General features: G+C 43.6%; 8 protein-coding genes across 9 annotated transcripts in view; 4 read left to right on the top strand and 4 right to left on the bottom strand.

The window, feature by feature from the left end:
- The first annotated feature begins 13,398 nt into the window (after positions 1-13,398).
- Positions 13,399-15,087, top strand: hsd17b1 (hydroxysteroid (17-beta) dehydrogenase 1). The gene is made up of 6 exons (XM_070981480.1): positions 13,399-13,495; positions 13,716-13,877; positions 13,950-14,129; positions 14,251-14,344; positions 14,438-14,621; positions 14,932-15,087. Exons 1-6 carry the CDS (start codon positions 13,399-13,401, stop codon positions 15,085-15,087), a joined length of 873 nt encoding a protein of 290 aa, XP_070837581.1.
- Positions 15,088-16,962: 1,875 nt separating this feature from the next.
- Positions 16,963-20,224, top strand: LOC139343552 (coenzyme Q-binding protein COQ10 homolog, mitochondrial). The gene is made up of 5 exons (XM_070981274.1): positions 16,963-17,136; positions 17,625-17,777; positions 18,273-18,465; positions 18,626-18,727; positions 19,708-20,224. Exons 1-5 carry the CDS (start codon positions 17,033-17,035, stop codon positions 19,858-19,860), a joined length of 705 nt encoding a protein of 234 aa, XP_070837375.1. The 5' UTR covers positions 16,963-17,032; the 3' UTR covers positions 19,861-20,224.
- Positions 20,225-21,654: 1,430 nt separating this feature from the next.
- On the top strand, positions 21,655-22,737 carry LOC139343884 (complement C1q-like protein 2). Its single transcript, XM_070981722.1, has 3 exons — positions 21,655-21,950; positions 22,046-22,180; positions 22,255-22,737. Exons 1-3 carry the CDS (start codon positions 21,695-21,697, stop codon positions 22,539-22,541), a joined length of 678 nt encoding a protein of 225 aa, XP_070837823.1. The 5' UTR covers positions 21,655-21,694; the 3' UTR covers positions 22,542-22,737.
- Positions 22,738-24,566: 1,829 nt separating this feature from the next.
- mylk5 (myosin, light chain kinase 5) lies at positions 24,567-35,557 on the bottom strand. 2 transcript variants are annotated; one of them, XM_070980126.1, is made up of 18 exons: positions 35,439-35,557; positions 34,140-34,297; positions 32,561-32,710; positions 31,285-31,437; positions 30,569-30,751; positions 30,072-30,107; positions 28,845-28,972; positions 28,596-28,749; positions 28,199-28,510; positions 28,006-28,114; positions 27,391-27,594; positions 27,064-27,281; positions 26,856-26,979; positions 25,830-25,982; positions 25,619-25,748; positions 25,444-25,531; positions 25,183-25,323; positions 24,567-24,994 (listed from the first exon to the last, which is right to left on the bottom strand). In XM_070980126.1, exons 2-18 carry the CDS (start codon positions 34,273-34,275, stop codon positions 24,789-24,791), a joined length of 2,625 nt encoding a protein of 874 aa, XP_070836227.1. In that variant the 5' UTR covers positions 34,276-34,297; positions 35,439-35,557; the 3' UTR covers positions 24,567-24,788. The 2 variants fall into 2 exon arrangements, with proteins under 2 accessions (XP_070836227.1, XP_070836226.1); XM_070980125.1 differs by lacking the exon at positions 35,439-35,557 and having other exon boundaries at positions 34,140-34,515.
- A 10,543-nt stretch (positions 35,558-46,100) lies between these two features.
- Positions 46,101-48,233, bottom strand: fzd2 (frizzled class receptor 2). Its single transcript, XM_070980992.1, has one exon. The coding sequence runs from the start codon at positions 48,082-48,084 to the stop codon at positions 46,447-46,449; it is 1,638 nt and encodes a 545-aa protein (XP_070837093.1). The 5' UTR covers positions 48,085-48,233; the 3' UTR covers positions 46,101-46,446.
- Positions 48,234-49,788: 1,555 nt separating this feature from the next.
- Positions 49,789-54,692, top strand: moto (minamoto). The gene is made up of 7 exons (XM_070980216.1): positions 49,789-49,851; positions 50,555-50,724; positions 50,951-51,055; positions 51,696-53,223; positions 53,487-53,621; positions 54,242-54,419; positions 54,502-54,692. Exons 1-7 carry the CDS (start codon positions 49,789-49,791, stop codon positions 54,690-54,692), a joined length of 2,370 nt encoding a protein of 789 aa, XP_070836317.1.
- Positions 54,693-55,862: 1,170 nt separating this feature from the next.
- On the bottom strand, positions 55,863-59,091 carry ccdc43 (coiled-coil domain containing 43). Its single transcript, XM_070981432.1, has 5 exons — positions 58,913-59,091; positions 58,055-58,148; positions 57,115-57,250; positions 56,845-56,900; positions 55,863-56,680 (listed from the first exon to the last, which is right to left on the bottom strand). Exons 1-5 carry the CDS (start codon positions 59,084-59,086, stop codon positions 56,493-56,495), a joined length of 648 nt encoding a protein of 215 aa, XP_070837533.1. The 5' UTR covers positions 59,087-59,091; the 3' UTR covers positions 55,863-56,492.
- Positions 59,092-132,519: 73,428 nt separating this feature from the next.
- The window catches only part of c1ql1l2 (complement component 1, q subcomponent-like 1-like 2), a 15,035-nt gene continuing 12,777 nt past the window's right edge, over positions 132,520-134,777 (bottom strand). The window contains exon 2 of the mRNA XM_070981867.1: positions 132,520-134,306. Within this exon, the coding sequence (XP_070837968.1) occupies positions 134,127-134,306 (180 nt within the window). The 3' untranslated portion in view covers positions 132,520-134,126. The remainder of the gene's footprint in view (positions 134,307-134,777) is intronic.

The raw sequence follows: 134,777 nt of genomic DNA, 5'->3' as shown, positions 1-134,777 counted from the left end.
GAGGTAGGAGGAGGTGGGATGGTAAGTATTAAGAAACAGGGTAGCATCAGTCTAGAAAACAGGGGGAAAAAAGCCAAGAAACAAAGACAAATTGAAAAGAGGAACAAAGACAACAGAAAACGCACGATGCTTTAAAGAAAATCCTTTTGTAAAGCCCAACACCCCTAAATTAAGAATTGTAAACAAGCACATGAACGTAGAAACACAAGATGAATGACTGCGAGGAAATCAGCAACAGTCATTTGCTGACATTTCTATGCTATTTGTTGTGGCAGACTCTTGCCAAGGGAATTTCCTGGTTATTTTTTATAAGTGGGTTTGTTTTATGGGAGGAAATCGTCTCCCACAAAGCTATTGGAGAGGACAGACACACACACGATACCTCTGGGAAAAAAAAGGTTGGTCGATTGAAAGTACAAGATGTATTCCTGCTACATGAAAATATGTGTTGTACTTAAACCTGTTCCCTCTACCAGTGAGCCTGCAGTCCCCATGAAACAAAAACTGGTGCTGCAGGTCGCTGAATTTACATCACACTGGGTAAAACAGGCGAGTGACTCCAGCAACAGCAGGTAGACCGGACCATATGTCATCTGAGGCATGGCAGGGGTCAGAGGTCGGCTTGCTACTAATGACTACCTGCTCAAGCGTGCTGCTTCAGTACCCTGTGTTTGTTTGTGTAGCCATGGCCACAGTGCAACAAGCTACACTCACACTTTCCATCAGCACATGCCGGCTTTCATTGTCTTCTCGCCCTGAGCTGAGAAATCAGTAAAAACAATTCACGTGAAACAATTCATCGCAAAACTATTATCAGATAAAACATATGAACGGCTCAAGAGTTTCATGGCTTCCAATCTAATGAACGCTTTCCTCCAGAAAAAATGCGTGTGGGAGCGAGAGTTTGCTTTAATCTGTAGCCAAGTAGATCTTTAAAGAGGTTAGCCTCGGCCTTATATCCGTCCCACCGCAAGGCCAACTGGGAGAGCTTTGTGGTTTTTGGTTTATGGGAAGGTCTCAGCTTAAAATGAGGTGAAAAATCATGACGGGCCTCACAAAGAGAAGAACAGTGACGGATTTTGTGAGGTAAAAACTGCAGAAGGTAGGTCTGGTGAGCTAAAAGGTCACAGGTTTGCATAACATACCAGCACTCTACACTGCATCGGATAGAGCCGGTGTGTGTGTGTGTTCGCTTTTGCATATGTGTGATTTGTGTGTGGTGTTGGTGTTTTGTGTTTGATCACATGTAATCAGCAGGCAGCTTGCTGTGTCCCTTTGTGATTTGCATGAGGAACTGGGCGTGGGGAGGGTTGGGTCAAAGGTCAAAGTGGACAACCTTCTCTTTTTTGCCACAACTGTCGCACTTCATGGCCAATCTTTTAGGTGCAGCATATCATGCAGGAAACACGTCTTTTGTTTTTGTGCTTCAAGGAATAATTTGACACTGCCCAGTTGCTGATTAGCTTAGCTTAGCACAATTAATGGAAACCGAGGGAAACAGCTAGCCTGGCTCTTTTTGAAAGTAACAAAATAACTTGAGTAGTTTCCTGGAGTTTCCGCTGGTTTCCTGACAACTGCTTAGAGCCACGAAATAAACAAATGTAATGGTTTAATTTGTGAGCTTTAGAGGTGCCAGTAGGTGGATTTTCTTACCATTTCAACAGAGCCAGGCAAGCCACTCTTCCCCACTCTTTGTCCTAAGCTAAGCTAACTCACTGCTGGTGTTAACTTTAAAATGCCAAACTTTCACTTTAACACTGATGGTATGTAGCTGATTTTTTTTATTTCTCATTGCTATTAATAAACCTTTTCTGTTTCTATTTTTCCTGTTTTTGAAGTTGGTAAGTGTGTAATCCATTCAGTAATCAGCTCCACTAGAGGTGGTTCATCCAAGTTAAATATTGGCTGCAGTGTTACGTTCCACAATATGAAAGAGTTGGACTGAATGGACAACATTCAAACAATTATGCCACATTTCAGGCTAAAAAAGTAGCATTTATTGTCCTGAGCGTGTTGATAGAGGAAATGCCATTGGGTCATTAAATTCAAAAGGATTTATGAGTGTATAAGGTCAGGGTTTTCTCACACCTTGACTTGAAAGTGCTGTTTAGGGGGAAATTGACCCAGAATGTGTTTCCTGTGGACACAAGAGTCAGACAGAGATGACTAACGTTAGCACAGAGGGCAAAAATGGACTCATACAAATAATAATAATACCTGTGTTTCCTTACGTGAGCTCTCATCTAAGACTCCTGATCCACAGCTCAGAAATTTAATTTCTGGACTCCCTGCGAAGCCTCAGAAGGATAAAATAACCAAGAGGAAGGTTTGGACCTTCGTTTTTCCACGAAGATCATTCATCCCGTTCTGCTGTGGCACAGGAAGCTGCTACTGTTTTCCGGTGTTTTGCTCTCTTTCACACAAACAATTAGTTCTTCGGCCTCAGTAAATCCACAGGCAGGCTCGAGACCCCCCCCCCGATCTTAAAGGCGAATGCGGCTCCCATAATTTTAGATTCTGCTCCCACTTTCTTTAGTTCTTTTGCTTTTACCCTTACAGGACCTCCCAAGGAGACACCTAGACTTAAGTGTATGCTCTCATATGTGAGTGTGTGTGTTTCCACGAGCTTAAGACTCCCCCACAGCTATGACTTATAGCCCACGTCGACAGCCAGTTATTCATGCGTCCCTCCAGGCCCCTGCATTAAAACTGCCTTCTTTATCACCCCCCGTCAGCTTTTGAGCTGATCACGCCACAAATCAGGCAAGTGTCCCACAGCCACCAATGAATCAAACATTTCCCCACGCGCTTTACTCCAACAATCTAATTTTCCACAGGAGGAGATTTGTTTGGCTGCCTTTTAATGGAGGTGATCATTTTACGCTCCTGTTTTACAGCCCTGTGAAGGATTTCAAGCGAACATGTACTGTAAGGTTGACCTGGTGGCAACATGGCAACAGAACACGTAAAAGCAAAATGAATTTCCTTTTAAATAATGTGTAAAGAGTTGGAGGGTGTCCAGCTCCCAGCGCTCCGCTGCTCCTTCCTCAGACTGAATGGGAACATAAAACACTCTGGCAGGAATTCAGCCGCTCTCCAGCTGAAGACTGTGGCCGCGCCGAGGGTGTGTCCCCGCTTTGATGGGACTGACGGGCCCTCAAATAATTCGAAACCCTGAAACCCCTCAAATAAAGGCAAGAGTCAGCACCATCTGTTAGGTTTTAACATAATCTTCCTAATCAATTCCTTCCTCCGATTTGTCCGAGGAAGGAGTTAGATTTTCATGTCTGCTCATAAAGCCTACGCATCTTTCATTGATAGCGTAGTATTTATTATAGACAGGGCCTCTTGTGTTAACAGACACTGAATTGCTCCTTTGTTCCTCTTCCTGGTCTATTGAGTGGAGTGTCTGTTGGAGAGGGGACCATCACCAGTGTGGGATGCCGTTATTTGCTTCTGTGCAACCATTCGCCTCTCTGGCCATAACTCCGAGCTCGGTGAGCATGTTTCTCACACCCCTCACTCCAGCTGGGGACAGGAAACGACTGTCTGTCACTGTCGGGCTGTTGTGTCTCGTGAGCGTTGCGATGGCAATGTGTAGGGACGGCAAGAATGCAGCACCCAGATGCTGGATCTCGAGGAATCCCCCTGCTGACGCAAGGCCGGGCAAGAGGAATCTGCTGCCACATCCCCGTCAAACCAGAGGCCAGGCTGGCGCTCAACACAGAGGAATTATTTGGAAACTACAGATCATTTTATTGTTTAACCAAAGAACAACCCCCGGGCCTTCTTTCTTTTTACGGGAGCAAACTGTTAAAGACATATCACATGCTACCACAAATATATCTGTCGAAATAAGGAGGAAAGTTGTTCTAAGTTTCGAATAGAATCGATGTGCTAGATTACTTGATAAGATGCAGCAGTGGCAGGTTGCATAATCAAAGGAGAATATAAATATTAACTCCTCAAATGTAGGATTTTCCAGCGCCTTTGATGTCATTTCACCTTTTGTCTGGAGTGTAACGTTAAACAGCATATGTCCGCTGCAGTATGTGACGCGAAAGCACTGATCAAAGACCCCTGAGACAGATCAGTCACATGAGCCCGCTGTGAGACGCAGACAGCCCGAACCGTCATGAATTAAATTACATTTAAAACTCACAAGGGTGAGGAAGGACGCCGTGTTTCCGTATTGCCTTTAAACTCCCAGAAAAAACAATATGATTATCTTTTGTCATTTTTGGATGGTTTTCTCAGATGGAGAAGAGCTTCAGCTGTAGGTGTCAAGTTTCACCTCATTCTATGTTGAGACCTTCGTCTTCCACCACAGTTTTGTCTTTATTAACATTTGCAGCTGCGGACTTAATACCTTATTTTCACTGTCATGACTCAGCTGCTGATAAGCCATCATGCCTGCACAGTTATAAGGTACTTGTACTTTACTTGAGTATTTCCATTTCCTGCTGCTTCATAGGGAAATATTTTCACTCCCCTACGTTTTATCTGACATGACATTTTATCTTGGTACTTTCTATGTTGAGATTTCACATAAAAAACATAAGATAATCTTATTTTACACAACATGTTGTTAAAGATCATTAAACATCTTGCTTGGTTTCAGATGTGAGCTCTTCAGCCAAGGACACATTTTCTGCATTGTTTCATTTAAGTGACCTCACATTACCTTAAATTGTCCGATATTTCACAATAAGAGCAAAGATTAGAGAAAAGTTCAAAACACAAATCTGGATTTGTCTGTCCCAACTTTGATCTTCCTTCTTCCATAAATCATCACGCAACAGCTCAAATTTGTTTTGTGACCCTTTGGAAGGACCTGACCCCTGATAATTACCTAACTGAATATAAAGTAGTTCAAGCTGGTTCCATCTCAACCAGCGACAGCAGTAAATGCATTAATGCAGCTGTGTGAATATCTAATGATATCATACTGTGTATACTTTTACACGGCTTTTACTTTCAAGCACATTTTGCCACTAATACTTGTGCTAGTTTACTTAAGTAAGTTTTGCAGGACTTTTACTTGGAATGGAGTATTTTTAAATTCTTTTATTTTGTACTTAAACTTAAGAAAAGGATCTGAACACTCTGAGCAGCTCTTTATCAGACACTAAGTTGCCAGACGTAGTGCAAGAACTAAGAGCTGCAAGTTATTGTTAGAAACACGCCCAATTAATAACTAATTTAAAGGATTTAAAGCCATTAGTTACAACATGTAAACCCTTATTATGTGTACCTGCGTTTACACAATAGGACACTTAAGAACCTTTCAAGCCACGATCATGCAACAGTATTAATTGACATAACTGTTGCAGTGCATTGCAAGTGAAAGGGCGTGAAAGGTGAGGAATCCACCCATGCTAACCCTGTCACCATCCTGAAATGAGCCATAGACAAGGACGGAATGTGAAAGTGAGCTCATAACAGCTTGATGAGCAGAAACCAAGAGGAGCTGGAATTTCACTGAGAGTCCAACTGGCCTATCAGCTCAGTGCAATGCCCATATTAGGCTGTTATGCCGTGGCATGCACCTTATGCTTGTCATGAAGATCGCCATGCGTGTCGCTCAGAGAATTCAACTTGATTGCTTGGGTTGGAGAAGTCCTGGAAAAACCGACTTATATAACCAACGGTTAATAATCATACGTTTGGGCCTCTCTCCTCCTAATGCTACGTTATCTGCTGCCTGCACAGAAGTCTCCTTTCTAAACCCAAATTATAGGCCAAAAAATTCTTATGTAATAATTACCGAGTATGATAAATCGTCAGCAAATGTTTGCCCCAGATACAGCTACGTCTACAGGATCATGCAGAGCAGCACGTTTCCCAGAGCCTTCGACTGACCTTTGATCTATGGAGAGATTTAATTGCCGCCTGCCACAAATATGTCTGAGAAATTTACCAACATGTCACTCTGACCTCTTCTATCTCTGTCGAAATGTACCTTGGCCTTTAACTCTCCCTCTAATCGCTTAAAAGACAAGAGCATTACAGCATAGATAGAGTATTAGCACAACAGGAGGAAGAAAGAGGAGAATTTCTCATTAGCAATAAAACGAAGGGTCACTAACACGACAAATTAGGGAGTGATGTGTGATAAGCACGTAGCACCACTTAGAGCAAGCAGAAGCACACTTCAGGGACTTGGCTTCTGGTCATTTTATGCGAAGGAAACGATGCTGAGAGGTGATAAGACCCAGATGGTCCTTGGGAATGTTTTGCATCTGCATCCTCAGCTCAGACTGGGAAGTCGTGTGGAAGAAGTAAATTTACATTACCCACTGTTTATTTGGAATAAAACAGAACTGCTGGTGATAATAAATAACTCTCTCTGGTGCTGACAGAGCCAAAAAGCATTTTAGATTTTAGGAGGCGTATTATTCTTCTTTAATTTGCTGTGCAGTTATGGTATCTGACTTTCACTCGTACTCGCTCCTTTGATCTGACTCACAAAGAAAGAGTAATATCTGGTCTGCAAACATTAACGGGACCACATTAGCTAGCATTAGCCAGCTTCTGGTCAGACCAGACTGAGTGTACTGAACCGAGCAAAGTTTTATGTCTTCTGAAAAGTGAATTAGTATTGCTTTAATGCAACAAAGAGCAAATGGTCTATTAACTTTCTTTTTTATCTTACTAGGATCTGAATAAGAATCAGAGCTGGATTTATTGGCCAAGTATGTTTGCACAGTCAAGTAATCTTAAACCGTAGTATTTCTCCGACACTGAAATTGTACGCTTTCTGTTGGTCTAATCTGGTGTATCATCAGCGTGTTGACGAAATCCTCAGAATAAACTGCAGTTTTCTATACGCTGAACTGCCCCACCTTAACACTAACTATGTAGGTTACTCATGTGTTGTCGCGTGAGATATTGCTTTTGACAGCTAGGCATTTGAAAAACTTCAGAGATGCTTTGGCCGTGAGTAAGAGTTTACCTTCACCACCTTTCTTAACGTATAAACTAACTGGAATTGACAGGAATGACGGCAGGAAGTGGAACAAAAAAACAAGCAATGCTCGTTACTCAGATACTCAAAGCTGCTGGACTTATGTAAGAAATATGAGGTGGAGTTTTTATTCCAGGGCAAGGCCATCTTTGTCTCACTCCAGTTTTTTATGAACAGAAACTGTCCAGTAATCAGCCAATGAGAAGAGCGCAGTGTTGATGAAAACAATGCCAAACCAAAACAGGTATGACAGAAATGAAGACAGGTGACATTTCTGCCTACTCAGGCGTGTGAGAAAGGTATTTGTTGAGGTAATAATAAGGCTCAACGCTCGACTGTGGGAGCGTGGGACACACCGGGCCTGTGCTGAGAGCAGATCACAAAAGGAGCTGAGGAAATATGATCTAAAGGCGTCAGTGAGAGAAGGGGGGGAGAAAAAAGGCTCATGGTGATAGGCATTTACCAGGTTTGCATGCCACAGGTGTAACACTTTATGTCATTGTGTTCTTGGCTCCTGGGAACTGAAAATCAAGGCAGTGATTATACAACTGTGGTATGAGCTGGCAGAGTGGGTCGCGCTCTCATAATAGCAATTGAAAGTCTGTCTGCCAAAGTATCACTGCAGCCTCCCTTCAACTGCAAGATTATGCAAGTTAATAAAATAGGTGGGGTATCCTCCAACGCCAGAGAACAAAAGAAAACAGCAACAATACAGACAAATATCAGGACACGGCTTCATGAGTCAGGCCTCACTGCTGCATATCGCAAGTGCAGAGCAGTAGATTAACTTTTGTGTGAATTGCATGAGGAAGTGGGTTTGGTAAGCATTTGCACATGAGAAAAACACAGGAAAGAGCTTCATAAAAAAGAGACAGGCGCACGTTTGACTGCAAGATGCAAACGAGTTTCTTAAATAAATGGTGTGAAATGCACTGTGTTCATGTTTGTGGGAAAGGCCGTAAAGGAAGTCTGGCCAGGTACTGTCTTGCATGCTAACACGATGCATCATGTTATTTCCACACGCTTAGTTACAGCGTAGCCAGACCCAGCTGTAAACAGAGGGTATCCAGGTAACCAGGTGGTGGGTGGAGTGCCCCGCTGATTTCATCAGTTTCTCTGGGAAGGCAAGAAGGCACATGGGGATGCATTATTTAAAAGTGATTCAGACAAAGAGAGAGAGAGAGGGGGGGAAGAAGAAGCAATTTGGCGTGGAGGACTGGGCCGAGCGAGAGCGGTAGTGCTAAAACATGCCTGCATTTACTGCCAGCAACTCTTTTTGCATGATATCGGGTAAATACCAGCATGGTTGAGTCACTTGCCATGCCCCGACACACCACCCATCACTTTCACCACATCACAGCTGAGGTACTGATGCATGGAGCGTCTGGCATTCTCCGCCTGCTGCACCTGGAGGAAGGAGACAGGGAAGAAAGACAGATAAAAGAGTGGAATGTGTCCTGCTGGACACAGTTATGAAGTAAAAATACAGCTACCCATTATGTAAAGAATATTGTTTAAGATTTTTGAGCTGATGTTAAGAGTTAACGCACTTCTTCTGTGCATTCACATCTTCCTGGTGCAACCATACACGTCTGCTTGCTCCGACTGTATTTTCCCAGCCAGACCAGGGACCTGACCCAGCAAAACTCCCCTGATGAGATCTGCAGTCTAAATTTCTCCTGTATGTTATCTAACTAGCCGGATCTCACAACGGAACAAGTCTCCGATACATAGTTCAGATACGTTTGTGTACAATGGCGGTGCAGCTGCAGGAGGTATGCATGCACACTGAAACTGTCCCGCTTTGACCTTCAGCTTAAGCCTTGACTAAAGCATCGGCGCTCTGAGCTAAATAAAGGTCAGGGCTAGTCCCGGGACAAACTCGAGTGACTGAAGGCCAAGAAAAGAGCAGGAACAGGATGTCCCCAATCAATGCATAAGAGAGAAAGAATGCCTTGAGCAGCCGATTCAGGACAGCGGGGACGTTTCCCATGACACAATCCCTGCCGTTTCCTGGAGCGCTGAGGTTTTTATACACTAACTGGTCATGTGGAATGCAGAGCCGGCAGGTCAGGCGGTGGCCCTGAGGCTCACAGCTGACGTAGAGCCTCGTGTCCAGCAGGCTACCATAACCCCTGCATCATCCCATATATCAAAAACTCTGGGAAAATATACATATATAAATGATGATGTACTTCTCATAGCAGGACCTGAGGGACCTTTAACCTTGCTTTGGGATGGAAGTTTGGCTAGACCCCTCCCTTGGGCCCACAGCAAGACTGCAATGTTCCTGCATTTGAAATATGGCTGTATTTGTTTCTGTCTCTCTGGTCTCGCACCAAGCACAGTGACTTGCGGATTTGCAGCTTCCTCATTAAAAATACTTTCAGACAGATTGAATTCCTCTCTTTCTTAAGAGTATAACAGGCATGCGAGTACAATTCTTAAGCTATTCGCTAGGAATAAATCATTATAATAAAGTTTGAGCTTGTTATACTAACAAGTCTTGAGGAAACTGTACTCTGTAGATTAGAAATGTCAAATGTGCTGATTCTGCCTCTGCGTGTTCAAAACCATTCATACTTTCCACACGTCCTCTCGTCTTTCAGCCGTGATGATTTTCCCAGAAAGGAGCGAGCCGCACTCCCTCCGTATTATCTCGTGAAAAACACACTGCGGATTTCTCAGGCTCTCTCTTTACCCATTATTGAAGTAAACCTGCCATACGTCGTCAGAACAGAAGTATTAGCCGGAGCCACAGCTCTCGTCAGTCAGCAGTTTATAAGCGGGCGTATAAAGTTATAGCTCCTTGGTTTGGGTTTTTATCATCCTGGATTACATTCTCAGAGGAGGGAATTCTTTCAATCTCTCACTCAAGTCCCAGTTGTCCTGTAGGCTCGATGGTTTTCACAGAACAGGGGATACTCTCTATTTTTACCACATTTATCTCACATAAGAGCACCGTGTCTAACTGCAACACACAAGCCCAAAACCTCTCTCAAACACTGACAGTTTACTTTGGACATTTAATATACCTGTGAGCAAAGAGCTGCAGTAGACACATGCATACATACGATCGTGAAATAGAAGAAACTCTGGAGGGACACCAGAAATAACATGTCTCCGAGCAAAAATGTTTTCTAAGCGAAGGAGTTGAGAGGCTGCGGACTTTGATGAATTACTGGAGCTGAGGCTGAAGAGAAAGGATGTAGATTAAATGTATCTGTGAGCTGAGAAGAGAGGCAGGAAAAGGTCGCAGACACAGAATCTCATCAGAAGCATAATAATAAAATCCATCAAGTCTAGACCAAAGCAGTCAAACTGCGGTTTTACGAATGAAACAAAACCTCCCAGACAGGTAGGGAGGCATTCATTTGATATCAGACAGAAACGCTGCAGCACTTACAGACATGGAGGCAACGGCAGACAAAAACACCAATCAGGGCATGAAATGTCTTTCACATTTGTCCTCGAAGGGATCACTTATTGTCAGCTGTGTCACTACTTTCCTTTGCTGCAGTTTCAGGTGACTCAATACGTATTCTTTTAATCAAAAACAATGCTTTTAATTCACCAAATTTCTGAGCTGCTCCACAATCCATGTAACTCAGCCCCTGGCGACTGCAGAAGCAATTCCCGACCTGTACCCCTGCTGAGGTAGGAGTATCTCGGAAAGTGTGTCTCGGGTTTCAATAACACATTTGAAGCACAGTTAATATGTTTTGTTGCTTTAAAGCTTGTGCTCGGCGATGCTGTCTGTCAGCATCCCCGCTGCTCAGGCTGAGGTTTTGCTCCAGATGCGATCACCCGATCAAGTGTTTTATTCTGAAGCCAAATGAGCCTTTATTTTGATGTAATGTACCCATCAAAGAGAGCCCTTTCTTCTTTCTCTTTCTAGGCTGATGGATATTGTACCTTGGCAAAGCCTTTGATCTGATCGGCTTTAAAAGGTCATTAAAATGTTTTATCTTGTACCTGCATAGTGAGGTTGTATAGTGAGAAAAGTGAGGTCTGCGTTATTCAATTCTGTTGAAACACTCTTTACCCAGCCATAGCGTGACATTTAAGCTTTGCCACATCCACCACAACACGTCATCAGATGTTTCACTTCTGCTCATCATTCTCACATGGGACATCCTGCCATGCACACCTGCTTCTGAAGCCACTCAGTGCTGTCACAAACCTCATGTTGTGTCTGCACCATGCATTCGTTACACTTGTTTGCCCGGTGTGACTCCCTTAGCCTGGACCTCCACAGGCTGAGCGCATGACACCAGGAAGCTTTTCTCCTGAAGCTGTAGCACACACTTCTTTTGCGGTTGGCACTGCAGCCAGGGTGCAGAATCCATGACTGCCCCTGTTTCATGCATTTCCCCCTCCAGCACGAGGCCAGCCTGCTGCCTTTACTTTTCTCCCAAAAATGCCACAAAGACACACGGCTGTGCACGTGGGATGCCTCCGCTCTTTCCCCGAGCAACTGCAAAATCTTCAGAAATCTGTTTATTTTCGGTGCTGTCGGCCAATCTTGTCAAAGAGGTGTTTTAAAGGCTTTTCCAGACCACTGTGCACCTCCACTCGACCTTCTCTTGGCAATTACTGGGCCACAGGGAGACTGTAGGCCACGTGTAGCAGGAAGCTGCCCAACTGCACTAGACCATGGACTAGACTGTACCATGCTGTCAGGACGGATTCTGATAAAACTAGAGGATGAAGTGCAGCCTGTACTTCTGAATACATGTTAAATGGAGGATAAGAGACAGAGAGCTTAATGCAGAACATCATGAAACTAAAGCATTTTATTTTTCACTCAAGTTAAAGCAATTTGCACACGATCACCACAGAAACTTGGATGCACTTCATCCCCTCCTCTGGATCAGTAAAAATGCAACATGCATACGTGCACACGGCAAGGTACTCTTTTTGTATTCAGGTTTTACGACCCTAAAGAAGATAAGCATTTAATGGCAATAACGAATGGATGCATAAAGTATGCCATAAAATGAGCTAAAACTCAGTTATGTCTGAGGTCAAGCAGTTCATGGCTCTTAACAATGCTTGGGAGTCGCAGATATTTGAAAGAGGTTCAAGGCCTGCTGTTATCTGTCCTGCAGACTCTGGGACAGCAGCCAAGCTGATGCCATCTCAAGGCGAGGAACGCAACAAAATGGCAGGAAATTCCTACTTGGTTTGCTCCCGTCAGCAGAAGAAATTCTTTTAAATCAGGCAGCTGAAATGTTGTATAAGGATACAAGTTCTTCTTCTTGACTGACATGGGATAGTGACCAGAAAAAATGCAGAAACTATGACGATTCAAATGCCTTAAAATAATATCTGTGAACAGCTTATAACAGGTAGATGTTTATAAGTATTGGACTTTACACAAACTCTGAGAGCCTGGCACTAGTTTGTACCAGAGAATTGTCGCCACCTACTGAAAACTCACTCACATGCACATAATGATGCACTCACACAACATATTTTCCAGTCACCACTCAAATTTTGCATTATGGAGTACTTACACGGAGTAATAGACACTTCTGGACCTGGGCTTTGGTTGACGTTTCTTGCTTTAAAAAGGGCCAAGAATCCCGTTAGTTTTGTCTCAGTGCAGCTGTTTTATTCACAGATTTGCCTTTGTTGGACATGCCTAAATCCAAATCAAGTGATGTGGATGACAAGACTTATAGCTATTATTAGTTTCGCACTCGAGTCTCCTGAAACAATTGATTTTTTAACACATATATAAACCTGAATCCTGAAATCTAATATAAGAGTTTCCCTCAACACAAACAGGAAAAGGATGCAAGTCTTAAAGACCTTTAATGAAAGACTTTCCCTCCTTGATCACTTAAACTCAAACCCATTGTGCCCCTTTCTGGACATTCTCGGCCTTCTTGTCTTGATGTGGTGGTGGAGCAGCCAGAGGTTAATGTGACTTTACTCATAGTGTGGTTGAGGAGCGCTGTGATGATATTTTGCTGCCACCTGCTGCTCATATTAGTGGTGCAAATCAAAGGATAAAGTGGTTTAGTGGCATAGAGCAGTTTTTCTGAGCGCTGCTACTCTCAAAAGTTAAATTTAATTTCAATTAATAAGGTCATACAACCTCACAGCAGCTGCAGAAAGTCTTGCGTACAAGTCAAATAATGTGTTTAATTTACTTTGACACTGATCATTTATGTCAGTGGAAGCATAGACAAGTCCATGGTGGCAGCAATGTTTCCCATGTTTCAACAGAAAAACTTCAACTACAAGGACATGAGAAAAAAACGGGTGGACTGCAGGTGGCTGATAACGGCAAGATGTTTAGAATTAACTGGCCTTGTAATTACGAATGACGTAAAAACACTAAAAACAAGCTTTTCCTAATGCCTTGTCCTCTTTTCTCCGCATGCTCTCTGTTGAAGCAGCACTTTGGTGAGACAAACTCAATGGACAAGAAGGTGGTTCTGATCACAGGCTGCTCCTCGGGAATCGGCCTCAGCTTGGCTGTCCGGCTAGCCTCTGACCCCGACAAGACATTCAAAGGTGAGCAGAGCTGATGTGGACCACTCATGGTCTTTTGCTGTATTCTTTGTATGTGAAACCGTCCGCTTAGAGAGCTTGCACCGAGGGAGGAACTGTTGGTGCGAAAGCAAAACCCATGGAGACACTCTATGCTTGTTGAGTCCAGCGTGTGAATTCCTTTTTACATCCATATCAAAACGTGCCATTAAGCGCTGCTTTCTGTTTGTTTTCTGGTTTTTAGTCTATGCCACGATGAGAAACCTGGCCAAGAAGGAGCGTCTTTTAGAGTGTGTGAAAGGCCTGCACAGGGATACCTTGGACATACTCCAAATGGACGTGACCGGCCAGCAGTCCATCCTGGATGTGAGGGACAGGATTGTGGAGAAACGTGTGGACATTCTGGGTATGCTCATGTGCCTGTGCGTCCTGATCCAGACTGTAATTTGCCTGTGCTGATGGGTTAATCCTTTTGCAGTGTGCAACGCCGGTGTGGGTTTGATGGGACCGCTGGAGGTGCAGTCCTTGGACTCGATGAGGCAGATTCTGGAGGTCAACCTCCTTGGTACCATCCAGACAATCCAGGCTTTCCTACCGGACATGAAGGCTCAGGGCCAGGGTCGCATTCTGGTCACCGGCAGCACTGGAGGGCTTCACGGTGAGTGAAATGTTCCACATGTGAGGCTTTCGTCATGATTTGGTAGAAACCGCCAAAACAAATCATGCTGATGCTTGCCGCCATGCTTGAAATTGCCAAAATAACTCATGCTGTCTTGCAGGTCTGCCTTTTAATGAGGTGTACTGTGCCAGTAAATTTGCAATCGAGGGGGCATGTGAGAGTTTGGCTGTCCTCCTGCGACACTTCAACATCCAGTGAGTTTTAAAAGTCGATTCCTTAATTTAGAGGCTCTATTAAAGCCAACTGTTGATTAAAGCAGACTTTCGACTTGGTGCTTCATCCCACAGTGTGAGTCTCATTGAGTGTGGTCCAGTCAACACTGACTTTCTGGTCAACCTGCAGAAGGCAGAGCTCGGTGATACGTCTCTCCAGCAGGTCGACACCCAAACACTCAGCCTCTATGAAAAATACCTGCAGCACTGTGGTTCTGTTTTCCAAAATGCCGCACAGGACACTGAGGACATTGTAAAGGTATGTCTGCATGAGACAGAGGTGGAATTATACGATGCAGCTCCACATTCTACATACAAAATCAATGATGAGCTTATAAAAAAGATATAAGGATGTTATATACTACTTATATATTTCTATTGTGCAGTAGTACAAAGACACCATGTTTTATTATTCATGTTTTGCACATATGCACACAAATTGCACACACATGCATGGAACAATAATAATTCTCCAGTAATATAATTACTGGTCCAATTTGCATATTAGTACCTCAGCCTTGGACACCTCTACATCTCTCTGCTGTCGGGTGTTTGTTTTTGTCTACAAGGTATTTCTGGATGCCATCCAGTCACCCAGCCCTGCATTCAGATACTTCACCAGCGGTGTCATGCCACCTCTCACCACAATGAAGATCACAGAACCAGATGGCCTGCGGTACATCAGCGCTATGAGCAAAATCATCTTCTCATCGGAGGAACAATAATTTTCCACATGCCTTGTTTTCAACCAGGCTGCTGCTTCATGTGCAGACTTGCCTTGTCTTTGTGTGCAGAGGTTAATGTTTGTCTCTCCCACTTCTGATGTCTGATATAAAGTTAATGCACTGACTCACTGCGGCTGCTTAACTGGAAAGGGCAGTGAGTTCAGAGTCTTTCACAGCAGGGAGTGACTGCATGGTTATGTCACTTATCATAAGCTGTATTCCTTAACACAATAGAAAGGTGGAAATGTAAAAATAGACCATTTTCTGGTTGGTGGAGAAATATGTGATAAGGATTATGTTTTGAGTGATACAGCAGCTTTTGTCATTGTCATCTGAAGGTGTCCTAACCACACTGTTTTCACTGGAATAGCTGTGCTTCCAGACAGGTTTTTACCACATTGTTAAAGGGAAAACAGTCCAAGAATTTTCTTATGTAATTTGTGATTGGCTATTTTAAGCACAAGGCATAAATAAATAAAATAAAATGAATGAGGTTTCTCCACTTTATATTGTAGGTTGTATTTCTTTCCTAGTGCTGAAATGCTTCTCTTAAAATGCCCCCTGAGGAATAAAACGCAAAGTATTTGAACTGAAATGAACAACATGACTTTGGATAAAATCCATCATACCCTCACTGCAGGCTGTATTGAACAGGCGTACCTTAATTACTCTCTCTTGCTCCAGGAAACACTATGACTATGTCATAATCTGGGTTAAGGGTCACAAGGAATATGTTGTGAGAAACACAAAGAAAGCTGTGAATATGCATTTATGATAATGTCAGGCATAGATGAATTAATAAACAGGAGATACTGTATTTTGTTGAAGTGGAACAAGCACATAGAGATCTAAAAGAGGTCATCTAAGAGCAGTGAAAAGTTAAGAAATGAAGCTTTACTGTCTAAGCTCGACCTTTGAATCACTGAACTGTATAAAGTTCAGGCATCAAAGACTGTGAGAGCCGGCTGGAACTGCATCCACCCCCTGCGTCATTTTAGGCTCGGGGTGGGGCGGTTAAGCCCATGAGTGTGTTCTCTTATAACCCGAGACGGGTTACCTTGTCTGTACCTTACGTTTCTACCTATCTTTGATAGGATTGACTGAGGATCTCTAATCCCTCCCTGATCAAGTGGCCTAATTCCAGCCTGAGGATCCAGTTCCGGCTGGGTTACCGCTCAGCCACTTAATAGAGCAGCACTAAGAGGTGTCAGCATAATGAGGCTCAGATAGGGGCTGCTGTAAAATGCGCTAAAATTAAATTTAATTTTAGTTTTCTTACAATCATAATTCAATCATAATCGTTTTAATTAAGGCCTATCACAATGCTGCTGTGTGGTGATATTTGCATCACTGCTCTACTTTAATCATCACAGTCGTAGATGATGGACTTTATTGCTCTATAGAACCAAAGTCCAGGTGAGTCACATGCACACCATCATTTAGACTTTGGCTTCTTTAAACCTCCCTGTCAACTCAGCAGTGGTTCCAGATCAGTGATCATATGTGCCAATAAAGCAACAACTCTGTATAAAGGTGAAAACGTCTCAACTCTGTGCTGCGTCATGGCTTCAAAACTTATACTACTATTACCTCCAGTGACAAACATAAAGCCATTTTCAATTAGAATATTGCATTTGTAAAAATATATATGTATAATTAAATAAAAATTTAAAAAATCTAACTAAAACCTTTGAGTGCTTTTGGTTCACAGCAATATTACCTGTCCTCCCACCTTCACCAATCACAAATGATTAAGGCCTCACCTATCAGTGGCACCAACGCCAACTCTTAAACTGTATCAGCGCTTGCCTTTGATTGGCCAGAGCCAGCGGCGCCTCCTGCTCCGTCAGCGCTGTGATGAGGGACTGAAACAAAGCCGCTGCTGCCGCTCGAGGTCAAACTACCGGCGCGTCTCCTGAAGCAGTTTTTAACCTTAAGCTTCACCATGAACAACAAAACAGCCCCCCTCCTCCTGAAGGCGCTGCTGGAGCTGTCTGAAGCCCACTCCTCAAAGGTTGTGCGAGGAAACACTAAAAGAGCGAACATCAGGTGAGATGATGGGATTTTAGCGCAGAGACGCGTAATTCGGATGTTTCTTTAAATTTCCAGCCATATTTTGTTATTATGAACTGACATGATGTCCGGTGTTGGAGAAGTGTGCGTAAGGTAGACACAGCCGCAGTCACGTGACTCTTCTCTACCTTTTGGTGTAGCTTAAAATTAAATTAAATTCAGCGTTGCTGCCCGGTTTGTTTCCTGAGTGAGAAAATGTGATGGAAATAGTGTTAATGAGTGCTTGTCTTCCCTTAAATCGGCTCCATATCTCTAAATTGGGGCTCATACATTCAAACTCTGAATTTATATCATAAATACTGAGAGTAAACTCTGTTATTCTGAAGCTCACCTGGACAAAATGCACAGGAAAATACAAATTCTGCCTTCAGATGGCACTGTACTGCTCACTGAGTAAACCTAGCATGTTCCCTGTATGTTTCTTCCCATTTACATGTATATTTGTATATTTTCCTTCCCTTCAGACACCTGGGCTCCGTTGGGTCCCTGGTAGCAAGAAGGGCCAGCCTGCCTCTCTGCCCCGCCACCCCCGTCAGCACGCAGAGCCGCAGCTTCATCAACCTGGCTGCTCCCATCAGCACCCGCAGGATGGAGTACACCGAGTGCCGGACATTACAGTGAGTGTCCCCATGTGAAAAAACAGCTGAAATTAGGCGACAAGAGCCCCTGAAACATAGATATACAGGCTTTGTTCATGCTCATTTTTTTCTGGAGTAGATGTGAAATAATAAGCCAATGAATCAATGATCAGAAAATTAATATGCAACTGTTTTGATAGTTAAAAAAAAACTTTTTAAGCAAAAAGACGTTAAACATTTTCAGTTTCAAGCTTCTCAAACGTGAGGATTTCTTGCTTTTCTTTGTCTTGGGTGACGACGCACTTAATTTCTTTGGGTTTTGCAGATAAATCCATAATTAATATAATTGTTACAATTTTCTGTTTTAATTTCAACTTTAGTGAATGTTTAGCAAAAAAAAGTGTTTTTATATTTGTATTTTTTTTTATTATTTATATGACTATACTTCTGTTTTATTGTACTTTTAAGCACACTTTTAATGCCCTTATTGTTAGTTTTATCTTATCTCATTTCATTGGATGCACTTGTCCTCAGGTACACTCCGGAGCAGATCTACAGTGTGGTGGCCGGTGTGGACCAGTACCAGCACTTTGTTCCCTGGTGCAAAAAGTCTCGGGCATTTAAGGGGAGAAATGGTGACATCCGGGCAGAGCTCGAAATAGGTTTCCCCCCCATAGTGGAGCGCTACACCTCTGAGGTCACCGTCGTCCCAAACCACAAAGTCAGGGTGAGTTCTCATTTTGGTCGCTCCAGAAAATACAGAGGACAAATACCTCATCAGCACATGGCTGGATTCTTGATTCTGTGCATTGTAACAGCAATGGGGCTTTGACCTCATTGCCTTTTGGTACTCAGTGATGAGTAAAGGGTAGTTTCTTTTGAAACAGGCTGTGTGCACTGATGGATCCCTCTTCAGCCATCTTGAGACAATATGGAGGTTTTCCCCTGGACCCAAAGACCTACCAGAATCCTGCAAAGTGGAGTTCTATGTAAGTACTTGAGATGAGATAAGTATCTGACCCTGAGTGCCAGGAGCAAATCACGTTTTTCTGCAGCCACGAGTGACTCGCAGGTTTGCTCTGACGTCACCTGAATGTGCATGTCCGCCTAAATCATCCACCCAAATGAATCATTTGCATATATTTAGACACCTGCACCTGCCTGGACTTTTCACTCCACTGGTCCCTGTAGGCTATGTTGCCTTTCTAAATTATGTCCAGCACCCCAAGCTTTCCAGGTGATATCTGTAATGCATGTTGTATGTAATGTAGGTTGCTTTCAGTAATTTTAAACATTTCCACACATGCAGTAATGTCACTGCAGCAAATATCGTGAGGTATTTAAGCAGCAAAACTAAGATCTGGAGTTACAATCTTAACAGGACAGAGGAAACAGGATACACAGAATGAAAGTTTTAGCTTCTAGAGAGCTCTGATGGAGCTCAGGACGAATGGAGAGATTGGGAAAAGTAGAGTTTTGCAATGAAAATAGAATAACTAAAACGAGAAAGCATAACTCCTGTGGGACCAGTTCGCATGCTGGAGGTGAGACTAAGTCCAAATCTTTGTTCCTGTATCATTGTGAATGGATTACTGACTGAAGGAAGTGGAGAGTAAAATCTCATTATGCTCTAAATTTAGTCTTTGCGTTGCATGCTGGCATCCCTGAAGGCCTGAAATAGCTGTGAGGGAACAGCATTAAGGAGCTGATGACAGAAGTTTGACCTCCATGTTTTTCTCAGATTACCTCAGGGTCAGCCAGGAAGTGGTTCGATGTCAGTCTTAAATAAGGGAGATTATCAATGAACGTTTGAAGGAAGTGAAGCCAGAGATTTTCATGATCTGCAATTTTCACCCCAACATAGATCTGACAGAGACGTGGGTCAGATACTTGCAATAAATCTGCTGAACTCACAGAGTCTCACAGACGTTCGGCTAACATGTTCGTGTCCCTGTTGTGTCCTCTGAAGGTGTCATTCGAGTTCAAGTCCCTGCTGCACTCTCAGCTGGCCAGCGTGTTCTTTGACGAAGTGGTTAAGCAGATGGTCGGCGCCTTTGAGTCACGGGCAGCAACGCTTTACAGGAACCAGCAGGAGGCGCCACTGAGGAGGCGCTCAACATAAGGCGACCCCCTTGACCGCCCCTCCATCCACATCTGCGAACCAAGCCCTGCTCAACCTTCCATCAACACTTGTCTTACACAAGAGACTGGATCTTCTTTTCGCACACACTCATCTGGTTGAAATGCACATGAAATCCACATAAAGCTATTTATCGATAACCCACGAGCTAATTTATTTGCTTTCTTGTACATATATTTATTTTAGGGATAGGAATAAACGCATGGTTGCAAATTATGTTGAACACAAATGCTCCTTTGTAAAACTGTGTGAAAATGTGCAGACTCCCACTCAGGGCTGAAACATCTGAAAGTCATGTCCGGCATTTTCTCTGTCAGTGGAATTATAAAGCTCTTATTTTGGTAAACTTGTGTCCAAGCGTGGTTTATCTTGCATTTTTCACACCCCAGTGTCGTGGATCATATCCGTAACTGCCAACTCCTTGTTGTGTTTGGGCAAAAGAAAATGTGTGTCCAGAACAGTTGCGTAAGCACAGCACCAGTGACCTGAAGCCGCGGTCATAACGTCCCTCCCGTCAAACTGTTCAGCTTCTGAGAACAAGCAGCGTTACTCGGTTAGGTCATGGTCTGATTTTATGTTGAGAAACTTGTAAAAGGTCGTAGTGCAGATTACACAACATTTTCACAGCACAGAGGTCAACTGCTTCTGCTACACTCATTGCCACAAATTTGTCCCTTTTTTTTTCTCCATTACTAGCAGAAGGAAATTGAGTACAAAAGCACTGACATCATGTCAGGAATTCTGATCATACTGGCTGAAAATGTGAATGAAACAGAATGTACAGGAGTCTGTCCTGGTGGTGCTGGTGTAGACGCACTGACACATGCTGCATTCACAGACATCAGGAGCTCATAAAGCTCAGATATACGACATGAGATATATGTATTTAATGACAAGCTATGCAATGAACACTTATTTAAGCAGCGTGGCATGCAGTGTGTTTGAGGCAGTGTTGAGTGAGTGCTGTGCAAAGCTGAGTTTTTAATGATTTTCATTTCGGAACAATCATTGACTTCATTACAAACGTGCAATTTCAAAAAGCACAAATGTGCGATGTATGGAAGACATTTCAAGCATTGCACACTGAAGTAAAGAAGCTGAAACTTTTCAGAAAAGAATAAATAATGAAAAGTCTCTTTTTTATCCTGCATTTAATTTTTAATTTTTTTTATTTTTTTATGTCTTGCTATGAGACAGGAATACAAGCACAAAAGAAAAGTGACCTTTCCTCAGTGTGATGCAGATACTGCTTAATCTTGGTGAATGATTTCTTAAATGAATTAACATACACAAATCATGACTCAGCAAAATCAATGATTCAAATTCATCGTGAGAATCAGCCACATTGCTCAAATGAGGCCAAAAGTCTCAAAAACAAAGTGCTTCAGCTTCAAAATAATGCATGGATTTTTATTCAGTGAATGATTATCATACTTTACTCCAACAATATTATCAGTTTGCACCAACATAATGTAACAGTGTAAATGATGGTGTGACCCAGTTAACCTGCTTTGTAAAAGACAAGGCGTGTATTCAATACATATCTGTAGATCTCTTAGTTCCGTGTTTGGGGACACGTTGCAGAATGCCCTCTTTGAGCAAGGCTCCTAAATCAATATTGTCTGAATGATTATCATTAATCACTTTTTGCATTTCCGTGTGCTTTCCCAACTCTCTCACTAAAAACACCAGTTCTGTTTAATGGGTGTTACCTAAAACTGGTGTTTCTTGTTTTGCACAATGTCAGCTGAAGTATAAAGGGGAAAGACTTGCCAGAGAAAGACTGCATTGAAGCAGAGATTTCAAAAGCACGAGGATGAAGAGGATTGCAGTCCTGATTCTGGCGTTCAGCTGCTGTCTATGTGAACCGCAAGCTGACGGAAACACTGGCAGACTCCATCAGTGCTCAGGTTCAGCCAGCTGCTGTGACATCTGCTCCCTCAGTTCCATAACTCAAAACCTGGGAGCCATGGGAGAGAAAGCAGCAAACATGGCGGAAAAAATAACGCTCCTGGAGGCTAAGCTGCAAAATACTGAAAAAGACGTCCTGGAGCTGCGGAGCCTGACTGGAGGTAGAGCTCGTGTTTGGATGGGTTATAATCACAGGATATGATTCTTCACATTATTCCTTACTTCTGATGCGTTTGTGCTAATTTGATGCCCTCAGGCAAACCTCAGGTGGCCTTTTCTGCAGCTCTCAAGGAGTCTGGCTCTGGAAACACTGGACCGTTCACCACTGCTACCCCACTGCAGTATAAGAGGGTCTTCTCCAACACTGGCAATAGTTACAATCCTTCAACAGGTACTGTATGATTCAGAGAGAAAGAGACAGAGGGAGAAAAGAGAACTCATGAAATTCAAACCTTGTTTTGGCAGGCATTTTCACAGCAACGGTCAAAGGAATGTACTTCTTTCGATTCTCCATGTTCAACAATCTCAATCCTGTAGCCAACTCTGTTGTGAGCCTCATGAAGAACGGCGAACGGCTCACATCTGTCTGGGACACCTCAGGGTCTGATGCCAACGACATGGGCAGCAACGCTGTGGTCATCCCCCTCGAGGTGGGTGACAATGTGTACGTGGAGCTCCAGGCAAACAGGGTAGTCTATGACGATGCTATGAACTACAACACCTTCAGTGGTTTTCTGATCTTCACCACATAATTCAAACAAGATTTCAAGTCTGCACGGACCCTCATGCTTTTACAGTCAAAGCAATATGTTCACTTTTTATACTGCAAACTGGTACTTTGGGAAATGGAACACGTGATAATATGATGAAAAGATGATGTGCTGGTAGGATTTAAGAGCAAGCTAGGAAATGTAAATGCAATTTGTTTGAGACATTGTATTAATGATGCCCAGGTATAAAATAAATACAGTATCAAGCTTTCTTTGCACAATGCCTGTATCTCTGTTTTCATCTCATAATGTTTTGATTTTATAGTTTGAAGCTACAATGCATGTGTATTAACAGTGTGGCTATTTGCACTGAAGGTAAAAATGCACATAAGAATGGTGTCTGTGAGGTTGCATGCATTTTTGTTTTGAACCCATACGTAGAATCTAGCCGTTATCAATAACTGGGCAGAGTAGATAGTCAGTGGGCTTAAAACCCAAATTCAGAAAGATCGTTTCTGTTTTAAAACTACTGACAGTCATTCGTAAACATCAAACCACTAATTCCGCCACAGGCACTTGCTGTGTACACGAAACAAGTACGTTTCGAAATAAGAGCGCAGACAATATATAGACCATGCCACAAGACCACGGTTAACTGCAGCTCATGCCAGTATGAAAAACATGTTAATCACATTGTCCAAAATATTCACACTGCTATTATCATTTTGTTTCAAATGTCAACTATCCACAGATTTGATGAGATACATGATAAACATTTTAACGCTTGTGTGATAAGATGTATGAAAGCTGATTTCAAACAGGCAATCTGCTGGACTACCCCATAAAGGGGCCTTATACGATTTCGCGCCTGCGCAGTTGGCTACAACTGGAAATGGGCGAATTTAGCGCTTAGCGTGCAGCAACTTTTTAGAACTTAATTTTTTAATGATATTCAAACGAGTGAATGCCTGAAAACATCACGGTCAAAGTAAATAATTATAAACTCCATTGGTGTTTAATCAGAGCTGGAACTTTACAATGTTACACGCGGTATTTCCTTGTGTTTCTTTGCTTTCTTGTGGTTAGCTGCTGTTGTGCTGTGGTGAAGTGAAATAGATTGTCATAGTTGTAGAACTACGTGTCATTAGCATTGCCCTTGCTGTGAAACAATAATACAGGAGGAAAGTATGGAAACTCACGTGTTTGCGTGTCAAAATAAAGCTTCCCACAGGTGACACTGACACCATCCTTTTAACATCAACATCATAGGTGCACATTCCTGCTTCCCATGAGACTTCAAGACACGTATGTCCTCCCACAATACCAGCAGTGCCCCCTTCTCCATCTCTGACACCACCACCTACCTAAATACGAGCCTCTCCTAATCTTCCTAGAACTTCTGGAGGAATCTATGGAATCTTGTGCATCTGTAGATTAAGACCACTGTTACACACCTCCACTTCCAGTTTCTCTCCTCTCATCTGTACCTTCAGCAGTATCCAGCGATGTTCTCTCACCCTCACAGCCAGAAGCCTCTAGCACAGACACCGTTCATCTGAGGCTTCAGTCGAGGCTGCTGCAGCATCTCATGACAGATGAAGATGTCATCTTATGGTATCAGAAGTTAAAGCAGATGCATTGTCCTCACTGCTCACCTGGGTGCCCACATGCAAAGGAAGCATGCAGGGCTTAAGGACATTACTGCAGCTTCACATCTAAAAAATGCTCAGGTGTCCTCTGCGTTGATATATGCACAGCTTAAAACATAAGTAAATCCTCATCAGATAAAGTGTGAGTTGGAGGAATGTCAAGTATCAGAATATTCTTCAAGAATTGGAACATTGGATTGGAACAATCTATGATGGAAACTTCCATGTTGAGGCAAAACACTGTGTGCCTTTGTGTAGGTGGATGTGGGAGGTTCCACACATCAACCACCTCTTATGTAGTATGTTGTTTACTTATTTACCACACCCTGCTTTTTTTGGGTGAAAAGCTTTTTTTTTTTTTTTTTTTTTTAACTGAAAGACCATGTTATTGAAGACGGTGAATAACCATATCTTAGTCCCATGAAGGAATATCAGCCTTTATTGATGCTTGTAGCTGTGTAACAATGTGCATCTGATCAGAAATTTTGTACAATAATAAATGCATATATTTCCAGCCACAGTACAGGATGTACAGCTCGGTCCCTATTTGTATTAAAGTGACTGTACAATCCAACTGCTCAAGGCACTCAAGAACAAAATGTTTACACATTTTATCTCTGCGTACATACATATAATGAATTCATGCTTGAACAGTGAGTTTGGCTGAGCAGAATGTCTCCCCGTGGTCATTGGTGGCTCTACAGGTGTAAACATTGGTGTCCTCTGGCCCAACTTTGGCGAGGACCAGAGTACAGCAGCCATCTTCCTCATACTCTATCTGCACTGTGGGAGACTCCAACACAGGCTCTTCACCACACAACCACACCACCTCTGGGTCAGGATATCCTGCCAAGATAAATGGAAAGGGTGAAAACAGGGCCAAAGGCAGGAATATCTGAAATGAAGCAAAACTGCAATGGTAGTTTTCTGAAGGAAGTCACTGCTCTGCAACAAAGCACCCAAAAATGTCACAGAGAGGAATGGAGGTACTGCTTGAGCTCTTGCATGAAGACCTCGAGATAAGTCAAGTGTACCTGTGAGGTGACATGAGAGACGGGCACTGGAGCCCTGAGCTACTGTCTGGTCCTCCAGGCTCTGGATGAACTGGGGTGGCCCCTGCATCTTGCGCTCCAGAGACTGCAGGGCATGCTCTGCCTCAGGGCTCAGGGGTGAGTCTGCAGGAATGAATGAGGAAGTAGATGAAAGAGAGGTAAAACCCACAGGACGATTATACAGCAAGGTTAAACCAGGAAAATGAAACAGTGCAGATACAATAATAAAAGCATGTGTCTTACTCTCTCCAGGGCTGGTAGGAGATCCACAACTGTCACTTTTGGACAGCAGAGCCATTCTCTTCAGGGCCAGCATGGCCTTACCTGCTTTCTATGTAACAAAAAACATTAAAAGTCTGGAGCAGAAAACAAAAACAACACCTCAAACCCAAAGAAAGGTTCTGTGCTGAGGCGTCACCTTCCACTTCTGCCTGGCCAGAAACCTCTTCATCTTCTCCTTGGACAGATTCTTGGTAGTTGCGAGATCTCCAGAATCAAATGCTGCCATCCAGGGGTGAGCAAGAGCCTCTTCACAGGACATCCTCCGCCTGGGAAACACACACAGTGTTAGGTGGGTAAGTAAAGATGGTAGCTGGAGGCTGTGTTATGGCCCATGTTTATTGAATCACCTGGTGTCCTTGTTGAGCAAGGAGCTGATGAAATTTTTGGCCTCGTCTGTAATCTCATCAAAGCTCTCCTCATCAAACTCCCACTGGGCAGCTGTGACCAAGGCCAGGGTCTCTGCATCACTGTTACCTTGGAATGGAGACTCACCACTCAATCTGCAGAGAATGACAGACAGCGGTGTTATAATATGGACTGTTTCAACCTACATCCACTAGGTGGCATTAAAAGTCAGTCAAATGGTCAAAAACTTAGAGTTGAGCAATCATCTCTATCACCACCAGCACAGTCATAATAGTCTGCATTATATTTCTCAGAGTGGTTATCAGGAGCTGCAGTAATTAAAGAGCTTTTTGACCGAGAGGTGAGGTGGATTATGTCAGCGTGATAAACATGAGCCAATCTAACTCAATCCTAGTTCCTGGTCACTGTGTCCAAACATCAGCTCTTGGAACAAATACACAGGATGTGCCTGACACGAGAAATTGTTTCAAGCAATGGTTCTACATTTTGGGAAATACGGTTTTCACTCTCTTTCCAAGAGTTAGAAATTTGATATTACTCTGATGTGTATGAAGCTACCACCAGCAGCCAGTTAGCTTAGCACAAACCGGACAGTGTTAGAAACCGTTGGGATGGCTCTGTTTAAAGGTCACCAGCTCCACCAACCAGCACCTCTAAAGCTCACTAACTAACATCTTTAGTTTGTGTGGTGTGTTGCAAGAACAGTAGTATAAAACCACATGCTAAGGTTTTATGTGGCATTTTGTGTGACTATTTCTTGACTCAGTGCAGTAACTTCCTGAAGTGCCAGGCAACCAGCAGTGATTCCAGGAATAGCCGACAAGTGGATGTTGTTACCTTTTGACAGAGACAGTCCAGCTGTTTTCTCCCTTTGTCTTTGTACTAAGCTGAGCTAACTTGCTGCTGGATGTAGCTTCATATTTATTGCCCAGACAAGAGAGCTTTTCATCCAAAGAGTTTCCCAAAATGCCAAAATATTCCTTTAATGTTGAAAAGCTTCCACTCACAATATGTAACAGATGACCCCAATGCTCCACATGTCAGTGGCCAATCCCACAGGCTCATAGCTAATCACTTCAGGTGCCACAAACTCTGGAGTCCCGTGCATCACCTTCAGAGGTGTGTTAGCATCTGTTGAACAGAAATTCCACAATTTGGTATTGAAACAATCACTAGAAAGGCAAGTAAATATTAAGAGAGGCACATTTCACATACCAAGCCTGCTGGCTAATCCAAAATCAATGATCTTTATGGAGGTGCCAGTGGTGTCGGCACACACAATGTTTTCAGGTTTGAGGTCCAGATGGACGATGTTCTGCTGATGCATGTAGGCAATCCCCTCCAGGATCTGCTGCATGTAACGCACGCTGGCAGGCTCTGTGTGCTCAAAGCTGTCGTCCACAATGCGTTCAAACAGTTCCCCGCCTGCGATGCTACAGACAGACAAACCACGGCAGCAGTTACTCTATTTCCTTTTGCACAACCAGCATTTGCAGGTACGATAAGAATTCAGCCTCTACGGGCTTTCATGATGATACTCACAACTCCATCACCATGACCATCTCAGGCTTGTGATCATATGCCGCGAGGCATTGAACCAGTTTGGGGTGGTGGAGGTAGTTCATCAATTCTATCTCTTTACGGGCAGCCTCCCTCTCCTTGGCCCGTCGGCCTTTGTAGAACTTCCCAGCGCACACACGTCCTGTCTCTTTGTTGGTTAGCTTGAACACCAGGCCGAACTTTCCCCTAATAAAGAGAAGAGTTTAGCCATTTTTATCTCTGGACATTAATAGAGAAATGTGAATGTGAGCTGAAATGAGCCTATCACAAAATTTAGACTGGTAATAAAGTCCAGAACACAATCTTTCATCTGAGATTTGTCTTTCTACTCTACCCTCAACTGTCAGTCAAAAAGGAAACACTTGCCTTTAACCACTGGTGTTCTCAAACCTGTATTGGTGTACATGTGTTGCTTACTGGAGTAGGACCGTGTCTCTACATGCATGTGTTTTAATCCTCCATCTGTTGCACTTGGCAGGACTCCCCCTCTACATGACAACCCACGCTAATAGAGGGAAGTTTATTTTTTTCCCTGGAAATGTCATATCATCTCAACCGCTTTCTGTTAAATGAGGTTTGCTCCTAACAGATACTCACATTCCCAGTTTCTCCTGCAAAATGTAGTCATCTGTCACTTTGTGGGAAGAGTTGATAGTGATACAGGTAAAGGCCTGAGGGGTCTCCTCTTCTTGCGGCTTGTCTGAATCTACACACAAAGACACAATAGCTGTGATATAAGCCTCATTATATTTGCTTCTATTTTCAAAATGTGGTGCTCATGTCACCTCACCTTTCTGTTCCATTCTAACTGCTGGTGACACTGGTCCTGGCTCACTCACTCCCGCCTCGTTGTAGGCCCTCACTCTGAAACAGTATTCCTGTTGAGGCTGCAGCCCAGACGACACTCTGTACGAGGTACTCTTACACTGGGCAGTGAGTTGCCTCCAATCTGCAGGCTCAGCTCGTCCTTGGTTCTTTACCTCGACCACATAACCCAGGATGGCGCTGCCTCCGTCGTAGCAGGGGCCCGACCAGGACAGCACAAGGCTGGTGGTGGAGACGAGGGAGATCACAGGGCAGGAGGCAGGAGGCTGCGGCCTCTCTGGTGGGGTGATGATGCATAAAGTGCTCAAGCAACCGCATTTGCTTCACACGGTCCTGACAATGCAGAGTGTGTGTTGTCTTACCTATGACAGAAAGGGTGAGTGTGTGTTGTGCTGAGCTCTTGCGGTCCCGCACTACAACAGCGTAGCGACCTGTGTGCTGTGGTTTAGCCTCTGCTATTAGCAGTGTGCTGCTCAGATCTGTATTTTCTGTCCACAGCTCTGCACTGTCCACTATCTGCAGATATAAAGTGTGCAAAAAAAAAAAAAAAAATGTTGATAGACAGTGGAGGCAGATAATGTTAGGATGGCAGAAAGTACCATATACCACACCTGCTCTTTGTTTCTGATCCAACACGACACTACAGGAGGACTGCTGGTGAAAAAACACGTCAGCCGGGCAGTTTGGCCCACCTCCACCTTGACGTGCTGTGGAGGGTTTTCAAAACGTAATGCTGGACCTGCAAAGACATAACAAAGAGAGTGTTTTGACTCCGAGCCTGCCTGCTCACTGTGGCACCACAGTCGAGCTACAGGCCTAAAACATCACTCTGGAAGGAAACTCTACAGTGTGGCGCGTGAGATAAAGACAGAGGGGCAGAGAAAACGTCTGGTCGTGGGACAGGATTAAGAGATCTGTGGTTTGGCCTGTGCAGGCTGGAAGTGTGTTACTTCCCCTGAGACCCTTATTATTGTAGCACTCTGCAGACCAAGTGTCTCAAGTGGAAACAAAGGCAAAACACAGATGACCTACCCCACACACGCACAACCAGTCCTTGTGTAATCAAGTGCATTAAACAGTGTTAAACTAGCTCACCTGTTCTTTGAAGACACCAGCGCATCCTGCTTCCATGATATGTTTCACATTATTTACTTAGGCAAATATCCTTAATGGAAGCAAACACAGAGCTCATATTTGTCTATATTGTATCCATAGTTACTGTAATGGGACCATGCATTCACATTGCTTTAGAAAATTCCATATATGAGCTGGAGTTAATATCACCTCTCACAGTGTCAGTATTCAAATACTGCAGCATCACGATGGTGAATTTGACTAGAGACAGTCTGATAAAATGATGCTTAAATGGCTTCAGTATCTAAGTTATTGCCTCTGCTTGTTTTGCCATCACTTATATCTAATTCATGAGACCATTAACAACATAGCCACCATAAAAAAACAGTTCGCATATCAGTGTGTGCACTCATAACAGACATCCAGACCTTATTATGTGCGATTTTCATGCTTTTATTGTTGCAGCCTACTCCCTAGGGTAAAGTTCCCCAGTGAATGGTAGCACAATAGCGTCGAGCCCGACAACATTATAACGAGAACAAAAGCTGAAAAGGAAGGTGTAGCTGCAGGAGCAAACCACAACAGCATCAGAAGCAGCTCATACACAAAAAACACACACTGACAGATTGGTTACATTAACAGGAGCAATTCAAATCAGATAACATAGCAGAGAAGAGAAGGGTGAGTGAATGATGGAAAGGCAGGTGCATTGCTTGGTCCTAGTGAGTGAGGAGGTTAAAAAATGATGCATGTGCTCTTCTCACCTTTACTCGAGCTGGCTCTCTTCTTTGGGATGACCTCTGCAGAGACAGACAGAGCGCAGGTAGGTTTTAGTAGGCAAGGATGGAGGTGTGGCTCCGCTCCTCTCTTCTATGGCTATCACTTTACAGACTCTGCAAGTTTCCCTGAACTGTGCACTGTCCACTCCCCTACATGGTGTTCACTTGGGACTGAGAGCCTCAAGTGGGTGTATCAAAAAGCTACGCTGCTGTGGAAGTCCTGCATAATTCCTGGCTGCTATGCTGCCTGACGGCCAATCACACAAGAAGTGGAAATGATGTGTTTCCTGTTCACTTAAAAATATAACATGGACATCCGGAAGAGGTTACGACAATGGTAAAGAGGCCGAGATATTTTATCAACATGGAAGGAAGGAAGCTGCACCGTATATGTTATTATGAGCAATAAATTGACCCCAAAAATGGGCCAAACAGATCAAATCCTTTGTATTTATGTGTGAAATGAATTATTATCTGATTACCTCTTGGAGTTGTGACTGGACTAAGCGTATCAGAGCCAGTAGGGGAAGTACAAACAGACCCTCTGAACGTCTGTAGCTGGTCTTTGGGAGACTGCGGTGACCTTCCATTCTCCACAGTGCTCTTGGATGCAGAAGTGGGGACGCCAGAGGCACGATTCTGCACACTATGGATAGTTTCAAAGTCTGGATTGGTTTTCAGAAAGAGGAAAAGGAGAAGAGACTGCAGAACATCAGAAATGAAACTCTGACTAAAAAATATTATACTTGAGTTATACTTTTTGAAGAATGCACTAAGTCTTTAAGTATACTTAAGTGTACTCAAATAGTCATTGAGTAACAACTGAGTGTACTTGAAGTGGAAATTTTATGATAAATTGGCACAACTTTAAGTATACTGAAGTCCACCAGTGAAAATCAGGATTCATAAGCATTCAAAGCACACATGCAGTACAATTGTATTATATCAACTTGTGGGAAATATACTTAAATATACTTAAAATGACGTGAAATTAAAGTACTGTGCTTGAATTGTATTTCTAATGGACTAAGTATAGTACTTTTTGACCTTGCTTTTTGAGATCAGAGCAAAAAACAGAATAAATATCCCATTAAATGAGGCAGAGTTTATAATTAGCAGCAAATTGTGTTGCAGACTGTCTGCATGACATGATGTGCATTACAGAACCATCTCCAGTGTGTCCCAGCGTCTCCCTCACCTCTGATGAACACAGCAGCGCAGCAGGATGTCTTCCCTGCGCTGTTTTCCACCAAGCAGGTGTAAGCCCCAGCATCCTCCGGCAAGCACTCCGTCACTACAAAACTCAGCTCCCTGCCATTGAAGGAAGGATTCCCAAAACGGGCCACTTCACCTGCCCATAGGAGCAAACAAACAAGCTAGAAACACTCTCTCCTGCCAGTGCAACGGGCAAGAAAGAACAGTGAAGAGAAAGCATGTGAGAAAGGAAGGGCTGACAACGATGCCGGACACAGGAGAAAAGATGTTATTAACCTCTCGACCCCAGCTGTGTTCTGTCATTACAAATGTTTGGTGCATGGCCAGGCATTGTTCAAACCCACACGAGCGTTTGAATTATGATACACATCCCAGAGTCTCCCAAAATACCAAATACCAGAGGCTGAGTTAAGAGAAATGTGTAGAAAATCAGGCAGAAATTGTGATATGATTTTTTTCCTACGCAGACATGTGATGACTTGAGTAACAGATGTATAAATCTTTTCTTATGCAGACATGTAATAACTTGTAAAACAGATGTGTCAGCTATCCTGTTGTGATGTAAGCAGAGTACTGATAACCAGAAAAACGTCTGTGGCAACAGTCGTGTAGTGCTGCTGTTGAGCATTGAGCAGAGATATGATGGTATTCATGTACACTTCCTGGGACTTGCCTATGATTCGTGTGCAAGTGTCTTGGCAGCTGCTTCTTCTTTGTGTGGTGAACAGTATGAAAGACCGAACACAGACCACTGTAGGTCAGAATCCTTCGGGTTTGTACCTTGTGCATATCTGAACTACTCTCCTTTATTGTCGACAATAAAGTACTTTGCTCCTCAGACTTCTGACTCCTGCAGATCTTTATTGGACACCTTTTTAAGGAGATTTTTCTGAAACAATTGGATGGCTGTTTTTGAGTGTTTTGGCCTGATTGTGGTTTGTGCATTTGGCCTTCACATTCCACGACAAAATGCATGGAGAACGTTTACATTTGTTGAATTTTGTGCCGGACTTCACAGCCAATTTATGCAAAATTTAAGAGGCCAAGAGATTAATTGGTAGAGATTGTAAATAACCTATTTAATTGTGAGTTCTTGCTGCTTTTGTGTATTTAATGCATGACAAAATAAAGTGGAAATCAGACACTATGTTAGGCTCTGTTTGTTTTCAAAGACTGGATCGAGGCCTTCGTGTATTTTAGATCAAGATTCGCTCCGAAGCAAACGTGGAGATGCAGCAGCGCAACTCGTCCCTGCTCACCATTGTGCAACCACAACACTCTGATTGGCTGACTTCCTGTGACAACCCCCCGCAGTCTGATGTCACTTCCTTCATCCACACAGCAGTCCTCCAGGGCCTCTATGAAGACGGGTGGATCCAGCTGTTCGCAGGAGGAGAGGTTCAGAGACCCTGGATGTGGAGGAGGAGAGGTGTGGAGTAAGAGATGAGACACGAGATCAACACATTTTACCCTGCTGCCCTTTCATTAAACTGCAGCATGGGCGCACTGGCCTGGTCTTGAAGTTTTCACCTTTTTACTTCCAAGAAGTGCTGCAGACAGATTCTGTTCCATCCTCTCGTCTACCAGAACAGGTCACACCATGTCTTTTCTCTTCTCTTTTTTGTTCTTTCTTTTATCTCTTGCTAAATGTCACATGAGTTCAGACCAGCACTGCCCAGAAAACCACAGCGCTGACAGCAAACTTCTGCCTCAAAATACACGTACATCACAAAAGTTAAGCTGAGTCTTACATTCAGTCCAGTGATTCCACTGAAATCAGAGCTTTGTAAGTTTTGTAAATCAAAGGCATTTTATCAGCTGGCCCTGTGTAGTACAGTACCTTAACTGAACATTAATCAATCAATCAATATCCTTCATTTAACCAGGTAAAAGACTCATCGAGATTAAAATCTCTTTTTCAAGACTGACCTGGCCAAGAGGGCAGCGTTGTGTAAAAGTGGAACAAAGCTGATTTTGTGTTCTAATACCATGCAAAAACCATATACAGTAAACTTGTCATCTTCAACCTTTAGCCAGTGTTTGCACTGTGCATTGTAAAGCCTGATGTTTGAGAGGTGGATTTCCACGATCTCACATCATGACTCTCTTTTCTTTCTTTACAAGGCTGACAGAGAACTTGTCGCTTTCATTAGCAGGTCAGCAACGTGAGCCATAACTCAGCTGAACTTAAGGCTTACAAGCGACTCTAAAAAACCTTCCAGTGAAGTTGAAAATGAAACTTTCATAACGCTTTCACTGAGGTCAAGCTGACATAATTCTGCTTTACGAGTTCCTGATAATTTGACATTTACAAGACGCTGTAAAAAGTTGTCATCTGACAGATAGATGTGACTGATTGATACATCAGATGTCGTTAACCATAAAATTAATCTGAACTGAGATTGACTTTCAAATGAACCCTTGCAGTTTTGCAGCAAAAGTCACAATTTTCTATCAATATAAATGTAAAAAGACGAGAAAGGAAGTGTGCCCTCAAGCTTTGGACATAAGACATTTAGTGTTCAGTGAGGGCTGATATCAAAATGAAAAGGTCCTGAATGCAATAAACAATCAGATACTCGGACAAGGACAAGCCTACCAACTTTCAAAGCAACAAACCTGGAGCGAGTGATTTCTCTTTTAACGACAGGAGAAAAACAAAACAGAGTTGTTTTTGCAGTGTACCAAACCGCTATCAGGACGCATCACCATGTTCTGACTTGTCTATTCAAATGCTGACATTTAAAACATGGTAAATGCTACCAGCGGAGCTCTTTCCAACACACACACACCCTTAATTTATTAATCCGCTCTCTCCCTCTCTTGTGCAGCCCTCACCTGTGTCAGCACATTTATCTGGAGTCCTGGTGTCAACAGCTCCTGGCCCGGTCCCTGGTGCAGACGATGCATGGGGCGGCTTGATGTGCATCCTGAACGTTGACACATAACGCTGTTTGCTGCTGTCACCGTTCATTTCTGCTGGAGAGCGCCCCGGCCTGTAAATGAACAGCAGATAATTCACACAGTCATTTCCCAAGCTGATTATCACACTTCCTTGCTTTGTCACGGCTGCGTGGGCCTGTTCTGCTTGATCCGGCTCCCTCTCTCCTCTGTAAAGCCAACACTCTGTCTCTCTTTGTCACTCCCTGCTAAGCCAGCGCAGCTCTGCCCTCAGTCCTCACACTTCTCTGCACATGTTCGGGCCCTCTTTTCTCACCCTCCCCTGATCGACACTAACTCCACCTACATCACCAGTCCTTCCGTTTTACTTTGGCCCTCTCAGGCAGGGCAAGCATCTCCTTATCTCTCCAGAGTCACTCTCATGCCACCCCACCCACTGCTTAAACCCCTGTCTTTATAATCGTGGCTAATAGACACACACCTCACATAAAAACATATAAACAAGGAAAGACAGAAAGAGGGATTGTGGGAGGAAGGGGTTGGGCTTATCTGCCCACCCAGCCAAAGGTCATATTGTGTGGTGTTTGTTGAATGCACTGCTGTTTATTGATCTCTCTGTTTGCCCTCTCACTTATCAATGCTGCAGCTGAACTTTGTGATGCCGGCGTAGCAAAGGTTCATTTCACGCCTGTGGATTGTGAAGCTGTGATTGTGAACAACAGGCTCGTAAATCCTGTGTGGCCTTAAGTCTGAGCACCTGTCCTGGTCCTGGTAGCGTCACTTCAGCAGATCCATCTGCTGCTATGGCAACCGGAGATGTCTCAAGAGGGGCCTTCTGTTGTTCAGCATGTGTGGTTGAGATGTCAAGCCCATACATTATACAATCTGCATTGTTTATTATAGGCTGCGACAGATTGTACACCTGTTGTGATCAGTGAACATAACAGAAGCCCTCTGAGGTGAGTTTCTCACATCTCTTTCCACTCCACGCCCACCCCAGCTTCCTAAATTCCACATCAGTGATCACACAGAATAGCACTGTGAGGGGCTTGTTTTAGTTTCCGTGAGGGAAGAATTCCCAAATCAAACATTGACCAAAGCGCCGCACACAGAGAAGCCACTGTAAGGACGTTTCTGTACATGTATGACTGCATACATGCAAATTTGCTGTTCTAAAATAGATGTGAAATATATTTCAACAATTGCTGCTTTGAAAGTAGCCCTGCAACAGTTCACCCAAAAACCTTTTCATCAAGGGGACCGAACCTTCAAGGCTCCTGAAACAATTCAAGCCCACACAACTAGAAAATCCACATAACAAGCTCCACTGATGATCGGATGAGGATCAGGTGTGGGTGATCCAGGCACTCAGAGGGGCGTGGCAGACCTGAAACAGTAAGACAGACAGCTCCAAAAAGAGGCCAGAGGAAACTCAGTGAATGCAACATTTGGCAGCTTTGCTTGTCAGGCAGCATCTATCAAAACGTTCCCCCTTCTCTCCAGCATAATCAACTAAGTATGGCACTTTTAACTATTTCATATTTAAGACGTCCTCAATGGAGATAGCTGAACAAGCCACTTGTGCCTTGCCAGCCAATTTGCAGCTGCAGCAGCAGCAGAGGCCAGATGTCCTCGTGCCAATGCAGCAACCTGATTGAATGCACTCAAATAGGCCTCTACTTCAGCGCCCCAGAACGGAGGCACCAGGCAATGTTTTTGCTAATAGCAAAGGCTGCAGGAGCTGGAGCAGAAAGAGGAAACACAGCAGGAGGGTCAACAGCACTCTTGAGACAAACTCCAGCTGGAGGATTTTTTGATTGCAGTTTCAGCTTTGGCCTTACAGCAGGTTAACTTGAACCCACCTCCCCTTTTTGTGCTTTTGCTTCAAGTTCAAGACAGGCTAAGCACACCTTTATGTGGGCACACACATTAGACAGAGGCAGCTAGGAAGGTGGCCTTTTCCCTCAACTGGGTTTTCAGCAGTGAAAGGACTCGACACATCCTCAGGGACCTCAGAGCGGCTTACATTCAAAGCCACGTCTGCAGCAGCAGCATCAGGATCATCTGCTGGGGCCTGATGCTGGCTAAAGGTGTTGGAGAAACACCTTTATGTACCAAATCATGTAGAATGGTAAAACTGCTCAGCTGAAGACTGACTGTTCATAAAAGTTCACCAATAACTCAACAGGACCAATCCCACAGACAGCTCAGTGGCCAGATGGCAAAGAACATGGCTTCTGGTGGTTGCCACAGGCTCCTACTTTCAAAGGCACTGATTGACCACACAAAATAATCTATCAAATAATCATGGCACCAAGCTAATAATTCTGATATTAAGATAGCATCACAGCACAAAAACAAGCCACCGTGTTACAGATGTAGCACATTATGATAGACACTGCATCTAATAAGGTTTGACTCAAAGCTTTAAATAAGATGTGACAGCTTCCTGTGAGAAAGAAAACACATGCAGAGAAAGCTAGCAGAGTCTCTGAAGCTGCAGAGCTGCTCATTAAGAGGAAGCTGACTGATAATGCTGCATTTCTCCCACAGAGCCTTGGCCCATAGGAGCATAATTAATGTAATTTAGGCACGGGGCCACTTACTACACACAATGGAGTCCACAGCAGAAGAGGGAGACATGCTGACTGACCCATTAATCTACCTCCTCCATCGACACGCTGCAGCTTTCACCAGTTTGCAGCGTGAGTGTAGTTTGGTCTGCTCTCTGTCCTGGAATGACTGCTGTGATGAAACTGAAAGATCCCTGTCTATAGAGGACTATCCACCGTGGCTCCTCAGTCTAAGGGGACAGATGTAGACTGGAGATAGTCACAGCACATGGAAGGGAGGATTTAGTCTGGATAAGAATCTGTGTTGTGCTTCAAAGGTGAAACTGATGCAATGAGAGTCAACATGAAACCTAAAACTTACCTTTAAAGAAAGTGAAAGGTGGATAATTTCATCTACCTGTGAAAGACAGAAAGAAAAGCACAACAACATCGCACTTTGATCCTGAAACTGTTACATGCAACACCTGTCATTCACATATCTCCACAGTACAAATGTAAGTGTTATAGTATGCTATAAATAACCTGTAATGACCATTATTTCTGGTGAAAAAGGCGACAGCATGTGTCTTGACATCTGTTTGAGGAAGTTAATGCAGTTACAAAACTGCCGCCATTAAGAAAGATGAAGAAGAAGAAGAAAAGATGTTAAAACTATGGACAATGTGTGGAACAAAAAGATCAAAAACATCAATGGAAATGGCATTAAAATGAGTATTAAACTACTACACACGTGTCACAATAGCGATGACAAGAAGCATAAAACATATTAACAATTCATATCATGCTGAAAAACAAAACTATTTTGTGGTTTTAAAATAGAGCTGTTTCCTCGTTCATCTCAGAATTTGACAGCATATGGACTTCTCATTTTTATGCTCACATCATACATCAACCTCGAAAATTAATGGTGAACAAAAGGCAGAGAATAAGTCAGTTAATAAAGATAGGGTGAAATAATTCTGATAATGTCAATATTAAATGTCTCCATATCAAAAAGAGTGTCATACAGCAGGAAATCGTCCTCTCTGTCTGAAAGCACATGTATCAAACAAGATGTATTTGCCTTTACATGAACGGCTTTGCCCGCGTCAACTGAAATGCCCTCTGAACATTTCTTTGTTTGCTTTTTCCCAAGCCTGCTTCCACAAGTGATGCAAATGCACTGTGACATTCAAGTTGAGTCAGGTTGAGGTAATTCCGGTAAAAAACAGGGAGTGAGATGTGATCTACCATTTAGTTTGTTTAGTTCGAGCAATACACAGATGGGTGAGTGACAGATTTCCACTGAAATACTTGCTGATTACACCCATCGAAATGACAGGAACCTCATGATGTCTATCATTGTAGTAATTATTGTAACTATTATTTCATCCTTGTTTGTTTTGTGTTATGTTTCATGACCAGTCCTGTGCATCACCCTGTATTTCTATCATTGTTGTGTCTCTAAAATCATTATATTTAGTTGTTCCATTTAGGCAAAAGGTTAAACAAGGAATCATACTGTCCACTTGAAAATAATGATGAAAATCTTTATGTTAAGATAATTCTACCTCTTTTCTGAGAAAGAAGACACTGGCGCCATCTAGAGGGGAAAATATGTACATGCTAGAAGCGTCTGCTCCCATATCTACAACCAACATAGTATTTCCACTCTGTTGATGCAGCAGTGTTCCTGTAATTCTTGACTTCTGCTTTATAAAGTGAAAAACTAAATTCATTGTTCCAGTTACTTTTACTTAACTTTACTTTACTTTGCTTTACTATGCACAATTGCTAGAGGAAGTATTCCGATTCTTTACTCACATAAAAGTACTAACACCACACTGTAAAATACACTGTTCATTGTTCTGCATTGAAAATGTTATCCATAAGAAAAAGTAGGAAAATGTATTAAATGTAAATGTAAATGTATGCTTAAGAATTACAAGTGAGGTCACAGTAAGACTTCATTGTAATCCAGAGGAAATTCTCAAGCTGTCCAGCAGCATGTTAAATGGTTAAAATCAGCTCCACTCTCATCAGCTGCACAGTTTCAATGATTCTTGCATATCAAGTGTTATAATCTATAGCCATTCTGCATAATGCATACTTAAACTTTTGGGTATTTTGAGTATATTTCATGCTGATACTGTTGTACGTTTACTTAAATATTTGAATGCATGGCTTTGACTCATCCTGTGGCAAAACTCTGAGGTATCGCTGAGTACTTCGTCCTCCTCTGCACCATTTACAGTAAATTTTCTCCTTCCCAACTTGCAGAGTTGTGGCTTGAGGAACCTCCTGACATTCTGTGCTTACTTTATAAAACAATGACATACGCATGCAACTTTTCAGTGAAAATATTAGGAGGCTTTCAAGGTGCTGCGAAAAATGTAACACTTAAGCTGGCCAGTGACCCCTGACTTCTCCCACAGCAGCTCCCACGAAGACAGGACAAACAGTCATATATTGCCTCTGGCTGTAGTACTGAGAGGCCACAGCTGCTGTGTGGCCTGTTGGCCACACCACCACTCACTATTCCCACTAAAGTTGATGTGTTTCTGCAAAGGGCCTTCTTCTGGGAAATAATGTCTGTCAGACTAAAACTCATCCAGCATTTGTGCATAGATTTATGCATGGTAACAACTAACCAAATAACTGCGTAGTTTACTGCTGAGGGACCATTTCATCATGATTTATTTGTGTGGTTAATTTGTTTTTTGCACTGTGTTCTGCAGCAGTACATCAGCTGAAACAGCAGGGGGTGTTGTTCACCATAACTATGTCCACATCACCTACTGTATTTCATTGTTTGAATGAAGTATTTGGAACTCCAAATGCTCATTTTAGAGCTTAGTCTCAGCTCAGATCACGTTAGCCCGTCCGTGCTTTACATTTTCTGACTGCATACTTCCTAAAATACCTTCTCTCCTATCAGGATTTCTTGCACCTCATAATTTCTCCTCCCTGCGGCTGAAATAGCAAACGAGCTCTGTAGAGGTGTCTTTAAAATGCTGAGCCTGTTGTGCAAAAGGTCGCGTTGTTTTTCGCTCTGTTGGCTTCACACATTGACCGTGACTGTCTGGCCCAGCAGTCCTTGGGGCATTCCAGGCCGACAGCTCAACATGTGTGGCGGGAGCCACCACACAAAAACACAGGATGCAAAGGAACACCACAAAACTTCTGAGTATCTCCAAAGGAAATTGCTAATGAGAATAAATGAGGCATGTTGGACTTCCTACTATTTCTCAAATTGAGAGATTGAAGTAACAAGATTTTATCTTGTTTGCAGGTCTGAGATGTGACACATTTGTGACTTGTTATGGTGAAACAGTTATGTACGGTCTTTGAATTTAACTTAAATGACATCACACAGGATTGAAGTAACAGCCAGTCAGATATGAATTTTAATAACCTTCCCAAATGTAAAAAAAAAGATCATCTTCTTGCCTTCAGTTATATTCATGAACAAGCTTGGCAGTCCTTTTCCGTGAGAGAGAGCATTTGTGAGCCTGTATGAGTCTCTCTGTTTAACTCCCACCTTTGCAATGAGGCCCTCCACCACTCTGTTGTTGGTGAGGGCCCACATGGAAGCGATTACGCTGTGCAGAGAGTGAAATTACAGAGAAAACCTACAGAACTGGAGCCCTCCTATAACCACTCACTCATTCACTGAGATCTACACACATGAACACAAGCTCAGATACAGCCCAGTGAACGCACACACAGATATGTAGAGAGAGATGGGCACACAACGCTCACACAGGAGCTCCTCTGCCACCTTGCCTCAAGCTGTACATTTCCACTGCTGGCTCTGTTGGGACAAGGCTGCAGTGTGCTTCCCTCCCTGCCTTCCCTCTCCTGGACTGGAGTGGGATGGGGCCAGGGCTGTAAATTCCTCAGAAAGAGCTGTTAAGAGCGCCTCCATTAAAACAGGGGGGCTGCTGCTCGCCAGAGAGGAGCCGTCTCCATAAGTCATCGTCGAAGCCTGAGGCCTTACTGGGGCCCATGGGAGAGTAACTATAGCCACAGACTGGATTAAAGCTACCTCACTCTGTTTAACACACCTTGTTTACCTGTAGATGCAGGTGCTCAGAGTGCTGCAATATTGCATAAATGGGCCAGTAAGAATGATTTTACTGTCTTGTAATGTATCTGCAGGGAGTAGATTGATTCATCAGTTAAAAGCTCAGCGATTACCTCCACAGCTGTTGAATTGTGCAGCTTTCTAGACTCACTTTTTAGGCCCGGCTGCGTAGGAACAAAACTTAGGCCCATTGTTATCTCAAGAAATTATATATTACGTAATAATACCATATGTAATATCTCTTACTTCCACCCACTGGCTGTTTGGATTGGAAAAGGCTTTGTTCACAAGCCAAAATAGCATTTAACAACTCAGATTTATTATTGCAGCATTTCACAGGAGGTGAGAAGACTGGTCAGGCGGCAGGTCCAACAGTTTCAAAGAAGAAGTCAACAAAGGTGCCATTTTGTCCGCTGATACTGCACATGCCCAGTGGTGAAAGAAGTCTTCAGATCCTTTACTGAAGTACAAGCAATACTGCACTATAAGTTATTCAAAAGTATAAGTAAGTACTATAAGAGGGTCAGGAATCAAAAGCAGAAGTACTATTTAAGCAGACAAATGGTCCTGTCAGTGTTTTGCTATTTTAAATGATGTGTTTGGATTAATATTACTGCAGCATTAATGTGTTATGCTGCATCGTACTGCTGGGGATGTTTAAGGTTGAGCTCATTTTAACTTCTTTACCATTGGGTAGATTCTATGCATCTTCTTCTATAAAATCATCTTTTATCTGTAACTTGGAAAGCAACTAAAGCTGTTAGGACAAATGTAAAAAGTAAAAAGAACAGCATTTTACTCTGAGATGTAGTGAAGTAGAAGTGTAGAGCTGCATAAAATGGATATGGTAAAGTACCTCGACTTTGTACTGAAGTACGATACTTGAGTGAATGTACTTTGTTACATTCCACCACTGCACATCTAAACAAAGATGTGTCAAAATAAACCACAATGTGTGTACTTCATTGTTAAAGTACATACTTACTAGTGGACAACAGGCCCCAGATTCATTGCAAGACACATGGACACGATGAAACATGACACATCAAACAAAATGCTTTTGGCTATCAGCATATTCATTATTCATACTCCAAAACATGATCCATCTCAGTAGCTTCATGCCTCAGAACCACAGATGTTATGATATTAAACTCTTGTGCGCGCGCACACACACACACACACACACACACACACACACACACACACACACACACACATATATATATATATAAAATATACCTTGATTTTAACAGGTTAACACTTGTCTAGTCTCTGCAGCTGCTCATCTAAAGCTCTGCAACTTAATAACACACAACACACAACTGCATCAAGTTTCGACCAGCGCGTTTGAGCTGTGAGTGAAGACAGACACCGATGACGTCGCACAGAAGCTTAAAACACCAGACGCTTCCTTGTGTTATCCTCGCACCATCACCCCAAAAAGTTTACGACAGTGGCATGATTGTGTACACACTGTGGTGTATGGATGCACATTAACCATTCCCTTCCCTCCACACACACTCCTCCCAATCAAGGCCATTATTATCCCAGGCGTGCTGCAGGCTCCCAAAATATCTGTCACGCAGCTGTCGGCACCTCTCTGCTCAGCAGCTGGAGAGGTTCTGAGGCACTCCCACTTTCTACCCTGATGGCTCATGCAGCACACCCTCGCCCTGAAGGACGGAGGGGCAAAACAAGCTCCCCTAACGCTGCAGAGTCATTCTCCACTAGTCTGCTGTGTTTGTTTTCTTGTCAAAGCCACCCTTGAGAGGTCTGTGCACTTATGAGCAATAAAGTCTGAGACAAATGGTGTGCACGAGGCATGAAAATGAGCCACAAAGAAGCTAGGAAGCTTGGTGGGCTGAACTCCTTTGCACAGTTTCGAATATATTTGCCTCTGGTGCAAAGACGAAGCCCACATGTTGATCTGATTATTTAGGCAACAAGGAATGAGAGGCTGTGTTTGGTGATTTAAGAACATCTGGGTATCTTGTAAGGCATGATGCAAACATAAAAGAGACCAGGAGGACGAATCCTCAAAGTAATGTTAAAGTAAATAAAAGATATTCAGATTTATCTTACGTAGAACCGGTTATGTTAGTTTCTGCCAAGCAATGCAGTTCTACAACAACCATGGCTGCTGTGGTGAAGTAGAAAGCTCCCCAGCGTTCATCGAATATTTTTCAGCCAAAAAATATGCCTTTGAATTGTACAAGTAACGTCAAGTTAATTCAACGAGACGCGTCAAGTTAAAGAAATGATTTTAGTGGATACAGGATCGATGGAGAAAAGCGGGACACCTCCTCATGGTGACTGTCAGGGCCAGTATTTATGGCTGGGGGCTGAAACGCACATTTAAACCTTCAGTCTCCTGCCAACTTGTTACGCTCCATCCCACTCACAGTGGCCGCCTCTCAAAGCAACGACAGGAGGAGAAAGAACATACTGCGCTTCCTGTTGAGATTTCGACGGAGAGCGAGACAGATAGACGCAGTGTGTGCTCTGGAAAATCTCAGCCGCTCTCCTATGGTTAGGATAATGTATGACTGCAACTAATCTAGTGTTAGCCTTCAGAGCATGAGTCCTTCTTGAGTTTATGCCAAGATTTGATTAGAAACAGTCTTACTACATGTCTGGGTAGTTTTTTTCTTTCTTTTTTCCCCCAATTTTTTTTTTTTTTCTTTTCCTCAGTCCTGATTTCCTTTGTTTGCTTTCGAGCCCCTTCACAGGCCTGATATCATTCTCATACAGCAAAGAGTTGCTCTAACAATAGCTCCACAGTAAGAACACTGGCGCTTGTGACTAACAACACCATCCTTTTCTGACGTGCCAAGGCCTTCTTGCAATAAGAGCGACATCATTATATCAACTTGAGGAGCATTCTTCCTGTCTTACCCCCGATCCTTGGCTTGTCCCTTCTTGCCTTCAAGCAAGCAGGAAATGGCTGCATGCAAGATTTAAGATCTGAGATCAACAACATGGGAGACGGCTGCCACTGAAAAACTGGGCACCGACTTAAAAGCAAATTTAATCTGCTCTGGATAGCTACCACCTCCTGTGCAGTTCATACCAACAGTGTGATACAGTCGTTTTATTACGATGTGTATTATTAACCTGAAAGTCTCACATTTCCAAAAAGTTCTCTGCATGTACAGCGAAGGTCAAGTCCGCCAGGTTGATATAAAACTCGCTCAGATGGGTCGTGCAACATACACATCAAGATTTACCGAGAGAAAAATGTCTTTGTGAGGAGCTGTTTTTTCCTGGCCTAAGCTAAATGCACGGCATCTGATTCCGTTTAGTTTTGACGGCCTGAGATCCAAAGATTGAGTTGAAATATTCACAAAATCACAGTCACGTCTCTCCTCATTTGGACTCTCTCTTTCCCCCTTTCTTTGTTGTTTTCCCCTGGAGAAAGACAAAAGCAACCAAATAATGCTGAATTTTCCATCATGGTCTCCAAACCCCTCCTCCCAAAACCCTAAAACAATCTCACTCTCTTTACCACCAGCACCCCACCCCATGCCGCTTGTCTTCATTCTCTCACTCTTCATTCGTTTCTCTGCTTCAGTGCAAAGCCAAACAAGCCAGCCATTAAGTTGAGTTAAGCGCAGGAAGTGGCCCTTCGGGCCAGGCGGCACTGTTTACTAGGAGCTAGTCGGGTTTCAGCGGTGCTTTGAAGTGAGCAGCACACAGGAGACTGTCTGTCACTCGGCAAAGGCCCAGCACCGCTCCACTGACTCACTCGCATTCCCCCCATTCATCTGAGCAGAGACGGGGAAGGAGGGTGGAGGCAGAGTGGGTGTAAGAGGGTAGATTTATGGTTTTTCCCCCCTCAGAGTATCTGTTCCTACCTTTAATCACTCTCACCTGTCTGTTATTACAACCTTTCTTTATTCAAGCCCAGATAAGGATTCAAGAAAGCAAACATTAACTTGTCCAACAGGTCACGAGATAAAAGAGAAGTCCATCGAGGGCAAAGATGCCACTCATCGCACTGTAACCGACAGAGGTACGGCCTAACGCGGTGACCATGTACTGTTTTTTGTGCCCGTTGCAGCAACTATATGAACACACACACACATTTCTGTACTGTATGTGCGTGCAACTCTCAAACGCCTGCTTCTAGCCCAGGGCCTCTGCTCTGAGGCAAGAGGATCAACTTTCTCCAACACACCCATCTACTTCATGACATCACCGCAGAGAAGGCTCAATTTCAGCCGTGCATGGCTTGGGGGATTCCAACTTGGCAGCGAGCGCAGTGGTTCCAGAGAAGTAACACTACAGCAAAGCTGAGCACTCTTGTTTTCCCTTCGCCAAACAGGCAGGAGGGAACGTTTTCACACCTATGCAGCAGCACTGACTTTTCTTGCCAAATTTCTGTTGATTTAACTGAGCCCTCTCTGACAACAGGCAAAAAAAAAAAAGGTTTCTTGTTTTGTTTAGCACTTGAAGGCGATGTTAGTGTACATGTGTGAGGAAGCCCTCTGCCACATTCCTGCAGGCTGGCACCGGTTCCTCTGACACAAAACACGCAGATGTGAAATATATCAGAATATACTGACAATCTGGGTGATAAATGCTGAACAGGAGAGGTGTGTTCAGCTGACGCTTTCAGTATAAACTCATTCCTTGTATTTCCCAGATGGCTACAGTCTTGTGTAAGAAGCTAATTTCCATTAAGAATTCCAATAATCTTTTACTGCTGCCAGCCAGTCTGAGGCAACAGATGTTCAGGTGTGACACAACCTTCACCCCCCCTTGAGAAAACAACATGGCTGTTCCTTTATCAAAGAAAATCACTTGTTATCAAGACGTTATTTAATCATAAAAGAACACTGAACATAAGGAGGGAGGAAAAAATAAAGAAAAGCACTCGATACTGTTTTTCCCACCGTGACTGCATCATATCAAGCATTTGATTTCTAGCTATTTGATGATATCGGCGCATTTTGCAGTCTCAGCACATGTTTCTGGTTAAAGAGGAGTCACAGTACAGCGAGCTAAAAAGCAGCTGGGATATCATCCAACAGAGTGAGAAGCAGACATTCTTTTAATTCATAAAAAATGTCATTTATAACCAGCAATTAATAGAAAAGGAGCATGACTAGATCTACAGTATGTGGCATTCTTACAGTGCAAAAAGTGAAACAGGTACACTGGCAGATGAGGAAAAGTATTTACTTTCTTTAAATACAAATATATAATTTCATGTTTTTACAAATATTATTTACAATTTCACCTATGAAATGTTTACAGAGGGAATAAACTACCGTTCTTCCATGTTCCTGGCTGCGGGATCACAGCTCCCTTTGAGTTTATGTGGGCTTTAAGAGAAGCGCCAGAGGGGGGGAGGAGAGCATTTCAGCACATGGCGTTCATAGCCATGCTTGTTATTTGTTCAGACAGTCAGGTTCAGTCCTTATTTATCCAGCTTGCCCCTCTGTCAAACTCTGACCCTCAGTTTGGCATGCATGTGTGGCTATAAAGCTGAGGTGAATACAAATGCTTGAAGAACCTATAGCTACTCACTGTGCTACTTACCTATCACATCAGAAACAGGTAATAATACACAAATTAGTCCCAGCAACATTTAGTCTTTGTTCTACACGGTGGTCTCGCCGTGTTTGCCATTTGTGAGCCGTGTGTAGAACTTGTGCCAGGAGTGTAGAGTCTTTCCAGACCAGATCCAAAACCCAGAGGTGATACCCACTATCAGTGTCATCAGGTACTTGATCATGTAGACAGTGAAGTCTGGAGTCATGCGGGGCCCGGTCTGCAAGGGGCAGGGGATGGCCAAGCCCCTGCAGTTATGGCTGACCCAGCTGCGCTCCCAGTGGGCACGGAAGGCCTGCTCGTAGAAGAAGCAGGCGATGACGATGGTGGCAGGGACGGTGTAGAGCACGCTGAACACCCCGATGCGCACCATCAGCCGCTCCAGCTTCTCCGTCTTGGTGCCGTCGTGTTTCATGATGGTGCGGATCCTGAACAGTGACACGAAGCCGGCCAGCAAGAAAGAGGTGCCGATGAAGAGGTAAATGAAGAGAGGGGCCAGCACGAAGCCTCGAAGAGGGTCCAGGTTGCTGAGACTGACAAAGCAGACGCCACTGAGCACGTCTCCCTCCACCTGCCCGATGGCCAGGATGCTGATGGTCTTGACCGCTGGCACCGCCCAGGCTGCCAGGTGGAAATACTGAGAGTTGGCCTCAATCGCCTCGTGGCCCCACTTCATACCTGCCGCCAGGAACCAGGTGAGAGACAGGATGACCCACCAGATGGAGCTGGCCATGCTGAAGAAATAGAGCATCATGAAGAGGATGGTGCAGCCTTCCTTCTTGGTGCCTTGGACGATGGTTTTATAGCCATCTGAGTTGAAGCTTTCATTGCACACCACTCTGTCCCCCAGGAAGTAGCCGGCTATGTAGGCGATGGAGACCATCGTGTAGCAGCCGGACAGGAAGATGATGGGCCGCTCGGGGTATCTGAAGCGCTGCATGTCAACTAAATAGGTGGTTACTGTGAATAATGTGGATGCGCAACAAAGCACAGACCAGACCAGAATCCATATGCGGGAGAAATGAATCTCTTTGTCAGTGAAAAACATGTGCCCACCGCTCCTTGAAGGATCACAGGGAGCTGCGCAATCCTTTTCATCTAAAAACCTATAGTTCAAATATGGGGGTACTTGCAGGACAGGCGGGCAACGGAAAGGCCTCTCAATAGCCTGCACCACGGGCAGGTCCTGGGTCCCCGAGACAGGCATGATGGGTGGGACGGTGGCGGCGGAGGAGTCGTTTTGGCCCACACAGATCTGTCCGTCTCCCAGCACGGGGAAGTTCTCGCAGCGCAGCCGATCCGGCCACTGAAAGCCGAACTTGTTCATGAGCGCCTCGCAGCCCTGCTTCGCTCTTTCGCAGATCGACCTGCAGGGAGGAATGGCCTTCTCCAAAACTGTGCACACAGGCGCATACATGGAGCACAGGAAGAATTTCAGCTCCGGCGAGCACTGTACCTTTACAAGAGGGTAAAACTGGTGCACCTCGAGCCCCGCGTCCTCCTGGTTGTAATGGCCCACTAAATTCGGCATGATGGTTTGGTTGTAGGCTATGTCCGTGCACAGGGGAATTGAAATCGGCTGACAAAATCCGTGCTCCGGGACGATTATCCCGTTGTCCCCTTGATACTGTGCTGATATCAGCAGAGGCAGCAGGAGTGCAACAGTCCAGGTCTCGCAAAAACTCATCTTCCCAAGTTTAAGACAACAACTTTAGCGCGATGAACTTGCTGTGAATTTCTTCAGCATGTATCATCAGTTCTGCATACAGTTTTTGAGGGAGAACAACTTTCTAAAGTCAAAATTCTGGCAGTGAAGACCAGAAAGCTGCTGTCCTGATGCTTAGTCTCCGCTTTGAACACTGCTGGCTCACTTTTTTCTTTTCGACAACTCCGATTCACTCACCCATGTCAAGGTAGCTACAATAAGAAGCAAAACTTCCGGTTATGCTTTCAAAATAATATTATAATTAACTAATATGACCGGCTCAATTTTAGAAATAGCTCATAATGTGCTATTTCTAAAATTGTTTTCCCAAGGTAGCACGATAGCACAGATATTTAATATAATAAACGACGAATTTGTGTCTTTTTTAACCAAGAGCCTAAATTATTTATATTATGTAAATACACCAAATCCATGTTTTGGTAATATGACACGACAGACCAAATTAAAAACAGCATCATAATAATTTTCATTAGAAGTGAACGGCACTGATATTATCCAGTTGTGATAAAAGGCGATGATAGGTAAGTATGTCAAAATATATGCTTTTATTTTGAAGGCAATGTCGCTGGTGTACTGATTTTTGCACATATTGTCAAACTTGGCTCCACAGCTGGATTGCGTGGCCCAGCCAGACTTTCTGGAGGAGGTGTTAAACTTTCCCACCCATGTCGTGTTCAAATTCACATCAAAATTTGATCAAACAGTCCATCTATGAAAGTCTGTCTGTAGTAATTTGGTTTGATGCACTTTGTCAATAACTCGTGAATTGTAATACATTTGATATGAACTAAATATGCTTCAATGAAATTGAAGGGAAAAAAGCTAAACAGAAACGAAGTGAATAAAACTATACAAAATAGTCCAACTAATACATGCAATTATTACAAAGCAACGAAAATTCAAAAACGTAATGGTAAAACGTAAAATGTAGTTATATGCAAAATTATGCATTTTAGGCAAAAGAGAAAAGAGAAAAACAACAACAATGTTAATAATAATAATAATAATAATAATAATAATAATAATAATAATAACCTGACGTCTTTAAATCTATATGGTTTGGATGAAGTCCAGGGTGGACAATGCTATAGTGTAAGACAATGGCCTAAAATATGGGGCAGGGTGTGACATGATGTTGCTATGGGCTTTGGATCTCCTGCTTGATGTTAATTGGACTAAAAATAGAATTTCACAGGCTCAGCCAATGTGCGGTCGCGAGGGCATCACGTCTGTTGGGTCGAGTTGAGGATGGCACGAGGGCATTTGAGGATAATGTAGCGTCGGTGACAGGGAGGAAAACTGTTAAACTTCAACAGCTCCCGTTAATTAACTGACTGAGGTAGGTTAGCGCCATGTTTTACTTAGATAAGTTGGTCTGTTTAAGAGAAGTTTGCCAAATTTGACTGGCAGGGAAGCAGTTTTGATATGGTCGAAAGTTTAGTCCAAATTGACCACAGCAGCTCAACAGCTAGCTAGCTAAAGCCACTAACCTTTAACGGCTAAATTAGTCAGTCAGTTTGCATTCTCTGATAGCTAGCTAATAATTTCTATGTGATTTGTAACCTCTGTCACATAAGGTTATATCAAATATCAACAGTGAACACCTTGTGTTTCGGCAGACCAGTAATGGAGTAAAGAAATCAGGCAAGTTTAAGAGAGTCTACGATGGCGTTTGACTGGCATCAGAGCGCATTTTCAAATTCACCGTTTCCCACATACCAGCGTCAGGTAAGCAATAGTTTTATATTGACATGGCATAAGTGCTGCAGCTATAGGCCTGTTAGGGGTAATGACAAGTTTGTTTGTTTTTTTTAAATATATATATATATATATATATATATATATATATATATATATATATATATATATATATATATATATAGCACATGTCATGCTACAGGTAGAGCCTCAATGTGCTTCAAAATAAAAAGACAAAGAAAAAAAAACATGACAATAAGGTAAAATGTATAAGAAGGTATTACAGTAAAAAGGCAACAAGGTAAGTAGGTGCTGTTACATAAAGGGAATAATAATATTGATGATTCTCAAATGAAATACCAGAAAGGTACTTCTACTACTATTTATCACTGCTTAAATTGGCAATTAATTGTATGACCTGCAAAATACTAGAGAGCAGTGAAAATCATATTTTCACAGTCAAAACCCCCCAAAATATTCAATTTACAGTGACACAAAAAACCTGCAGGAAATCCTTAAAATTGAATGGACTTTTTAAAACCAAAATAGTTGCTGATTCATTATCTATCAATCAAGTAATCTGTTAATGAACTAATCATTTCAGCTTTAATTGCCCCATTTGTGTTTTTCAATTCTTTTTCAGCAGTATTGTTGAATAGTTTAAGCTTCAAAATTGTAGTTAAGCTTTTTCAGATGACTTACAGACGGATTCACTTATGCTTTTCTCTTTCAGGCCGGTGTAAATGTAGGTGGTGGGAACAATGGTGGCAAGGTATTGTTCTTTTCCATCCCCAGTGTCTCAGTGCAGGAACAAGACACAGCATCCTACACACCCTGGTCTCACAATGCTCATGATGATCCCTATGGCCTTATCAAGAGTGCCCAGACTAGGACTCAAAGCAGGTATTCAGTTTTAATTATGTTCAGGTTAAGTGTGTGGTTATTCATCTGTGCACTGTCCTAAGGGTACTTCAGAAGAGTTAGACAGTCACACTGATATTCAGTCTCATCATTAAATCACAATTTTTCCAAGGTTTTGGATTTTATTCTGTTATTCAGAGGTAGTTAAATGTGCTGGGAAACGAATGTTTGAGTGAAATTCAGGGGACATGTTTTCTTTTTCTTGAAGGAAAGCCACTGATAATACAGATTGTGACGGGGAGGCTGATCTACAGGGTCTGGTGTCGAATATTTTGGATGAAGCCGATTCACAGGACAGCTACTGCAATGAAGGGTAAGTGAAGGTTAAATGTTTTCATACTACAGGCATGGGTATATATTACAGTATAGAAAAGGGTAACATGGCCAAGATCTTGTATCACCGTGTATTTAATTTTATGTCACATTATAGTAATTGTTCTGTAAATTCATAAAATTCAATACCACACTGTACTATACTTCATGACGTGATTATTCTTTTACCTGGAATTTCCAAACAAACAACAGCAAATGCCTCACATGAGACAACACTTCAGTTTAAAAACAAAAGACTCAAAACAGCTTTAAAATGGCAGCTTTAAGGCTCCAAATGAGAGCAATAGAGATGCAATAGAGTTGCAGTATCATCACCAACTGTTACTGTCACGTGAGAATGTCGAAAGCAGTCATGCTGTCCAAATCATGTGACCTTGCGAGGCAGCTGGATCGCACCGTTGCTGTCCACTCTGATTATATACCGGAGACACTAAAGCTGTTTTCTCTGATGAACTTTGGACACTGTCCACTGAATCAGGTCCAGATGTTGGCCAGAGTTGCCATTTTACACATGTACCACATTTGTCCATGTCAGACACATTCTCAGTTATTGGTAATATGCCGTTTGGTTATATTTCATATATGTTGTATGAGTTTTAAGTCCTTAATTCTCCTTCTAGGAGCCTACCTACATGTAATCCCATCTGGTCTCCAAAGACGTTGAGAGAGGAACTGTTACAGTATTTTCAATCAGAGGCTAAAACGCAAAATAACCCTACCTTTCCTCTGAACTATGCATCCTGTGACGCTTTGAGTAAAGCACAGGGACAATCAGTGGACAGAGATGTTCAAGACTTCTGTCAGCAGCCCAATGGCCTTGCTACCAGTCAACAATGGCTTTTTAATTTGCCTAATGGAGACATGGACAGCTGTACCCTCCGTCCTCAGAGACTACCACCAGGTCTACCAGTGCCCAGCATGGAAAACACCTGCCTGTCACAGATGCAACAAAGCAAATACGACAACACGGCAGCTGATAAAGAAAGAAGGAATAGTCAGACTTTGAATAAGTTCTCTGACTTCAGTGATGTCTTTAGACCACAAAGTGAAATTAACAACCCATGCTTTCATCCTTATTATGAAGACCACTGCATCCAGAGCAGCACAAAGCCCATTAGTAATGATCAGTATGTGCCACAAGACATTAACCAACTGGTCAACAGTTTTCAGTCGTTCATGGCTGGTGAGCATGATAGCTTATGTCGTGGAGACTTTCCAAACATGCACAGGCAGACAGTGGGCATGCACCATGAAGACAGCATGGTTGAACAATGGAAAATCACCAGTCCTGAAATGTCAACACAGGGTACTCCTGCAATGCAGACCCAAAAACAGGGGGTGGGAGAATCTGGGAGAGTGCAGATGCAAAGAAATGGAGGACTGAGAAACCAAACATTTAAGTATGATGCCTTTCAAGATCTACATGACTTCAGCCCTCACAACACAGAGTGCTCGCAGCAACCAAATCCATTCTCTGGATCTTTCAACCTCCCAAACCAATACCAAAACAAGATGACCACGCACAGAGGGGTCACTTCATTCCCCGTTAACACGAGTATGAACCAGTATTCAAAGCATCTCATCCAGCAGAGACAGACACAGAGCAAGATGAAGCCACAGATGCTTAAGGAAAAGAAGAGGACGCATATGTCTGGCTGTCTGGGAGAAGGCTTCTCTACGAGATCTCTAAGCAACTCTAACATGAGAGTGGGTGACAGGAGACCGGCCCATTCGCACTATCCTTACTTCTTCCACTTGCAGTCTCAGAGATTTGATGGAGAAAGCAGCATGGCCAGTGCAGGGAATACACAGCAGTTCATGCCTCTCATGTATCCTGTAAATGACCCCATAGGGCACTCCAGTGTGCCCATCAACTCCTCCAACTTCACCTCTGGATCTACGTTACCCTATGGAGGTGGTGCTCCTGTCATGGATATGGGTGATATGATGTCAGCCAGTGAGTCAGCAGCTTTCAACCCCTATGTCAGTGACATGATGACCTGCAGAGGAGAGAATACCTACCCTGGCACGGCCTCAGCCATGGCAGCTCCAATGGAGATGAATCAAGGAGGACCTGTGATCCATCTTTACTTCTACCTGGACGAGTGTTACGAGCAGTTCAGGTGTTTGGAGAGGGAGAGAAAGAAGGTATGCTTTTGAAATCTGATTTGGTGTCTAGTTAGAGGAATAGTATTTGCTGTATAGATTTTCAGCTGTCAAGTATACTGCATCTACAGGGGGCCAGCTTTAGGTCTGTTACTTTTAATATGGTCCATGTTCACTGTACAGTTTCACTATATTGGAAGGAAAAATATTAAAATCTTTTGGGACCAGGGGTTGTCTACTAGCCTGAAAAATAACTTTTTTGTTGTTGCTGCTGCGCAGTTGTTCACACTTGTTTTCTGTTACAGACAGAAGCCATCCTTACTAAGACATTTCTTGAGAAAAGGACTGCAGCATTGACTCACACTAAATTACCCAGAACTCCACCAAACCCAACAAGACTCGACCACCTCCTTGTTAACCAGATGAGAGAACAAGCAAGGGTGAGCCCTCTTAATTAATTGCTTCCATACTGCCATCTACAGATGAATTCGCTCACAGCAGCCATGTTCTGTTCTGAAGGTGATGTGTACAGCTTTCCTTTGCACAGCCTTTATTTCTGTTCAGAGAGAACTACATTCCTTCAGGGTGCTGTTCTGGAGGTTTGTTTAATTATCCTTGGTATGGAGACTGATTATACTTCAAAGTACAAGTATGCAAGACCTCAAGAGGGTGAACAGTTCATCTTTTTAAGTGTCTTTTTGATGAATGAACTATTTCTGTGCAGTGATGTTTTTATGATGACTCATGTCTAAGCACTCTGTCCTCACACTAAGTCCAGCATTCAAATCTTGGCCTTGGTCTTTGTGTAGATGTGATCATCCAGAACTTTCCACTGAGTTTTTGGTTGCAAATTCAGTTCAAAGTTAAAATATTTTTTTTTAAAGATTCTACACTATTTTAACATCTTTTGGAATAAGTTTAGTTAAAAAGCACACATGGATTAAGCAGAGATTCCTCAAAGTAAGTATTGCAAGTTTTGTTGTAGTAATGTGTCACATGAATAAATCCAATTTTAAGAATGAGGGGGGATATAAGGGTTGCTTATGCTGGTGTGTTGCAGGTGGCAAGACTTCTGGAGAGAATCGAGGGTCTGTACAACATCCCCCTCCATATCAACATCCACACAGCTCTGAACAGGCATCGTATGGCTATTTGCATCACCCAGGCAAGACGCAAGGAGGAGATTGCCAACATGTCCAAGCACCAGCGGCGGAGCGCTCATTTCACAGAGGACACGGGTAACTCATATTGCAACGGTCGGCAAACGGTGTGTTCGTCCCTCTGAAATGCTGCAGATCCTAACTCGTCTCTGTTTCATAGACACCCTGTTGTTGGCCGTCGCAGTGAAGGACCTTGCTGCCGCCACAAGGAAGCTCTGCACAGCCCTGTGGTGTGCTCTCCAGATGGCACTACCGAAACCTGTCAAGAGGCAGGACCACCATGTTGAGAGGGAGGACAAAGGCACAGAGAGATGCCCCTCTCCATTTGACAGATACTCTTTTAAGTTATGATTTAACAGGCAACAAGCATGAGTTAAAGGTCTCAATCAAATTAAAACCACTCCACCCCATCCCCCCCATTATAAATTCCATATAGGCACCAGGGTGATGTAAAAACAAATGTTACCTGCAAGTCTATGGTGACATTTTGCCTGCAACACAGTGATCACTGCAGAATAGGAGGTGAGCAGTTTGGAGCCTGATGATGGCTGCGCTGTTTGGCACCGAGGAACTTTGGGTGGCTAACTTTTGTTGAGTAGGAAATTGCATGAAATGCAATTAAACCTGCTGCATCTTAACTTCATTTAATTAGTGTCACTTCCAAATTAATGTGAATCTTGCTCCATCACCGTTTTATTTTAAGACACTATTTATGAGAAAGATTTAATTTTTTTTGTCTTAACCTATTTATTGGAATGTAATGGAACCTCCGTTCTGAGTATTGCCAGGCAACATTTGAATCATTGCGGCAGTCATTTAAAATGAAGATATTAAAATGTTTTCTAACATGTTCCATTTAATTTATGCAGCTTCAGTTTTTCTAATGCAACCTTAACATGCTCTAATCAGAAAAAAAAGGTTCATCTGTTTGCAGTTTGGTGAATGTTGAATTGCCAAAGATACTCAAACTTCTGCAAACAAAAAAAGGTTTAAATGCATTAATCACATTTCCATTACAATATTAACAAATACTCCTTCCATCAGTGAAATGTAAACCAAAATAAAAACTAGATCTATAAATATACACATATATCTCTCTAGCAGTCACTAAATTATAAAATGTTTTGAAGCGTTCCGATTCATACCTGAAGCTTTTAATTTCTTCTCACTCATCATTGTAATCAAAACACTCATCTGCGACTTTGTTTGAACTGTAACTAAAGATACTCATTAAGTTCAGCGTTTTAACTTGAGATGCATTAATCACACTTTTCATCAGATTCTTTTCAGACACTGTTCAAATATCAGTCTTCTCATCAGTGAGACAGTTTGGGACCACCTCTTCTGTATGTGTAATGGGCGGTCACGTTAGCATTAGCATTAGCATTAAGCAGTCATCTGTGGCATTCCTCTCACTGCGCTTTGTGAATGTGAGAGTTGTTCATTCATTCAATGTTCATGTTGTGTTTTTTCTTGTGCCTTGTTCTGTGTATTGGAAAATCTAAAATAAACCAATCCAAATGGCTGAAAATGTTTTTATTATTAATTTAAAAAGATGAACCTCATTATAAACATTCAAATTATGGTACATGATATATTTGAGGTATCATTTCGCAACTGCTCCTTTGCTTATACTCACTGACGAAATGCATAGACGGTAAAAATAAACCTAAAGTAATGAAGCAAACCAGTTTGACAGCGTTTGCTTGGAGTTGTGCAGAAATGAAAGGCATTTGCAAGATACTGGCACAGAGGAAAACAGCAGAAACTGAGTTGCTTTACAGGCATTCCTCCATTTTCGCCAAGATTTTTTTTCAGCTGTGTGCTACGATAAGTTCAGGGGGGCAACTGTCTGTCAGTACTTTTTGATTGACATGAAACTGACTCGTCATCATCTAAAGGTTTGCAGCTTTATTCCTTGACAACATCTTTCCTGTCTGCTCATGTGGGTATCAGTAAGAACTGGACCTGGACAACATCCTGCACACTGCTCTTTACAAATGAAGAGTTGTAGAATGTAATTAACAAAGAGTCTGATGAAGACATGTTAACACACTGAAGGGGACGATGCTAAAGAGGCAAAGACTGTTGTTTTTCATTTTCGTCTTGTAGCAAAACGTTTTCACACACAAGGTGTCGTGTCTCTTGGTTTTATCTTTTGCGTTCACCTTTTTGTGTACGCTTCTTCTCCTTCTCCTTTCTGTCTTGTTTGGCTAGTTTGTCCTTCTCCCGCTGCATCTTGTCCATTTCCTTTTTCTTGTGAGCGTCTTCACGAGCCTGTTCCCGCTTCTGCTTCTGTCTGTTCAGCACCTCTTCCACGTTGGTGTTCTTAAACAGGGCTGACACTCTCAGTGAAGGATCACTATCATCCTCATATATTACCACTATAGAGATGTAAATGATAAGAACAGAGTTGCGCTGCTATTGCATTATTCATTCATGTTGCAATCATTAACACTGAATTCCATGTCATTTTAAACAGGCTCAGCTTTAGAAAGGATACATTTTTCATTTCCACTAAAGCTATTTCCACTTGTTGGCTCCTCTTCTTCAGCTTCAGTGCTTTTGTCAAGGAAAGAACTGACATCTTGGGGATCACAACTGAATGTGTCTGAAGGAAACTCACTGGATGAGACAACATAAATATTTGCTTTCTTCTCATGAAAACATACATGGACAGTCTGCGCGCACGGTCAAAGAAACACTTGTAGCTGAAGTGAAACATGGCCCATTCTAGCATCGCTGTCATCACAATTAGCAAATTCAAGGATATTCCTCTTCGTCCGTTATGTTAGCGTATTGCGCAAGGAGGGCTTCTTTCCGTTTCCTCGACTCCTCGGACACCTCCTGGTGTTTCTTCACAATCTGAGCTTGTTTCTCTATCATGCTGGCGATGGCCTGGACCTCAGCTACAGAAAAGGAATGACAGAGCACAGCCAAACTAAATAAAACATCCAAACATTTAGTATTTTTACTTGCAATGAAAGTACCTGCTTTTCACTGTCAATATGAATGTACGTTCACAGAAGGAGCCACGAAGGTACCCATCTGAGCAAGAGGCTCCAGACCGTATACAGATCCTTATGATTATGTACACAGTAAACAATCTCTTTCCAGTAATAACACTTGAGAAAACAAACTCGGTGGAAATAACTTTTCTTGCATAAACACTTCTTCAGACCGCAAAAACTTTCTGCAGTCTCAGGAACTGTTTTTGTTTAGTTTTTTTCAGGAAATGTTAATCTCTCCCTGAGACAAAAGTGTCTTGCACTCTGCTCCAAACTCAAAGCAAACAATTTAAAACTCAAAGAGTGAATCCCTCTGTATGTATAACCGGTATGGAGGACAGACTCAGTAGCAAGCTGTCTTTGTTGTTTATTCAAGACTTAAAAGAGCTGATGAGCCTGCTGGCTTGATTTTGGACTGCTATTTTCGAAATGCTTGTATGACTTCTTATAACTATATATTTTTTGTGCAAGTTTGGATTGCAAGGTTGTTTATGTTGCTCTTATTTTTGTTGATGTAAGGTTGTATTATACCTGTACAGTACTGTGCATGAATGCTTTGCAAAGTTTGCCCAGATGCTTCCAACCTTGACAACTGATTTCCTTAGAGTCACTGAATTTTTATTTTTACTGACAAGGTACCTTGAGAAAAAAATCTTACACTTCAATGAGATTGGGAATGTGGATGAATCAAAGTTACATAAATACCGTCATCAGCGTCCTGTCTGGCTGCTGATCGGTTGTGAAACTCTGTCCACTGTTTGATGATCTCTTTGCAGACATCTTCCACAGAGTCCTCATCCTGCACACAAAGGACTATTAATGGTTACTTACAAGAAAGCTCACTTTATAAACTCATACTATCCAAACAGGCAACGAATGCTCATGCATCAACACAGCCTGTTAGTATGAGATGAGGCATAGGTGAAGTGCCTTACAGGTGAGCCCCTTCTGGATTCATTCACAGCCAGTAAATGCCGCATGCAGTGATTCAATATCTGGTTTGTTTAGCAGAGGCTGGCACAGAGCTGCTATTCAGCATTGCCCCCTAAGTGCACAATAAGGGCATGAAACCGCACGTTACATGTTACTGTGAGCAGTACCTGTTTTCCAATGTTAAGCGAATTACAGACTAACAACTGGCAGTTAATTCTAAATGTGCAAATGGTTAATCAATTATCAACATGCATCTGTACCAAAGGTCATCGTGGTTTTGATGGTTCTTTCTCTAAGCCGAATTTGTTTAGACACCGTAGGGTCTATATTAGGCATTGAGTCATATGTGACTTGGCGTCTGCTAGTGCTAAACAAGACCACAATTAACTACAAGTGCCAGATTTTTGAATGGGATTTGGCGTGGCAGCAGAGAACATTCCATATCACTGCCTGTGGCGTCTGCATATAGCCGAAGAAACACTGCTGCGTCTAACGTCGATAATTTCTTCCATAGATGACAGGTGACATCAGCGCTGTCACTTGGCACCGCCCGGCACTGAAGACAGACAGCAACACATGATAAAACACAGCCTCGGTGGCTGAGCGGGACATGCCGCTTTGGATATTCACCAGAAATGCGGATAAAATTCCTTGAAGCGCGTCTTCTTTCTCCTCGTCACTCTCCTCTTCTTGTAGGACCCCTAAAATATACACCCCGTACACCTCACGGTCCACTTCTAACGAGTCTAGGCGATCATTGAGCCAGCTTTCGAACCCGCCGGCGTCTGTCACGGGCGCAGCCATCTTGGCCCTTTGGGGTCCTTCAGTGGCGCACGGCTGTCCTTTGTCATTGCCTGTGACAAAATGTGAAATATATTCACGTATTTGACATTTTAGCTTATTCGCTCTAACGACGACGTAAATATCTACGTCCGGGTCATTTGTAGTTGTCAAGTGCCAGCCATTAATTGTATATAAAGTATTTGGTGCCAACACAAAAAAGGTCGAGGAGGAGCTTCCCATTCATCCCTCATAGATGAGCTATGAGTCATGTTTTGTGGGTTTAACTATATGACAACTTAAAGTTTTTTTTTTTGGCATTACTGAATAATTCCAACAATAGAAACGATTTATGCATATCTGAAAAAGGTTGTAACACTCAAAACACTGGGACTTTTAAACTGGGAGTACAATTTGAGAGTACAGTCACTCAGTTTGAGGTATAAATCCTTTAACTTTAGACTAATCTCCATAAATGTTTGTAGCCTCTACTGGCTGTCAGAAAACATTCAAATTGGAAGTTGGAAGAGGAAAATGCCCTGGTACAACAAATTAATGCATGTTTGGAAAATGTCAAAAATTTGTCAAAAACAAAGTATAATATTAACTAATCTAAATGTTCTTGTCTGTCTCACTCATTTCTATATTGGCCCGTAAAATAGAGAAAAAAACAACAACAAACAATCATGTTTTTTGCCCCCTCTGACTCCTCTCCATCTTTCTGAATCACCACATATATTAACACGTTCCTCTCTGCCTGTTCAGCAATAATGAATGGTCCTCACCAAAGTTCACGAGTTGCACCCACAAGCTAAATTACAGCTTGTAGTTGATGAACACAGGTCCTGTCAACCGTCCATTTGAGTGAAAATGGCTGATAAAGTTGTCACGCTGCTAGCCTGGCTTTGTGAATTCACTTCAGCAGCCAAAATTTCAATCAGCGCTAAATGCTCAGCATTGGCAGTTGCATACAGTGAGGGCTCTGGGATCCTGCCACGAATCTCAAAGTTCTTGATTGAAAATTAACGTTCAATTGTCCCACAGTTTACAGAAGTACTCCTGCACTCCCTTGCAGGCATACCAGTGCTTGTCTAATTGAAATGCTGATTTCAAAATAATCAGCTATTCTTTTTAAATTCAGTGGGCAGCTGGCAGTCAAACAGTGTTTGGCAGAAAACAGTCATTATCACAACAACATACCAAAATACAAAAAAAAAACCTATTTGACTCCAGCATCTGAGTGAGCTGCTGGTGGTTAATTCGTATGATTGTAAACCTTTGAGAAGCTTGTTGCTCTGGATCATTGGCGGGGGAAACCTAACTATGATAAGATGTGTAAGGTGACATTCATTTTCATCACTAACTTTTGCATTACTGGCATCCCCACCTCTGCAAATGGACTCACAAAGATGACATACAGATGTGTCAAACCCCCCAAGTGTGACATTCTGCTTTTGGCCTCTGGGTGGAAGTAGAGGACACAGATTTGTTTACGCCTCTCAGGGCAGAGACAGAGGATACAGCTGAGTCTTCGATTTAGTTGCGTGACAGTAGTTTGGAGCTTATTTAGTATGTGATTCATTGCAAATTGCTCCGTGCACGTGCACCAGACTCTGTTTGTTAAAGTATAGTTGTAAGCAGAGCTGTGGAACAAGAAAATGCCCTGCCAGCTGTTTGTTCTTCCTCTTTCATTTGACACTGGGACAACAGACAACACCTCCCAGCTGTTTGAATATATTAAACAATGTTTCCATGTGAATGGCTTGATCCTGCTTCCAGAAAGCACTTTGAACAAAGGGTGGGTTATTAGTTATCCCACACACACACAACCCACACCCTTTATACCCCTAACACACACACACACACACACACACACACACACACACACACACACACACACACACACACACACACACACACATGCAAACACACCCCTTCTCACTGCTCCTACATAATACCTTCACACGTCGCTGGCCTTGCAGTAATGAAGTGTGAAGCTTCTGTGACGCCACGGGGAAGCTACCGCGTGGAACTGTACTCTATTTTTGTGCACCACCTTCAATTCCTTACAGTCCACATACATTTGCTCACGCATTTAGCTCGCTTTGTATTTTCTGCAGGCAAAATTCACACAAACTTTAATCCTGATAAGTTGGTGCACCATGCTCAAGACTTCTACTCTTGTGCTTTTGCGCTAATAGTGTTCAGAATTGGACCAAACAGACAGACTCAGTGTCCCAGCTGTATATTATGCATTAATTCTAGCAATGAATTGGGAAAGGTGACTAAAAGTAGCACTATTATTGCAGCATGTCGAGATACTGATGGACACGAATCTCCCACAATGAAAATGAAGGCGTGGCCCAGTGCTGTAAACCAAAAAAATTTTGGTTATAAACTCTTAGGGAAACAACATTTTTGCTCGTTGGAGGTGCGTGTGAATGCTGTAGTTTTATTGATGTCCGCAGGCGCTCAATTGTATTATGAAGCCAGAACAGGATGGTTAAGTACATTAATTTCATGCATATTAAACGTCAAAACAGTTCTCTGTTAACAGAGTGGTGCCCAAGTTAGAGGGAAACTACCATTACAACAGGCTGGCGTAGTCATATTTCAAGCTGAGGGGTCCAGGGTCAATGCATAATGCCATTGCCTCTCTTAGTACTGCATAGCTTTAGGACGCCTGTCCTATTTATATTGAGGGGCTGTGGATTGATGCGAAATGACGAGGGCCGCGAGGCTGCTGAGTGGGTGGGCATCCACATGCTCCGTTCCACAGGCAACCCTCTCCTTCTATACACACACACACACACACACACACACACACACACACACACACACACACACACACACACACACACACACACACACACACACAAATACACACTTGTCTTCATGTCCCAATGCCACCAGCCCTAGAAAAGCCCTACAGCCTCAATGTGCAATGTCCTCTCTCTGTCAACATATCCTCCATCCCAACGTTAATGTGACAGAATATAACCAGAGCCCAGAACAGCCGGGCAGTGCAGAGCAATGAAAGCAGCATGTGTAACAGGCATGTTTCCTCATCTTCTCCTCGCAGTGTGCTTCCTTGTCACACTGTAGCTCGACTTGTAGCGACGCTCAAAGTTTAAGATGCTGGTAATTCTGCTGAATAAAACACTGTATGGATTGTCAAGCCCCTTGAGGCTATATAAATAAAAGTGACACGACTTGAAGACGCCTGTTCAACATCTCAGCTGACTCTGTTACGTTGTGGGAGATAATTATGAGTGAGCTGACATTAATGGCAGTTTCACAGCAATGTGTTATTTCATTTGATAGAGTTGATAGTATGAGTCTCTGAGTGATTTTCTTTATTTCACAGTGTGCTGTGGACGTCCACCTGTGAGACCTCACAGGTAGGTGGGCACTAGACGAGGGTCAACTCCATACACAGTCTAATCATTCTAATAATACCAATACTTTATTTTGCATTTGATATTGTTACTTGTTTAAGACTCTGTACTGCTGTTCTTCTATTTTTATTCCTTTTCCATTTTCACAACTCACTCTCTCTTTCTCACACACACATGCATGCATGCAGACACACACTGTTGCTCTCACTCATTCGTCTTCTAACCCCCTTCCCTCCCACACACACTTTCACAGACATGCAAACTCTTATTTTTCTGTGGTTCATAGAGGGAACTAATGAGAGAAGAGAGTCAGTGTTCATGTAACTGTAGCCAGTGATGTCAGTGGTCTTCAGAAGAGAAGCGGTGGTCGGCCTCTGCTGTCCATCCATCAGTGTCACACTGTTATTATTGAACGTTACTGACTGCTTTCTGATTCGGCAAGACAACATTCAGGATATCAGATCTTGGAACGCCTCATTGCATTAACCGCGTGAAGAACTCACTGATTTTGTGTTAGAAATGTTACTGAACTCTTTGCTTAAAGCTGTTTGATCTTTGCCGTGTCAAAACTAAGCACATATAGCGTAAAGCAATAGTTCAGCATTTTGGGGAATATAGTTAGGGACTTAGAAGATGGTTCTCAAACTGGGGGTCGGGCCCACCTGGGGGTGCATAGAGCCAGTGCAGCGGGGCTGTGGATGACCAAGCGAAAAATATGGATGAAATTAAGTTGAATAAATATGATTTATGTCAGTATTCGGATGCTATCGTTCTGACCTTTACTTCACTAAAGTTCAGTGTGGATCCTTTCATGAATTGCCTCCCTTATCATTGTTAATGATTGATGAAAAAACCATTAAACCATTGGTATAAGGCTGCAGCTAGCAGATGATTAGCTTAGCACAAAGAGTATAAACAGGGAAATAGCTGGTGTGACTAAAACCAAAACCTCCCCATCAGCACCTCTGATGCCCGCTGATCAACAAGTTATATCTAATTTGTTTAATCTGAACACATTAAACTGCAAAAACTACTGACTAACCATTTGTTGGCTGGGAGCAGTTGCTATGCAACCAGTGGAGACTCCAGTGAAGTTACCGCTCTCAGCTGAGAAAAAGTCCATTATAATGTTTTTACACTTATCAAACAAACAAGATATCAGATGTTAATTAGTTAACTTCAGAGGAGCTGGTCAGTGGGAAGAAAGTGTTTCATACTCTGACTCGATATATATTTCTCTTTTATTATTATTTCTCTCTTTTTTAATTCAGCTAGGCTGGTTGTTTCTCCTAGTTTCCAGTCTTTGTGCTAAGCTAAGCTAACTGGCTGCTAGCTGTAATCTCATATAAGACAGTGATATCAGTCCTCTCATCTCTTTTTCTATAAAATAAGGTGACAGATGTCTTGTTTTGTCTTACCAACAAGCAGACAGTGAAAATAGAAAATCCTAATAAGCTTAGCTGGTGATTGAGTACTTGAGTAAGTAATTTACTGATTTGGCTCTAAGGATTAGATCGTGAATACTGATGCATCACTGTGCATGGAGCATTTTACTGTTGTAGCTGGTCAGGGTGGATCTAGAACTACTGGAAATACTCATACTAAAGTACTTCAAATTTGTATTTAAATACTTGAGGAAGTTAGTTCCACTACTTTGTTTCAGCAAGGATGTTGAGTCATTTCAATGAAAATGCTTAAGCCCAGGAGAGGAAACGAGTCAGTGGTGTAAGTCAAAGCCAAATTGCTCATCCCTGTTGATTTTGTTCGGTGAAATCTGAAGTTTCCACATTCGGGACTCAATTCTGACTTGAGCCAAAACTTCCGATGGATAAAGCGGAGCCCGGTCATTAAATTAAAGGTGTTTTGTTTGTTTGGATTTCATCTACAGCTGCTGCATGGCAGCGCCGCACGCTGGTTCATCAGCTTGCTGGAGTGACTGCGTGGAGCTGAAGTTGAGCCGAGAGCCGAGGGAATAATCTGGTTATGTGTAATGAGGGCTCTTATTAGTAGTTATGCGTTTATCAGGTTGAGTGTGCTGGTGGACTTCCCACATCTCCCTCTCAGGAGGCATGCTGCTTTCACTCCGCTCATCTAGCTTTTTAGTCTGAATTGTAGGCAATTAAAACCCCGCCGTGTGAGTGTGGAAAAAAAGGTAATGAATATGGAACACCAACTCAGAGAAGTCTGCAGGGACCGCTCGTCGAGTTCTGAGGGTTCCTTTCTCCAAATCATTGAGAAGCACAAAGACCATTTGACAGCTTTTTTTTTTTTCCTTTTCCCGCCTGTCCCCTGTTTGGTGTGCATGTGACTCCCAAAACGTTGGCCCAGAGGTTTTAAAAATGCAAAGCCCATTCTTTCCAGGTTGTTGAACTTCCGTGACCTCTGGCAGCGAGGAGAAACTTTTTGTCGTGGCTCTGGCGCCCTGCCTGGCTGACCGCGCCAGCTTTCGCTGCTTCTGAGCAGAACAGAGGAGTGATGGGAAGGGGGCTGAGTGGATGTGTCTAGACAGCCAAGTGGAGGAGGGCAAATATTTAGCCATGCCACTTGGGGAGGGGATCCAGGCCTCCTCCCCCCACTAAGGCATGCCTCTTAGACACAGAATCAGGCCATGTCTCCATCCTTCGCCCTGTGCTGCTTCACACTCTGTATTCAGGGGCACGGATCTCATTTCTTGGATAATATTTCAAGCTGGCCACAGATGGGGAATTAAATTGAAGACCTGGCTTGGTATGGGGCATAAAGGATGGATTTCGGGGGCTTCTCAGAGAGATGATATGAAAAGGAAATGGATACTGTAGATTTAGCCGTACTTAGGCGACTTTTAAGGGTCTGTACAAATGAATGCATGAAACGCTGACTGAGTTGTGTGCTTACTGAAAGCAGAACAGCCATCACTTATTATCCATTGTGACACATCAGTCACCTCATTTTAAGATGAATTGTTATTTCGCTGCTGATAGCTGAATGCAATTTTTCGCCTCTTCCTTACAAAACGGTGCCAGGGTGACATGTGACAGCACCGTAGCTGTTTACATGCAAGCTCCGATATTTTCCTATATTTCCCCAAATGCACTGCCAATCCAAGCAAATTCCCATGGATTTTCTCCACGCCTATGCCACATTTGAATAAGTCTGTAATCAGATGAATTGCTGTCAGACGACTGCCTAACAAGGCTACTCAAATCAGGGTAAATATTGACTCAAGCGAATGAGCACACGACAGTTTAGGGTGACGCCACTTTGTCACGCTGACAAACAATACGCATCCTCCCATCGCTGCTCCGGTAGGGTGGTGTCACAGAGGGCAAAGTAAAAGTTGGAGAGGCGGGGAGAGCAGTCCGGCAAGGCTTATGCTCACTCGTTCATGCTGAATGTTTGTTGGCGCTGCAGACTGGCGCTGGTGTCGCTTCTGCTGATGGGCTGAGTCAACCCTGCTCTACTGGTAGCCGTCACTCACCCACACATCAGACAGCGCGGCGCAGTCTCGCACCACCTGTGTTCTCACAGTGTCTTTATGATGATCTGTCTCCTATTCTTCATCTGGTCCCTCTGCACACAGCCAATAAGGAGAGCCTTTCTTTTATTTCTTTTTGTTCTGATGGGGAGCTTAACACACTCTTGTGCATGTTGAAGAGGAAATCCATTCAAAGGAGCCGTCAAGCAGAGCTGAAACGAGTCGTTGATTCATCGATAATTGCATCATCAAAAGATTTACCTGTGACAGTTTTGATCATAGATTAATCATTAAAGTCATTTATCAAGTGGAGGTGCCACTGGACCCGCCGCACCTTTGGGTTTTTTAATCGTCAGCGTTGATAATTTGTGGTGCTAAATGATTCATTGATTAATCGGAAAAGAAATAGCTCAACCAATAATCAATCTCTGCAAGAGTTTAGGCTTTTGTGACTGTAAGAATTCATGCAACTTCAACCAATCCAAGCGTTATTTGCAAGAGCCAGATTCTCCCAATATTTCTGCAAAGGATGTTCAAATCAGGACAAAGCTTGCAAACGCTCCCAATAACCGCCATGTAAAGCATTGATTTACAATTATCAGGCAGAGGCACGCAGAGGTTATTTTTAACGTGCCTAAACGACCCATCGCTAACCTGATATCTTAAAATGACAGTTTTATTTTAGGTATTCAGACTGAGCCTAAGTAGCCTTAGAGGCAATACCTGGTAAATACAAAATATAAGCATGCTATGAGTTTCTGTTCTTTAAAGAATTACAAATTCTTCATCGCCTCCAGTTTCATCACGTTGTTCTCAGAAATGCTGCTGAATGGGCTGGAATAATCACAGCAAACCTCCTGGCGGGGCTGCATAATGACATTCGTCTTCCTCTCTCTTGTTCTTTTTGCACAATTTGGTGAATTTTCAGTACGTCACACAGGCCTAATCTCTTAAAAGCTGCATACATATTTGTGGAGCCGACCCTTTTGTGTTAATGAAAGCATTTGTGTCACTTTAATGTAAAGCCTTGTCGGGCTCACCCATCTGTCTGCAGTTGTGCTGTTACAGTGTGTGTCATCAGAGTCGAACAGCAAATTACGGCTTATTAGTACCAATACCAGCAGTGACAACATTTATCAAGGAAAACATCTCCTACTCTCCCTAATTGTCCCCCTCAGGGCCCACTGTTATGTGGCCCGGTATCGACGGCCAGGCAGTCATTAGGACATCACACTTGAGCTGACGAGCAGAGAATTCAGGGGACATGTCCACCCTGATTGGTTAATTTGATGTGAGTAGAATGACACCCCGGCTGGAGCCGATGAGGTATTTATAGTGTTGGTGAGGATATCCAGACACCCACATTTAGTTTGTGTGCTTTCTGTTCGTGAACTCCTGATAGAGCACTGCCCAGGGGGCCCGGTGGCGCGAGCGAGGCGGGCCGGGATATGAATAGCTGGCAGGGAACAGGGTGCCGGAGGTGGAAAGGGCAGTGAAGTTTATGTGTCAAAGAACAAGAGCGAGTAGCTGATATTCAAGTAAATCTGTCAGTCTCTCCTGGCCTTTGAGAGGGAGCGACAAAGGGCGCAGGTCAGCCCGGCCTGTCTGAGATTTTTTGTGTCTCCTCAACAATGGGATCTTGTCTGATAGAGATACGCTGGCTGTCTGTCACTTTCCTCGCTGATATTTTGTCACTTTTGTCTGCGCAGCCGGTCCTGCGTGAGGTTGGCTCATGCACCTTCACATGAATGCCTGCGCGCGCGTCAGATTGTGATCTTCAGTCAGGTAGAATTGTCCCCGCTGCTGCCCCTCGTTCATGGCGATGCCTCCCTCCTGCCACCTTCCACTTCAGGCTGTTGACATCCTCAGGGAGTGACAGATAGGAATCCGAGTCTAAGCCGGGCACTCAGCAGCTCAGCGCCTGCTCCCAAATGCTGCAAAGCACCTAAACAGCGAGACACCTCCCAGCCCACATCCCCCGCTTTCAGGTTCCCGCTTCTATCTACTGTAGGACTGCACATGAAAACAATCCCTGTCCACGGTCCTGTCTCTTTCACCCTCACGCCAGGAGCTTACATCCCATCATCCCTCACACTGAAGACCATGCACCTAAATCATGCTTTTCCCCTCAATCATTCTTGCCAATTAAAAGGCTTTGATGTCTATCTGTGGGATGGGTGAGGCTAGAAAAGCATCTCTCTTCTGCTGCCTCTTGGCTACCAAAGGCCAGACTTGTGCTGGCAGAAGATAATCAGCAGTTCTCACACAAACAAGATAAAAAAAAAGTGAGAGGATTTACTCCCATCCTGCCTGTCAGGCAACCCACTGCAGACAGGGGAATTATTTTGGCAGCAACACTAATGTGGTGACGGTTGTTGTTTCCGAAACTGATTTCCTTAATCCTCCACTTGTTCCACGCTTTGTAAACATGGGGGCTTGATTTTGTAATCTGGGAGGTCCCACTGACGCACACACATGCGCGCACGCACACCAACAGCTTGGCCCTCTAACCCCCTCCTCGTCAGCCACTGCCCTAATTAGTCAGAATTAAGACGAATGCCTGGGCCTCCCACGATCAATTGGTATCGAGCGGACCTTCGCTCACCCCTGCCTGGGGGCCTCTCGCTGCCGGCAGATCATTTATATCAATCGCCTTTGTTTTTCGTTCCTTCCCCTTTCCCATTCTTCCATCCACCAAGTCCTATCGGTTGGCGTGCAGAATGGACGGCAGGCAAAATGGCAAAGCCTGGCACGTTTACCACTCCGGTTGTATTGCCGTCCCAGGGACACATTCCTCAGGAATACTCAGGGACACGTATGCTTGTCACATGAATGCACGGTTATCGCTTCCCTTTGTGTCTCTCTGTGGGTGAGTGTATGAGCCCTTGTTCAGCGCTTTTCATGCCTTCTCCTTTTACTAACAAGCTCACCCTTTACAAGCAAGAGTCCTTCTTCTCTGCCCTTTGCTCTTCTTCTTTTTGCCCTTCTCTCAAATATCTCCCCCTTCTCTCTCTTGCGCTGCCTTTATTACTTGTTATTCTGGGTGAGGAGAGGCTATGTGAGTTCCGTGCTTTTATTGATTTTGTCCATTTGGACCTAGATAATAACCAGCACAAAGAGATGTATATCAATCAATTCAATTTCAATTTCTTAAGACACCCACATTCCCTCTTTGCCGCCTCTCTCGGGCCTTCTTCATTCCCGGCGCTGTGCGAGCACAGGACATACAAACCTTGCCTATGGAGAAGACCAAAGGAAGGCAGGATACTCAGATATTAGACATCTCACCCTAAATGCAGAGACTTGCAGCTAAAACACACTGAAAACGGCGCGTTGAGGCATCCGCCCTCGTTCTTTTTCAAATGAAAAGCGCTGCAGTGATGGGGCTGACCAAACATGACCTGCACTGAAACAAAACAATGGTGTGAAATTCAAGTGAAATGCAGTGAATTGGGTTTTTCAGGCACAGATGTGTGTACGTAGTGTCAGGTTGATGGAAGATAACATTTTTATTTTAGATCCGTTTCCAAACCATCGTTTACTGGCAGGTATGATTTCTGTTTGTGCTATAACCTGCTGTGCGTTTCCTGTTTCGTAGAATCTACGCACAGCACCTGTGGAATTATTGTCTTATTCCTGCATTATTCTCCTGTTTTATCAGATACAGCACCTTAGGGAAATTCATTTAAAGGGCAAATTGAATAGAGACAAGGAAAGGGTACGAAAGCACACTTTTCCTTTCTCCAAGGTTGATAAAGGAGCGAACTGTCACTTAAAACAGACACAGATCCAGTTTGTCCTCTGTGAGCGTCTCTACGGATCACCGAGTGTGTACTTTGGTGTACTGCATGCTAGTATAGTAGTACATGAGTGTTAGATACTGGCTGCTTCTGTCCTGCAGGGGAGCTCAAACCTCTCAGGTCAGTGGCCTCTTCATGCTGCATGCTTTGTGTGCATGCCTGGCATGTGTGCGATGTTGCAGAGACCAGCGATGGCAGCACTGCATGCACGCGCTGCCAATCGTAGATAGCACACCACAGCACTTCAGCCGTCCATGAGCTGGCAACCGGCTTTTCTGTTAGTGTAGCGTCATGCCTTTGGTGTGATCCGCTTGGAGCTCTGTCCAGAGGAGAAAACCCTGGCTAGCTGACTTAAGCTATGTAGCTAAGCTAAGATGAACCTCAGGCTGCATTTTAAGCTAATGTGCACCAAGTATGTTAGCGCCAGATGAGCTCCCAGTGTCTGCTTGTGTGTCCGTTTGTGTGTGTGTGCATGCATTTGGTGTTTGAAGGGGTTGAGTGTGTGCTTGGGCACTCCGAGTCCCCATCTCCCCGACTGGTCCCCGGGGGCCCAGACTGTCCTGGCATAACGACCCTCCATCTCTCTGTTGTTCTCTCTGTTTCTTTGCCACCTGCTATTTAGAGACAAGGACTGACAGACCTCAACTCTGCCTTCTCATTTCCTTCAAATACTGCTGGAGAGAGCCCTCGTCTGTACAAACACAAACACTGCTCTGTATTTCTACTCTGAACTCGGGGTCATTGGGGATATAAGAGAGAGAAAGAAAAACACAGAGAGAGGGAGGAGGGGAGAAGCTCTATAGCGTCTTCATGGATTAATGGGAGGAAAAGTGGGACTATTAATCCTCCGTCCTCACTCTGCGCTGCGGAGGATAGGATATGATGGAGACAAAGTGCCATGCAAATATTAACCAGTGTATCCTTTTACAGTTTTGCCCATTCACCTACATTTTCTGCTTATTATCAAGCCTATAATGAGTCACAGAGGAGGAACACACTCTCCCGCTCTCCCTGTGTGTGTGTGTGTGTGTGTGTGTGTGTGTGTGTGTGTGTGTGTGTGTGTGTGTGTGTGTGTGTGTGTGCATGCGCTTGATTGGGTGGGATGGTTGGCAACCACTTTTGTATTTCTGCCTAATTTGCCATTGTGAATACTATTGAGTTAAGTGGCCTAAGTTTGTTTTGCTCCCCAGCTCCCTGCTGCGCTAGCATTACTACACCACTTGGGCTATAAGCAATCAGAGGGAGAGAGAGAGATACGGGGATTTAAAGGACCAGGGACTGCAGAATCATGTTTTAAGTGATGAGCACACCAAGTGATGCTGATGAAGAAGGATGTGGTGAAGGGAGACGAATGTCTGGGCCCTGAAGTGTTGTACCAGTCTGAGAGATGGTCCCTGTGAGGCCCCCTGTGGTGGAGAGTCAACTGTGGCTATAGCCTGAACTCCTGCCAAGCTCACTGGCTGTTTGAGTTGTTGCAGATGGCTCAGACAGTCGCACCGATGTGGCAGGATACACATTATGGAGCAGCAGAAAAACCGACTCTACTGAAGGATAAATATATTCATCCTTCAAGTTTTTTGGAGACTGTGCTGATCAGCTCACCCCTCAAGAGATGAGCACACGTGCATGGGTAGATTTTTGCTGTGCCATGCCGGCGCTTTATCGTCCTTCATGTTAACTGATCGCCGGCCTCTTTCACTGACAACAAAAGTCTGCAAAACAGCAAAATGATAAGGACTTGTTTATGAAATGCTGCCAACTCTAAATAATAGGGTGTGCTTTCCCTGTTTCACTGTGATTGTTACATGAGATGATGCAGAGCTAAAAGTCTAAAGTATGTGCCTGCTCACAAAAACAAACTTGATTACATCCACTACTGAGTTAATGATACTCTGTTTTCTTTAAAGCCTACCAGCCATTTAATAAAAACATTTTAAAAAAAGAATTTTCTAAAGTTTAGTTTGCCTAGTTTGGATAATGTAAGTTATGAGTCATTTTGCTTCTACTGCTGACCAGCGATGGCAGCACACATTCGGCTCATCCCACAAAAAAATGCTGTGTTTCTTTAATATTTCGCCAGTCGGTCTTTTGGACCTTTCATTAGCAGCTTGAAGCAGCTGTATCTCACTGCATATTACTGTGAAACTTGTGCGACAGTCAACAATTTGCTCTCCGTCCTCCTACCTGAAACTGCTTGTCCTGAATCTGCTCAGCGACCGAAAGCGCAGCACATCCAGAGAGAGCGACGGCGAAGACAGCCTGTTCCCCCTGCTTCATGATGTATTCACAACCAGAACATGTTGTTTTGAGATCCACATGGCAGATTCTTGTTAGCCTACATTCTGAATAATCAGTGGTTGCCGGGGCTCCCAGCAGCAGCCCGTTGGGGCCGCAGAGACATGCCCAGGGAACCTTGGGGGCCCCGGCTGAAGGGATGAGGGTGCTGTTTGACTGCTGCGTCTGTCTATCAGGAGATTTGTGTGGATGCTCGGGGCACAGAGTGGAGACAGTGTCAGGGCGATACCCTTGACGGTGATGTGATTGAGTAGACAGCCACGACCCGCTCCTTTCTTTACCCACCACCCATCTCTTTCCCCCTACATCTCCACCCTCTCCTTACACAACAGCTCCCTGAGATTGAGCGATCACTTAAAACAGCACTGGTTATTATACCTAAGCACATCCTAGTAATTTATGCACGATTGCCTGGCAATCTGAGACAATTCATCATCCCCTTTCCTATCTTTCTTTTTTTAATCTGTTGGTGTCTTGTTCCTCTGGACTTTAATCTATAGGGCTATTAAGAATGCCTGTGTAATAATGGCTCAGCTCAGGTGACAGCATGACATTGGCGCCGTCATTGCCGTGCAGGTTTGGGATCCTGGAGGACTGCAGGCAGCGAAAGATGCCAGATCTGGCTTTTGTAGCAAAGAAGCTGTTAGACCATCCGTTGTTTTGTTAGTGCAAGACCTCCGCTCCTGTCAAGCAGATGGGAAGAGCTTTGTGTGTGTGACATGAAAACATTGTGTAGTGTCAGGATTTCGTGGATGCAGTGAACCCATGTGTCTGCGTAAAAGTCCTCTTTCTTTTTTCTTTAAAATGTAAATGCATGCGTGTGCACACGTGTCCGCTGTGGGTTCTGCCATCTATTCATGATAATGCATTTGTGTGGAATAGGCATTGATATGGACCATATGATAGTGGTAATTATTGAAATGTGAGCATATGGATGGTAAGAAATAGATTTTACACCATGCTGCTTTTTCACTGATTCTTTTTTCTTTGGTATAATTAATAAATACTAAATTTAGCACTTTGGAGGTACGACAGAACACTGGGAAGTAGAGCTTCTCAATAACATGCTGCAGCATTTTCAGAATTGCCTTAACTGGCCCAATGGGATGCATATTTATGACTGATTATCAATGAAGATGTCTTTATCGTATGTTTACCGCTGTGTATGTTTTTTTTTCCCACATAAAAGCAAGTGGTTCAGATAAATGGCATCAGTACAGGCCACCAGGCCAGCTCATGTTTGATGCACACACGTGTTTCTGCATGCTCCTGTGCATGTGTTTTCATGTTATGTCCGCATACACCGTTCAGTGTGAGACAGAGGTGTTAACAGCAGCAGCACCGGCTGACCCTTCTGTTGTGGAGTTATCCATCTGTGACTTCAAGGCATGGCTAATGGATGCCGACCTTGCTCCATGTTCTCAATCGGTTCCATTCAGCATCTATCAACCCAGGGATGTATCTTGATTTACCCCCCTGTCCCTCTTCCACTTCCTGCTTGTTGAGCGCAGCATCAGAGTACACCACGGCCCGCTGTAGGCCATTGTAATCTGCCTGGGCTCAGTGAAGGCTAAATTAAGAACTGAACAGCATGAGCAGGAGTGCGACAGCAGAAGGCAGCAACTCGGGAGACAATCAGACAGGCAAATGGGCCACAGCAAGTGACCCTGGCTTATCTTTATCTTTATCTTTACTTATCTAATTGGTCTGCTTTCAAGCTATTTATTCACTGTGGAGGAGGCAATATCGTGCGTGGTGAGTAATGTATAACATCAGCAAAATGATGATGATCTGCAACAGCCGAGAGCTCTTTTCTGGAGAAAATGCATTACTCATTACTTCAAGTATTGTGAATATTTACATCAAGTGTGATGTCTAGCTTAGCACCATCTGCAAGGTTGACGATCGTAATAAATAAGGAATTGGGGACAGCCATACTTTTTGCTGGGAGGAGGATTTTGTTATCATTTTGAGAGAACCAGGCTAGCCGCTCATCCCTGCTTCAATTCAATTCAATTCAATTCAATTTTATTTGTATAGCGCCAAATCACAACAGAAGTTGTCTCAGGACACTTTCCATATAGAGCTGGTACAGACCAAGCTCTTTTATCTACAAAGAAACCAACAATGTAGCTTCCAGTTTTCATGCTAAGCTAACTGGCTGTACCCTCTTATTTAATGGACTAATTTAATGGGTATTTCACAAAATGTCAAGAAAAAACATTACAAACATTTATAGTGGTTGTGCTTGCAGATATATCAGAGGAGAGTGGACGACTGGCGGCCATTGTAGTATTACTGATTACTACATCCTCCGCTCTCTTCTTCTTCACGTATTCTGCTGTTTACCTCGGTTCTCCTCTGTGCTCGTGTGTTTTGAGGTGAATTTTTACCTCAGTCATGTTTGCCACTGTAAGTTGAATTTCTTGTCAGGGACCTGTGTGCTGACACAGATGGTTGGGGTTATGTTAAGAACACCCAGATGGTATTCAGAAATATATGAGTCATACTTCAGTTGATGTGTTACAGTACGCAGCTGCATCTTCCATTTAGCCTGTTGTGACAGCGAGGAAAGCCTCACAAAGTCAAGAGGAACAGGTTCCACTTTTCCCCTCAAACTTTTCTCGTGTCGAGTTTTTGTCCCCCGGAATAAAATTGGTTTCTTGTGTATTTTCTCTTAATACGAAAACTTAGAGGAGGCCATCTCATGGGTCTGAAAAACGTCCCTGGCAGTGAAGTAATCTACCTAAAAGACACTCTGTTGATTTGTTGCTTATTTAATTGTCCTTGGATGTGTGTGTGTGTATGTGTGCGTGCGTGTCCTCATTTGCTTCTGTTTGAGTCTGAAGCCACGTGGGTGCATTTTTTGGACTGCGCCTCCAAACATTTCATTGGCACTCACAGCAGCAGTCAGTGCATTGATTTCCCATTGGTCGATGCCGTTTGAGTTTACAGAGGGAGGTGCAGAGGTAAAATGTTTTTTTTTCTTTCTAGCTGCAGCGGCCACACCAGTCTTTGCTTCCTCTTTTAAAGAAGATAGGAGGAAAGTAACTTTGGAAATCTTGATGAAGGTGACCTTTTGCCTGTGCCATGTACTTTAAAAAGACCTTCAGTCTTTAGACCTTCAAGACATTAACTGTACAGGATCACAGGTAAATACTGTGAATTATCACATATCATTTTTTATAAAATTTGCTTTTCATTGGCACCAATTTGACCAACTGGATCACAGATAAAGAGAACATTTAAAAAAAAAGAACTAAAAGTGTATGAAATTTTTAATTTTTAATTGACATCTCAGGTGTACATTAAAGGTGGGTGTAGGGCTTTGGGGGAAGCAAACTATAAAATATAAATAATAAAATCAGGCTTCTTTTGCATCGGCCATATTTTGCTGGCTTGAGCCATTTACATGCATTTTTTGGTTGCACTCACACGCAATAGGTGTGGACATTCAATAATCTACAACCCATACAAGTCTCAAATGACCACATTCTTGTTTGCTTTTGCCCCTCGTAGGATACGGGAATGATTACCTCTCTCCATTTTCTAGTTTAAGTACTCAATTAGATGCTAACTTATCCGTCAGCAGCTCTTATCATCAGAGGGAAAGCCGTCCACGCCAGCGGAGCTACCTGCCTTCAGTCTTGTAATGTGTAAAATAATCAGTGAGTCGGTGTCTTACTACAGTTTTTGATAGACACTGTTGAATCTTCTGTTCATCAGCCTCCTTAGACTCAGGGATTTTTCTTTTATTTTGTGCAGAGCGCTCTCTGCTTGTCTTTTCTTTAATTAGAAGATAATCTTGATACCTTGCCACCGACTACCACACATTTCTTTTGTGTTTCAATTCATTCAAACCAATTTCTTGTTCAGTATTTAGGCTCATACTGTCTTTCTGTTCTCATGGCAGCTGCTTTAGTTTTAATCGTGGGTATTTAATTTCTCCTGTCTTGATTGTTTTTGTACGGGCTGTACTTGTGTCACTGAACTCCAAATAGGCTTGAGTTTCCTCCGCTTGTGCTTCTTTGATTTAGACTATTACAGTACCTATACTTGAATTAAGCTTCCTTAATGTGCAGTATGTCTGGATATTTGCTATATCACAACAAACTATTCAGTATCTCTCTGTATTGTACATTAGAAATAGTCAGTTTGTGTGCATACAGTGAGGATATTCTGCATTTTCTGTCCTGTTTTCTTAGTTTTATGTATTGCATGTTTTTACCTCCCTCCTTCTCAACCTCGCTCCTCCACAAGAGTTTTGATCTTCTCCTCTATCAGGTGTGATTCGGCAACACACATTTGTTTCAAAAATGAACTCAGATGAACACGTCTAATGAGATGGAGTCACCACAGACAATTTGGGGGTGCCACGTCAGTCTCACTCAGCCCTCTCAGTCAGTAGCTATTGCGTCCATTTCTTGGATGGTGCTGCGAGTCCTCATCCCTCTGTGCGGGCCGCTCACGCTGACTATCTGCCAGATGATTACATTTAGTTCTTTATCCAGCCGTTCATCTTCAAAGATGGATGCTTTAATTCCCAGTGGCAGTAAGCCCGCTGCTGCCTCCCCTGTGGAGACGGAGTTTAGAAATTTCTTGTGTATCACACAAGACGTCTTGTCTTGTGTAGGACCACTGAGGAGTCATGATCCGTGTACATCCTGTCCCCTGTGTGCTGCACGTTATGGCTTTGGATAACTCCTGTTGCTTGTGTTGATGACGAGCGACCTCAGGGAAGCGCCCTCATCATCGCATTGCAGCCGCTCCCTCCTCCACCTGGTTAATCCTGCTCTCTATGTGGGTCAGATGTTCCCCCATTTTCCTCCTCTTCCACTCTTGCTTTGAGGCTAGCTTTAGCATTAGCCTGTCTGAGTTTACGCTGTTGGAAGAAGTTTGACTTTATCTTTGTTTGTCCCATCAGAGGACTTTGTGTTTTCCTTCAATCTCATGTCATTCTTGAATCAATAATTTGAAGGATAGTGGAAATGGGTTTGGATATGCTCCTCATGTAGGCCTTCAGACGCCCCACCTCTACCACAGCATCCCCCTGTGATCACTTTCTACTTCTTCTCTTCTTACATCACCGATAGGTCTCTAAATGTGCCCTTTTAAAGCCTGGATTTGAACTCTGCCCTCTTTTATCGGTTATTAGCTGTCAGAAAATCCAGATTTGGGCCGCAGTGAGAGATAGCAGCATAGCAGAGGTAGAAAGAAGCATCTGACAGCCGCCGAGGCTGAGTGTTAAGAGATCTGTCCATCAAGGCAAATGCACTCACAAACATGCCTCTTGTTCATTTATGATCCGGTAGCAATCATTATGAGTGAAGTTTAGAGGGGAAGGCATCTTTAGCCATTGTTTTCTGTATTCAGAATGAATGTCCATGACTGTAGCTTAAGACATCTTATAGTATATAGTTTTATTTGCACACTCACATGGTCTGAAAATGCAGAAGTCCTGAGGGCAGTGGTGTTGTTTAGCATGGCTGGGATTTGGCTTCCTTGCTTGTGTTGCTGCCCTCAGAGCATGGCTGCTCCTCAGAGGCCTTTGCTGTGTACTCCATCATCTGCTCACATGGAACACCAAGCCTGCTGGACATGCGTGTCTGTTCGATGGTCCCATGACAGCTCAGTGCGACATTTTTCTTTTATCATTTCTTCTTGTGCATGGTTTTTCATCAAGCTTTCTCTCTCTTTCCCCCAGAGCGCTCTGTCATCACTCGAGGGCCTCCCACTTGTTTTAAACAGGGAGATAGAAAGAGGTCTGGGGATTATTTGGAGTTTTTATTTACATCTGTTTCCCCCCCTTCATGGAAGACTGACTGACTGACTGACTGATGAACTTGGAGGTCGCATGAGCAGTTTTGGTGTTGGACGCTGTCTGCTGGTTGTAGGTGTAAGCGCTTGTGACAAACTGACAAATTCAGAGGCTCTGTGTCACAGCCTGTCTCATCACATGCATCCTTTCTTTCTAACGATCTCTTGACGCCTGCTCTCCTCCTCGGACAGAGCCAGCAGAGAAGACAGCTGTGTTTGGGGCTCAGATGGGAGACGGATAGGACAGAGGAGGGAAAGGGGACATGCTGTAATCACAGAGATGGAAGGATGATGTCAATCATGGCGTCTGGTGGCCTGGAAGAGGAAGGAGGATGCATACGGCCAGAAGTGAAGGATCCTCAGTGTCAGAGCTGGAGCCACCCCGTTTCTACTTCGTCCCTCAGAAGAATCAATCTCTCCAGGCTATAAATGCACTCACTCTTCTCATGTCATTCATCATCCAACTTCATCCTCCCACCCATCCTCTTTGACCCTTCTCATCTTAATCGCTGCCAGAAGTTGGACTACAAAGTGGCATACTCTGCGTGTGAGTCAGTGCTGCACGTATTCACAAACTATTTCACAAGTCTTGACTTTATACCTTAACAAGTGCCCACAGTCACGCTAGCAGCTCTGTGTTTTAGACACAGCAGCTTGAGCAACATGCTAATATCAGCATGTCAAACAATGTTAACATACTCATTTTAAGCAGGTATGCATACCGTAGTTTTAGCTTAGCTTATCATGCTTGCATGCTAACATTTGCTAATAACACTAAATGCAAAATACAGCTAAGGATGATGGGGATTTTGTTAGGTTTGCAGTTATTTGGTCTTGTTTGGAACTTTGTATTGACCAGTGACATAAGGCAATAGTGTTTTACTATTGCAATCTGCAGCAGGAAGTGAGGCATTTTATATTAGCAGCAGCAGCAGCAGCAGCAGCTACAGCTTGTTTCAAGCACATAAAATTCACCAATAGAAGAACTCAGTCTGTGACATTACCAGCAGTAGGCACAGAGTCTCAAAAGACAAAAGAAAAGCTGCATTAACAAAAAGGAGAGAGACGATGTTGGCGTGATTGCGAGGAAAATCGCCGCCCAAACACCTCAGCAATGCACCAGAAGTGGGAAGTGCAAGGAAAATAAAAAAAACTTCCAACAACAAAATGGCAACAGCGTTCATTGGACGTGTTGTGCGTGTTTGTAACAGACAATGGAGTCCCATGTCTTAGCTCCCCAGTCTCTGGGAGGCAGGCAAATAAAAGGGAATTTGATTTCAGACAGGTGTTTTACTCCAGAACCTCAGAGGGGCCTCTCCTGACAGTGCTATTTCAAAACCCTCTGTAAAAAGTGAGGTGGGGCTGTCACCATCCAGTCCCCAATGATGTGTCAGAGAACTTCAAACTTTTAAGTATTTATTTATTCATCCATATCTGCTTGCATATTTCATAGTCTTCCTTCCTACTTTGGGGCTGTGGGTGACCTTCATAATCAGCCAGTATTGTATTAAGTCGTTCCTCAGAAGGTGGTGTTTTGGAAATGCGTAGAATTGTGTTTGTTGCTTTAACTGCTGCTCCCAGTTTACTGCTCCCAGTTAGAGTGCTGGATGGTAAAGATACTGCGGCGTCTGAAATTTATTGACGCTAAATCTTTCAGCTAAAGCGAGCACTCTCAAATTTTCCTGCACAAAATTTAGTCCGTTTTTACGATTACACTTTGATTTGTTGCTGTGATAGATAGGCCTTTGGTGCCGGCCAGCCTCATTTTCACTTGCTCTAACTGACTGCGTGTTGTAATTTATCATCAATGCTGTACTTACTGAAATTATTAATACCTTAATAATAGACAGTTAATTCTTGCATCGGAGACAGGATATCATGCTGATTTCTTCTGTATTTCAGTGAGTCATTTCTCTGGCTGCAAGATATTGACTGTCTTGGTCATATTTCATCAGGGTTTCAATCTGTTTTTTCCTCTCTTAAAATTACACCTGGTGCTTACAATATTCCCACCACAGATAGATCTTCCCTTTTTTTCAGTCATGTGTATATCAGTTTTTCGAAATGCTGCTCGCTCTGCACACACAAATTTTACTTCAGTCAACAGATTAGTTCCCTCCTCCCATTTTTCTACCCTCTTTCTCATTTTCTGGTTTTTAAAATTTTTTCTCTTGCTTGGTCTTCCGTCTTCGTTTTCACGCATCAAAAGAGCTTGATGGTTTGACAGGACGGGCCCTGGAAACTTGCTACCTCCCTCCAGACCCTCCGAAGTCTCTGCTCCCTCATTGAACTGTTATCTGCCCCATTTCTGGGCTTTTCCATGGCAACTAGGAGCCGGCGAGCGTGTGAGCGAGGTCTCCAGTGGAAGCAGCATCTTGTCTCAGACAGCTGTCTGCGAAAAAGACAAAGGATTGAGAGGAAGAAAAACAAAGAGGAAAAGGAAAGTTTGGGAAAGTTGTTTTCCCCCCTTAAGCGTGAAAAAAGTTAAATGGATGCAGTCCGCTGCACGATGATGTGCAGCTGCATTCAATTAAACCCTCTGGCCGTTCTCGGTCCTTGAGCCGCAGGCCTCTGCCCTGCTTTACAAAAACCCTCGTTCAGTGCTCTTTAATGGCAGCGCTGCGCTGACGAACGCCTAACAATATGCTCTCTCCTTGATCGGTTCCTAAGCAACCTGCTCACTCGATGCAAGCTGCAACTCCTGACTGACAGTGCTCAAAGTTTCATCCATGGGACCCCCTCAGTGGAAGTAACCCACATTTCACTCTATTTTAAGTTTAATGTCAGATGCAAGGCCTTACCAAAACATATGGGTCTCTCCACTCTACATGCATCAAATGGAGCCCGGCTCCCTGGAAAGCCAACATGTACACTTGATTGTTTCTTACACGAGAGCCTCTCCCCGCAATCCTTAGCCTCTCCTCTGCAGGTTCTTCGCTTGGATGTGGAGCGACAAGGCGACTTTAAAGTCGGGTTATGCCCGCGTCTTCCGTAGGATTACACCAGAATCCCAATGGTTTTAAGCAGTCACACTCTGCCACTCAAAGCCAGACATTTTCGTTTGGAGCGTTTATTAAAGGAGCTTGGGAGTCTGTGGTGACAAGTGAAGCGTTTTGTAGAAACGGAATGAGGGATAGAGAAGAACAGAATTCGGCAACTAGGGTTTTCCTTTTTAAAAGTTTCTGTCTGAAGACTTTCATAGCCTTTGTCACTCTGTTTAGAAATACAGTCACAAACATAGCCAGGGACAAAGTGGCCCTGAGGACTGGGAAAGAACAAACAGTCGGAGGCAATCTGCGAGCGGCGATAGCCACGTCTTTATACGAATGTTTTCCTATTAAGATTACTATTTGGGTCGGAGAAAAGGGACCTCCCCATGTTTAGCGCCTGTGAAAGGTTGATGGGGGGGCTTGGTTTTTCCTTCCAATATTCAGAATAATCTGAGGAGAGGGCGAATCATGGATGAGGAAAGAGACTGTCCACTTGAAGGAAGCTTGTTTCTGCTTTCTTGTGCACATTTTCTATATTCTTTATCAATGCCAAAGACTGACAGTGAATTTATGGCAAGAATTACAAGTTCCATTACCATGTGTTTGATAGAAAATACAGTACATGCCATTTAGACTATGAATAGTACGTTATTTTCGCACATCCATCCATCCTGTGTCAACTTTTAATCTGATATGACACATCCAGCAGTGATGGAGCAGCATTATGCAGCAGCACAGGGGTGGCACAGCCCCCCCCTATCAGAGTAAGGAGGTGTTAGGAGGTTCGCTTGTTGCTATCAGAGCCTCCGTGTGAAGTGAGTGCTAACGTTTGTTGTTGAGAAGTAAATTGATAGACATTTTAATACATTTAATACACAAGAAGTGACACGTTGAGTTAGCGCCATCAGAGCGAGTTTGTAGTTGTACTCACCTGTTTGAACAGCATTCTGGGAGTGTTGAGCACTGCAGCAAATCCTGCATGTGTGCAGCATAATGGGTGTGCTAATCTTAATGCATAATGATGTAATGCTTTATTATATTGTTGCGCTGTTACCTAACTGCAGTTGCAGCTCTGAGAATGGGAGCGTTTATCACCTTGCAAAAATAAGCCAACAAAGATGGAGGATACACAGCAGCCTCTTTTCCCTCTGTCCATGGTGAAAACAGAGGAACTGTCTCCTCTGCCGGCTTCGCTGTCTTTATCTAGTCTTTCTGTCGCTCATCGGCGAAATGGTTGCTGAGAGTATGGATCCAGTTCATGACAATCCATCATTTGTGACAAGCGCACACAGTAATCTATTTTAAACAGCAGGGATTGATGCTGATGACGCCTGGCAGAAGAGGGTATACAGTCTACACACTTATGGGCGTGCATATCGATAGTCAATTTTCTTCATTTTAACCACTGCAGGGAAAAAAAAAAAAAAAATCATCTTTCCGGGATTCACTTCATTTTGCAATCTTTGAACATCGTGAATAATACGCATCGTGATTTTCTGTATTGACACCTCTCATTGTTTGGAAAACTGGAAAGGGCTAAATTGAAACATGATGGTGGAAAGTCCATTTAGTCAACATCCATCTTACCAGTCAGAGCACAATGGACTGCGCATAGCACTGAGATAAATAATGAAGCAAACACGCCCAAAGTCTTATTGTATATTGATCTGTCAAAGCTAGACAGGAGTTTTAGTTACACAGACAGAAAGAGTTGCTACAGGGGAAAAATCTCATCGGATGAGTGAGTTCATCCTTAATGAGTGGAGCTATGGAAACCCACTTTGTGACAAAACATCCTGCATGTGTACATTTGTGACTGAAGACAGATAAGCGCTGTGATCGCGCATTTAACCTCATGTTGCCTGCCGCCACTTCATTCAGGAATCAGTTGCACAGGTAAAAACATTTTCCTCTTCACAGCCTTTCCTCGGTCTCTTCCTTGTTTGTTTTTGCACTTGGGTTGTTAAAGGAAGTGGCAAATATTGCCATGGCAACATGGCAACTATCCAACCACGCTGAGCGGCAGTCCTTGATGTTGCCTGTGACATTTCAGAGTTCTAGATGTGTGCGCCCTGCAACACTCCCTCAGATGAAAATGTGCCATTTATGTTGAGAGGACACTGTTAAAAATCTGTTTATCTAATTGATAAAGTAGAGTCCCTCAGATTCAGTTCCTCGCGTCCTTTCCTTCCTACCCCATTTTTCCTCTTTCCCTCCTCGTACCCGACATCGCCCTCTCATCCGTGTGCTCTTGGTGGCAGTAAGCCCGTGAATTCCAGACCATTCTTTGGAGATATCTGCCGGCTTTCTTCTTGCTCCCAGCTCCTGTTGCGACAATTTCAATCTGCCTGTCGGTTTGAAGGGGCTGCCAGGTGCTTCTGGCTCTACCATATGTCCTCTGACACTCTGTCTTGGGGATGGGGGAGCTGGAGGGGGAGGAGGTTAAAGATGAGGCTATCTGGAGCTACCTCTGAGAACCACTCTCCCTGAAACTCAGTTGGCTGACATGCGGCAAAAACACAACCCAAAACTAAACCCTGTTCCTAATTCTCTCTTTGCGCTAGCCCTGAGCGGGGTTCAGATATAGGGATGGCAGAGAGTTCTTCAGTGAGTCCCCATGGGGTTGGAAAAACAGATCCTGTTTCAGCGAGCCAGTTGGCTTGGTGTGGCGCAGTGACCGCATCGCCATCTCCGGCTCAGAGTCTGTCAGTCAGTCACAGTCTGCTGGTCTGCGGCTCCTGTGGTCAGGCAGGAGTTCATTCTTTTCTGGTGTCTTTGTCTGAATGTTTCTCCGACTGCCAGACACTTTTTTTCAAGTCTGAAACCTCAGTCTGAGCCTCTCTCTCTGTTTCTGATCCAGGGCTGTGATTCTGTGCTGAACCGGTCACACCATCGCTCCAGCTGCTCCTCCTGCCTCTAGGTAAGGCCTGTAAGCCCGGTGATAGTTCTGCTTGCACAAAGGCGCGGCTCAAACGCCTGCACGCACGCACACACATCAGAGTTTGAAACCGCTTGACAGCAGAGTAGCAGCATAAACAACAGCTAAATTTCCCCTTTGATTTGTATCCTAAAACCCTCCAGTGGAAGAAAGGCTGTTGTTTGGAGTTTAACAGAACAAACAACAGCCACAACAGGGGTTCTTCTGCCGAGACTGACGTGCTGTCCCTTATTAAGCATCTGCTGTGCCCTTTGTCGTGTCGCGTCAGCAGACACATTTTCCCAGAGGTCCGAGCGGCCCAGCGGTGTCCTGAAGTTATCGGGACTGCGGGGATGTATTGTGACAGACTTTAAATGTGAAGAAGAGGAGCCCTCATCACCCATCACCTCTGTGAGATGAGAGGCCCCGAAAGCAGCCAGCCACCCTGCTGGACACAGCTCAGCTGTTATAAGAAGTGTTTGACAGGAGTGGCAGGTACTTGACCTTCTCTCAGGCTTTTTCCTCTCTCTTCTTCCCCCTCTGTCTTCTCTCACTCTCTTGCTTCGTGTCACTGCTTCGCCACGGGCTGACCACTCTCGCCCCCCAAGCCTCTCGGGTGTTGTCAGAGAGCTAACAGTCCCATCGGGCGACGGTACGGCTGCGTTTGTTGTTTGTTTATATTGCCTCTATTTTCAATTAGTACGCCGGAGGAAGCCTGGTGGTGGCGTCGCTCGTGGTGGCGTGCAGGCTTGCATGCTGTGTGACATTACTGCCGAGGTCAAGGTGCGAGCTCTCAGGAGAATTTGCGAATGACTTCATGGCAGAGGTCAGGGAGAGGAGAGATGGGACTGCTGCTTGTGAGTAAAAGTGAAGGCAGGTGGGCTCAGCTTCCGTAAACACTTGTTAGCGACGAAGAGTTGAATGAAGATTATGTCATCCGCTGGTTAAATCCAAGGAGACGTACAGTGCCAAACATAGTAGGTTGCCTACTGTATTCTGAGTCTATATCTGCATGTCTGGGTGTGGAAGACAGTTGAATTTTTAACAGCCTTGATGCACATTTCCATTTCTCCAGCAGACAGTGTCCCATGTATTCATCTCTCCTAACAATGGCGAAATGTCAGCACACTTTCAGGCTGCTCTAAATTAAACATTCATCCCCTCTGAGTATACAGCTATAGAGCTGTTCTTGCCATCCCCTCCCACACTATTTTTCTATTTTCACATAGAAGGCTTTGGCCAAATGAGGAACGAGACACTTTCCCTCACATCGGACCAGATGGTGAGGATGTAGAGTATTTAAAACATTTTTTTGGGTTTACAGATATGCCAAATGACAATTGTCTGGCTTACTTTTATGGTCATATCCCAAATGTCCCAGGACTTGATACGTGCAATGGCCAAGAAAGTTGAAGACAGGACTTAAGATGGGGAGGGGGATATTTTATTAATGGGAACTATTAATATTCCATCGCAGTGGGACGATGGTGTGTTTCTTTTTGCAGAAGCATAATGAATAACTGAGCGCCTCCATGGTACCCGATTCCTCAGCATGAATATTCAGGCGCTGGTGGTGTATCAAGGGAGTGTTGAGAGCCTCTTCTCTACCTCGTAGTGGATCACACCCGAGCATTTTGTCTCACCTCTCTATTCCTCTCTATTTCCTCCCATGCACACTCAGGCATGCGACTAAGGCCGGTAGCATCTGGGGACCGGCGCCTATAGATCTGATGCTTGGGTTTCAATAACTGCCCTCCACAGAGGCTGGATTGATTGATTACACTACTGTGGCTTTGTGTGGGTTTTTAATTGATTGATTAATTGTGGGCCTGGGCTGAGATGTGATTGATTATGAGTAGTCAGCAGTGGGTTGGAGTTGGGCTGTCAAAGCCAACAGGGTGAGAGGTGAGCTCTTGTGGCTCCTGTAATATGTTTGTTCTTTTATCCGCGAAGGCTGCTTCCATCACCGATGCTCGATGAGCCACACTTTGTCCTTGCCGTGGTCACCTCTCTGGAGCTCCTTTTGTCCCAAGTTTCAGTGAATGCGTGCCTGTGTTCACACATGTGCTGTTGCCTGAGGCTCCGTGTGTCCTATTCTTGCCGGGAGATCGTTCAATAATGCCAGGTCTGTGGCATTCAGCAGATACAACAAATGATTCCTTACAAACCTCAAAAAACTACCACTCATAGAGCCCACACAAGGCTATAGAAAGAGTTCAGGAGTAAACAAAGGAGGAACAAAGGGAGGTGAAGCAAACAGAATGCATGCGACAGTGTGGAGTGGATAAAGGAGAGTGACCCCACTTCAGAAACCCCATTCAGATATGACGGCGGAGAAGAAAGAAAGATAGAAATAAAGAATCAATCCAAGAATCAGACCAGGAATTGCTGACAGTGAAATACTGTGACAAACAAACATTTCAGCAGTAGACGTATTACTCTCAACAAATGATATGCTGCCCCACCGGGCCAATGAAAAACAGAATGCTTTGCTTTTTTCAGCTGGTTTTTCGAGCGGGCTGAGGTTGGGGACGGCTAGCAGTTTCTTCAAGATTCATTAAAATCTGATCAGCGTTGGTTCAGGACGTGTGACAGATAAACACATGAATGAATGAACAATAGAACAAACAGGGAACAAATGAGTGAACAAACAAAAGGATAAATGAGTCCACAAAAACAAAGCAGCAAACAAAGAACCGAATGAACAAATAAATGAATTAATGAACGGACCGCACACCCAAGCACGAGGACAGGGAGTGTGTGCAGGTATCAGTCGCAATCTGTCTGTAATCTCCAGAGACAGACCCTCCATTCAAAATAAAGGTTTGCCGCCTGCCTTTGGTCCCTTAAAGGGCAGGGCGAGCATCTTGACAGTTAAAGGCTTTGTCTAATCTCATCAAATTGGAGATAAAACAGGAACACGCGCTTGTTGTGTCCTATCTGCTGAACATGCCTCACAGGGAAATGTCAGCAGCAGTTGGGGAGTCACAAATGTTTTGTTTGGTAATAAATATCTCGTTCATGCTGTTAAATGCTTGTATTTTACTTATGAGACTCAGGGCCCAAGGACTCTTCAGGCAGTTGAATGTGAATTGAATGTGTGGGTCTGTCTGTGAGGCTTCTCATATTAACTATACTGTGAAAGCAATATGAACAAACTCATAGACAACTCTGTTTAGTCGTATATACGTCCTTAACTGATTCATCAAAGTAGGCAATTATGATACAGTACAAAAGGCCTGGGAGCATGAATTCAAACCTGAATGGCACATACGCTGTGAAGCACAGCAGCCTTGAGCAGAAAGGAATTGATTCTTTAGGGCCTGAACACAGTGAAGAATCGCTCATAATGTGCTTTACTGTATAAACTGAAATCCTCCAGCCTCAACTCAGCAGAGGACCAAAAGGTTTGATGTCCTGCTGCTGCCTGCTGGACTGTCCAGAGAGAGATGTGTGAGTGGGCTGCACATCACAGCCGTCCTTCAACTACACACCCAAAGGTGGTGGATGTATATTGTAGTGATGAACCTGCAGAAAAATGTCTCAACTCTCCTCGCCTCTGCTGAGCTTTCTTGTGAGTTTCAGCTCATTGTTTAGCTGCCGGACACGACTTGAGTGCTTGGCTCGCTCTCACTTCTCTCGTGGTGTCGTTTTCCGCTGCAGCAGGGAGCTGTTTTCAGTCTAAAAACCCACCGCACACTATCTGCTCATCAGAAAATGACAGACACAGTTAGCAACTGGCTGGTGAGACAGTGGACAGGTATTGTCCTCAGGAGGTGGTAGAGACCAAAATCAGAGCTAAAGGAGAGTGAATATTGGACTAACATCAACTAAATGGTGTTGACATGTCAGTATTATTATTAAAATGTATTGCAGGTTTGAATATCCTTTAATATTCATGACTAAATACGCAAGAATCAGATACACAAAAATAAAATCTAGAGAGTCTAACACAGACGGTGTGGGTGTAGATGGATCAGATTTGACTGACAGTCGCCAAACGACCCACCAGTTGTCGTCACATTTTGATTTAATGCTGCTAAATCCTGATTGGTGCAGGGAAATATGTCACCTTCTTCCAGCTGAGTCCCACCCGCTGTGGATCAGTGAAAAGAGCTAAAATCTCTTATGTGAAATACCCAAAAGTGTCCTGACATTTGGCAGGAAATAGCGTGCTCATGTCGCGTCCCAACAGAAAATGAGTTTTCAGGGCCTTCAAAGTTACCAGGCTCTCACAGCTGGCAGGCTTGCATATATCTAGGTGATAGAAATGATAGCCTGATCACATGGCTGATGACAGCCCTGACCCACTCTCGGACCCCTTTCTTGCATGCAATTTGCACTCTGTCACTGAGGTTTCATGGACAGCTGGTGGACTCGCTCGGACAGTGCAGACACAAAAGGTCCTGTCCTGTTATGTGCTACAACTCAAATCAACACCATCGGTAGATAGCCTCAGGTGGAGCTCTGATGGATATGCTGCTTAAATTAAATCAGTGTCTGACTCTGATGGCGACGCTCTCTTCTTTCGTTCCCCCAGTCTGCCCTCCATCTGCGGCTAATAAACAACAGTTAGCTTGTTTTGAGTTCCCGTCAACATTTTCTTCGCTCTACCTTGAGGTCAAACTATTCCTTGATTTCATCAAAGTCGTGCCTCTAATGTTACAGCACGGGCAGCATCAGCAGTTTCCTGCATCAGTAATTTTTCTCAGATGTTGTCACTTTACTGCTTACACTGTAAAAATGATGAATTTTTGGGTCAGGTTGCCATTCATCACCAGGTGGTGCACTTCATTTGTTACTCTTTTCCGTGGGTTTTTTCGAAGATGTCTAACTGTGGTTATCAACAAGAACAATTGCCGTTCTTCAGATACACCTGAGACAAATCCATGTGGGGTGTGTTTAATGCCTCATTCGTTTTCCTCAGGCAGCGGTGGAATAAGTGGTCAGATCCTTTACTTAAGTAAAAGTTCTGCTCCAACAATGTGACAATGATTACAGTCTTTGTATAGTCATGCATTCAAAATCTTACCAAAGTAAAAGCATGGAGGCATTATCAGCAAAATGCTTAAAGCATCTGCAGTAACATGACCCATACTGTACTGTTATGGCTGGTTGAAGTACAGCTAATTTTTCTACTGGAGACACCGTTGGGATGTTTTGTCCTTTGCTTTCCAACCAAGGCCTCACCAGACAAATCTCAGGGTGCTGTGAGATGATTTTTAGTGAAATAGTTGAATCTGTAAAACACAATCTAATAGCTGGAGCTGTCAATTAAATGCAGTGGAATAAAAAGTACAATATTTCCTTCTTGAATTTCGTGGTGAAGAGATATAATCTAGCATGGAAATACTCAAATACTCAAGTAAAGTACCTCAAACTTTGCTCAAATACAGTTCTTGAGTAAATCTGCTTAGTTATTTTCCACCACTGTCCATTGGTACAAAACTTGTCTTAACAACAAATTAAGTCAAGTGTGAGAAAGGCCTGCGGTGTTTTTAGGTGTTGGTTCGTGCCGTGGAGCAGGAGGTGCATCAGGCTTTGGCTTTGGACACTCTGTAGGTTCCCTACGGGGCCCAGCAGCAGAGACAGTAACGGAGTGAATGCTACTAACCCTTCCTGCTTCCATTAGAGACAGAAACTAGAGGATTACTGCCAGGGGCAAGGCTAATGACTGTCATGGCCACAGAAAGCCGATTTGCTGAAACCGTGGCAGGGAGGCGTGAAGCCAAAATCTCCCACTAAGACCCAGTGTGAGGGGCCTTAATAAAGGAGACACTCTGCTCCATCGTCTGCTTTCTTCACTGAAAAAGTTGTTAAAATCACAAAGAAGAGTATGCAATATATGCATGCCTCTTCTTCCTTTAGGAGCAATATTCAACCATAGAGTAACTAAAAGCAACAAAACATACGAATATTGGAGTTAAGTGGAAGTAAAGACAATCAAATGATTTCAGTCTTGTACAGATCCACAAAACTAACATAAAACCTGTGAGCAGAAACAAATAGTCCCATCATCATTACCAACTCATAAGACATACAGCAAATCGCTAAAAACGACATGAGTGGTAAACGAGTGGGAGGACGCAGGCAACGATCCGCCCTCTTCGTTTCAATAACAACACAGTTGTGATAGATGTGTTTAAATGTTAATGCTGTTTGAGGCTCCATGCAGGAACTTGACGACATTCATGTTTCCAGCGCAGATAAAAGCATTTTCCTGAACTAGGACATGATCATTGAAAATAGAGGACATGTGACGGGAAGTGTGTGTGGTGGGAGATGGGGAGGGGAGTGGGGGTTACACATGAAAATGCTTTTTTGTGGCATGTTAAGGAGCAATACCCAGTGTGAAACGCAGCGGTGAAGAGCCAGGAAGCCTTTATATTCCACACAGCACCATCGAGAGACACTTCAGCTCGCTGACATTTAAGAATATCTGATCTGAGGAATTTCTTATCGTTTACTGCCGCTCTTCTTATGCCCTCCATTTTTTCTCTCCCTCCTTCTCCTCCACCCTCGGAGTTGTCCTCCCCTGCTCCCTCTCCTGTCTAAATAACATGCACACACAAACACACATGCCTGGGCATTGATTTGGCTAGTTCAGAGTGTACAGGGGCAGGGGAGAGCACTCATGGAGAAGTTTGTACAATTGATCTCTGGAGGGCTTGAGATGCAGGACTCTTCTTCCTCAGTCTTGCACCCTCTCACGCTCACTCTCTCCGTCTCTCTCCGTCTCTCGTCCTCTGCTGCTTTGTTTCCTCTGGCTGAATATGCATTTTCTGGATTAGAATTCAGGCAAGGAGGGAAAGGAAAAGGGAGGACATTGCTGTTCTCAGTCTGCGGTGCGGCATCTCAACTGTGGTGGAAAAAAAACCCTCTTTTATCCTCGGAGGAAGTATCTTGGTTGACTTGGCAGTAGGACTTAGGATGTTAGACAATGTGTGTCAGCTTGCAGATTAGTGCTTTCTCCAGTGCCCCCTCTTTTAGGGAATCCAGGATGCTGTACTTTAAAGATTTAAAAAAAGGAGAGATTTTACCTTTGAATTTACCCAACTGTGTCTTTGCTGCTCGCTGTTCAGTTTAACCTGCTACCAGCTTATTCATAGCACCCTCCATCGTCCTGCAACCGTGTCGTTGCAGAAGCTCTAATCAGTATTTTTATATTAACTGTGGGTCACAGTGCTGAGTTCATGTAAAAGTTGTTGCTTGTCGTGAAGCACCCACAAACACTTGTTACCTGACTGTGGCTCCGGGGCTGTATAATGTCTTTGAGCTCATTATGTGGCCTGCAGCTTCACTGTTTTGGTCAACCTAGTCTCACACCAGAGCGTGTAATAGACTTGCTGATCCGCTGCTGGATACCGTGTCAGGGTCACATTTTGCCCCTCATGTATGAGGGCGCAGTGCAAGCAATGATGGGCGCAAAAGACGAATGTCGTATAAAGGGCGACTGCACGAGATCGGGGTTCGACTCCAGTGTGAATAGTCAATGTTAAATACAGATTCGATTGTTTAGGTTTACATTTTTGAGACCGAGATTACTCTAAATATTAGATCATCTGTCACTGAGATCTTTTCTAGAATATACTGTGTACACCTGTGGGTCCCAGCTGCGTCTGGGTGCCTGCACATAAAATCAATATCACGATTGATTGTCACATTTACCTCTGTAACAAGTAATAAACGATATTTTATTTAATTTGCGCACACTACTCTCCGCCCTCACAGCGGAGGCCTTATTAAATCTTTACACTTAATGAACAGAAAATGCTGAATTATGTGCAGCGGTATGAAACTAAAATAGGAGACTCAAACTGAAATGTGCTATTTCTTTGAATAATATTATAAATCTGAAAAACACTTTTATGGCCTTTGTTGTTTCACTCCATCAGCAGGATGTTTTAGGCCATGGAGTTGCATTATTTTAACTTTGTGTAACGGATCTGGAATGACCTGCTGCGGCCTCCAGACTGCAGTCAGGGAACAGTCGGATGACTTCCTCACTGCTTCAGGCCTGAGTTGTTGCTGACTTCTGGGCGAACCTCCGCGTCACACTTTTTAGCTGCTGTAACAGAACAGTGATCCCTGCTCTGGCTCTCGAGAAGCTGTACTGCAGCTCATATGAACATTTACTGCTGCATTCACTGTTTACCTTCAGCACACCTGCACAGCAGCACACTCTCTCTCCTGTGTACCAGCTCTTTCTCACCTCCGGCTGCATTTCAACCTCTTTGGCTTGTGGCCTCTCATCACCGGCTGCATATGTCAACCAGCTCTGACCAAAGAGTGTTTTTTTTTTTAGAGGTGAAATAACCCAGTAATTCTCAAGAGAAAGAAGCAAAGTATAGAGGAAAGTCTGTAAAAAATCTGCATAATTTGGTGCAGAAGAAATAGATATTTTTCTGCTTTTCTATCCTGTTAATCTTCCCATGACCCTTTAGATTTGTCTCGTGACCCCTTGTGGGAGTCCTGCACGGCTCAGTATTAATGAATGCAGACCGAGGGATTCACGGATTTATATAGAAATGACTCTCCACATACATATTTTTCAATGCACACAAAAATACACATAGAGACAGACGTCTGATTGGCCGCGGATAATCCCCTGTTGAAAAAAGTGCATTTGTGAATCGAGCCACGTCAGACGAGCCTCAACAAACCCGTATGCAAATGCAGTGATGTTCAGAAATTACTAAGACTATATATATAAAAAGCTACTTTATATACATACACAAACAACAAATACTGCTGTGTGCATCAGAAATACATCCGTCCACCTTATTTTCTTATAGACAATGAAGAATATTTTTAAAGTCCATTGAAAATGTGGAAGTCATTTCTATTTAAATCCTGAAACACATCTGAATCCTTCTGTGTGCATTCATTAATAATGAGGCTGATCTGTCTCCGCAGTCCTGACCTCAGGTTGGGAACCACTGCATTATACTTTCCAATGGCCATGGAAATACTGGCTGTCAAATGTCCATAAATATTGAATATTGGGACATTTCAAAAAGGGACTTTTTTTGGACTTTCTTTCTTGTTTGTTGAGCGACAATCTACTCCAGTGTGTCACAATCTAGAATACAACCAGCTCGGCTTTTCTGTTATATTTCAATATCAGAAACCATCAGTGAAGTAGCTGACTTTTTTTTTTTTTTTTTTACAATTTTAAAAACTGTGTATCACAAGCTGGAATGCTTTTGTGGCCATCTGATGTCTGACTGCATTTTCTCTGAAATCCTTGTATATTTGTGAAGGAGGAAAGTCTGGCGGAGGATTAGGGGAGAACAGCAAACTGCCAAAATCTGCACAGCCTGTCAGAGTTTGGAAAAGAAAGAGACAGGAGAGGAAAAAATGTCAAGAAGGAGACTGCAAATGAGGCTTGTTTCAATAAGGGGATCGATGGGGATGCAGGAAAAGATGTTGTGTGCATCGATGATAAGTGTCCGCGGGCAAACACGGGAGGGTAGGTTATAGGAGGGGGTGCGTGTGTGTGTTGGAGGATGTTGAGCCGTGAAGATAGTGTGAGAGAAATGAAGATAGAAAGTGCAGTCCACAGGAGCCTGCAGAGATGCAGCAGCCTTTCTCACTTGTTTTCCTTGATGTTTTTGAGGCTTAAAAAAAAATTGTAATTAAGAGGCCATCGCTTGTTTAGACGACTCGCGGTGTGTCAGATAGGTGAAGGAGAATCAACAAGAAGCACGTGAAAGCAAATCAGATTCTGTGTATTTCAGTATTGCACCTCTCAAACCGGATTCCGGCTCCATCTGAAGCCTTGATGATGATCATCCATGGCTACTGTATTTAGTGGGGAATCTCCACAGGCTCAGTAATTATTTTTAGGCTGTTGCCCTTTGTGTTTTTCAGCTCCCTGGCCCGGGCCTTTTGTTGGAAGATGTGATTGTTGGGGACAGCCCTTCAGCAGTTGTCCATGTCACAGGGCCTTGTGGGGGTTGCACTTTTCACCGCAAGTCCCATCATGCTACACCAGCCCCGACAACTGTGGTCGCTGTATTTATGATAACCTTCATTCCAGAGGTGTATTATTTATCTGCGCTGTCTCCTCGAAGCTGCCGGAGAGCATACGCAGCCCATTTCACAGGTGCATACATTGAAATGGGGTCTTGTGAAAGAGGAGAAGGTGTAGCCGAGGTGCAGCCTTGGCGTCAGCTGTGTTACTCAGCTCTTTTTGTCAGCGCCTTCAGCTCATGTGTTGAGAAGCCTCTGACCCTTGACTTATGGATGAGCTCCTGAGAGCTTCTCCTTCTTGTCTTGTCAGGATGCCACTTGTCTGCAGGCTCCGAGGCCAAAGAATTTCTGTCCCCTGTCACGCCACCTGTTTGACTTTGCATTACAATGATTAAGGACAGATGGAGCAGTTTTATATAGTATACATATAAGGATATTATGGGCTGCGCAGCAGTGAGATATTGATTTTCTGAAGGAGACACAGTGCAGACATATGCAGACACATTCAGACATTTCTTGATAGCTGTTACTGTTTGTTTATCAGCAGTTTGTGTACTGATGTGATCACAGACAATGAGACAAATTAGTTGCCACGGTGGCAAGTTTTTTTCTTCCTTTTCTGAATGTTGATGGCGGCAGGAGGAGGTCTCTTCAATATTTTTCACGGTTTGCCATCTTGTTAAAAATAGTCACACAAGCCGTGACACTGAGCCATCGTGGCGTGTCATTTTCGGGATCAGCTCCGCACCGGGAAACGGAGCTGGAGCCCTCCTGTCTTCCCATCGATAGAGAGGAGAGACGTGTTTGTCATCATTGTCCTCCTGGCCCGTGTCAGGTGAGAGAATACAGACGTGGACCTCAAAGGTGTTGGAATGATAGTCGTTTCAGGGTTTTTAGAAACACCCTGATTTAATTCTGTATGTACGATCTGGTTGCGAGGGTCACGAGACAATTAGAAGCCACCTGTCCCTGTGGCTTTTCACCACAAAGGCAGTGTTTTGCCTCCCGCCCACTAAAGGCTCAATATAATGATTTTCTGGCAGTAACATGCAAATGTAGCACCTTCAAACTGTTGCACCTTTTCTTCACAGTTGGTAATTGGTCATGGTAATGGCTGATTCTTCAGATGTTAAAGCTGGAGCCACAGATAGTGGATTTTTGTTCGATTAATTGATCACTGTTGAGATGGAAAGAGATTTTCTACAAATATAGCAAAAAATGCTTGCAAAATACATCGCTAGCTTTAAGTCAAACAAAATTTAACACTGCAGCAGAAGCAGCAACACCCTCCTTTAAGTTAATGTTTGCAGAATGAGGATGGAGACAGCAAAAGGCTCTAACAAGTCCCTAACCCAAAGGTCCTCTCCTCTCCATTTATTGTCTGCAGTGGGGCTCTTGAGCATGTTGTTCACACAGAGGCACATCTATCTTCTTTTTATCCCAAATTGCTCGCCATCTTTGATTCTCACTCCCCGAGTAAATGAAGTGGGTGTGAGAGGGCGGGAAAGTGGCGGGCTGATGGATCTTATTAGAGGTGTTACATTGATAATCAGTGGACAGACAACAAGATGCGGGGTGAGGGAGGCGGTAAGAGAGAGAGAGAAAGAGGGAGGCAGGAATAGGGAGAACAATCGCGATGTCTCTATTCACAGTGGCAAGGTGCCCTTGAGAGGATGGAGACAGAGGAGGCAGAGAAAGACAGAGAGAGGACGAGGACAGAGATGGAGGAGAATGTTGAGCTGTCACAAATGCAGACGTGGTGTCACTTCGGTTTATCTCCATCAGTGCGTCAGACTGACCAAAGAGGGTTCCACATGTGTGAGCTGAGTGAAACTCCATGTTTACGGAGGGATAAACGTTGGAAGCACTCTCTCTCGCCTTCAGTCCTTTCCCGGGCTGTCCGCCGGCCGTCCATTTAGGAAGTGAGAAAGTACACATCTTTATTTATAAATCATGGAACTCCCATTTCTTCCACTTGGCCTATTTGGTTACAATAGCTGCACAATTCATTTGCTTTTATCTGTACTCCCTCTGGGCGTGCAGGGCGCGGAGTGTTTTCTCTGTAGGATGATGTATATCTCTCCCTCAAGTGATTGTCGTGTTTATATTGAAAGGTGTTTATGCAGTGCACATGTTCACCTTTGACAACTCCAAAACATTTTACATTCTCTGCCTTTCCTAACAGCGTTTTTGTTCAGCGGTGCTGCGGGTTATGCTTCATTACGTACAATGAACAGAGCCCCGCTTTGACAGGGAACTGCTTGCTTGGAGGGGGCAGGCTGTCTGTCATCCCTCAACAGGATCATCTCCACCTGCTTAGATGTTTGGCCTGGAGGAGGAGCACAGGGGCGGAGGAGCACAGAAGTAAAGGATGTAGGGCAGGTATATGTGATGACAGGGAGAACTGAGATTTTTTTTTTTTTTTTTTGAGGAAGCCATACTGTATATTCAGGTCAGGTTTTTTTCTTTTGACAATTTGAGGGTTTTAGCATTTTTACATTCAGGATCAAGTCTCACGTACCTTTAAAGAGTAACTAAACACCCTTCATTTTAAGAAGTTTATTTATAAAGCAATAAACTGAATAAAATCAGGCCAGTGAAAGTACAGAGAACATAACAGAATAGTTTACGCAGCTCTTAAAACAGACTACTTTTTCACTAATATAATGAAAGAAACGCATTCAGTATTTAGCTGTCGCCAATTTTTCCTTTCTGCCTGCATTTAGACTAAAACTGACTAAAATCTGCAAAACGTGTAATTGCCTATTACAGTTAACTGAGCAATTAAACTCTGATAAATTTGGACTCCCGGCTTGCGAGCTCGGTGGGACTGTGGAGGCGAGCGTCCTTTGTCGTCACTTGTTTTGCGGCCGCCCCTCTCGTCTCACTGTGGTGCGAACAAGCTCACACCAGCCCAACTTTTCTGAGTTGGGAAGTTGAGATGAGGTGATGTGGGATCAGGGAGGAAGGGGAAGCATTTGGTGCTTGTACAGAAGGTATTATACACACCCTGGTACACTGCATGCTAGAGGAAACACACTGAGCCTATGAGCTTGGCTTTATTAGATCCAGGCATAAAGCGATGTTGGTTACAGCTGGCGTGCAGACTTTATGTAATCACACAGCCTGAGACAGTCAAGCAGCTGCAAACACACAGACACTCACATAAAGACATATATATATCCAGACTTGCATATTTCCTGTTAATAACTGTGGAATGAAAAGCATGTGTGTCCAGTGTTAGTGATTAATTAGGTTGCTTAAAGGATTACAGTATCTTACTGTCTCATCCAGCAAAAACAAAGTACCTTCTTAGTACCTGAAAAGTTGGCATTTCTGAGGTATTCACCAAGTAAAACCACAGTTAACACGGCAGAATAAAATCTGAGAAGCGTTACTTAGGTAAAGCTATATGCTAATGGTAACATGTTCACTATTATAATGCTAATATGCTAATGTTAAGCAAGTGTAATGTTTATCTTTAGCTATGTTAGCTACCATGCTAATTAGCAATTAGCAGTAGAAAACTGATCTGTTTGCTAAAATGTACAGCAAGCACAAGCTGATCACAAGCAACAGCTGTCAGTCTACACAGTGTGAAATATATTACTGCATATTTACGTATTTCAGCAACGAGCCGACCGACTGACCTACAAAGACCAAACCTACAGACAGACCTGTTGTCCACAGAGAGATACCGCATGAAAGCGCGAGAGGGAATGCATTAATGCAATGACACGCTGCAAAGGTCCGCGGGCCAAACTCAAACCAGATGCACTGTGATTCACGGTCAGCTCCTTAAACCCCTCGACCACCAGGCTGACCCCTGACTCCACATTATTATAATAATAAAACAGCGTGATGGAAACGGACAGATACAGATGGTCCGTCAGGCGGTCGGGCTCGGTGAGAGACAGCGTGAGCGTCTTGGTCTCAGCTGTGTGCGTTGAGTGCAGGAAAGATGTTATAGTCATAAGGTGAAAATAACACGAGCGCAGATAAGGGTGAAAAGAACGCAGATGGAAAAGTCAGAGGCATTAAAGTTTCTCTCACATCACGCATCTATGTGTCATTTCTCGCAGGCCCCAACATAGCAGTGTTTTCTCTCTGTAAATTACACATAAAAACGTTGGGTCGTCTTATTGGCGGACTACACATAAATGTCATTATGTATTTAACACCATTTCACAGCGTGTCTCTCTGACTGCTGCCTCTCTGTAGTGCTGCCTGCCTCGGCCTCTTTCCCTCAGTTTCTCTCTGTTTTTAAGTTGTTTCCCAGCAGTCGTGAGGGGGTTGTTACCTGGATTTAACTCGAATGGCTGCTTCAGTGATTATTGATGATGCCTACTTAAAATACTAATCAATAATGCTGATTCTCTCGGGGTGGTAACGTTGAATTAGAAACAGCAGGAGGATGTGTTTCATTTAAATAAATAAGTCTGAATATATCATTATTTTTGCAGCTTAATTTGATTAATTCTAGACTTACATTTAAAAGTCTGTATACAACAGGTTTGTCTTTTATTAGGCCAAAAGTGCGTTACATGTTTTTTGACAGCGTTGGCTTGAATTCTTGTCATCTTTTAATGATCTGTTTACGCTTTACGACAGGAAGCCATGCGTCAATAATACATGTTGTCTCACAAACAAAGAGAGTTCTTCAGAAATTGAACCTGAATCAAAGCTATTCTTGATTAAACATATTAGTGTGCAGCCAATAATGTTAAACATTTTTTAAAAAATTGAAAACATACATTTCAATCATCATCGTCTCGTCTTCTTGTCTCCAGTCGTCCTCGATGAAAGAGGCTTTGTTGTGCATGTTAAGTGGCAGATTTGAATATTGGCCATGCATTAGCTTTAGGCATGGCATGTTCCTTTTAAATAATGGAGCGTAGTGTCATCTTGAATCCTTCATTACAGTATATTATGGTAAGAGTCGGTCTTAATAACTGAGGGGCAGATCGTGTTTGCCTTTTTCTCCCTCTCATACTGCACACGAGGATTCTGATTGCAGAATCATACAGCAGATAAGTCAAGGGCACTTAAATATCTGTTAAAGTTGATTAATGGGCCTTGTGACATTTGTGTGAAGCTGATAGTCGAGAACGTCTTCAAACACTGGCAGATGAAAACGTGCGGGCCGATTGATCACGCTTATTGATTTTCATCCGGGCCGCTCCTCGATGTCTCCACAAGTTGCCCATTAAGTGAAATGTGAGAGCGTGTGTGTTCGACTCTGCCGAGTGTGACTGTGAGTTTTCTTTTCTGAGGAGGAAAACTGCCCCTCCTGAATCAGTGGAGCATGATGCATGTATACGGCAGCGAGTTGTGCCTCCACACTGACACAAATGCTGCGACACCCTGCTCTGCAAATGTCAGTCCCATCCAATTAAATGCTTGAGTGATGCCATTGCCCACGAGGGATTCCCACCAATAAAGTTCTGTCTTTGCGATCGGCTTTGTTTCCTGTTTTTCCTTCTTTTTCCGGAGACACTTCATAGACGAAAGTGTTGTACGTACACGCCTCAGCACCATGTTCCGTGCTACGCTAGTCTCATGCTGTCTTTGTGATTCTCCTGGGTCATCTCTCTGCGTGTTATTCATTTGCAAGCAGTTTTGACCACCTACACATCGGCTATATTTACAACAATGTCAGTCTGTAGTCTGCAGTGTTGACTTCACTCTGATTATTGGTTGCTCTACTCGCTGTCAAGCACCCACATTAGCCCGCTCGGTCGCAGTGAAGAAATTCATCCTCGCTGTTCAGGAGCAACCTACAGTAACAGATTTTAGCCGCCGCTGCCTGATGATTGATCAGTGAACATTGCACGCACAGCCCAGTTATCGTCAATTACTATTTCTGTGCTCCGTGTTGTCTGTGGCGGTAGACAGTAAAGACGCTGCTGTTTTGTTGCCCTGGTGATTGAGCTGGGAATTAGCTTAACCACTACAGAGCCTTCTGGTACAGAAATTCACTTCCTTGGTTTACCCTGAAGAAACTTTTTCATGTGTTCTGTAAACATTTTAACCTGATTAAACTTTATTTTATATATTCTAACTGCTGCTCAGGGGTATAGAAATGCCCTAAAAGCCAGGTCAGTTGCACGGACATTTTAGAGCACATACTGTACATCCTCTGATATTCACAAGGGAAAGAAATGACTTCACACAGACTACAAACCATAGTGTGTTTGTTCTTGGCTGGCTGTCAGAGCAAAGAGGGGTTATTGGCTGAGGAGGAACGTGTGCTTGTGTAAATCCCTCATTACCCGCCACAGCCATTTCCACATATTAATTAAGCCAACTTACAAACCTGCTGCTGGTAGTGACTGTGCCAATCTGCCACTCTAACAACGAGAAGATAAGGCGGAGGAGAAATGTGCAGGCTTGCTCTGTCTTTCACCAGAGAAGTTCTTAATTGGTGCACTTACATAAATAATAACGTGCTGCTTGGATCTGGAGGCAGATTCTACAGATGCTAGGCCTGGTCCTGCCCTTTTCTGTTGGAGGAGGATACACATTTCACACCCTCACTAAACTCATTAGAAAACCCTTCACACTTTGGCATGAAGAAACTCTGCACGAAAATGATTTGAGCTCCGTGTTGAACTATTTCCTGCACCGGTCTCGGTTTACTCACCATTTACTCGCTGTGAAAGTAATACTTAGAAATAGATTCAGATACTCGTTAAAAAAGGACAGGTCTTTATGGTACCACTGGAGGTTTTTAGCTCCCTAAAAGGAATTTGATGTTCATTCCAGCACGTTAGCAGTCCCACTCCCGTGAAAGGCTGAGCACCACATTACAGGGGGATGTTTGGGAGAGGGGCTTCTCTATGGGTCAGTGGGTAATGCCAAGAAAATGTTCAGAGTTTGACATTTATTCAGGGCTTGTCTTCCATCTGCTCTAAGTACTCTATATGCTGGGGAAGTTAAGAGGGCACAGTGCCAGGAATTTAAGAAATCTGTCTGTCTGCAACCCATATTCAGATTCATTTGTTGACAATGGAGGCATACTGAACAACTCCAGCTGCGTGCTCCTTTAAGACTTGATGAAAACATACAGTACTGTGGGTATTAGAGGGCTAATTTTGTGGGAATGTGTGCAATGAGCCGAACGTGGCAGACATTAAGTAGTCTAACACTGCTGGGTTTTTTTGTTTTTTTTTGGTGCTGACTTATGAAATGTTTGTTAATTGACAGTGCAAAGGCCACGCTGTTCCTGGCTCAGAAATGCTCAAACACCTTGGGATAGCTTAGCTTCTAATTCCATGTTTGAGCTAAATGAGAAATGCAGTGCAGTCTTTGCTTCACTGCAGCACCATTGCAAGCATATAAAAGGGAGACAGGCATTTGATTGACAGTGAAGGAAAAGCCACATTATAATAAGGAAAGGCTACATGCATTTGGACTTTGTGTCTGCACAGATTCATCAATACTCATGTGATTTTGTCCTGAAATCCAAAACATTACTTACTGAAGTTGCCAAAAATATATCGGATGCTGTTCCCTTAGCACATGCTGTTGTTTTAAATATCAGTAAGTAAATATAAAAACGACCAAATGAAGTCTCAATGCATAAAAATAGTAGGCATAATAACATATGTAAATGTAATCAGCTACTTTCCATATTATTAGAACTGCAGAGGACAAATTATTTATGGGCTCCTGCATACCAAGCCTGTTTCCTAACCAGCTGACCCATGTCAGCTCTCACATGGATTCTTTTTGCAGGAGGGTCCGGACTTTGTTGCACAATGCTCCACTAAATCTATTATTTTAGTCGCTGGAAATGTTTCAGATTTATTCATTTCAAGTTTCGGTAACACCCGATGCAGTGACCGAGTATTTTCTCGCTGACTGAATCAGCACGTCAGGCTGAAACTCTGAACATGAGGGTTGGTATTATGTTCTGTATTTACCAAAGCCAATGCATTATAGCACTGAGTTCTAACGATTGGAGTAAGTCTTTGGCTGTCAGCTTTGCCTGGTGCCTCTCGTGACGCACTACAAACAACAGACCTTTTTTTCTTCCCTCTGCTAGTTTGTCCAGAGGAATCACTGTTGTGCTGCAGTGCACATCTGTGCGAGCCCCGTCCACCTCTTTCTGTTCCTGTTAGTTCATTTCTTATTCATGGTATTAGTGAATGGGTAAGCACCACCTCAGCAGCACATGATGTACAGTGTTTGTATTGGTTTAGTTTAGAACTTAGTGTGACAGGCGTGATGGGAGTGGGCACGAAGTCATCATGAGAGAAAGAGGATGCACACTGTGTGTATTTATCCCTTTTTTTTGCCCTTAATTGTCTTTGTCGGGCTCATCGTGGCGCCGTATATATGATCAGTGTGTGACAACATTCGACTGATGCTCCTGCTACGGTGTGATTGAAGGAAGCCACATCAGGTCAGACTCCAAGATTAAAAAGCAATGACTTGTACAACAGGCTGAAGTAGACAAATGCAGTGAGTCCCCGAGGGGTTAAGAAGTGTCCGTCAAGTGTCTGTCTATCTGTCCGCCTCAGCCTCAAGCCTCTCCTATCCTCTATCAGCTCGCCTCCCTTCAAAGTGTCAAGTCAGTAAAAAGTTGCTGTAGACAGTGGAGAGTTTACCGAGTGAGTGCAGTTGGAGCCTAAGGAAGAGTTATTAAACGGCAGTCTTTATTTTCCCCTAAATTCAATACGACAGAAGACACAAATTTGAGGATCCAAACGATGTTCGTTGAGTTACGTTGAGCTAATTTACAATTAATGATTGAATGTTGAGACCCTGACCAGGATAAAGCATAAGTAATTTTCATGTTTAAGCATTTCCCTTGTAAATAAATCAGACTCATGTCCATTAAAGTAAAGTTATTTTCATTTATTTTTACAAGCACAATGCACATTAATCACTGTAAATGTGCCTGTATTAGCAAAATACCTCATTTTCAACCGTTGCTTCTTGGCCAGATGCTAAATAAGTTCAGCTAATTATTTGGTTTAAATCGCATCGGCCTAAATGATTAAACTGTTGAATCTGGCAGTTACCAGGAGCATGAAAAGGCCATTTTAACAAGTTCAGCTAAACCTAGAGACTCAAGGTCCTTTCAGCCGCTCGATGTGGCCTCATCCCAGACCTCAATAGATGTAAGCACTTAGTAAGATCTTCAACATCTATTTTAAGTGGAGAATGTCCCTGGTCTTCTGTATGCAGTTATTCGTCCTCAGCCTGGAGTGTTCAAGCCTTTGAATGAAAAACCTTGAACACTGATAACAAATGTTGAGCAGCATGACATTTAGCTATAAGCCATGTAAGCACCAGTATCAAGACAGAGACATCTATTTGTCATGCATATCCAGGACATGACAATTGTTGGTTTATGGTGCCTGTATCAAATACATTTAGAGAGTTATTTAAAATGACAGAGGCTGGCCGCAACAGCAGGATGTGTAATGCCATGGAAACAATCCTATCTAATCAGCAGAGGAGGATCTGTGTTTTTGCCTCAAATTCATCTTGATCAGCTCTGATTTTATGCACCTGTCCCAGCGATTTGCCTGTTTTTATGTTACACCCTGATACATAAATGGCTATCAGACTTCAGAGACTGCGCTGTGGTGCTTATCAAGGAGTTCAAAGTCTAAAAATGTTTATCACGGTGGCACATCTCCTCTGACTGTGTGGTTAGGGTGAGATTGGACTTTTGATAGAATAGCGGGTAATGTGAATGAACCCACGGCTGCGACAGAACTGAGCATGTTTGTTGTTTTGCAGAAGTGATAAAATGTGTATGAGAATCGAATTATCATGAAGCAGTCTGAGTTGTTGACTGTATGTGTCTGTGATAAATTGTTGGATTGAAGAAGAAATCCCATAATTAAATACTTTCATGAGTCATTTCAGTGCGACCTGAGAAATCCACACTTTTGCCATGTTGATGTCTGGCGTGCTTGAACTCAGGACAGGATGGTCGAATAACGGCTGCTGAATGAAGCTTTTCTGTCTGTTCGCGGCATGGATGCTTTTAAAGGGACCCTGTGGAGTTTTGAAACCTGCACTGTTTACATCTATGTCTTCTTCTCTCCAGCCTTTGATGTCAAATTACTGCATTTTTTAATTTTGATAAGAGGAATAGTGTGGCAGGAATGTGTATCGTACCACCTGTGTGGATATGCACACATGCATCTTCCACCCACTCGTAGGAAAATTGCTTCATAGCGCTACTAGAGCTCCAAAAATCCACAGTTTACCTTCAACAATGTGAGTAGTTTTTCTTAAGCATGCTGCATTTCAATAATCCTTTGACTCTATACATATTGATTGTAGTCCTATGACCCACAAGAATTACGGGCAGTTTAGCTATTTTTTTTTTGCTTTCAGTTATTTCTTTCACTGCATACCTGTCAACGCTGGGATTTCAAAATAAGGGACATTTCCCAGCAAATGAGACAATTGGTCAGAGAGGGTGATTATGAAAATGGATGGGAGCGATGTAAATATGATAAAGCTAATGTTCTACATGCTGCCCCCTGCTGGAAAGGAGGGGAATGTATCAAACACGTCAAATAGGCAGTTTTTATATAAAAATTATGGGTGATTTATAGAAAAATGTTTAAATGGGAGGATGGCAGGAGAGGAATATGGGGAAAAAATGGGAGGGTTGACAGACTAGCTGACGTCGGTGAGGATTGGCAGCATGCTAATGTTTCACTTTTTATCTGCCTATCCTGTGATTGTGATGCGATGAACGCTCTGAAAAGCTCTCAAGCTTAACATAGTTATAAAGTCGGGCAGGATTTAATAAAGAAGGCGGGACAGAACTGCTCTCAAAGAAAACAGAGTCTCAAGTCAGAGCCTCAAAGTCCCACATCACTTAGCTACCGCTACGCTAGCTTAGCTTGTTGGAGGGAATTTTTGGAAATGTGTGTATTTGCTTTCTTGCTGAGATTCAGGTAAAATCAACGCTAATCTCATGACTGTTTGCTAGCTGTGAAGCTAGATGAAACTACCACGATTAAACAATTAGCTGGATTTTGTTAATTCTGGACAGAGCCAGGCAGCTGTGTCCCCCTGTGCTGTCCAACATTTAACTCTCAGAACTGTACGTTACCTTTAATGTGCGGCATGCTGCGTTCCCACATTTATTTCCCCAAGTTGTCAAAGAAAAGGGAAGGTGTCCTCCTCCATGTCAGCCTGTCCTGATCTCCGAGTGGAGGAGCAAGACAGTGAGAGAAAGATGGAGAAGGAGGGTGAGAGGAAGGGGAGGGAGACAGGGAGACATGCCTAAGGTAATGGGAAAGCCCTCAAGTGAGACAGTAATCTGGGTAATATGTCAGGATGCTTGCAGCTGGGGAGCTTGACGTTTTCCCAATTAAGCACGGGTGCAAAGGCAGCATTTTCCCTAATTGTTTAACATGTAGACGAACGGCTGAGTAGCTTGACCTGCTCGCAAGTTCTGTAGATCGCAAAGTGGTGACTGACACACACGTCCCCCTCATCTGTCTGCACTGTGAACTCCATCAGTCTCCAGTTCAGCACATGCGAAGAGGAACCTGTGGCTCTGAGAGGAGCCGGGGAAGGGAGAGGAGGAGGGATAATGAAGCTGTTATCAATACTGGAGGTTATCAGAGATGGGTAGTAGGTGAAGGAGTCCATTTGTCTTCATTATGACTCTAAACATGTCATTCATAGATCTGTTACGCCCCTGTTATTAACCATACGGTCCAATTCAAAGAGACAGCGAAGAACCTTCCTCATCTGAGCTCTTCATTCGGGGTAATAAAAGACTTCACTTCCTGTCTGCTCTGTCTGCCCCTTTAAGTCCTGCAGCGTGTTCACTCAGTGTCACAGACACTGTAGGGCTCAAAGAAGAGAAACATCCAGTTTTGGCCAGTCGTCTGTCTTCAGCAGCCGTCCATTGGAGTGGCTGATCACCGCTGAGTTTCACTGTGTTTGGCCAGCTTAATGAAACCTTGATTTCCCAATCTCCCTCTCTGTATGTTTCTTCTCTCATCTCTCTGCCCAAAGTCTCTGTGCCTCAGCCAGTGCCAGGAGCTGCCATTTGGTTTTGTTTGTAGAGTGCTCATAGCCAACTGAACCAACAAGCTGACTGATTAAAATGAAAATGGGCCTTCACTCTTGGCCCTCTATTTCTGTCTCTTGTTTTCTCTGTGCTCGGCTGACGGGGCTGTGCTACATACATTCTCCTCTCATGAATAACAGCGATAAACCTCAGTATCTACAGCTCTGCCACTTGAAATAAGAACTTAATAAAATATACCAATGGTGTGGACATCAGAGTGTGGAGGCTTCTCTGTTTGGGGATTTGGGGCTTCAGCACTTCAGCCAAGATTTTACTGCAGAAATGGGCACACAGTGCAGACTCAGACACGCGGAAATCCTCATCCTCATCGTCTGCACTCTTGATTATGCAATTGCGCTACGGTTTTCCTCAAGTTAAGTATGTAATAGCATGCGATCAAAGAGGCGAGAACTGGTTCAGAGAAGCAGCTGACAGGCTGCACGCATACAGTAACAGACAGTCATGTTAGAAATAAATCAATCTTCCTTTGAAGTAAATACACTGGATTTCAAATAATGCAAATGTTTGTGTTCCTCTTTATTCTGTAGTGAAATGGGTTGAATTCAGCTTCACTGTACACACCTTAATCCTTCTTAGTAGCAGGGCATCAGATTTCCAAACGTCTTCTCCATAGTAGAATGATAAGATGCAGGTTGAAAACTGGAAAAGTCGTCCTTTCAAGTCAAGTTCAGAACCCTAAAAGGATGAAGACCTTCATTTTTTTAGATTGCACTTGACTCTGGTGTATCTAAACTTTGATGCTTGCACAAACACAACAGCAGCATGGAGTCAGCTGCTGCGGCTTTTGTAATGACATTTGGCAAAGTCTGTTGGACTGTGTAGAAGGACCGCGACTGGCCGAGCCTGTATCACAATACGGAGTGCTTAATGAGTGATGTCGGACTTTATGCACACCTGAGAACACACACACAGTTTCGGCACAATATGTCAGTGTTAACACAATGGCCGCAAAACAAAAGGTAGTGTTTACATGCCATGGCTGATTAGACGTCCGTACATCAGTGATTCAGACTCACACGACTGCATCTAGATTATCGACTGTGCAGCACAGAACACGATGGGAGGAAATAATCATAAATCATAATAAAAATCTACATATTTTTCTATTTCCACACAAGTGTCTCTTTCTAACAGGGCTCTTCTAGCTTATAGCCACTCAGGTTCATGCTCAGACAATCAGAATGAGCCTCTTCAAGCCACCAGGTTGCTGCCCTTATAAAAAGGAGAGCAGCCGCCCACTTTTCCTCAGTGACAGCAGACGATACCATGGACAGCTTCATCAGACCACTCTGCAGAGTTCTTTGCTTCCTGCCACAGTCGACTGCACCGGCGACTGGCTGCTCTATGTGCAATGGTGCTGAGCGAACCCCTGCTGGTGTCACACAACTTTCTCGCTCGCCGACTCCAGCACAAAGTTTTGCCGCAGCCAAAAATATGCCACAGTATCCTTGACATCACAGGATATCTCTGCCTGCTCTTTTCTCCTTGTCATCACACCTGCTTTTATACTAATTTATAGAAACATTATGATCTGTCACAGTTAGTCTGCCTTCTCTGTATGTTTACACGACAGCAGTTTTTCATGCACATACATGGCAGATGCAGTTAAAAAGGATAAATGTTCTGCTCTGCAAGATAGCATTGTTATTCTATTCAGCACGGACCAAGATTAATTTGCAAACTCTGCGATAAGAGGTTCAGTTTCAATTTCAATGACATGATTCTGTAGCCACTGATATAATACTGAATGAATGAAACATTATGCGTATTACTTCAGATAAAGATTTAAAAGATTTATCCACATCTGCATTAAATACGCCTTTAAACCACTAGTATATCTACTGTATCTGTCCACTTTTTTTTAATCTTACTTTTAATTCAAACCTCAGTGGAGCATGAATATTGAGCCTTTATCTTCATTTCCGTGTCAGGTGCTGGCAAATGTGCTCTTCCTTGCATTTTTATTTTTGATTTATTTGCTTAGAGCTGTCCACCTTGACTTTTTAATGTCATGTATGTAGTGTGTGTTCAGGGTGTTAAAGACATAACCCAATGATGCCACAGCGAGGAGTGAAAATACCTCATAAGAGGACTGGATTTTGTGTGAGTTTTGCTTGTGATCAGACCTTTTGTGAATAACATCCCACTGGTGTACTTCCCTAACGGTCTCATACAAGCATTTATAGTTTCAAAAATGTATTTTAGTTGAATTGTTGCATCAGTGCATTTGTTTGTCAAAGTAAGTTTGTGTGCTGCTCAGCTTTTTGTCACCGTCTACTTGCAAGCAGACAGTGGAAACACAAATGGAGAAGGCTGTCACATTAACTGTCAAGCAGTCTAATTTTGAACCACTTTTTAACCTTTTCTGCAGAAGATGAAGCAACTCCAGTTGAACTGTCCTCTCCACCTCGTAGCCACAAGCAGTGGGAGCTGCTGCAGGTCTAATAGTCTCCACACCACCAAGCTTCCAGCACCACCTATTTCACAGGGATACAAAAATAACTTTTGTTGTGCCAGTTTTACAGTAGATGTGACTGTGTGCAATCTCTCCTTTGCTTTTAGTATGTCAGGGTTCAAAAAAACCTTCTCTATGTTAAACAACAGCATACAGCACTGCTCAGACAGACATTAAGAGGCAAACAATTAGCTCGCAGCGTTACCTGAGTGTGAGAAAGGCTGTAAATTAGCCGTCTCTGTGGCAGAACGTCTCCTTGGTCACCCAGTTGGATTGGGTACACACTGTGAGTTTCTGCACTTGTCATGATCACATACCTTTGTGTGATACCGCAGGGCACAATGGGTGACATCCTTAGTAATCAGCACCTGCTGCCTGTGACAACAGAGGTATATCGGCAGATGACATGTCATGTGGTCACATACTGTGTCATGATGTGTGGGAGAGAATAAAGGTGTGAGTCTAGACACGAGAGAGAGGAGATCGCAGTGGGAGACGGAGATGCAGGCGCTCACATGCAGCGCTGGAGGTTTGTGTGAATGGCTAATGACGAACAAAGTCATCCACAATTCTCATATGGGATAGGAAGTCATGGGCGTTAGCTAGCACCCTTCCAGATGCACCAAAGCGTGAATGTCTCCTGTTGGCAAACTGTTACAACACCTCCCACTGTTTTGGCTTTCTATGTGTGTCTGTGTGTGTGTGGCTAAACCTCAAATTAAATTGCCCACTCACAAGGGTTTCCATTTAGGCGGTAAAACTGCGCATAGACCGAGTGTATTAATTATAAAAATAATGCTCTGCACTTCGATCGCACGCCACTTTGTACAGCATTGTTTCCCATACTCCTTATCTATTTCCTCTCCCATGCACAGGAGTTCAATTAAATCCTTCATTATCATTTTCTGCTTACCTCCGGGTTGTCAGATGCAAATTGATCCTCTCTTTTCCCCACTTTTTAATCAGCGTCAGCCTGAAGAAAAACAATGCCTCCCACAAGGTAACACTGTTTGTCTCTGATACGTAGAAATCAATCTGTCCTGCATCACTGCAGTGTCCATTTATGGTGGAGGAGCTGCAGTGTGTGATAGCTTCTGAAGGCTTTGACCCTTTGTTACTGTATATTCCAGGGTGGGAATGAAACAGCTAGCTCTGTTTGAGTTCTGAGGAAATGCACATGCACGCACGCACACACACACGCACACACACACACACACACACACACACACACACACACACACACACACACACACACACACGTACGCGCTGTCCCTGAGCATTTAAGAGAGCGGCTAGTTGAGACAAGGAAATGTCTTTCCGCTCTGCCTTTGTTAGAAGTTTTCAACAGAGGCAGAAGGAGCTTATACATTTAAATTGCACCTTTTTTCTGCGCTGTTGTTGTTTTAAATGTGTTAAGCTTTTGTTAAGCTGATAGCCAAATAACTAAGCGTCTGGTTTGTGATAGAGGAGCCTACAGTATGTGAACAGAAATTTATATATGTTTACAAAGCAAGGAATTTAACTCATCGTGTTCTTTTCCCCATTTCCACTCTCCATACACAGAGACGTCTTCTGCTGTCAGGCTTATTCATTCATTGCCAGGTGTCTCATACAGCGTCCTAATTTAGTCAGTTTCCGTGAATTACACAATGCTTTTGGATGCGGTGTGCATTGTCTCCATTGCGATTCAACAGACTGAGCAGTGTTTACTAGAGGCCAGTGTGCACGGATGTACTTTTCTTTTTGGCTCAGCAAGATCGTCTGTAATTCATCATGCATGTTCAGTTTGTAAAAATTGTGTCCTGACAAACAAATCTAATCATCGCTTCTCTGGTGAGCTTTTGCTCAGACTTGGGCTGCGATCAAAGCTTGTGTCAGATGCTCAGGCTCAGCGTTGATTATTTGGAATTATTATATCAGGAATTGCTCTGTGACATTTGAGACGTTAATGGTAGATTCCAACGTCTGAAACCACAACACGATTACAGTGTTGTGGTCCCAGCGCTGGTGAACTGGGAAAACACATGTGTTGGAATCAGTGGATGCACACAAATGGACGGTGGAGAAACAGAAATGCATCAATGTAAGGTTTTACAAGGAAGACAGCGAGTCTTGTCGAGTCGCATGCAGTAATAATATGGCATAAAACAAAGGGCAGCAGGTGAAACTTGGGAAAATGCCAATTTCAGATGTAGGACTGAAGGTGGGCGCAGATTATCTGGTATTACAAGGAGTTTACATCTTCATGACATAACCCACATTAACTCTGCTGTGGCCCTGAACAAGCCATGTATCATGTGGGTCACTATACACATGAAGTGGTAGAATTAATACAAATACAGCCTGATGGTGCATTAAAGACTGAATGTATGATCACTTACACTTGTTTTTTTTTTTACAGTTCTTCCTGGAAAAATGTGTAGGGTTAGGGTTAGGGTGGTTAAGGTTTTGTTGCGTAAGTTTAGGGAAAGAGCATCGTTCATCAAAATCATGGTGGATTTGTTGCTTTATAATGGTGTCACTGACTTCTGCCTTTAATCTGCTTAATTACTGCGGCTGCTAGAAGGCTTTGCTGATCCACACTGGTTTAGCATCAGTTCAGTTTGAGGTGCTGATGTTGACTATCATTGCATTTGCCCCTTGGTTCATAGGGCAACCTTCAAAAGCAGTCCAGAAGTTGCAAACAAGTACCATGCACAAGCAAGCTGTTCTTTCATTGGTCAGAAATATTAACGGAGAGAGTCAGGTCAAAACCCTTCCTCTACTTCCTTTTTTTTCTTATTCATTAAGGAGCACTAGAAGCATGTGTTGCTTTTCATTGTTGCTACGCTGCTATGCTAATCCAGGCACCTGCCGAAGCAATGCCTACTTCTACAAGACATTTCTGCGTAAGCGCTGATGGTTCTTACTAGAAGATGTGCAACCTCAAGAGTTTGCCGTTGGAAATAGACTCTTCTGAGTGTGATTACGGGTCCAAGCGAGACCTACTACAGGTTGTTGTGCAGTGTGTCTCGTCATCTGCTGAGCCTTTTTACCCCTGAGAGACTGTGCAGTGCATTTTCAACACTGGTTTGGTTTTTAAAGATTTTACAGTACAATCCCTGCCTCTGTGGAGGTTAGTCAAATATTTAGTGCTGCGTTAGCACTGCAGGGTATGAGGCTTGAACACGCACGATTCAGCTGCAGCGCTGCTAATTCAAGTGAATAATTCTGCCATGTCTGGCTATGAAAATGATCCTCCGAGCATAAGCAATCATTCTTCGTGTGAGATGTGGCCTCAGTCTTTTGACCATTATCGTGATGCACATAGGAAGAGATACAGCTGTCAAGAGGCCAAATGGAGATGCTAAGTTCAGTACTAGGTCAACCCTGAAACAATTCACGGTAAAGTGACAGCGCTGTCGTCAATAGCTGCATTTCAGAGACACATTAGAAAGAATCATTAGGGAGTCACGGTGAATGTCATATTAGGATCCTTGCATTCAAAACACATTGCATTCTTGATGTTGTTATTGCTGCTCCTGTTGATCCACAGTGTCCTTGTGCATCTATTTTTGGAAGGCAGTAAAATGCCCGTTAACCTGCCACGCAGTTAAATCACAAATTAGTTCAAATTCATGAAATAAGACTAAAATATAATTTGCCCTCTCTGGGGAAACTAACGCATCTACATAATGAGTGAATTGTTGAGTTGACTGATTACTCGGCTGTTCCATGTTGAGTTATAGGAAATGGTGCCAGCCCTGTTTTCAGTGGAGCTGTGCTTTGATTTTCATTGTTGAATAGGCAAACATGAATTGAGACTGTCCATGATGGTCATTATTGAGCATTTTGAACTTCTATGAGAGCTTTGAGGTAGTGAACGTCCATTTTAGCAACACAGTCTGCTCTTGATTACATCTCACATTTCAGACACAATGGGCGCCAATGCAACCCACTTGTTTTGCTGGGCAGTGTTTTGGTTCATAGTTCAGTTAGACATAGTAGATGTTGTGTTACCGGATAGATACAGATTTATTCATTTGAATCACCAGCACACTGTTGGTGATTCTGTTTTATCCTCAACATATGTTGCCACAAACAGACAATGAAACAAGGGGTTTGAAGATAACCAGAAAGCAATCAACATTTGGCGGCAGTTGTCAACCGGCGAATGATTTATGTCCGATCGCGGCTCTGGTTCGCCTCTCCTCCTGCCAGTCAGCGGCTGGTGTGTTGTTGTGAAGCAGAGGGGCTGCTCACGGTTTGATTGGAGTGGCGTGGAGCTGTAGCACATGAAAAAAGAGCCAGTGTCACCTTGTCACTCTTGGGCACGCTGCCAAACTGCTGGCGGGGGGTTGGAGCGGGCATGTTGCCGAGGAGGGGTGTGCGTCGAGCGCTGTGGTGATGAATCATTGTGCTGCTCCACTCTCTCTCCACCCACCCCCCAAGTCTGTCCCACACCCCACCCTCCACCTCACCCCATCACTAACACTGTAATTATCCGCCTGTGGAGGGTGGGACATCTGCAATAACACTAGAGTTTGATCATTTGTGTGTGTGTGTGTGTGTGTGTGTGTGTGTGTGTGTGTGTGCGTGTGTGTGTGTGTGTGTGTGTGTGTGTGTGTGTGTGTTGAAGACGAGGGTGACTCACTGAGAAAAGGAGAACATTGGAGAGGGTAATTCAGGGTTGAATTGGTGATCCTTTTGTTCTGCATGAGCTAGCATCTCCGTTATTATTGATTCATTTTCATAAGCAACTCATCCTCAAGTGATTCTCAATCTGTGCTTGTCAGGAATTTGGCAGCAGGTGGACTAATCTAACCTCTCAGAAAGACGGTTGGTCAGAGGACCTGCATGGTTCATCTCAAGCGCTTCCCGGCCCAGAGCTGTGTCCATCATGGAGGCCCGCTCCCACTCCTACCCCAGGTCTGCACTTGCTCGAGATCCTGCAGCTGATCGGGGTGTATGTGTGGCACATCTGATCAGAGACTGAGGGCTGAATGTGAAGTCACCCAAGATCAAGGTCTGCGCCAAAATAGATGCTCCCATGGCAGCAGGGCTGTCACAACAGCCAAAGCCTTGTGGTGGAGAAGAGAGGTGGGTGGACCCTCAGGGACTCGGGGTGTTGGGAGACACACGTGCTCAGTTGCAGCGATGGCTGCCGGCGATCGGGAGTGATAGTGATGGCTTCTGATGCTCGATCATCCAGCAGCTCTGTGGACTTATACTGACTGATGGAGTGCTTCTATAAAACAACACCACTGATTTATTAAGTGGATTGTCGACTGTATTCATGCGATATCCATGCATTTGTCATTTATTGACTGGATTGGGGAAATATATCCTTATGTATATTGAAAAGTCTTGCAGGCTTTCAATTTTAACTTCATCATATTGCATCATATTTACATATATGTATATAAAGACATATACATGTTGTTATGTTACGGAGAAGCTACAGATAAACAAGAAAGTGTTTATATGGTTGATTCTTTTCACGACTGCAACTCTTTGTCTTTTAATTGATGAGATGATTGACAGAAAAGAAGACTGCTTCATATCATTAGTGTTGATAGCTCTAACTCTAATGATATGAAGCAGAGAAAAGCATAAAAATTCCTCACATTTGAGAAGCTGGAATCACTGAATGTTTGTCATTTTTGTCTTCATAAATAACAGTTGTAGTCCCAATAATCCTGTCCATCTTATTTAAACAAGCGTCTGCTGTGCAAGCCGAATTAAAACAAAACTTTAAAACACTTGTAATAAGACAACTGGAAGTCTGGGAGGACTCGCACTCCCCCACAGCCAAGCAGTCTGTCGTTGGGTTTGACTTTTTATTGATATGAAATGCTGCTTCACTTCTGAAGCTCATCCTGTTTGTTGTTTTTCTCTGTTTTCTGATCATCAACAACAAACCATACACTCTGTTCTGTAAGTCGGTCTTTCTTTGGATTGTATGTGGGAAACAATATGTCAGACTGAAACTTTCAAGGCTCTTTCTTCTCATGCTCGAGCCTCAGCAAGGTCACTGAACTGCAGTGCTAATTATCACCTGAGGGTGCCAGCTCTTCTCCGGGGACTGGGAACCCCCCCTCCCCACCCATCCACCCACCCAGCCTGTGCATTTAGGACCTGGAGCGAGTGGCGTGTGCGTTATCGTGTGTGTGCCAGTCGCATGTACGTGTTTGCTTGTATTTGCTCATGAGGACTGTATGTTCATTAGAGCCGACGCTGTGTGCTTTTCAGTGAATATGAATGTGGATAATCCCTCGTGGATCGTCATGGTGCTGAGGTCTAGTTAAGTACTGCTGCACTATCTGTCTTGTCTCGGTGGATTCCCCCCTGATTCCTGTGAAATGAGACAATATGAGAGACCAGCCGACATCTCATTTGAAGACTAATTAGGTTATTCAGAGGGCGGGCGAGGGCGTGCATTGCATTAATGGTTTAATATGTGCTCTTTGAAAAGATGAATATTGAGTCACGTTTATGCTGCATGGGTGAGTGAAAATGCACAGCGCTGTGTGTGTAGGGTGAGTGTTCTGCAATCTGCATATCTCAGCTTTAAATCCTCACGATATAATTGGTGGGATAGACTGTATGTAACACTGCAGCATGTTTGCTGACACACAGCTGATTTCTCAAAGATGAAAAAATAGATGACTGTGAAATGCTTTCAGACAGCAGAGGCAGAAATATCTCTGAAGTCGGGAGTGTGTTGATGAGGTAAAAAAGAAAATGAGAGTCTGTCTTTTTGTCTCTCTGGCTTTTCCTTTCTCACCCCTCTCATATAGACATGAAAAGGTTAAAAGAAGGTTATACGTTTAAGGAGGCTGTGACGTGATGGTTGATTTAAATTTGCGACATGCTGAGAGAAGTTTTTTCCCGTTAATGTGTGGGGCGCTAATTGAGCTGCCATGTGATGGTGGAGGCTGACACTTCATGCCACACATGTTATCTCCACTGGGCTCGAGCAGCACAAGAGCAGGCTTGACTCTTGTGTCAACATATAGAGAAAAGATCGACAGAACATGAAACAGGCAGAGAGAGATATTGAGAGAGAGAGAGAGAGAGAGAAACCCCTGGGGGGGCAGAAGGGTAGTGGGAAAGAAGCCAGATCCTTCACATGACCTCCTGCTACATCCACTGCTGCTACCTGGAGCACAAACACTGGCATAGCATCCAGAGGATATGGAAATTCACCCATGTCAGCCATTATCAGCTCACGGACTTGATATTTCTAGTCGGCCGGGATGATCTGTTCATCCGTGAGCACCCTGTGGAGAAGCAGAAAAGCCTGAAATAGAGACAAAAAAAGTAAAAAAGTGGGAGAAAAGGGAAGAAAGAGAGGGAGTCAGACAGTGATAACCTCATCTTATAACCTTCTCTGTTAAGCCATCAGTCTTTCTGACCTTTGTAATTAGCACACAAAGCACAGGGATGGAAAGAACTAGCTTCAATTGGTCCCTGTGAGACTTTGGTCTCAGCCTACAAATAAGATATTGCCGCATAGACAGTATTTTACTGAAAGCAGAGAATAGATTTGTCTCCTGGCAGACACAGCAGATATTTCATCCAGGGTACGCCTGCGGCTTAGAGCCTTGTTGGTATTAGTGCGCCTAAAAGTTGTTGGGAGCTTACAGTCCACATGGGAATACTTTCACAATATCAATTACTTCAAACACACACAGACACTCACAGGGATTTACACACACATTCACCGCAAGCCACGAGACAAGAAAACAGAGGAAACAGGTTGGCAGCAGTTAGGGGAATGACATGACGACTGACTCTTGTTTTTCTAATTGGCTAATTCGTACTAATTCTATTATGGTGGCAAATGAGTGTGATACTGCAGGGAGGTCTCCGCCTCTCCCTGGAGGGAGCAGCACACCACACAGCGCAGCACACCCAACTTTCCCTGGTACCCCCCACCAGCAGCCCCAGGGAGTGGAGGCCAGTCGGGTGAAGTAATTGAATAACTAACAGCAGATCACTATTTGGCTGACTCCAGCTCATTGGATGGACAGGAATGCTTAGACAGCACTGGCTGGCTGGCAAACAGCGGACTGTGTGGATGCTCGCTGGAGAAAGCTGGAGCTGAAGACTGGAGCTGGTGGTGAGTTGAACTTGTAGTCTAAGCCACAGTGCAGATAGTGTACGTGCAGGCGAGAGGCGGCGGAATCTCGCAAGGGACCGATTTACCACCATTTCTGAGTTCGTCTTATCGTGTAGCTTAATGACTTTAATGACTTGTAGAAAAATTCTGAAAGCAGTTGAAAGGCTCTGAGAATCAAATAAAGTCCTCTGGAGGTCAGGGAATAGTTTTTTCATTTTTTTTTTTGCAGAGAAGCGAAAGTCTGTTTTTTGTGGGCAGTCCACTCAAGGCGGTGACTGCAGCACTGCATCCCGGCTCTTTGTCTTTGTTCTTGTGAAAAGGACAGGAAGTGTGTGGCAGTGTGGAGGAACTAGTTTACTTATTCATCAGGTTTTCAAGTTCTAGCGGACGCAAGGTTTCTCAGGGATGATAAATGGCATCCGAAGGCCCAGGTGGATGGGAAAGGGGAGGAGGTAAATAATGGAACAGCCTGACAAACAAAGGAGGCTCCATGATGCATTGTCTGAATGTGAAACAAAGCCACAGGTGTGTGTCTGCGTGTGTGTCTGGGCTGAACTGATGGCTGCTGAAACTTTCCTTGTCTCTCCATTGCTGCCAGACCCCTGCAGGAACGTTTAAGCAGCTTTTGAAGTCCTGCAGCACCGCCTCTGTGAAGTGACTGCGTGGATGAAGTCGGTGCATTTGGGCAGCGATAGAAAATAGAATAAATAAATATATAAAAGGAGGAACGTCCCCCCAGAGTGGAAATGTAACTCTAATGCAGCAGGAGGAGGTGGACAGGAAAGCTATTAAGGCTAAGAGAGGGCCTGGGGTCCACTCAAGTTTTACACTCCTACTCAGGGCTGCACCGTATGTATCCCTGATACACTATCTCACTCTCTGTCTCTCTCTCTCTCTCACACACACACACACACACACACACACACACACACACACACACACACACACACACACACACACACACATCCTCTCAACCTCCTGTTCCAGCTCCGTTCCATCTGAACTCCTTCTCAGCGCTGAGCTGAGCAGACTCAAGGAAACGGTTCATTTAAATGTACATAATTTGCTCTCGGAGGCTCACTCTTGGTCTCACTGTTCCCCTGTGGCGCCACAGAGAAACAGCCCAGGAGAGACGGAGAGAAAGAGGAGATTTTATCCTGGAAGAATCCAGTGGCCTGGACACAAACACAGACTGGTAAAAGCCTGGCAGAGTGAGAGCTTCAGGTACACTGGACATTTATCCCCTGGAGGCTTTGATGCCAACACATGTTTTCATCTTGTCTCGCCACCAGATTCCTTATAGTGGGGAAAGTCCAAACACAATGCAGTGCATTTACCACAGTAAGGTGTAAAAAATAGACTTAGAAAAGTGCAGGCACCTCCAGAGGATTCGGCATCGAAGGCAAGAAGCCAGATTTTTCTTTTCTGAGAGGTGGGTCAATACACTAGAGCGGCAACAATTAGCTTGTTAATCAATTAGCCGACAAAAAAACAGCAACTAATCTGATCACTGAGCAATCATTTCAGGCAAAACCATCCTCTAAAATGTGACGATTTCCTACTTCTCTCTTTATATCATTATAAATGGAAGAGCTTTGGGGTTTGGACAAAGCAGAGGACGTTTGGGACGTGACCTTGGACTCTTGGAAACTGGAATGGACATTTTTCTGACATTTTATAAACTGAATGATTAATCAGTTAAGTGAGGAAAAGGACTGGAAATGAACTGACTATGGAAATGATCCTTAGTTGCAGCCTTACAGCACAGCCTCAGGGAGAAACAGGAGGCAAAGCAGGTAACAGGGTGAGAAAAGGAGGACAGGAAAGAAGGAGATTGGAAGAGAGTGAAAAGTGATTTGGCCTTTGTCAAAGTCAACACTTGGCCTTTTGCGGATCAGGAGGTGATTGTGTTGACTGTGTTGCACAAGCGAGTGTGTTGTCAGCGTGCGTAAGATGTCCGCTGTGTCAGAATCACTGCGTCAGAATATCCGTCATCTGTTTGCTTGTCCCTGTGTGTGTGTGAGGGTTTTCATAACCTCTGGATTTATACGGGCTCAGTCTTTACACTAACACTGACCCGTATTAACCGGGGGAGTGGTGCAGCTTTGAGCATTTGTCTATTCTCAAGTAAACAAAGCAAACAAATCCTCATAATTGATTCTATTTGGGCTCAGTCAACTCATATCAAATAATGAGCAAACAGCGAGAAGGATATGAAGGATAAAAGATGTGTTTTTTTGTACATCTTCAGCGTGACTTTTAGGCATTGTGACAGGAGATAAAACAATCAAAGAAAGAGATGTTTTTTGCTTGAAATGAAATTACAGTTAACTCTAATTATCCACACGACAAGAATATCTGTTGGGCTTCAAACCCAAGAAACTGAGGATAAAAAACAACATGTGAAAAGGTTCAAGAGCCAATGTGCTGCTGCCATCGCCTGTATGAAACACGGATGTCATCTTTGTATCATATTTGTAATATAATTTAAGCGAGCTATGTGAAAATTCACCCCCTGCAGGTGTCACGGACGGGGAAATTAGCTCCATTGTACCAGGCTGTAAACGTGTTTATTTCTGCTGTTAAGTTTGTATTTTAATGTGGGGGTCTATGGGGATTGACTCACTTTGGGAGCCGGCCTCAAGTGGCCGTTTGTGGAACTGCAACTTTTGGCACATTGGCTTAATTTTCAACCTTTAGGTTGCTGCTTGGCTCGTATAATGCTTACAATTTTGCAAGGTATGGCTGCTACCGTGGGTAGCACGGTGGCACATGTGGTAACACTGTCGCTTCACAGCTAGAAGGTCCCCGATTCGAATCCCGCTGTGGGCGTTGGTGGCATGTCCTCCACCATGCCTTCAGTGCCTGCTGCTCGAGGAAAAAGGGGGCCTCTCCGTGTGGAGTTTGCATGTTCTCCCTGTGTTCACCCAGGGTTTCCTTCTCAAATAACCCCCACTAAAAACATGCAAGAATCACCACCTGACCAATGGTGACAAAGAAATACTGGTCGGCTGGCAGCTGGCAGCCCACCGCTCCTGGTCTGACACGGAGGATCGAGGATGGGAAAAATGCGGAGAAAACAAATTTCACGAAAGCATTGCGTGTAGTGTGCGACTAACACTGTGTGTAATGTGATCAATGAAGTACGTTTCTTCTTCTTCTTCTCCTTCTAATAAACATAAATCAGGAGGAAAAATAGCCCATGTTCTGTCATGAATATATCAAAAGTAATATATCCCACTTGTCCTGTTTGCACCCGCATCATTTTTCCGTTGTCTTGCAGCTGCCATAAGACGCTCTAATCACTGTTTTTTGTGTGCATGTTCTCATCAGAGAAGCCGTTCTGCTCTGATCTGCTCTCCTTTGCTACATGTGATAATAAAGTGTTAATGTGCTGTCGGTGCAAAATAATTACCTCCTGAGAAAAGACTTTTATTTTGAAGCAGCTAAAGGTCAGTGTTTCCTGAATCACACAGCAGCCAACCAGCCTCTAATCCACTGTTACAATAAAGACCAGTGTTCTGCTCGTGCTACAGGCTCTGATTGTGCTCTAAAATAGTCATCAACTTCAAGATTAATATAGCCAAACAAAATATTTCTGAAATGCAGAATGAAGAGTGCTGCTCCAATTCATCTTCCATTAAAAGCCTTACATTTTTAGGCTGTTCACACTTTTATTGTGTGTTTGCAAAAGCTTATGAAAGCGGCAGAGTTTGCCTCCACTTTCTTTGCTCACACTCTCTCAGGACTTACACGCATCTGAACAATTAAAGAGCAAACTGGCACTTTAATGGGATTATAACTTAAACTTTATGCAAACAAAGAGGACAGTGCAAAAGCAATTTCTACCTATTCAGAAATGTTCACATGTTTCATTGCAGAGACAAGGAAATATATTACGATGGATATTATGCAGTAATCAGAGTCCAGGGATGTTCAGTATACTACTGCAAAAGATCTTCAGCCAATTAATGAAGATTCATTACCTCTGTTTGCACCTTTAGGACTCTACGACTGAGAAACATGGCTGTTGTCTCTGTAAAGATGATGTATGATAATAATAATCTGAGGATGATTGAACCAAACTTTGTCTCTTATTGCATCAGTGGTGATAAAAAGTCCACTAGCACAAAAGTCCATTTTCTACATCAGCCTGTTGTGTTAGAGGGCTGTAGGACTGCATGCATTGGCTGAGAGGTTTGACAAACATATAATGTAATGACAGGTAACAGAAGCACCTGGAGAAAACCCACACAGGCTGCTCGCATTAGAACCAGGTGGTGCAGGTTACACAGTTACAGCCCCAGTTTTAATTAAAGCTGCAATTGGAAAATTAGAGAATTGTTCGTCTGCTCTCAGTGCCCCTCAGCTGGTCGGGGTCTGACCCTGCACCATGAACTGTCTAATGACATCCACCCATAGCCTGGAGTAACTGGAAGAGCATTGAAACAGCAGATGGCTTCCAGGGGCCATCTGCAGTCACAAAAGTAACTGATGTTCATCTTTCTGTTTTGACCTGTTTGCCAACCCTCTGCCATTAGTGTCGTTGATATAACCTCCCTGTAATATGACTATTGACCTGTCTGTGATATTGCATAAACACAATCACTGCTGTAATTATATAGGGCAGTTACCGCCAACTGCCGGCCTGTTGACCACAAACGGCCCGCCAAACCTTCCCATCCGGCCCGCAGGATGCTCATGAATTCAGGAAATGTGCACAGGAAGAGGCCCGGCCCTTCCTCAGAGTCATCGTCTGTTAGCTTGCCAACATTAGCCGCAATAGGATTTATTTCATTGGCCAACTGTTGCATTGAGTCTCACAGCGAGTATTTTTGTTTGCTTCATGGGACTCTGAAGAGGTTTTTTTTTGTTCTTGTTGAGATAAGGACTTATCTATTGGTAGTAGAACTGCAGGTTTTGTATTGAGCACTGACTGCCTCCTCAGTGGAGGTCTGAGAGCATTTTCTGGTTAAGTATGTGGCTGTGTGCTGTGATACAGGCTCATAAATGTAAAATTAGTTTGGTCAGAAAATAGAAATATGAAACAATAATAGGCTAATTAGGCCTACATTTCTGGCCCTTCATCAAGTACTCTAACTTACAGTTTGAGTGCATTTTAATTACTTTTCTAACAAATGTTTTAAGTTAGGCCATAGCTGAAAAGTCCTTAAATTATACATTTAAACCAGGTAGTTTGAACCACACACCAGCACTAGCTGAATCGGAATTAAATTAGAGTGTTATTAGGTCTTAAAACTTTCATCTCTATTCAGGGAGGTCTTATGTTAGCTACGATTTTCTATCAAAAGGTTCATAAATGAAGGTGTGGCTGTGCAAAAGGCGAGCAATTAATTTGTCATGAATGGAGATTAGACATTAAACATGAAGCGCACTGATTATGGCCCAGAGCAAAATATGGAGACAAATTACATCTTGAATGTACGTGAGTACATGGTGGGGTGGGAGGTTCTTTATTTTCTGATTGCCATCACATTAACCCTTTTCAGATTTCGTAGGAAAAATACTGTTGAACTTCCAGCACTGAAAGGCTTCCTTCTCTGAAGACATGGCCTCCACTCACCTTGACGTGTTCGGTTGGTTGCAGCACATGCTGTCCAGTGAATGGAGCCTGTGTGGATGTAGAGACAGCTCCTTAGCTGTCCTGCCCTTGATGGTGTTTGTCCCTGTGGCTTTGCTGACCCGTGTTGTTGGGTTGCTTATGATTGGTTTGGATTTTAATGGACGTTTAGCCATCAGTCAGGTTCACGTCCTTCAGCTTCATGAGTTTTCTGACTGACTGGTCTTTCAAAACTTTCCTTCATGCTTTCAGTTTATGGAAGTGATATTTGAATACACTGAGCTTAGTATAACATTTGTAGCTATTGGCAACCATCCTAGTAATTTATCACATTTCCATTATAATTAGTCGACTGAGAGCCTCATACCCGCCTGCAGGAACACAGTCAGCAGCTGCTTCACACAGCCAGAGAGCAACAAACACCGCCTCAAAGGAGTACAATAAATAAATAAATAAATAAATAAATAAAAAATAGAATGGAAAATGTCATCATGTCCATTTTAATTCACAACAGATTCGTTTTATTTAGTACTCAGATAAAGACAGGTGTTCATTGCACCTGTAAACGAAATGCAGCTCAGATTTTAACACTTGGTCATGATGTGTTCGTGCATTGTGTAAATTTGGCTGCAGCTCCACACTGCCTTCATGAATGACTTGGCAGCCAGTTATTTGAAAACAGTATTCAGTTTATAATTTTTGAGTGTTTGCCTTCTTGAGCTTAGTCAGTAATCTGTGTTGGGACAAAATTCAGTGGTTTATATGGTGAGATACGTGTTCAGACAATTTATCCGGCGGAAAAAACTTCTGCACGTCAGTTGGTTTGATTGATATTTGCAGATGGAGACCACGTAATGTAGTCCAGAGCTCAAGAACAAACGAGCAAGTGGACCCGTAGTTGTGGTTGTCTTGTCAATTAATCAATTATTCCTTGCCGGTTTATCTCATTGTCCACCAAATGCCACTAAAATCTCTTTCGTTTTTTAGATATCCGGCTAATTAGAAACCGCCTTGCACTGTTCTCATCCAACACAACCGTCCAGTAATATATTACTTTTATGAAACTTGTTGATTCAGCTCAGTCACGCTTTTGACAGCTGTGGTTTGATTTGACTCCGACATAAATGGAAATGAGATTTTGCTTCAGTTCAAAACAACACACACAAAGTAAAGCCTAAAAATGTACCAAGCATCAAGTCAACACGCAGCTGAAATAGTAGCATCAACGAAAACTCAAGCTCGTTAAGTTGCACATGTATGAGATGTGATTGGTGCTAACGTTATACAGTAGATAGAGAAAATGCTGTTGAACCTACAGGCACCAAGTTTCAACTTTGATCCAGTTTCAGCAGAGCATCTTTGCACGACCTTGGATGTACTAACCAAGCTGCATTAAAAGGTTTTGCATGTAACGGCGGCCTTAGGGTGGGCTCACTGATGACTGATCAACAGGAAGGACCACAGAGACCCCAAACGTTCCCATAAATAGCTTTCACCTCCTTCCATCTGCCCACTCCCCTCAGGTTACTTTCCAAACAACTCTCCATTCCCTGCTTCTGAAATATGTTTTCTGTAACAACTTAGTTTGGTGTCTCTGACTCATTTTTTCTGAGTGATCACTGTCACTGGCAGAGACTAATTATGTAGGAGTGTTATTTTCTTTATTTGTTTTTTTTATGAACACACAGAAATGCAGATTTTCCAGCACCGTTTTGGAGCACACACCTGCATAAAGTTGTACTCGAAACCACGGGCTCAATTAGCCATAGCAAGTAATCTGGCCTTTGGCTGAGGCACTCTAGTCCTTGCCAAACTTTGACGGCTGTCATGGCAACAGGCGACACTCTGACATTTTCAGTCGGGTGCGTTTATCACCTCACACCCTCCCTGCTACCCTCCCTGCTATGTATTCCTCTGACATTTTGGGAGGGGTGGAGCTGGCACCGGGTACAGAGGCAGCTCTCAGCGACGGAGACGTCTTCATGTGTTTGCTAATGAGTTGTGTTTACTGTATGTTTGCGCGCTCATGTGTATGCATGTATGTAGATCAACGCTGTCATGTGTTTGTTACTCCCAGTAGCTGATTTTCCCACTCAGGCTGTTGCATCCCTCGCTGTACATCTTCATCCCAAATGTTGAATAATGAAAGAAAAGCAAAAAAACACAGTGGTAACATGAAAGTTATCCATTATGGAAACAGTATGAATAACTAAGCCGTGTCTGCATGATTCATCTTATCTCATATTGGATGCATGTGTGAAAAAAATATCTATTCTATTAATGTGCGCATGTGTTCAAATGCATGTATACAGACCTTATGCTTAAGCCTCTAGCCCAGTAATTGAAAATTGAATAGAACAGTGAAGTTGTGGGCTCATGGCTCATGGCCTAATTTGGCAGATGGCTCACTGAATCTCTCCGTGGAACCATTCCCTCAAGTGTGTGTGTGCATGTGTGTGTGTGTGTGTGTGTGTGTGTGTGTGTGTGTGTGTGTGTGTGTGTGTGTTTCTGCTTGTGCAACTCCTCAGGGACGAAGACTCCTCAAAGCGTCCTCGTAACCATTTAAGTTCACATCAGGATCAGCGCTGGAAGTTGGAAGCGAGACGCAGGTGAGGAGTGTTGGTGTTGGTTTAGTTTTTTCTCTCTCAGGCCTCTTTTGCCCTTTTGTCCTCCCCTGTGGTCTCATTCACCTTGCAGGGGCTCATTATCTCTTCTGTTTATTTGAAACCTTGTCTCATTCCCAGCCAATCAGCAGGTTAATGTATTCGGTAAAGGAGATGTTGAACATTTGTTGTTGCCTCTGCAATTGTCTGTGAATCAGCCCAGTGGAACAGCAAGTCATCTAGTCCGATGATCCTCAGTTAGCAGCGCTGCCCACTTGTACAGGGGGGCTCTTTTATTTCTTGTACTGTGCAAACCAATTTCAGTTTTAGACTGAGATCTGAATTAGGTTTATAATGACTGAAGGATATTTTTGCTGTGTTACGACTTGCTTCTTAGTTTTGCAGCCTTGGCCATCATTTCTATTGGTTATGATTATTCTCGCTGAGACCTGGAACACCATGACAGCACAGTCCTACAGGGAAAGAGACGCGATCCATCCAACGAAAATGAAAATATAAATGAAAATGAAAACATGCCAACACTCTGGCAAGATTATCTGAACCACTTCGGAGGTAAAACTGAAACTGAGAGTGAACAAAATGTCAGTAAAAGGCTGTGTTCATACTGTTCGTACTAAGTATGACTTCAAACCGTCCAATGGCGGACTGTGAGGAAGACGGTTCTAGCACCACGCTGCAGGCGTTTGTTTGTTTTTTGCAATTTTCATCAAAGATCGCACCTCCTCCTCATTATCTCCAGGCTCTTCTCATTTGCAGTCAGCTCAGCTCAGCAGCCTCCTCTTCTTCTTCTCCATAAAGCGAACCAACAGTAGCTGGAAACATCGGTTGGTCCGTCTTTCATCTTAATGATTATTGTATCTTAATTCATCCTTACTAGCCCTTTTCCTCGCTTTTCTTTAATTTTCCATGAAATAATACTGGAAACTGTTATATTAACTGGAAGAAGAGATGTTGATTTACATTTGTGATAGAAAATTCATTCAACCGTAGCTCGAGACGGTAATGCTGCGATCGATATGGGATGCAGAGAAGATGTATTGCTTGATTGCTCAGGTGTTAACAGGCTGCTGGTCACGGCATACTTAATTGCTCATTTCGTAGGCAGCATGCAGTACGTATGACTGATAATGTTGTAGCCAGTGCTTTTGTATGCAGTGTTGAAGTCCAGCAGGTCAAAGTTGAATCTAGATGCTGGTATGTAACTGTGATGAATGTTTCCAACATATATTTTGGTGATAACTTGAATTTAGATGTCACTTTGAAATAGGTTAACTAATCTGGAGGCCTGTTTAAAACCTGTAGGAACATGTGCTTAATTAAGTCACACTAATTTCCTCTTTTCAAGATCTCAGCAATTAACGTATTGAGTGCTAGTATTGACAGTAATGATGACCAAAGCTATAAAAGTAACACCCAGGTTGTAATGTACCTCAAATATCCTTAAAGGTTAAGGTGAGGATTGCGATCGGACGTGTGTTTGTGTTGGTTAAGGGGGCTGTGACGCCTTATGTCAGCGGCACTTCTCATAAGTATTCAGACACACAGAGAAAGAGAGTTCTGTGTAATCTGAACATATGGCATCAGAAAAGAAAAATGGAATTGTCGTTTCAAACCCCCAAACCATCGTAAATTGGCGCGTCTCCAGAGATCCTTTCATGTTTCTAAATAACACTACAAACAAGTCATTGTTACAGCACATGCCGAGGGAGGTGTGAGATGTGCAGACAGCTGCGTGCCTTTCACTTCAGCGCGAAATGCATTTTTCACCAATCGATTAATTAATCTCTTCTCCTGCAACGCGAACGCTCACGTTTCTGTGCGAACGTGTTGGCAGGCTCCTCGTGGTCTCCCCAGATTTTCTTCATCCTTTTATCGGAGTCCTTATTTAGGCAGACTTCTGCTGTCAGGAGCAGGTTGTGTGTGAGCGTCTCCCAGCGCGCCTCCCAGCGAATGCTCCACACTGACACGTGTCTGTATGTGTTAATCACAGATGTCTCTTTCTCCCCCTCTCTGGCCTCCTCCAGACCTCCCATGGCTCGCTCCCTGTCTCCCTGCCCGGAGTGAGCACCGCACAGGTGACACAAGGCGGCATGACTAGCATGCCACACATCCATCAGACTGCGAGACACAGCAGGAGGGAGCAAACCCAGCTAAATTTGGGGAGCTACATGTATTACTCAGTACAAGCCGACTGCTCAAAGTTATGCAAGAATCTGGAGGCTTTTGTATTTTATTAGAAGTTTGGCATGATTACTTATTTCCTCATATCAGTGTCTCCCTCAGACATCTCGTAGAGGCTTTATGTATTATTAACAATATTTTAATTTGCCAGCAAAGGTGACTACTTCTCTTGCTTGTCAATATCTATTTTATCTGCATGCTAATGTCTGAAATACACCGTGTAATGGCTCATCCTGGTTGAGTGGGAGTAATGTGGAGGGTAATATCTCCTCTTTGACATTTGCCCTCTGCAATTCTGACCTTATCCACTTCGCCGCAGTTCCCTGCCGTAGGCCCTGTAGCTCCGTCTGATGTCCGCTCACGCAAACACCACTGCACCCTGCGCACACGAGCATGCGCGCGAGCACCGGCACGCACACACATACAGACTCGCTGCAATTAGAGTCATATGGTGTGAGCTCGCTGCCTCCCACGATTCTAACCAATAAGGTCATTTTGTAGATGAAGAAAACAAATACGTCCATATCTGCAAGTTGCTGCTTTTTCGAATGTACTCCGCCACCCTGTCTTTTCCTTGAACCAAACAGTGCATTGAATCTGTTCTGTGCTGTTGTATTCCTGTTGTTTCCTCGTGTCTCTCATCCGCATAGCTGTTGTTTGCTCAGAATCCATCCATCCATCCATCCATTATCTATACCGCCTATCCCTTTCGGGGTTGCGGGGGGCTGGAGCCTATCCCAGCTACAATGGGCGAGAGGCGGGGTACACCCTGAACCGGTCGCCAGCCGATTGCAGGGCCACACGCAAGGACAAACAACCATTCACACTCACACTCACACCTACGGACAATTTAGAGTCATCAATTAACCTAATGAGCATGTTTTTGGTCTGTGGGAGGAAGCCGGAGTACCCGGAGAGAACCCACGCATGCACGGGAAGAACATGCAAACTTCACACAGAAAGGCCCCGCCTGACCCGGGGATCGAACCGGCAACCTTCGTGCTGTGAGGCACGCGCACTACCTGCTGCGCCACCGAATGTGAAACAGGTGAATGCACGAGTCACGGGTCTTGTAGATAATGGAATGAATGTACAGTGTTAAATTGTTGAACCATAAGTGTTTGCAACACTTAACAGTATATATATAAAAAGTAAAACAGTATTTTTACATATTTGTGGCCCTCATTCTGCACAAACATGTGCACAGTTGGCTGCTGTTTGCCTACAAAGATGCTTGTTTGTCTTGGCTACATAATTGAATACCATTAATGCAGCAAGCACTGCCTCATAGCCAAGAAATGGTTTGATCTTTGTTTAAAGTGTGTCAGCTTTTTAGCCCTATTAGTAGTTTGTTCTTCTTTGGGGTGTGTGCAAAGCACTAGGGAGACAGCACTTTAAAAGGTCACTAATGCACTCAGCCTGCTGAAGGGGAAAAAAGGCATGTTGGATGTTTGTTTGTGCTTTTTTATCTCTCTTTACAGTGAGTTCTCTGGAGATGCGGCACTACAACATGTGAGGGTACCATGGTGTTTTCGCTGTGAGGGAGGAGGAGAGGGAGAAAGTGAGAAACATTGACTGCATTGCATTCTGTGTGTTTCTGCCTGCAGCATGTTAGGGCCAGCGCAGGCCGTGATCAGACATTTACGATGAACAAAAGTACAAGGGGAGCGGAGCGCAAGACAGCAGTTGTGGCGAGTTAAAGTCAGAGAAAGGAATGAGGGTCAGAGGTGTCTGAAGTTCTGTGAGTCAACTTTCGTCGTGCTGCAGACAGGAATATGTCGTTGCAGTGTTGAACAAGTGTATGCGAGGCAGTGGAGCGGCGAGGTTGGGTCACGGTGTCACACAGTCCGAGGGTGGGCCCGCAGATAAGAGCCTGGGCGACTCAGCTCAGCTCGGCCGGCATCCCCCCGGCACAGGGAGTGACTGCAGAGTACACCTGGCCTGGCAGCTTCAGACCATCCGGGGACAACTGGGAAAGGCTTCCTCCTCGGCCGCAACCCAAACTGACAAGGGGAATCATGTGCGGTGGTAGGAGCAAACAGAGCAAGGTTGACAGTGCTAATGTGTGACTGCGCTATCATGCAGAGGTTTCTGTGTGTTCGCTTATGCTTGTGTGTGTGCAGATAGGAGAAGCTCTGGGGCGGCAGGAGGAGGCCTACTGGTCTACTAACAGCTGTCTGCTTTCCTAACCTTTGTGGGTGTCATACCAGGTTAAAGGCAGGGCACAGTAAGGAGAAAAGAAAATAGGTGAAAGAAGAAAGTGAGAGAAAAAGGTCAGCCTTGAACATAGAAAGACCATAACGGTGCTCGAGTGCGTGCAAGTCAGAACTCTGAAAGTTATCACTGTAGATGGAAACCTTTTGTAAACCTGCCAACAGGCTGCCGAGCTGCTCTTGAACAAAACAGTTTCTGCCCACAGGGTGCAGCCGTGAAACCCTGCTGTTAACGTTGCATAATAAAGTGAAATATGACTATCAAGATCGTATTAATCAACACCTTGGTTTAATTTGCATAGCAAATGAGAGACCAGGATTTAGAGGATCTGGTGGCCTCCTTTCTCTCGTGGCGCCTCGCTTCATTTAACTTCACTCAACTTCACCGTCCCTTTAAGTGAAATGTTCTTGAAACCGTTAAAAATGCAGAACATGACACAACATGCAGTATATTAAAATGCTCAAATGCACAAAAAAATCTGGCCTGGCTGCTGCTTTTTTTGTTATATGGCTGTGTCCAAAATCAATACTCCCTATAGAAATAACCAGGGCTAAAAAATGATAATAGAAAATGCGTTTATGCTGTTTTACTTCTTACGTGATGTAAAATACTCTTTAAATATGTAGAATCACCAATTATTATTCTTCTAATATTCTGAACATGGCAGGCAGAGTGACACTTTAAGTCATTAAGTAACTCATTAGGGGGACACTAGCACCATTCTGCATGTTAACAGTACAACAGATGTTTGCCTCTGGCCCATAGTCTACCATTAAGCTTCAGTTTTGGCCCTCCAAGTGAAAAAGTATGTGCATCCCTGAAATAGACATAGTTTACTCCATCGTGTGTCATTATGTAGGAGTGGAGATGCGCACCCGAAACATTCTGCCACCAAAAAGTAAATATAGATCACGAAATAGTAAATAGGGAGTCATTTTGGACACAGCCGGCGTGATCACGCCTGCAGGGGGCGGGGCTTATAGAACAGAACCCCATTAGCAGCATGAGACACACCTGGGCCCAGTTTATCTCATGATGATGTGCAGGTGAGTTGCTCTTTTCTTGAGAATCAAATAAGCCAATGTTCCACGTCTGCCAGGTGCTTTCACAGGAGAAACCCTGAAAATGCTGCTGAGGAGCTACAGGAGCTGTGGTGAAATTGACTGTAAACAGGTGAAGAAAGACTTTAGGCACAGTCTCATTCTTATTTCTAAAACCATGCTTTGACGTGGAAATGATCTTATCTCTGAGGAAAGAGTTGCAGTTTGGGACACACATGCGTCCAAGTCTGTGCATGAGCTTTATGAATAATGTGACAGGAGTTATCAATTAAAGTTGAGGAATTAGCAGACCTACAGTCATTATTTTTGGACACACTGCATCAATTAATCTTTTCATTGAATTCTTCAACAATTTCATTGTTCATTGTGTGTGTTCATTTTTAATCCTCTCTTAATTATTTATTTGTTTTTGTCCTTTTTGCTCTTTTGTCTCTCCCTTGTCGTTTAAGGTCAGACCATTTCTTTTTTTTCTTCTTTTTTTTTCTGTCTTTCACCTCGTTCACTGCAGCAGCGACACACTCCTGAGCTGCGTGTTTGGCTTTCTTTAGTCCACCCAATGATACGTGTTGCCCGGCTTTAGTCTCCTCCGCCATCGCAGCTGCCGTCAGTTTAAGTTGATTTGAGATCTACAGACTGCAGGTGTGGAAGTTACAAATGGGATTTTTAGGTTTTTGTGAGTCAAACATAAGCACAGTGATCTTCAGACTAAGTTCCACTATAAATCTAAGAACGTTTTTATAAATGAGGCCCCTGGTGTGATTCGTCAGATACGTTATGAATGAAACACCCCGGCTTCTGTCTTAAATGCTTTTCAACCCTTCTGTTCCTCTTTGGTGTCCAACTCCTGTCAGGAAAGTTGTTTCTGGCCACATCTCAACATCCACAGACTGCTGACTGTCTGCTGCGTCATCCGGATCGTGATCAATTCTTTATTTTTTCATGTTAATTCATGTTATTTTTTCCCTCATGGCATCCTGTGAGTTTGTTTTGCATGTGGTCATACTGCGTGAAGAAGTAATATCAGCTCAAAAATAGCATGTACTGTGTATATCAGTCTATTTCTGTGTGGAATATATACTGCACACTTTATCCATATCTGCTCCCCGACCCACTGATTTTACAGATTTGACCCAAACTGCTTCATTATTCTTTATTCTTAGAGTCGAGCGAGCGGAGCGAGACCCACTTTTTTCCATGAGCCTTGTTGCTCCCTTTTGCAAAGCAGATGCATTTTTGTTAAAGGTGAACCAGGAACTCAGCTTCACATTTGCCCCTTTCCTTCTTTTGCCGTCTCTGTTTGCGAGCAGCTCTGACATCATAAGTCCATTTGTGTTGAAGAGCAGCCGGTTCCCACTTTGTCCCGCTCTGTGTAAACCAAAACATTTCAAACAAATTCTGACCTGGTGTCAAACACTAAAACACTCTAATAGATGCTTCTTTCCTGCTCCTGTTTCTAGTAATCATGTCAATTTCCAGATGTTGGTTCCATTAAACGCGGCTCAAACATCTCTCATTCCCACCATTGTGCATCAGCTTGTCTTCTTTTTCCAGAGGGAAATGGATAAAATGATACAGAGCGGGGTGACTGACTCCCTTAAGAGCGAAGTCCTGCAGACCAACACAGCAAACAGTGTCACATCCCATTCCTGCCAGGTCTGAGGAACGTCCACTCCTTGACACTTGTCCAATCCAAGCTATCTCAAGCTTTCTCTTCCAGCTTCACGCCAGCTAATCTCTCCTGACACCTCACACAGCCCCGACAGGGAATCACTCTACCCTGAAAACAATCCGGCCCTCCTCCCTCTCCACCCCAAATCAGTAGCAGCCCCCCTCTCCTTCTGTCCATCTTCCTTATATTTCTCTTTACCCTCTCCCTATCTATCTACCCCTTCCCCATTACTTCTCTCTGTGGCCTACTCTTTCTCTCGTGTCTCCATCTGTCTTTGTCAAAGCATATACCTCTCCTCTTCTATCTCGCTCAATCTTTCCTCCCCGTGTCTTTTCTCCTCCATCCGCACTTCCACGCTGGGTATATCACGCCGCTGTTGATGAGAATCTGTGAAAAGACGCTGTGATTGCCGATTGAGGAATAGGCTGCATTTCCTTAAGGACTCATCAGCATTCAAGAGCTGCATTTTGCTCCACCGGTGGATGTTGCTAAAGTTGGAGGGTCTTTATCTCCGAGCGCACCTTTACAGATGGAGGGAAGCTCGCAGGATCGCTTTCAGATGGGACGAAGGGAGCATAAACACAGAAATCGCTCCCTAGGTACCCATCACCCTAAATATACTTTACTTTTTGGAGAGAAAAGAGAGATGAGGGACTTGCTGATGGGATCTTTTTTTAATGTTTGCACTGACAGGCCATTGTTAAAATTCTTATTTTAGACAGAATAGGCAACATTTCCAGTCATGTTGTTGCACTGTAGTTAGTTAGTCTCACAGAGTAAATGAGATCATTTTCTCTAATTAGCGTATTCGGGATACAAGAATTCTCCTGAGACAAGTCACTCAAAAAATCCCATTTATTATTTAAATGTATTCAACAATTCCAAAAGATAAGATAGACAAACATGTCATAGATTTCATTTACAAGCTGTTTGTTCTTCTCATCATATCTATAGAGGCTCCCCACCCTACAGAGCACAATCTCATTGGCTGCTGAGTAGAATATCTGTCATTGGCTGTAGCACAGAATAACTCTGGAAAAGAACGATGTAGCTATGGCACGGCACATGCTAAAATGCAGACACTCACTGGTATGCACGGACACATACGTACTCACGCGTACAAACACACGCACGCACACACAAGCGTGCAGTCGTAATAGACCAAGTCACTCACCCAATCAATTTCATTCTCAAGCAAGCTGTCAGGCCGCCATGTTGAGTAAATATTACCATAATGCCTGTGTGTCAGTGAATACGCAGCTAATGAATGGATGACATCCAGTGAAGCTCAGAGACACTGAAACAGAAAAATTGCCCACTCACTGTTACTGTGCCTGAACCCCCCCCCCCCCCCCCCCCCACCACCACCATATCACTCACTTCCATCTTTGCGACTTTCTCCCACATTTTTTACCACGCAACGAGGCTCAGAGGTCGGCACAGCACAGAAGAAGAAAGATCGGCGAGCTCTTCAACTAGGTTACCTCTGAATCGGAGGATTTTGCTTCATCGCGAGTCGAGCGTCTACGTAAGACTAGAACACCGAAGAGACGATTTGAGCTCTGCTTTTAATCTGGACAGCAGCAGGACATTGTGTGTGTGCGAAACAGCGTGAGGTGGTTTGTGGAAAGGATAATGTCGAAACGAGATGATTCCTTTGTCAGATACACTGGAAGGTACAGTGCGAAATGTAATGTTATTCTCCACATGAACGATATATAGTTACCTTGCTGTACCCAGCGATGAAGAAAAACACCCACTGCCATGAAATTCTGACAGTCTTCATTTAAACATTTCTTTTCCAGCTGTGCCAGCTGCATCACATGTAACATCTCACAAATCTGCTCTCTCAGTCAAACAGAATGTCTTCACAAGGGACAAATATATTCTTTTTTATAGATCTCATTTGTGTAGAGTATTATGCATGTCTACAAAATAAAAACACAGCCTAAGGAAAATTGCACAGAACAACACTACGAGTTTCAGTCAATTGAGTCCACTGACAGTACAGCTGACTGTTGCCACTGTGGAGAGAAGAGGTGAGATCATCCACTTTTGCAGGGTTTTCATTTTTGTTGTTGATATTTCTGTGCAATGGAGCAGGGCTGAAGAGGAGAGACACTGAAAGCGAGGAGCTTCTGACACGTCGGCATTGTGGTGAGGAGTGCAGGAACACCAGCCCACCTCCACCCCGCGTCCCACTCCTCCCATGCCTCCCACCCGGCCCCTGTCAGTGCGTCCTCGGGAGCTTTGCATCCAGGCTCGGCTACAGAGCCTGGATGTCTTGGCTGATGGATACGAAGCAGAGGTGTCCGTGATGATGGAGAGAATTAGGAAAACTAGAAAGCATTCCGACTTTTAACACACACACACACCCCACCCCCCGTTGTACAACTCTTTCTCTCAATCTCTTCCTGTCTGACTGTCTCTGTGTCTGTCTGTTCTCAGTCTGCGTAGAGGATGAAGCCAGAGAAGGTGCTGTACTTGTTGTTGTTGCCTCCATGGGCTTTGCCTCCGTCCAGTTTGATGTAAACCTCGTCCCCTGCGTCCAGATGGAGGATGACGCTGTTGGAGGCGTAGTCATAGTTCTGGTCAGCGTCTTGGGCAATGGCGCTGGCACGAACCTGGAAGAACAGGGACAGACGAACATGTAGGAGAGCGGGCAGTCTTGTTAGCTGCAGAACATGTCGGAACATCTTTATTCAGTAGGTTGTCCTTCTCTTATACACACAGGTAGACAGATACTGAATTCACGAAAAGCACCAAAGATATTTCTTCCATGGACTTAAATAAATTCAGTTTTTTTTTAGATATTCTGCTAATTAACGAGCAAACAAACAAATGAGACCGGACTCGTTAAAACAGCATAAAAACGTCATGTTCCTGCCTGGCAGAGGTAATGAAGGGACAACCGAAGAGAGCAGAAGACGTGTCACGAGTCTGAGAAATCATTGCACTGCTGCACCACAAGAGAATAACGACGTGTGTTGCACAGGAGGGGAGTGTTGGGGAATACCAAAATAAAACCTCTGTTTTCCAGCGCATTTTCTTGAAATCTCGCAAAGTTTTTCATTTCGAAGTTAAATGAATTACCG

This window comes from Chaetodon trifascialis, chromosome 15 (assembly GCF_039877785.1).
Source record: "Chaetodon trifascialis isolate fChaTrf1 chromosome 15, fChaTrf1.hap1, whole genome shotgun sequence".
Lineage (NCBI taxonomy): Eukaryota > Metazoa > Chordata > Actinopteri > Chaetodontiformes > Chaetodontidae > Chaetodon > Chaetodon trifascialis.
This window is presented reverse-complemented; position numbering and strand designations above follow the sequence as displayed.

Bases quoted from the DNA above. Each gene is read 5' to 3' on its own strand.
- hsd17b1 (XM_070981480.1), top strand. From the start codon at position 13,399: ATGGACAAGAAGGTGGTTCTGATCACAGGCTGCTCCTCGGGAATCGGC. The intron at 13,496-13,715 runs GTGAGCAGAGCT...TCTGGTTTTTAG, and splicing joins CCCCGACAAGACATTCAAAG to TCTATGCCACGATGAGAAAC. The intron at 14,130-14,250 runs GTGAGTGAAATG...GCTGTCTTGCAG, and splicing joins CAGCACTGGAGGGCTTCACG to GTCTGCCTTTTAATGAGGTG.
- LOC139343552 (XM_070981274.1), top strand. From the start codon at position 17,033: ATGAACAACAAAACAGCCCCCCTCCTCCTGAAGGCGCTGCTGGAGCTG. The intron at 17,778-18,272 runs GTGAGTGTCCCC...ACTTGTCCTCAG, and splicing joins ACCGAGTGCCGGACATTACA to GTACACTCCGGAGCAGATCT. The intron at 18,466-18,625 runs GTGAGTTCTCAT...CTTTTGAAACAG, and splicing joins TCCCAAACCACAAAGTCAGG to GCTGTGTGCACTGATGGATC.
- LOC139343884 (XM_070981722.1), top strand. From the start codon at position 21,695: ATGAAGAGGATTGCAGTCCTGATTCTGGCGTTCAGCTGCTGTCTATGT. The intron at 21,951-22,045 runs GTAGAGCTCGTG...TGATGCCCTCAG, and splicing joins GCTGCGGAGCCTGACTGGAG to GCAAACCTCAGGTGGCCTTT. The intron at 22,181-22,254 runs GTACTGTATGAT...TTGTTTTGGCAG, and splicing joins TAGTTACAATCCTTCAACAG to GCATTTTCACAGCAACGGTC.
- mylk5 (XM_070980126.1), bottom strand. From the start codon at position 34,275: ATGAACGGTGACAGCAGCAAACAGCGTTATGTGTCAACGTTCAGGATG. The intron at 28,115-28,198 runs GTGAGGTGACAT...CTTTGTGTGTAG, and splicing joins AGTTAGAATGGAACAGAAAG to ATTCAGACAAGCCGCAAGAA. The intron at 24,995-25,182 runs GTACACTTGACT...TTATCTTGGCAG, and splicing joins TCTCTCATGTCACCTCACAG to GATATCCTGACCCAGAGGTG.
- fzd2 (XM_070980992.1), bottom strand. From the start codon at position 48,084: ATGAGTTTTTGCGAGACCTGGACTGTTGCACTCCTGCTGCCTCTGCTG.
- moto (XM_070980216.1), top strand. From the start codon at position 49,789: ATGGCGTTTGACTGGCATCAGAGCGCATTTTCAAATTCACCGTTTCCC. The intron at 49,852-50,554 runs GTAAGCAATAGT...TTTCTCTTTCAG, and splicing joins TTCCCACATACCAGCGTCAG to GCCGGTGTAAATGTAGGTGG. The intron at 50,725-50,950 runs GTATTCAGTTTT...TTTTTCTTGAAG, and splicing joins CAGACTAGGACTCAAAGCAG to GAAAGCCACTGATAATACAG.
- ccdc43 (XM_070981432.1), bottom strand. From the start codon at position 59,086: ATGGCTGCGCCCGTGACAGACGCCGGCGGGTTCGAAAGCTGGCTCAAT. The intron at 57,251-58,054 runs GTATTTATGTAA...CCTTTTCTGTAG, and splicing joins CAGACAGGACGCTGATGACG to CTGAGGTCCAGGCCATCGCC. The intron at 56,901-57,114 runs ATATCCTTGAAT...TGACAAAAGCAC, and splicing joins AACATAACGGACGAAGAGGA to TGAAGCTGAAGAAGAGGAGC.